The sequence below is a fragment of the Micrasema longulum genome, unplaced genomic scaffold (assembly GCF_059751315.1).
Source record: "Micrasema longulum isolate JH-2025_06_02 unplaced genomic scaffold, ASM5975131v1 h1tg002589l, whole genome shotgun sequence".
In the NCBI taxonomy this organism is placed as follows: domain Eukaryota; kingdom Metazoa; phylum Arthropoda; class Insecta; order Trichoptera; family Brachycentridae; genus Micrasema; species Micrasema longulum.
This window is the reverse complement of record NW_028279725.1, coordinates 1-121,118: the sequence shown is the minus strand read 5'-3', so window position 1 is coordinate 121,118 and position 121,118 is coordinate 1. Positions and strand designations below refer to the sequence as shown.

The 121,118-nt window shown below is 32.2% G+C and overlaps 2 protein-coding genes across 2 annotated transcripts; both read right to left on the bottom strand.

Moving 5' to 3' along the window:
- Positions 1 to 15,064: 15,064 nt before the first annotated feature.
- Positions 15,065 to 44,929, bottom strand: Mtp (microsomal triacylglycerol transfer protein). The gene is made up of 14 exons (XM_088240770.1): positions 44,617 to 44,929; positions 26,910 to 27,097; positions 26,530 to 26,733; positions 26,315 to 26,413; positions 25,840 to 26,199; positions 25,475 to 25,635; positions 24,080 to 24,224; positions 22,812 to 22,949; positions 21,292 to 21,790; positions 20,176 to 20,327; positions 19,428 to 19,631; positions 17,391 to 17,545; positions 16,134 to 16,301; positions 15,065 to 15,429 (listed from the first exon to the last, which is right to left on the bottom strand). The coding sequence occupies exons 1-14, from the start codon at positions 44,669 to 44,671 to the stop codon at positions 15,285 to 15,287; spliced, it is 2,673 nt and encodes an 890-aa protein (XP_088096896.1). The 5' UTR covers positions 44,672 to 44,929; the 3' UTR covers positions 15,065 to 15,284.
- Positions 44,930 to 61,709: 16,780 nt separating this feature from the next.
- AGO3 (Argonaute 3) lies at positions 61,710 to 89,032 on the bottom strand. The gene is made up of 17 exons (XM_088240769.1): positions 89,017 to 89,032; positions 88,449 to 88,527; positions 86,317 to 86,410; positions 84,512 to 84,674; positions 81,453 to 81,555; positions 80,313 to 80,484; positions 79,572 to 79,699; positions 78,639 to 78,802; positions 78,006 to 78,203; positions 77,159 to 77,296; positions 76,518 to 76,695; positions 73,007 to 73,264; positions 71,532 to 71,759; positions 70,650 to 70,827; positions 69,857 to 70,022; positions 65,176 to 65,394; positions 61,710 to 63,301 (listed from the first exon to the last, which is right to left on the bottom strand). The coding sequence occupies exons 2-17, from the start codon at positions 88,518 to 88,520 to the stop codon at positions 63,037 to 63,039; spliced, it is 2,724 nt and encodes a 907-aa protein (XP_088096895.1). The 5' UTR covers positions 88,521 to 88,527; positions 89,017 to 89,032; the 3' UTR covers positions 61,710 to 63,036.
- Positions 89,033 to 121,118: the final 32,086 nt, after the last annotated feature.

Below are 121,118 nucleotides of genomic sequence, written 5' to 3'. Positions count from 1 at the left end.
TCTCCGTTTCTGGCGCTTGCGGTGCGTCTGGCATTCAGGCGTAGATTAAACATATTTTAGTCGTTGGTGGGGAAAGTGGGTACACCGGGTTGAAGAGAGCGTTATTGCTTAGTTTCAAGAAAACACCATCATCTCATTTTAGGGACGCATGCCATATTCGGTACATCTCCTCTAATAATGTTTTATCATATTAAAATAGGCATACATATTTGGAATAAATATAATAATTATTTCTCAATTATTCGCATGGCAAAACTTGGCAGTAAGAAATACTTTATATCTGTTTGTAATAGTTGTAACATAAAACGAGAATAGATCAGTAGTTCGGTTGCCGGTCGGGAAACGTTATCTCGTGAAAATTTACGCCCAGGATTGTATAATGAAGTAGGTACTAACATTTTTTTCCCTCCTTCGATACCAATTTTATCCACTTTTTGTTCACCATCAAAGGGAAAACAAAACTCACACAATAATAAAATATTCATATAAGCAAGAACCCGGTATAATATTTCAGACTAGAATATGCATATTGAGCGATCTATCTATAGTAACGTATTTTTTACCATGTTTTACCTCGGTACAAATAGCAAAAAAAGTTCACAGAAAATCTCGACCTTTATATTGATTTTTTTTTCCGGTAAAAACGCAACCATAAACCAGTTTTTTTAATGTGATTCGGATAAACAGAACAATAGTTTGTAATAATGAGGAACTTCAGCCCTACGGGAAATTGGATACAAAAAATGTTTTCTTACGCGGGGTAAAAATTAAAGCATTAAATTGTACTTCAAAGTTTCTTGTACAGAAAAAAATATAAAAAATATTTTGATAAAACGCACTACTTTAAATGACGTCACTGGTTCATGTGAATCAACCTGTGATCTGAGAGCTATGGAAGATTTCCGGTCTGCTTGTCGCTTCTGGACCAATAGGAAGAACTGAATGAGAATAAGCGGAAAATGAACCTCTGACGTTACACGCGGAGTTATTTCGGAAATACAAAACTTTGAAAAATCGTAGCGCCGATAATACGATATATAAAAATTTAAACAAAAAAAAATTGACTTAGTTTAACAGACTATTAAGAAATATTTTTTTTTTAAAAACCACTGAACTCCCTCATTATAATATGATCTCAAAGGTTCCTATTAATTATTATTTCTGTAAATTATTTCCAGGGCACTGCAGCTCGAACAAGCGCCTTGCTAGAATAAACGTTTCCGAAACTTCTAGATGTAGGTTTTGCAGTGCAGATGAAGAAACACCGATACACATTACATGTGAATGTGATGCTTTATGTCATATGACATAAAAGGAGCCTCATCCTCGGGGGGCACCGGTTAAACCTGAGGATGTTAAAGAGCTCACCCCCTACCTAATAGTCCGACACTTTACGGATCTGAGCTTGGAGCAGCATTGATTCAGCGAAATGAAAACTCTCGCCTTCCACACAGCACACAGTAGCCAGGGTCTTTATGAACATGGGCTTGGAGGGCGAGAATTATTCACGGAGACCCATCACAGATCTTCACAGGTCGCAGTTACGTCAGGAGCTTGCATAGCACTGACCCCCACCTCTAAGAATAAGCATAATAATAAATTATTTCTATAACTAAAAAGTCTGTTTTAATTTTCAGATATTTTTCTTATTAACATATTTTTTTTATGTTTTGTAATTTATATTTGTTTTAATTATCTTATTATTTTTAGTATTTCCATTTATATTATTCAAAAAAAAATATTAATGGTACATTTTCTAATTTATATTTTTGATTCAATTTTTATTATTATCAGTATGTTTTCTGATTTATATTTATATTTCATATTTTAATATTATTATTATTACAATATTTTGTGTTATTCTAAATGTTTGTAGACAAAAGACAGAATTTCACCCGTAGGGGGTCATTGAGATTAACAAATTACAACAGAGATGAAGAACATTTCAGAGAAGGGAATATGGAAGTCTAGGCATTTACAGGCATATTACTTGTCATTGGCTGTGTAACATTCACCATTTTGCCATGGTTGAACTTCCATATTTCTTTAATTCTTCCATCTGTTGATTCTAGTGAAGTTAAAGGGCTGAAATCTTTATTGTTGTGAAGAGATTCTTCTGATCGAATTATTTCACATACTAGGCAACGTCTGAAAACAATTTTCAAGTTTTTAAAGTTCCTCTTAGACCAGTTGGTTTTATTAGAATATTTTTTATAAATCTTAAAAATTTTCAATGAAGCTCAATTTAAACAATAAATGTTTCAGCCTTTAACTTCACTAAAATAAAAAGATGGAAGAATTGAAGAAATATGGAAATTATGAATGTACACTCTGTGTAAAGTGGTCATTTAAACCAGCAACAATAAAGGTCATAAGCCCTGCAAATGCCTAGAATTCCATATTCCCGTCTCTGAAATGTTCTCCATCTCTGTTGTAATTTGTTAATTATTACTATTGATTTGAATTGTGAAAGCATCATTTCATTAAAAAAACACTATAAATAAATAAGGTCTTGCCTAAACACAAAAACTTTCTAGCTAGTCGTAAGCTGAAACAAAGAATCTCAGTACATTTTAAAACAGTTAAATAAATATTATAATTAATGATTACATTATATATTTTAAAATTAACTCAGTATTTTTTCAAACACCAATAATTAGTTTATAATGAACGCATGTTTTTTTTTTTAAATAAAACTTCCATTTTATTCGTATATTCTGCAATAAAAATAAATTAAAATGTATTCATTGTTTAGCTACACGATTCATTGCTTGAGATAAATTAATGTTTCCCAACGATTTTTAGCAATTTTATTCAATATATTACAATGATGAAGTTTACCGGTTTTTTTAAAAATGTTTGTTACTAGACTATCAAACGAAGCCAAAAATAAAATATAAAACAAATTATGTATCGTGTTACCGCTATGATTTTTTTAATTGTGTAATTTTGAAATCGCTCCGCCCATGACGTCACGACTTGTCGTCGGTGAGTTGTGCTCCAATTTAAAAGTAGAACCCCGTAGCTGTCAAAATACAATAAGCGTCGAAAAAAATGGCTACCTGGAAACCGGAAACCTAACATAACATACAACAATGCTATAATTAATCGGTTAATATTTACTTTGACTTGTGATGTTTCATAGTAGATTTTTTTTATACATTTTCGAGAAACTTCGCTGTACAATTAAATGCTCTATTTTAACCGCGTGTAAGAAAACATTTTTATATACAATTTCCCGTAGCACTGAACTTCGTCATTGAAAATATTCATAAAACTTTTATAAAATTTGAGCATTTCTTTAAACTACCGGCTTTGATAGGCGTGTTGATTTTTTAGGTTGAAATATGTTTTTCATGCTAATAAAAACGCAAATGATTTATTCATCATTCCCTTTCCGCACCTAATGGTGCATAGGGCACTGCATTGGTACACAGTTCGCAGCGTATCTAGACATTTTTTGTTACATGAAGGTAAATTTGATCTTCTTTTTCTTGGCTTTTTATTGGATTTTTCACCTTCCAACTCCCAACTGGGTGTTCAAGCCAGTGTCGAGTTTCAGATTGTACTTCGTTAAATATTTACGCATGTGTTAGTGCTTTATACAAGAAAGTGTGTTAGTATTAAATATGACATACACTTTACATATTTAACTTATTTACAACTTAATACCATTTACAACTACATATTTACATTAAATTTAAAATATATGTTTATTCGATGGGGTCAGGAGAGTAAGCATGTGAATAGGGAATGGCACGTTGATATCGGAGAGGTCGGATAGGAGGAACTCAGGATAACAATCATTTATGGGACATAAAAAAAACACGATTTAGATCTTCCTCCTCAAGCTGACATTTGCACATGGATTCTGAAAGGAGAACCATAAGTTAAGATGATCAGTCTTACGTTTTAGGTGCCAGTCCAGGGACTGAGAAAAGAAGACCTGTAATAAAATAGGGCTTAAATACCAAAAAATAAAAAATGACGTTGAGTATGAGGAAATGTTCTATATGCCTACGCCAATAACACAAATTAGGAATTACCGTGTACCAGAAAAAAATATTTTATATCAATCTGAAGTCATGTATATGGGATGGAGCCTTAGTACAATACCTATTAACCCATATAAGGGCCGACGTGATTAATCGCAGCGCTAAGCATTTCATACAAAATGGCTGGACGCGAGACTTGTGATCCGGATACACTCCTTACAACAAAGCGGAAAAGAAGTGGTTTTAACAAATTTAGTGAAAATAAAAATTCAAAAGCCCAAGGTAAACAATATTTTTCTACTAAAAATGTGATTGTACCAACAATAAGTCCTCCGAATACTTCGGTAAGTCGATTTGTTTTTAAAAATCTGTTTTGACAAATTTTTGACAAGTTTCAACTAGCGTTCAGAATCCAGGGATGTGCAAACGATGTCTGAGGTGCACAGGGGTCTAAGCACGTAGCCTGGGAGGAGAAATCGAGAGAACGCGATCACCTAATAGTGAGTGATATTTTCTGCCATTTTTTAAATGAAGGGCCGGCTGTCAAAAAAATTATGTTTGTTTGGGGAATTCGAAATAATTGTCGGCGAATTTCGTTTTCGAATTGCACGGCGTCTGATATTTGAATTATTTTAGTATGGAAAAATATTTTTGAAAAAGGATTTTTCTATATTTATAGCTGTAATAAGTGCTAAATTGACCCCGTTTTACCAAATTTTACAAATTTCATTCAAGCAATACTACAAATTATTTACCTGGGTGAATATGTATTTCACTTTTGACATTTCGAAAAGCCGTATTTTCATCGCTTTCTTGCCAAAAAATGATTATTCACCCACCTATCTGATAATTTTGCAGGAGTAATTAGGAAAATGCCCAATATTTCTTGTAAATTAAGCTATAAAGCTCTTAATCTTTTAAATTATATATGAAATACATACTAAATTATATATATGAATTTCAGTTAAAATTACCGTATGTTAAAATTACCGTATGGAGTGACAACTGCTATGGGTAAAACAAAAACAGGATGATGATTTTTATGTGAATATTTTTGGTTTCAAAGGGCTATTTTGAGGAAATAAACCATAACATTTTTAATTACTGGGCACTCATTTATGAGCTGCGATCGAGACTTTGACTTAATTGAAAAACGAAAGCGTATTACACGGACGATAGTTCCAAAAAACTTAGAAGAAATTATTAAAGGTGCTCGAGACAAAGTACCCTTTAAAGTGGTAAAGATGGAAAAGGAAATTTTTTTCAACATTCAAGAAGCAGCAGATATCCACATAAATACGCAAAAAAATGAAATTTCTAAGGCCCACTGGATAAAAGTCACAAAAAACAATCCTGCAAAAATAAAAATACGCCAGTCCTTCAACGATTTAGAACCATGGAAAGTTGTAAATGTGTTAAAAAGAAATAAATTAATTTGCCATATAAAAACCTATGAACTACGCCAATTGGATTGCCAAAGCCGGATCACGGACGAAAAAAAAAAGATTTACTCAACATGATCGAGTATATGCTTTCTGAAGAACACAAAAATTTCTATAAAAATCTTTTCCAGTAGTGAGTTATAATAGATATTTTTTTCCATTGATTAATAATTTTTATTTTTAATTTACATACCTACATTATAAATGATGTATATTTTTGTTCAAAATTATTTGTTTTACGCATCCTTGAATTAAAAATCAGACATTTTAATATATGAAGACCTGTAATAAAATTGGGCCTAAGCACCAGAAAAGTGAAAAAAAGTTACAAGGGTTTAAAGATATACTCAGTTTTTTTGGTATACAGCATATATTTTTTAATTCTTTAAAATGTGTACAAATGTGTAAGAAATAAGTTTAGTAAAAATTATATAGTAAAATATTATTTTAAAAGGGTATAAAATAACAAAATAATTGAGAAGGCCTTAAGACCAACTGCTATTTCATTAGTCAGGCCTAAGTGCCTAGCGTAAAAACATAAAATAGGGCCTATCACCAACATCCATTAAAATGTCTGATTTTTAATTCAAGGATGCGTAAAACTAATAATTTTGAACAAAAAAATACATCATTTATAATGTAGGTATGTAAATTAAAAATAATAATTATTAATCAATGGAAAAAGAAATCTATCATAACTCTCTACTGGAAAAGATTTTTGCCGAAATTTTTGTGTTCTTCAGAAGGCATATACTCGATCATGTTGAGTAAATCTTTTTTTTTTTCGTCCGTGATCCGGCTTTGGTAATCTAATTGGCGTAGTTTATAGGTTTTTATATCGCCAATTAATTTATTTCTTTTTAAATTTAATTAATTTATTACTTGTCTTAGCTCGTGAATAGTGGCTTTCTTGTCGTGGAAACAATTTAACATGCCCGATGACTTGGTTTTCGTCTTCAAGATCGAATTTTCGATATTTTTTCTTATTACCCCTTTTTCGGTGAGGATAGTCTCTCCGCGTTTTTTTCTCTATTAGTAGGACTCGAATACCTTAATTCTTACTCCAAATATATCAATTAAAGTGGCACGACACACATTGACTACTTGACCATTGTCATTAGGGACAGTGTAATAAACAGTACACTGCCTTTTGCTTTCTGATGGGTTTTTGTATTTCCCATTTCTCCGTCTTTTAATGTTTGAAATATGGAATAATCCCATTAAATATGCACTTTGCTTCAACCAGTCACCTGCTTCGTAAAATTATTTATGCAACTGCAGTTTTTGATCATAAAGAAGACTTTTACAGTCATTCTGGCACTTGCAAGTGAACTGAAAAAAAAAGTCAACTTTACGGAGAACTGTCAAAAATAACCCTAAATGCCACTTTTTAAGGTTAACATACAAGCAATACTACAAATTATTTACCTGGGCGAATATGTATTTCACTTTTGACATTTTGAAAAGCCGTATTTTTATCGCTTTCTTGCCAAAAAATAAATATTCACCCACCTATCTGATAATTTCGCAGGAGTAATTCGGAAAATGCCCAATGTTTCTTGTAAATTAAGCTATAAAGCTATTTAATCTTCTAAATTATATATAAAATACATACTAAATTATACATGAATTTTAGTTAAAACGTTTGAATAAAATTTGTAAAATTTGGTATAACGGGGTCAATTTAGCACTTATTACAGCTATAAATATAGAAAAATCCTTTTAAAATCTCAGATAAATAAGTCTAAGTATCATGCAAATGAACATAAAATACTCCGCTATTCTTAAAATTTTTCCATACTAAAATAATTGAAATATCAGACGCCGTGCAATTCGAAAACGAAATTCGCCGACAATTATTTGGAATTCCCCATACAAACATAAAATTTTTGACAGCCGGTTCTTCATTTAAAAAATGGCAGAAAATATCACTCACTATTTGGTGATCGCGTTCACTCGATTTCTCCTCCCAGGCTACGTGCTTTGACCCCTGTGCACCTCAGACATCGTTTGCACACCCCTAGATTCTGAACGCTAGTTAAAACTTATCAAAAATTTGTCAAAACAGATTTTTAAAAACAAATCGGCTCACCGAAGTATTCGGAGGACTTATTGCTGGTACAATCACATTTTTAGTAGAACAATATTGTCTTCCTTGGGCTTTTAACTTTTTATTTTCACTTAACTTATTAAAACCACTTCTTTTCCGCTTTGTTGTAAAAGGCGTATCCGGATCACAAGTCTCGCGTCCAGCCATTTTGTATGAAATGCTTAGCGCTGCGATTAATCACGTAGGCCCTTATATGCGTTAATGGGTATTGTACTTAGGCTCCATCCCATATACATGACTTCAGATTGATATAAAATATTTTTTTCTGGTACATAAATTCTAATTTGTGTTATTGGCGTAGGCATATAGAACATTTCCTCATACTCAACGTCATTTTTTATTTTTTGGTATTTAAGCCCTATTTTATTACAGGTCTTCATATGTACCAACATCACCAGATAGGCCCTATTTTATGTTTTTACGCTAGGCACTTAGGCCTGACTAATGAAATAGCAGTTGGTCTTAAGGCCTTCTCGTATACTTTGTTATTTTATACCCTTTTAAAATAATATTTTACTATATAATTTTCACTAAACTTATTTCTTACACATTTGTACACATTTTTAAGAATTAAAAAATACATGCTGTATACCAAAAAACTGAGTATATCTTTAAACCCCTGTAACTTTTTTTCACTTTTCTGGTGCTTAGGCCCAATTTTATTACAGATCTTATATTTAAGGATAAAAACCCTTTTCTAATAAATAATTCATGTCAACCATGTCGGGAATCGAACCCGAGACCTCTTGTATGGTAGGCAAAAGCGCAGACCATTACTCTCGCGCTCGTAGTCGGGACCGAGCCGGACAGTAATTAATTTGTCTCTTTTAATAATAAAAGGGATAAACAGGGGAAAATGTACAAGTAATATAGGTATTTGTATTTATTTAAAATTAATCAATGATTAAATTCACTACATTGAAAAAAGCGTAAAACAATATAATAATAAAACATGATTGGGACAAAGTGGTATTCTAGAAGGTATATTGGGTTTTGGGTTCAGGAAAAGGGTATCGGCGTTAAATTACCCTCAGCTTGTTCTGCGAAAATCTTTTCCCAAAAAAGAGAAACCGTCCTAAGAAATACTCGATGTCAATAATATGTTTTAGAAGGAATTAATATCCCGCACATAGAATTGCTCAGAACTCAGGACGCCATGCGCAACCACACAGCAGACCGCAGGTTTGTTTATTTTTCTGTATTTTGAACATAAATATGATTTTATTATTGTCAATAAAACAAATACCGCAAGTATGCATCGTGCACGTAAACAAATCGTATCAGATTTTATGCAATTGATGAAAACAAACCGCCACAAAACAATCCGTTAAAAAGTTAACGTTTACCTACATTATGGTAGATAAAATCTGTTTTTTTTTCTTTATTAGTCTTTTACCAAAACATGATGACATCTCTCGAAAACAAGTACATGCATGCATTTATATGCATTTATGTGCATTTACAAATAATAATTAGAGTATTAATAACAAAAAGGACAATGAATAACAAATAGAGATAACAATGAATAACAAAGAGAGCTCTATTATGGTCCAAACTGGTTTCTCAGCATGCGTCTCTATCTGAATACAGAAATAAATTGTAGCATGTATGTATATAATACTCGGTTTACTAGTGTAGATAGACTAGCTCTCCTTAAATTTAATAATAAATACGGGAAAAGAACACTAGAGTACAATATATTAAAAAATTATAATATACTCCCACTAAATATAAAAAATCAAAAAAACTTATCTGGCTGAAGAGAAAGACGTCTGCTGAGAATCTGGCTTTTAGAACGTGTTTTTTTATATTAAGATTTTGTTGTGTTTTTCTTTTTTATTTGGACAATTTTTTATTTTCGATGTACATATTTTTCTTTTTTTTCCATAATAATAAGAGTTTATATGTTTATAGAATTGAAGAGATAAGATTCTGATATATATTAGAACTTAACTATAAGCACCTGCTGAAGAACTGCATTTTATGCAGTTCAGTAGGACTTGATAATGTATGCATTAATTTTATGTATGCTTTTGATAAATAAATAAAATAATAAAATCAGTTTATAAAAAATAATGTCGAGTGTTGTCTTTACGTTTTCGTTTCCGTTTATTTTTTCAAAATCTAACACTAAACATATTACTAAACATTTTCTTTGTATATCGTAAGTTTACCTGTGAATGCATCAGCTACACGCCATTGAAAGTAGAAAATTAACAACCTTTAGTGAAAAAATCTAAAAAATATATATAAATTTCAAGTTATAAACTCCACGAGTAACAAGCAATAGAAATATTTTTTGAGCAAAATTCATCATGTAATGATCATTGCATTCAAAAATAACCAACCATGTTTTTTTTAAAATTAATTTTGTAACGTAACGAATGCGGTCGAATAGAAACAATAAGAAACGAACCTTTATAAACATCGATAATGTTATCGATCAATAACAAAATAAATTATGGTCACAAATAATAACATGAATAAAATATAGTATAGGTATGTTTAGTAGGTATATAACAGCATTTATCGATATTATTCCTGGCCGATTACCTTTCTTTCCCATCCTTCCCTCGATCCATTCTTATGGTACCTACCTTACATCAAGATAGAAGAAATTCAAAATTAGAAGATTTGGATTTGAAACAAAACAAACAACATTTTTGACATTACATTAGATTGCATAAAAATTCTTGGATTCGTCGCGCGTCGTGGTAAAATTTATCATAAATCGTAACATAATCCATGGTAACCATAGCATCATCCAGTGCCCAAAATTAAAGAACATCCTCATCGTATCAAAGGTAGGTCCATATGGAATATTCCGTGTTCCTTTCCTTTCATCGAATATTTCCAACCTTTTACAAAACTGAATGGAATTCGTTTTTGTTTATTTATTTAATGCGATTTATTTTGAATCTTGAAGTAACACAAATATATTATTAAGTGTGTAATAATAACAATGTAAATATATTTCAACTAATGTTGAATATATGATATCCACTTACCGGCTTTTAATGTCTACCGGTTCGAGACGAACCCGTCTTTTCGTCAGGACCCTCACTACACCAACATACAAATACTAAAATACACGTTCATCCTGACCATCACCGTAATATACGAGTACATAGTATTTTCGAAAAAATACATAAATTGTGTGCAGTTATAGGGGGGATACAAACACCACCAAAATTACCTAAATCTGTAGATTAGGTACTTGTATCATTTGAAAGCGGAATTGTCAGAATATAATTATTTGAAAAAATATTACCTTTTTGTATTATTTTTTCCTTCTTATTACGCCATTAGTCAACTAATTTTTAAATCTCCTTAATTTAGGATCATTCACCAGTGACCGGAATTGTCTTTTACGATATAGAACATTTAAATTAGCGTATTTTTTTAATAACCAGGATTAAAATTTACGTAGGGTCAGATGGGGAACAGTGTAACAATTTTTTTTTATTGAATTATAGGAAAAATCTATAATTCTTTCATGAACACCTTTCTAATAGTCAACCGATACTTCGGGATCATAGAACAACGACGGATGTGCGAACAATGAGACATTAAATTTCTTTTATATTTGATATTGAAAAAGTTATAAGTATACTTAAAGTTTTTTTTTCCAAGTTTGAAAAATATATATGTATGACTAACGTAAGTATCAAATGGTATACTTTTGCACTAAGCAAGTTGTGAAATAAAGAGTCAAAAAAATTCAAACCACTTTCACGTACAGTTGAAAAAAATCACATGCCTCAATATTCTACGATCCCGGCAATTAGTATATATATATACCTTGACTTTACTAAAAAGAAAAGATAGAATACACGTTTGTGAATTATAATAAAAGTTATTTTATAAAGTCACTTATTTGTTACGCTGTACGCTAGATCTGGGGTTTAGCGTAAATAGCGTAGGGACCAGTTTGTCCAAAACGGCATATAAAAAAAAAATGTTTTGGGAATGAATGTAAACCAGCTTGGCTCTTTGAATTACCCGTAGTATGATGTGGTAATGCCATTTATATCATCAACTGATACAAGTGCTAGCTCGGGTTACGATGGATACTTATTAAAAACATTTTATTTTTATTTTTGCGATTTTTCGAAAAGATGGAATTTCATAATCTTTATTCTCATCAGTATCACTTAGCACCTGGCCAACAAAATGTTTGCCTTGTTTTCTGGAAATTTTGACTACAAAAAATCACCTACCGCCTAACAGTGTTACACTGTGCCCCGTTACACTCTGCCCCAGAGGGTACCAAAACTATTATCTTTCAATTTCAGAAAGTTAGATTAAAATAATCGTCAAGCTTGTTAAACAAAGATTAAATAGGAAATACATTTACTCAACAATGCTAGTCTATTTTAGAATGGCAACAAAAAAACTTTTTTAAATCACTACTACACACTAACAAACACAATATTTTGCAATTATTACAAAAAAACATGATTACTGTTTTCAAATTAACTCTGTATTAAATTAAACTTTAATTGGCTGTAGAAAAAACAATATTGCAATGAAGAAAAATAAAGAAAATATTACTGTTATAGTTTATAGTGTACCCCGTGTTACACTGTTCCCAAAAAAAAATTACCGTTCGTTACAGTTATTTTTTTTATTTTTTTTGCAATGTGCGGATCAGAAAAGAGGCCACAAGAGCTTTAACAGATCCGGGTAAGTGGGTGGAGCAAGATGTTACACTGTTCCCCACGTAACCCTAGGTCATTATTATATTTTAAATATTGTGATAATAAAAGTATGTTATCACAGCGTAAGGCCAGCTAATCTCACTATTGTTTATGTTTTTAAAATTATGTTATGCAGAAAGAGCTAGAAATAACATAACTTTATCTCAAGGTTAATCTTTATAGATCTTATCTGTAAATTTAAAACAATGTGTTGTGCACAAAATACTTTTTGTACATTTATAAAGTAAATAAATCCTACTTACACACACATACATAATATGATTGTCAATTTCCCCCCCCCCCCCCCCGTCAAGGGTGCCATAAATAAAAAAAACTGTGTTTTGACTTAAGTACGACATTTAATAAAATTTGGAATGGAGTAAGTACACTACGCCTAACTACCATAACTAAAAAGTTTATTATAACTGCATACGAAGCACATAATGGCACTCTATATAATTATCTATGATCTTATATTTCATCAAGACTGCCATAACACGAAATGTGGCAGTCAAAACATAATTATTAAGTGTCAAAATAAACATTTAGAGATATTTTTTAAATAAATAATTGTCGTTATTGAATGTATAGCATAATTTTATAGAGTAAATTATTTTATTTGATCTGTAGTCCAAAATTGCAAATGTCAAAATCTACAAAGTCGTTTTACTCAGTTTGACGGATTTCGACATGTGGCACTCTGGATGGGGGAGTGCGAATGGTGCATTATTGTGAAATGGGACTTTTTAAATGAAGTAAATATAATATATTCGTTTTCTTCCAGTGTCTATATTTCTAATCAAACTAGTAGTTTTGTGCAGAAAAATATACAAACCTGTTGAAAATTCGGACTCAGAATATGGCTACGGATTCAAAATAAAACAAATAGTAAATAATTTAAAACACTTTATTAACAACCATTATAATAATATCAATAGTGAATTTTGATTAATCAGATCATAAGTTTTAAGATGGGAGTTATTAGGGATAAAAAAAAAGGAACAATATCAAAACAATAAATAATTTAGTCATAATTTGCACCACAGTGGTTTACGAATTCATGTAAATTCGGAATTTAACATATTTATAAAATCTTAATATTGAATGTACAATTTTCATATTTATTGCAAGGCTTCTAGGATGCCCTACAATAAACAGTGCAAGATAAAGGAAGTCAATAGGCATTATGAATATATCTAGATTAACTAATAACAATATTAAAACTGCCGTCCTTATGAATAGTGAAGTATCTAGCATTTTTTATGACATTTTGTTAAATACACATTGGGAATTATGAAGAAAAGATCTTTATTTAGTCTTACTCACGTATTCCTCACATTTTCCTTCAGGGACCATGAAATCCAGGAAGAAAAACAGCAGTTACCAGATTTTTGGTTTATAATTATCTTTATTTTAGTATTATTAAAGTTTAATTTATCTTTTAAATTGAAACATTTCTCTTGATACAAGAATTACGTTTATCTCTCAGTTTTTTTTTCTTTTGATACGAAAGTACAAAAAAAAAATTTTCTTTTACCCCGTTTTTCTCACACATGTCTAACTGAGATACTGCACTCTTCATACGGAGGGCAGTAAACTGCCATCATTAGCAAAAACACAGTTATTTACAAGTCATATTCTGAGGTATGACACTTTTTTGTATCTATCAACTTTACACAAAATTTTAAAAAAAATTGTAAATAATCAATCATAAGTAAAAAAAAAACACAGATTTTTAAAGCAAAAAACCTACACCGAATTTTTGCTTATAAATCTCTAGAGATATTGTGTTATTACTTAAAAAACTCCTTGAAATATTTTTCCTTACTTCTTAGTAATTTTTTTTTTTTTCTGCTCATTGCAATATATCAAATGGTTCGAAATTTCTTGTAGAACATTACCTCATATTTAACTTATTTTGTGATTTTTGTGAGAAAAAACTCCTCTTTGTTTATGACGGCAGAATAGTTGAAGTGTGATTCTATCACATTTAGTATGTCAAATAATATGCGTATTAATTTTAATATCTGTCTATTATAAACGTAATTAATTTACTGAACTAAGCACAGTTATTTTTTACACCTCTAAAATTTGTGATTTGATTTGTATGCTGAAAAATGTACACTCACAGAAACAAAACTAACTAAAATCTAACCAGAATCGAAAATTGGAAGGCTCTGGAAGGAAAAATTGGGACATTGTAGGTAATATTTTGCACATTTAAATATACTTACATATAAAAATATACAATATAATTTATATTATTTGGTCGTTTGGCTAAAATTATTTTAAAGTATACTTTTGGTTAAACCTACTGGTCAATAATTTGAAAAACTATACAGAAAATTATTTTATGCATTTTAGAAGCTTAGTTATTAAAAATAACATTAGCATTAATTTTCGAAATTAAATATAATGTAAAACCATTATTTTTTTGTAAAATAAGGAATGGAAGTGTATTTATCACATTGTTAGAAATGATTTTTCTACTTAAATTAGTTACACTATGAGAAGATGTCTTATTTACATAGATTTAATAAAGTATGTATCTCCTTTCCTTAGTCTTCAATTAATATACATACATACATTCCAGATTATTCAAAATGAGCATTTATTTCAAACATTTTCAAATAAATTAGTTGCCTTTGGATTGCGATTGAGTTTGTTAATGTTTACGAATACGTTAAATCTAGAGGTACTAATTCAATATTATTTTGCTACAAATGACACAAATCTAATTTGGGAATTTATTTGTTTATGATAAAAACTTCTTAAATGATGATCGAAAATTAATGGACTAGATAAATGATATTTTCATTTTTGTGACATAATCATGCTTCCACGTAAATTTTATGCAGTCAAAATTTGTACATACATATACAAAATACTTATAATATACATAAGTTACAAAAAAATATTAAGAATAAATTTTTAAAACTCCTCTTATGAATAACAATAAGAATGGCATCTTTAAAAAGATAAATACAAGGAAAATCATGGTAGATATTTGTTATATAATAATATGAGAAGATAACGATTACTTGTTATGGATGAGATTACACATTTCATTGTTTTTCTGGTTAAGGGCGTAGGTTTTTCCCGGAAGATGAACAGACTTGTACTGGGATTTCCTCAGCTTGTGTTTACTTCCCGGGATTCTCTCCACTTTGTATATATTGTGCCTGGAATCAAATGGGAGATTCGTTAGCAACGTTTATGCAGATTAAAACACCAGTTACAAGATCACCATACCTTCGTAAAATAGATGATCAAGATATGCCGCATAATTTGGTGTTCCAATCTAGTATCGTATACATCATCGGGTGCGGATGGGAGAATGATGATGAATTATTCAAAATATCAAAACCAAGTATTTATAACACAAATTAGTTTGAGAACAATTGGATATACTCAAACATTGTTGATAAAACTAACAACTATAGTAAGAAGTATAAAAATTGAAGTGTTTTTAAGCGTCGCCTAGAAGGTGGAATGATTCAGCCAGATGATTCCCACCCACATCAATGAAGGTTTCAGCTTTTTTACATCACAAAAGTCAACAGATGGTAGAGTTGGGGAAATGCGGAATGGTGAATGTTATGAAGGGTTTAAAGTGGCCACTTAAACCAGTCAATGACAGGTCATAAGGCTTGTTGATGCTTAGACTTCCTTACTCCCTTTTCATAAATGTTTTTCCTTCCTGTTACAACAAATTTAGATGTTGAGAACAATTATTTAAAAAAAACAAAACAGGGTAAATAAGACAGGATTAAAGAATTAATTATGATTGAAAATGTTACAAGTTAGCATAAGGCTTCTTGTAAAAGAAGGTTTCTTTGTACTAAAACTAATAGCCATCAATAATGCATGTACAATTATATCTTACTTGAAGGTAGTATCGGGTTGCTGGAGCTGCATACAGAGAGAGTTGGTGTTGTAGAAGTCCAGATCGGATACCAGGTCTAGCTTGGGTTCAGCAGCCAGCATAAACTCCACCTGGGACCGAACGAATGAGGAGTCTGCGCGAAGCAAGCCCTGCACTGCGATTCCTGCACTGTAATCAAAAACATTTATTATTATTATGATTAGAAGTGCATGAGCTGCCGTCTGCCTATCTTATGTATCTGGTGTGTGCGCTTATTAAGGTTCCATTTATTTTTAAATGCATTAATAGATGATGTTGTAATAATCTCTCGGGTAGAACCATTCCATATACCCACATTTATTTCTTCAATAATATTGATGGTATAAATAAGTTTAAAAAACAAAGTATTTTTATTTATAAAAAAAATATTATTTGTCAAAAATCATATACATACATAGTACATTTTAATTATTGAATTTAAAAATATATTACCTATGTTTTATTTAGTGAATTTTACTAATTAAGCAAGATTAATAAAAAACTCCACATAAAATGTAAGTTTATATTTTATTTTAGTACACGCCACGCCACCTATGTAACAAAACTTCTGATATGTCCAATTCAATATAATCTTCTATACACCTAAACAGTTCACTACAGTATAAATGAGTAAGAATTTAATTTAATAATTTTAAATTTTATAAAATTACATTTTAATTTTTTTAAATGTGAGTGCAAACTAAAATTTTTTTACTTCTTGATTCAGTAAAATGAGCTCGCTTTTGTTCTATGCAATAGAGCGGTGGTGTCCAACCGAATTTGCACTTTGAAACCATTGCCATCTTCGCGGGCACCGCCTAGTTTGACTTGAATCTTAATTGCTCAAGGTTCGTTTTACTCTTCCTACATTATGTATTCTACTAACTGATATTTATGAATATACTTAATATTATGAATAAAATAAATTTATACAGTTACGTAAAATAAAAGAAACTTCATAATTAAGCACATTCATTTTATATACAGAAAACATACTAAGAAAAAAAAAAAATGTTTTCGTCAACAGTATTTTTAGTGCAATATCACTACGGAGAGTAATTAATTAACTTTGCAATTCGATATTAAGTATTCTTCTGTCCATCTTTTTGTTTGCGGCGCTTAAAATATAGGTCCCGAGCTACCGGGCGCCCGCAAACTACCGGTTGGACACCACTGCAATAGAGCTGAAGGGCTTCTCTAGCGAATTATTACTCTGAGATAAAAACTCATTCCACTTACTGTTTTTCGACGAGAGAATGAGCCACCCTACTCCACATAGAGAGTTGAATCTGAGCTGCCAGGTCGAAGGAAACAGCTCCCAGTAAACTGAGCTCTGCCGTTACTCCGTTCCCTAGAGTAATCCATTCTGAATAGTCATTAAGTAGCGAGATAGTCTGGAAATTATAAAAACATGTTAACAGTCAAACCGTCAATGCTCCAATTTTTATCGCGAGTGAGAAAAACATTTTGTATATCCAATTTCCCATTGCACTGAACTTTCTTATTCACATAAGTTGAGGAAACCGTAGTAATTGAAAACAGCATCATCAACATCTCTCTCTTGATGAATAGGAATTAAATAGGCACACTATGAATTGCAGCATTTTTTTTGTTATTTAAAGGCAAGACGATCAATCTTACATCCCAGAAGCCAGTTTGACATGTACTGTGGCGCAGTTAGCTAGATGGCCAACTGTAAAACTGGTGTTTCTTTCTCTGGGTGTTGTGGTGTATTTTTCATAACTTCTTTCTATATCCTCTCTTTCCACCTGCTGACAAGCATCTAAAATATAGGCTTAGCAGGTTAGCTACTGTTAGGTACTTCTACAGTATTTGGAGGAAGAAACACTATATTAATAAAAAAAAGTCAGTAAAAGTAATCTTTTGATACTTAAACATGAACATATTAGGTCTATAACTTAAAAACTGGAATTTGACACTAGATGTCAACACTTGTGTATGCGCAGCAAATCGTGTAGCAAATCATCGACATACATGTCATTTTGAAGCTCTATTCATAAGCTGTCAAAATCAGTCAACAGTGTTTGATTTGCTTATCATATTTTTTTTAATAATGGAAAATTAAAAAATTTGCGAAAAAAACAGCATTTGCGGGAAGTTTTGCTGAGTCACTTTTTGCAAAGAAAACTGCGGCTGAAAGTCATTGTTTGCTCGTGAGTTGTATGGCGAACATGCTCATGTACTCACGAAATCACAGTGTTTCCAGTGGTTTCAACGCTTTAAATTGATATAAATTTTGCAATTTTGATATCAATGACAAAGAGCCGCCTGGACAGCCGAAAAAATTTGAAGATGAAGACCACAAGAGAGTTGTGTATTATGAGCTTCTAAAACCGAGTGAAACCATTACTGGAGAGCTGTACCGACAACAGCGGATTCGTTCAATTAAAGAGAGCATTGAAGGAAAAACGGCCAGAATGGGAAACCAGACACGAGACATTGATTTTCCAACATGACAATGCTCGGCCACATGTCGCTCAACCTGTTCAAATCTATTTGGAAAATAGCGGATGGGAAGTTCTGCCCCACCCGCCTTATAGTCCAGACTTTTATTTGTTTCGGTCGATGCAGAATGCGCGTCCCTTCAGTCCGAGGCATAAAAAATGGGATCGATTCGTTGTTTGATTCAAAAGATGACTGGTTTTTTTGGGATGGCATCCACAAATTGCCAGAAAGATGGGGAAATGTTGAAATTTCCGATTGACAACACTTTGATTAACAGAATTGTACAAGATTTTCTTTAATAAATGCTAAAATTTAGTTTTATTATATTGAGGGGTTGTAGTGTCAAGGATGAATCAGGAGGTCCGAGCTTTAAATCCCTACTCTACTACAACGTGTTTCCTATTTTCTAATACTGTTATTTAAATCTAAAAGAAAATGGCCAAAAATTTTTAATTATTGAGTAAATCATGAGAAAGTAAATATTAATACAGAAAATAAATAATAAAAAACAATAAAAGAAGCAATATAACCTAATTTCTCGCTACACTGAAAAAACCTTTTAAAGTTGATCATATACTTAGAGTTAAGAGTAGGTATGTATTGAACAATAGTGAGCCATAAAAACAATATTTTTAGCTGAAACTGAATTTAGGTTTCTGTCTGTGGAAAATGCACACTTTCATCTCCTTGACATTCCATTTTGAAGGCTTGTAATCAAATAAAATAATATATGTAACGTAACTTGTAGCTTTATGATGAGGAGATTCGCAGGATGGGAGTAATGATTTTTCTCATTTTTAGTTTGGGTACCTGGAAGGCAGTAGTGCGATCACTGGCCGTCCCAGCCCAGAGATGGCCCATGAGCTCCCCCTGGCCGGAGAAGAAGGCGAAGGGCCTGATCTGGACCCCCAGCACCGTGAGCTCCATCCCTGCAGTAGCCGCCTCCTCTTCTGTGGGGGAATCCTCGCTACCGCCGCTCATGAACGTCGACATGCCCCCGGCGAATAGTCCCAGCTGAAATTATCGTCATACGCTTGTTATTTATAGAATGTTCAGGCGGATGAAGAATGCAGTTCTGTGAGTGAAATAGAACCAGAACCTTGGATGAGCATTTTCAACTCGATAGCTACTCCGGTAAAAACTCAAGTGGAGACAAGTTCGCCTCGTGGTGTAATGGCTGGCGCATTTGCCGATCATGCTTGAGGTCCTAGTTTCATATCCTACTAGGGTCAACGTGAAACACTGCCTGCAACATTTCACTATTCTTGGACTGGCACACGATCGAGATACAATGCACGTACTTGGCTAATGCAGTACTATTCACCATCAAATGCGGATTAGGGTGATGATGAATAAATAAGAAAAATAAGCGTAGCAACCTTGAATACTAATTGATTTCTTTATTTTAGGTTTTAGATAAAGCTTAGATAATTTTAATTTGTCGGTAATTTAAAAAAAAGATCCCCTTAATAAACTTTTTATATTTTAGTGAAATTCCTTATTATGTCTATATTTGTATTTCTACTGAGACCATCAAAATGTGACTGTAAAAACTTACGCTAAACAGTTCTTTCCTCTCTCCTTCAGAATCCAAAACCACATCGACATGTCCTCTCTTCAGCAGACCTCCCGAAATCTCTTGAATGGTCACCAACGAGCCATTGGCCCACTGGTTCCTCATGAAGGAGCGAGAGAAAGCTGTAGTCAGTCCTAAAACAGGTGGAAGAATTAATCAAATAAACACTTATTTATTTTCATTTAATTTTATTTATTTATTTTCATTTAATTTATTTATTTTTATTAACATTGAGAACATTACAGAGTATACATTTCATTTGCAATACATTGCAAAATATACATAATAGATTGATTAAATAGAAAAAAAAATTCATGTGAAATTAACATACTTATTACAATTTTGCCTTCCTAAGAGAAATCCCACTATGGTTTTAACGATCATGGAAATTTTCGAGTTGACATTTTAGTTTTTGGTTTTCTCCATACATTTATTCCCTTTTATAACGAGCTTCTTTTCTGACATATCCTGACTTTCATATTTCCTGCTCTAACATGTTCCCCATCTTTCTCGAAATATTTTGTCCATAAATAAATGAGCAATTTAAAATTTTGAAGGCGGAATCGAAATATTGCATTTAAATAATAAAACTAATAAACTAAATAATTTAGAAATTCTAGAAACAAAGAAGTAAACTTAAGTCAAAGTCCCGTGTTTAATATTTTCCCTATAAAGTCTAACTTTACCTTAAACACAATTACCCCTCCATAAAGACAATTACCCCCTCCCCTATCCTCATTGACACCTACTAATCTGTTCACTGTTTCTTTAATATATTATATATGTTTAGTTATTAAATAACCCCGAAGAGGGCAAGTGGTTCATAAAACAAAGTTATTTTATTTTGAACCACAAATATAGTGCTATAAATATAAAAATAAAATAAAAAGATTCATGTAGATACTTTTATAATTATGTTTTTTATGAACGCACTATTGCATTATTTATGTACTAAGAAGACAGCAAATTGATTATAAATGCATAAATTCTGAGTAAGAAGTGTGATAAAGTTGATATAATTTATGTTTTTTTTATATATTACTCTTAATACGCAAAATTATCTCCACAATTAAAAATAATGTATATAAAAAAACTTACCTCTTTGTCCCAAAACATGCCAATTGTTCAGTTTTGTATCGCCTTTTATAATTCCAGTCACCATTGAATTGAATTTTGGGCAATTATCGGCTATCATCATTATTCTCTGTAGTAAAAACTGTTTCACTTCGTATTCTTTTTCATTCTTGGTAAGAAAATGTAATAACTCTTTTAAGACATCTCCAGAGGGTCGGGATTCAAGGATAATGTCAACCGCAAGTGCTCGGCAGCTCGAGTCAAACCTCTTTTGTAGCTGATAAAATATTTTACTGCACGTTTTTAACACTTCATCACTCCAATAAGCTTTTGGCATGGCCCGTAACGCTTTCATGGCTGTGACTGCCACCGCCCTCGGGCCAGTTTGCACTTCTTTCAGTAACAGTTTCACGGAGTCCGGGTGTTGCAAGTTTTTGAGAGCTCTTATATATTTGACGCGGCAGTCATTGTCAGTACATGATTTTAAATAATAAGTTATCGAGTTCATGACCTTTTCTACTACCTGGAAATGAATGTCGTTTTATGCATTGGATTTATATTTTTGTAATATAATTCATTTCTAATCCAGCATGCACTCTTTTTTGGGAGTTCGCACAACATAGAAGTTAGATTTTTTTTTAAATTAATTTTTTGTCACCAAAATGAAATATAAAGAAATTGAAACATTATCCTTTTGGTTTGTAGTTAAATTTTAAATCAACACCAAAAACATAATTAGTGCAGCACTTGTGTTTTTAATTTATTTACTTTATTACAGCACAACTGCAAATTACATTGTACATATTATATGACTAAGTATTTACAAAAACATGTTTAAAAAAGTGCAAAATAAATTATTAAGATATTCCATAAAAACAACAGGAAACAAAGATGAATAAGTCACTAATACATATTAATACATACATACATACATTAATACATAGTTAGAGAGGAAGAGTTTAAAACTGGTAATCCCAGCATGGAAAAGATCCACCTCTCTTAGTAGGCTATTCAACAGACCAATCATCTTCCCCACAGCCATAATCAACAGTAAATTTTTTGTGTTGAATCTGCGTATACTTAAATAGCCAAATGTATAATTTTTTGTGTAATAAGATGCTTTAAATTCACATAATACTTAAGTATCTACATAATCTAAGGTTAGTAAATATAGGTACGAGCAAAATCACAGAGATTTTATATAAATCGTTAATTTGAAGAAATTTTCAAAATGACAAATTTTGACAAATTAATTGCTTTAGCTATTTTTTTTTTATGTAAAGTCTTACAATAAACTATCAGTCATATACACAATATCTAACATCTATCTTTTCTAGATTTCCCGGCCATTATAATCAATTAAAAATAAACAAAATAATAGTCTTAAGATTGCCCATTAGAGAGTGAAAGCGCTAATTGGGCAAATAAATAAGTGCAAGTGTACCAAGTATTTTAATTTATGACTTATATGAAAATATAAGTTATTGCCTAGTTACAATGAAATTCAATCAAGAATTGTAATAAATAATATAAAATAAAATTACCTTGTTCCTGAAACCGTATTCAGATTGCTGTGAGAATTTGTGGGCCATTGCGCTAACGGTAAGAACCAGAGTCTCAGTCAGTTTGGCTGGAAGATTTGTGTTCTCAGAGAGCTTTAATATGTCGTAGATTACTTCTTCCTAAAATGTAAATTCCCATTCTATATAACGTTCAACCATAACCAAGCTAAAAGATAATTATCACAAATAAGAGTATGGAGAAAAGTAGCAAAAATATGACAATCCAATTGTTTAAGCATAATGGGGTACTTCCAGTCAAGGCAACTGTGCCATATTAAGTTGAAAATGAAGAACTTTGATGGGGAAAAACATTTCAAATCATAAACATGCAACAAGATCAATTTCAGCGATGAAACTGGTAGAGTCCAGAGCATAGAACTTCATTGGAAGCTGAACAGCAGAATTTCTTGAAACTAGGCTGTTTAACAAACTTCCCACCGGTGTGAAGGGATCCACCAGCCTGGAGCGAAGAAGCAGAGGGTCAAAGGACTTCTTCATCGAAAATCAAGACTTGTTTAAAACCTTAGCGTTCAATTTCTATATCTTCTTTTTTGTAATTTGTAGCATAGTTTGATATTTAAAAAATTATAGTTTGCTGTATTTGAAATACACCGACAAGCTTTTATTTATTATAAGTTTGGCACAATCAAGTTTTAGATAAGGGAAACGTATTTTACATTTAAAAAAAAAAATATTTATTTATTTGACGGACTAATGCAGTCCATTCTAAGAATGGTAAATACAATTTCTTATAAAAATACAGGCACTAATAAAATAAAATACAATTAAATTAAATTAAATCTAGAACAAAAAAAAATAAAAATTACTACCTCAAGACAAGATCCGGTCGATCTTAGTGAATTTTTAAATATATAAAGACTCACACCAAAAAAGTCCAGATCTTGTCTCGAGTTTACAATACGACACAATCGGGACATTGGTGCATGCGAGCCATAGTTGAAAGTTAAATGGCCATATTTAAATGGTTGAAAGGCAGAATAAATTTTTGGTCAAAGGTGCGAGGATTACTTCTCTCCCAAATTGTTCAATATGCTTCCCTATAAAATTAATTTCCAAAAAGAAATTGAAATCTGGCAGAAGCAAATTTGTACCAAACGACATGTGAACAAGGTAAATTAAAATTTCCACCCTGTACAATCCTCCTTAGAAAGGGTTATCCTACTGAGGACTCTTAAATTATTTTGAATGCAATTATTTAATTAGTATAACAAAAAACAATGTATGTTAACCTGTGGATTTGTCCCTATAGATAAGGCCCAGAGGTAACGCTCTGTATTGTCCACGTCATATTCACTGTCGAAGTGGAAGAACTTCTTGGCTGCTTGATGTGCAGCTACGGTTTGCGTGAAGCCAATCAGATCACAAAGTGGCTGCCTGGAACATTTAAATACAGATGTTTTGTTTTTACGCTAGAATATTTTATAGTCCCTGAACTGGAACCTGAAGAGTAAGACTGGTCATGTAACAAAAATAATCAAGATGCCCAAAGGTCGGTGTACAAATGCAGCGCCCTGTGTACCATCAGGTGCAGAAAATGAATGATGATATATTTATATGAAAGTTGATTTGGAAGAAAAAAATATACACAGACATCATATTTTACACACACCTATTTTTCTCGTAGGATGCGAATCCTAGCGACTCACCAAACCTCCAACAGAAAAATATTGACTTTTAAATAGGCGTCACAAAACACCTTTAAGTGTGTGGTGGTTTAACTTTGTAAGGAACGAAGAAATAAGATAGTTAACGCAGCACTTTCAGTGACAACTGTCATCATGCAAGAAACTTTTGGTGACAACTGTCATTATGCAAGAAACTTTTGGTGACAACTGTCATTATGCAAGAAACTTTTGGTGACAACTGTCATCAGACAAGAATCTTTTGGTGGCAGCTGTCATCAAGCGAGCAACCTTCTGATTCGGAGTCTGCAACATTACTACTTGTCACAAGGCATTATGTTCTAGACGTACACTGCTGGCTGTTCATTGACAGTTTATTTCAGAACTATAGAACATGAATCTGACTTGGGAGAATTTATAGGAGTTGGCAGCCCACAGAAGCCTAGTGGCTGTATGTGGACACCGTATGCTTCAACTAGGGAGTGAACGTGGAATTATGACATTTAACAAAAATATAAAATACTTCGGCTTTTATTTTGATAAACTACTTTATAAACAGTCGAGTTGAGCATTAAAGATAAAAAAGATGATATAAATTGACAAATATTTTAACCAAGATGTAGAACCTTTTTGAGAAGGTAGTAAAAATAATTAAATACTTTTGGGGCTTATGACCACAAATTGGCTGGATATTCGCTTCAAACATAGTCATCGCCAGATCTAAGGGGCGCTAAAACCCTTTCATTTACTGTGGGAATATACCCATTTGTAAATTAATATACGCATATTATTCTTCCTTTCCTAATAAGCAAGCGTCTGGTTTTTTGTGCCAACTATAGCGGTTCTGGTTCTAAATATGGTTTTATGTTAACCAATCCCCACATACACATTTCTTCAACTCTTCTATATGTTGACTTTTGAAGTGAAAGACCCGATGTCTTTATGATTCAGTAGATTTACAAACATAAATAAGTAGAATAGACTTTACAAAATGATACTTACAATATTTCCTTATTTTTTATACCCTTCAAAGTACTGTAGATCTCATCCGCCTTTGCCTGACGAGCCACATTCAGCATTTTTATGAAAACAGAAGCCGACTTTATTGTTCCTAGACTCTGAGACTTCAGAAGATCTCGATTATCCTTTATTAATTTACTTAGCTGAAATATTAACAATATTACATATTGAATTATTTTATAAGTACCAAATGGTTTATGGAACATTTTAGAAAATTTTCAAAACCATTAAAAAAAACCATAGACAAAATAAAAGTAATTAGGTGCATAGATTTTTACTGTCATTGTTCTCAATCTCAACACATGAGGCATATTTTTTATGAAAGTGAGTGTAACAAATATAATTACCGTAGGACAGTCGTCTAGGCACTGTGAAGCTTCTCTAACAGTCTGCAGTCCTTGTTCTTTCAAATTTTCTCCATTTTCTACCAATTCCGCTATTACAGTTTTCACAGTTTCTCCTTTCAAAGTCAACGCGTCTCCCTCCTTACCATCGTATAATACAAGTTTTTGTACAACATGAGCCATATTTCCGGCTTCCTGTTTGGCGACTAGTTTCATGGTGTGAACCTCGGTGGACAAAATGGTTTCTAAAACCGTATTGTCCTCATTCATCGAGTATTTTGTAACTCGGGAACTTTGGGTTGAAACAGATAAGATTCTTTCCGGATGGTTGTTTCGAGGGCTTGAAGGAATAACACATTTACTCTGGAAGAAAAAAAGTACTCGTTACTAATTTAAGACAGGAAATTAGAAAATAATGAAGCAAACGTATTCTCAAAAGACATAGCTTGTTAGAGAAATTATTATAAGTATGACTTACTTTTGATTTGGTGAACGTTGTAGGAGAAGTAGAAGTGTATTGAACATTACAATAGCCGGAAACATCAGTTTCATTTTTTTCTAAATCCAAAACCTGAAACTATAAAATCAAATTTGACAAAATGAACCACAAAATTGTTTTTTTTTGTGAAAACAAAAGAAATTGCAATGTTTCAAAATAAAAAAAATGAATGGTTTGAGAAATGCAGAACCTACCTGGAATAAGCTAATTAGTCCTTTTTTAAAATTTACTAAGCTCGGAGATTCTTTCTGGTTGAAGTAAACTTTGTCGATTTCTCCTCGCTTCCAGAGGGCATAGAAAGCTGTATTGTCAATTGTGTTTAAATTTGAAGCATGCTCTACGAATCCTTCTGGAGATGGAGCTTTCCTAGACATTATGTATAGTTTCGGAAGATCAAGCTGGAATATAAAGCGTTCATTACCAACTTATACTATTGTTTCCTATGTGAATACTGAATGTGAGATTTGGGGTAAGTTATTAATAATACTTTCGTAAGCTAACGCGATTCTAACAAGAATCTAGTTGATTATAGTGGGTCAAACAGGTGATACGAAAGGTAAACAAACCGACTAACCTTGAATTTGAGTAGTTTTTCCCCATTCTTGTCTTCCCAGATAGCTCCTACGTGAACATCAGCACTCACAAGATATCCCACAGTTTTATTCGACGAGCTGACATCGTTCAGCAAAACTTTACTTTCCAGAGCGTACACTTTAGCCTTCTTTCCCAAATTGAATCCAGTATGACCTTGACCCCCGGAAGCTGCGGATGAAAGTAGAACGAATCCATGACTGGAATTTGCCGTCAAAATATAAAGATGTAGAAACACTACAAGAGCACTAGCGAAAGATTGCTGAGAAATAGCCATTTCATCGCAAAATGCGAATCTCTCCGAGAGTGACAGTCGAATAAAGAAATCAAAACCGGCGTCGAAGCTGGATACTCATCGCCCAGTTTTTGCCTGTCTCGCTAAGCGCTCGGGTCAAGTAAAATACGAAACAAGGAACAGCACAAAGCAAAGATCAAAAATCAAAACATCACAATCACAAAGCACACAATCATCGAACAGTGATTTCGCGATAGAATAACAAATCCCTATTGGCTGTCGCATATTGAATGACGAGTTTCCCGCGCGCGTGAATATGTTTACATGATATTATACCACCAAGCATTTATAACACTAAACAAAAAACCTGTTTTCAGGTAACACAATTTCATACATTTTTACGGAGATTTTGATGCCGTGCACGTTATATTAGCTTCTCAAAAAGTAAATATTAGTTTCGAGCAGACAAAGCGTCCGCGTTCGGCGCGGTTCCAAAGTTTAAATAACTGTTTCGCTCTCGATTTATTTGAATTAGTAACTCGGACAACAAAATTCAATCTCGTATGATCAATAATTCACCGAATAGTCACCGTTATTTTTCTCATGGATCTGTGACTCACTAGTAATTGATATTGTTTCACTTTTCAAATTGATTTTGTACTTTCGTACAAGTCAATCCAGCTGCGGCAGATTTAGCATGGACATAAACTAATGAGGAAGTTCAGAGATTTTTAAAATATATTTTTAATGTCGGCGCATTATTACTCTGAGGTTAATACACTATCAAACAAAGCCAAATTTTTATTTATCGTATTATCATCGCTACGATTTTTTAAAGTTTTGTAAATTTTTATTAATCCGCGCGTGACATCACTAGTTTTCTTCGGTGAGTTGTCCTGATTGGTGGGTCGGCTTCTCGGAAACCGGAAATCTATCACAATACTATATCATTGGTTGATTTAGAAAAACTTGTGACAGCATTTAAAGTAGTTCATTTTTATTATTTTTTTCATACACTTTAGAGAAAAAGACTGGATACCGGATAGTTACCTAATATCCGTTTCATCTCTAGTAGGTACTCTATTTATCTACAGAGTATAGAGTAGTGTAATATTTTATCACAGTGTGTTCGAATTTTTAATAAGTCTATGTTAATGTGTAAGTGCCTGTTAGTAAACCAAGTTAACATCTTTTACTTGTGTAATCACGTAAATTATAATGATTTATATAAAAACTTAAGCAAGGTTATTAAATATGTCTATCGTATTTCAGCAAGACATGTTATTATTATACTACACTACACTGGCTCAGTATCAGGCATAGAAGAAACATTCACATTCTATCACTTCTGCACAATATTTTAAATAATCCCACGTCGCCTGTTTATTTGCGCGAGCTCTTCCAACCTCGATCACAGCACGGGCTATCTCTTCGTTCTAGTAACAAGAGAACCCTTTCAATACACATTCACCGCTTTATTTTTTGCCTCTTCTTTCACAGTAGTAGCTGCTCGATTATGGAATAATCTACCCACCAATGTCAGAGACGCCCCTTCATTATTTACATTCAAATCACGTATGAAATCTCACTTCCTGAATATTTGGGTTTTTCCTTTCTCCTCCCCTTTCCTTCCCTCTTTAACCCCTCCTCTCTTCATAGTTTAGTGTAGATATTTAGTCAATTTTCATTTTTTTTTAAAATATAAATATACATAGTTTCTTTAAACCCTGTCACATCCGAAACCACGATGATCAGTATGGGCAAGAAGACATATTAGTATATTTAAAAAAATATTTACAACAAATATTTTTCTTTTAAATTGTTGCTTACTTCGGCAGGGGAGAAGTGAGGGGAGTGCGGCGCAGCAGACTCCCCCCTCCTCGTTTCTCCCCTGCAGAAGTAAGTAACCATTTGCTTTTTTTGATTTTTAATTTTTTTAAATTTAATTCGTTCTAAAAAAATATTTTGATGTGCCATTATGTCTTCTTGCTCTTACTGATCATCGTGGTTTCGGATGTGACAAGGTTTAATGAACCCTGTATATCAGTGTTTTTTTCATATGAAAATATTATAATATACCACTGATTTTCTCAAATTGAACGGTTTGTGTGGGTAGGAATAAATTGCCTTAAGGAAATATGCCCGCACTTACGCATATGTATGTAAAGTGTTGAAATAAATAAATAATTTTGTAGTATTCATTTTAAATCATTGTTACATTGTATACTGTAGGTAAAATTTTCTCAACGCTTAAAATATATAGTTATATTATTATGTAAATGATAAAAATTTAAGTTCGTGCCAGATTTGGCTCCACGCTTAGAAAACTCAATTCTCTGTTATTGAAATCATCAAAACTTGTATCTATTCACTGCACGATGGAAGTGTACATTGTATTCGCAAATACACTACAGTCTGATGGGACCAAAATGACTTCGATCTTCGATACAGGAAAATATGTCCATAGCGAAAATGTGCGGCATAGAATGAATAAAAATATAAATTTAAAAAAAAACACAAAAACATTCCTGCATGATGGTATACAAAACTTAATAAGGTGACGTTTTATTTTTCTAAACGAAAATATGAAACTAATTATTTATAGATGGCGCTTTTATAATTTTTTACTGAAAAATGCAATTTGTACGTTTATTTTCAATGGAAATTTTACAAAACTTGGTTTGCGGAAACACTTTATCAATTGTAACAAATACAATAACAATATAATTTATTGTGGAAATGTGGGTGTTTAAACATAGGCAGAACGGTGAATGTAACACAGCAAGTAAAGTGGCCAGTTAAACCAGCCAATGACTAGTCATAAGCCCTGTAAATGCATAAACTTCCATATTCCCTTCTCAAAAATGTTTTTCCTCTCTGTTATAATAATTTTAGATCTAAATAAATCCAAATCCCTAGGGAGGAAATGCGCCCTGTCATTTGGAAATACTAACTCAAAATATTGCTGATAATCTCAATGGGTTAATAAATAAATATTAATAATAATACTATAGTAGAAATAACATCATCATCACCATCATTCCTTTTCCGCACCTAATGGTGCATACTGCATTGGTACACCAATCGCAGCGTATCTTGATCATTTTTGTTAAATAAAGGTAAGATGCTCAGTCTTACGCGTCAGGTACCAGCCCAGGGACTATGAAATATTCTGGTGTGAAAACACTTTTTTAAATATATATTTCATATCAACCATGTCGGGAATCGAACCCGAGTCCTCTTGCATGGTACTAAGCTGCTATGGAGAAGATACCACGTATTATCGACTAATTTGTTGTAAAATAATGAAGGAGAATACATTATTGGCCAAATTGTTGTTTTTTTTTATTGTGTCTATATTTAGTCAAGTGGATAAAAAATCATGTAATGGATCTTTTCCGTCTCAATATCTTAAGAGGTCACAACATAGAATAATCACTTGTATTTTCACCGGGAATCGAACCCGGAACCCTCGTGCATGTACTTGTATCTATAACTTTCAACGAATCCTTAAAATTAATAACGCCTGTTTTACGGTGTAATAAAAGGGTCAGAAAAACCAAACAGTGGATCTTACTGAAAGGAAATTCTATGTCAAATATGCACCGTTATATCTCGTGTGGGAGTAGGTACCACCTATTGTAATAGTATAAATTATAATATGATATCGTATTGTCATATAAACACATTGAGGATTGTAATATTCTATTATGACACACGCAGGTAACAGTCACAGACTACAGATGTAACAGTACAAGCTAAAAAATTCGGTCCTCCGGGCCTCTCAATGTATTGTTTGTTTTTTAGCACTGAACACATTATTTCACTTCATTTATAATAATACAAATAGACCGGAAAACGATATGCTATTTTTGTCAAAAACGCTTTTATTGGATTTGCGATTTTTTTTTTATTAAATTGTTATTTAACCATAAAAAAACGTTTGTACGAAAAGTACATGCACCGTACGAAATATTCAAATAAGCAAAAAAAGTTAGGTTTGCGAGCGATCGAAATGTAATATTTGTAATTCTGAAACTGTTCTATACTGAACTCTATACTGAAATATACTATTCCATACTGCAAAAAAACGTATGTACGAAAAGTAAATTTATTATCCACATAAAACAACTGCTTAATTATTTTATTAACAATAACGAATCTTTAGCTTTTACCTAAATGTGATAGAACAAGCGCCGCTCCGAAACTCGTAAATTGGGTAAATAAAATTATTTATTTATTTATATATTCTTACTGTCAGTTGCCTTCTGTACGCCGATGACGCAGTCCTCCTAGCTGACAGCGAAGAGGAACTGCAATCCTTGGTTACAAAGGTTTACGAAGTGTGCAAGGAGAGTGATTTGCTAATGAATGTGCAAAAGTCGAACGTCATGGTCTTTGAAAGAAATGTAACAGAGTTAATGGTGCCTTAAAGTCTGTCGTAGCAAATAAGTGTCTATCGCAAGAGGCTAAATTAGCAGTTCATAATGGAGTTCTGGTACCAACCCTAATGTATGGAAGCGAAGCATGGAGTTGGAAAAAAAGGGACGAAAGTAGACTGAATGCTGTTGAAATGCGATCCCTCAGGCGAATGTGCGGAAAAACAATGTATGATAGGTGCCCTAATGTCGAAATTAGAGCAGAATGCAAGGCTGAGTTAAGCATTATCGACAAAATTAAGAAAGGTCTTTTGCGATGGTTCGGTCATGTGGAGCGAATGAATGATGAAAGAACGGCTAAAAAGATTTATGATGCGAATGTGTCTGGTTGTAGAAGTCGAGGAAGGCCGAGAAAGACATGGCATGATCAAGTACAACAAATTCTTGAAAGTGGTCATGTGAAAAGTCGGAATAATCGACGTGCGTGCATGAGAAGATGTATGAATGTGAAGGAAGCAAAGGAAGTGTGCCAGGACAGAGTGGTGTGGCGTTCTATCCTCTCTGCCTACCCCTCTGGGGAAATGGCGTGATGGTTAGTTTAGTTTAGTTTATATATTTTACTAGGTAAACAAACAGTATGTACTCAAATATTGCCAATTTCTTTGTATATTAGTGTAAGAAACTTATGCACACACCAAAAAAATTGTTTACACTTAATACAATAATTTAAATTATGTTCAATATAATAAATGTAAAAGAAACGAAATGAAGAAATACGTATATAATAATAAAGTTAAACATCTGCTTCTTTCAAAATGTCTATAATTTTTAACCTTAATTTACATACATTGTCACAAAAAATATCAGCCTCGGTAAATATATTGTTATATTGGTCGCATATTCTACGTATTGTAGATTGTTTAAAATAGTTTGGTGACGCGTTTTCTGTGTAAAACAGAAGATTTTGTCCTGTCGGTCTAAATGGCATACGGAATGGAAATCTTTCAAGTAGGTTAGGAGAATCAATTTTATAATTTATTACTTTGAATAACAATAACTGTACTGGTCTAACATTATTCTTCGATTTTTAAGAGAGTTTATTCCATGGTACTGCATACATACTTTCAGCATGGTTAGAGAAGTTAATGTTTAACTGGTAGTCAACCTCATTAAAAAAATTGTTGGACCCTTTCTAGTCTATTAATACTTACACTATAGTAAGGTGACCAAATAGGAGTACAAAATTCTAGCTGGGGAAAAACAAATGTTTTGTAAAGTTTTTCATATGTCTCTGCATGTTTAAATGGTTTCGATATTCGCATAATGAGTCTGACCATTTTATATGTTTTTTTTAGGACTGATTCAATATGAATATTAAACATTAGTTTCGTATCAACAATAACACCTAAGTCACGAATTTGACTATGTGTTATAGAGATCGAGGTATCATTGAAAGAGTAAGGAAAGCTGATCATCGTTTGTTTGCGCGAAATACAAAATGAATGACATTTACTAATATTTAATTCCAGTAAGTTTTGATTACAATACTGAAAAAGTCTGTCGAGATAGTAAAATGATTAATAAGTAAAAAAGGTCAACATATTTGAATAGAAGACCTTCCCTGATTTACCGGCGCCGGCGTCAGTAATAAGCCCCTAGTATTAGCCAATGAAAGCTTTAACTGGAAAAATCATACAAAAGAGGGCCTTTTGTATGCGTGTCACCATTTATTGTGTACAACAAGGCCTCCTTAAATGGCATTACATACGGGTGCATATGTTTATCTAGTACAAACATAGTTGAAAAAACTCTACATATTGTAAAATAAAATAAAAACAAATAAATCAATCAAGAAATAAAAAAATATCATCCATAACCATTATTGATTCTAAGAATAAACATAGGTAATGGAGGTAGACATTTTTTATTATTTTCTTTATCGGTTTGTCGGTCTGTTAGAACTAGGTACCTAATTAAATTTGTAATCATAATTCCGCTTTTTACCATTCACCAAATGCATGTTTATTATCAATGCTATACAAAAATAATAAAACCATATAAAAAGACACTGTGAAGTTTTTAGAATACCTACATACTAAAATAATAATAACTATTGCACATAAAAATCTTTCTTCGAATTTTGGGTGTAGTTAAATATATTTTTTAACAAATAGTAAATCGGTTTGTTAAGCAATAGGAAAACTGTCCAAGTCGAGTTTGAGAGCTGGATGTTATATTTTACCAAAAAAAACCAAGCCCACTAAAATCCCAAAGTTTTTTTTACAAAATTTGTAATTCTATATTAATCCAGTTAGTCTATGGACATCTGCTACATGAAATATTGACAAAATCAAAACACTTCCATACTAACATAATACATGTAATGCTTTGTCTATGTAAAGCGAAAGAAACTTAAAATCAAAAGTGTACTAAATAGCAAAACTATTCGTTTGTGACTATGTAAAAATTTCAAACTTGATTTGCCAACAACAAAAATTGTGACTTAGTCAGTTTTCCTTGTATGCTCACGATATGCATAAGTACTTACTACTTACGTACTTATATATTTAATTTTAAGAACCCTCTAATACTCGTAGCTGACTCTAAACCTAAATAATCTAAAAATGCACAGAACTCAATATATTTCTAAAGTACTCGATATATACTCGAGATAAAAATCACGGACAGCAGAACAGATCTAAGGGCCTACTTATAAGCCTGGTATAAAATTACGCCTAGGCATAGGTGGTAGAATAAGAATAGGAATATCATCCTATGTTCCATATGAATGTTACCAAATTCAAATTCAGAATTTGAATATTTTATTTAGCGGGAAGAATGTTTGAGGAAACTCATAATACTTAATTAATTCTTGCTCTCGGAGCGTGCGTGCTGCTTGCCAAGTGGATCTTGTAACAGGACTTTACAGAAAACAGATACATATTTTATCGTTTTGCTAATTTACATTTCTTAACCAATCATTATAAGGAACTAAAAAGTTAGTGTTATTTATACATAGTATATGTAACTTCAGTAGCGGTCACAGAAATTGCATCACCCAATATTTTGATGATCAGAAATTGCACAAAGTGTAAATTTTATTTAAATGTTGTTTTTTTTAAAAAGATAAAGTTAAGATCAGTCCTGACATTTTCTAAGAAGACAACACAACATTGGCTTTCCTTTTCTCGTGTAAGGAATTTTTATTTGAAATGAGTAAATATTGAAAAAAAAAATAATTATCGATTTTTTAAAAATTACCCTATATTGTTTTACCCAAAAACGAATAGAAACAAAATGTATGTTATGTTTATCCAAAAATCTTGACACGATCCTCATTTTTTCACTACATTCCAAGATTTAAATCCAATAAAGTTAATGATCTATTAAAACTTTTTAAAAATATATCCGAGGCGTGTTTTTTAAGTAAGTACTATTTTAATATAAAAAATATAAAAAAACAAGCAAATTTTTCGTAACAATTTTACTTTTACGTGAAAGACCTCAGTTTTATTTACTTTTCCACATAACTACCACGAATATTTAGACACTTGTCACATTGAACTACAAGTTTTTGTATTCCGTCGTGACAGAAGTTTGCTGCCTGATTCGACAGCCACTGCAACATGGCCGTTTTCAGGCTATCGTCATCATCGTGGCGTAGACCTCCGAGATGCTTCTTCAGATGTAAAAACACGCGGTTGTCACTGAGCGCTAGATTTGGGCTGTATGGTGAATGATTAAATTGTTTCCAGCCAAATTATGCGATGAGATCTAGAGGTCGATTGCCCACATGTGGATGGGCGTTGTCACGCGATAAAACGACCCCTTTACTCAGCATGCCACGCCTTTTGTTTTGAATTTTACGCAGTTTTTTTAAGGTCTCATAAGATGTCTAGGAATTTATTGTGTCACCACGAGGAAAAAATCAACAAACAACACCCCCTTCTTGTCCAAAAACACGGTACACATGTTCTTCCGGGCTGAAATTGGGCGATGTTGAATGCCGCCATTCCATGGATCAATTTTGTTGCTGGTGTAACGAAGGCCACCCATGTTTCATCGCCTGGGACAATTTGGCTTAAATAATCACCACCTTCAGCATTGTAACGCTCAAGAAAAGTCAAGTTTCTGCCTAAACGTTGTTTGAAGGGAACGATCTAAGATGACATACGAACAGAATTTAAGGTGAATAGAAACAATATTAACAAATGTTCACGAAAATAAAGCATCAAAACAGTCATACTTGAAGATCCCATAAGTTCTAATTTCGCTTATGTTTCCAGTAAAGATATAAATGACCCAAGATGACGATCTACCATGCATTGATTTGTACAGCAAATGAAGAACATCGAGTTCTTTGTTAATTATGTGCAAGGTAGTGCCACGCATTGTTTGCTGACATGCCATCTAAAACGAAAGCATTTATCTGCAAATTATGCAAAGAAGAGTAGTATGTCATCTTAGGCGAATGTATGTTATCTTAAGAACATCTAATATGTTTTGTTTTTTCTATAATTACCCTGATTTCATTGAAATTGAATTGTAAATAATTATGTTTTTATAAAACCACAAAAACACACATTTTGTATTTTTTTTTTGAAAATAATTAACATAAATACGATATTTCTCCTTTCAAAAAACAAGTATGTCATCTTAAGCAGAATTCTCCTACCAAATCTAAGATTGTATAAGTCTTAGTGCATTGTGTAAGGACTAAGGACCGGTTGTAAGGAGAATCCTCAGTGATCAACTACGCGTACAATAATATAATACTACAATAAATACAATATTCTATAAAATATGAGTGGATTAAGTGCGAAAAAATGCTGTTTCAAACATAACATTTCGTATAAACGCAGAACCTTACTAAGTTTTATTGAATTTAATTCTTTTTATTTTTACTATTAAACTTAATTACTGAACTGAATTATAAAATTATTAAATAAATTGACATTTTAGAAACATGATCTTGACTTCTCTACACTATGTATTATTAAATAACTTATCTGTATTTTGTATATTCATGTGTCATATAATATTTATACATATAATATTTGTAAATTATTCATTTTAGTATGGAAGAGTCTTACTTAACACTGAATTTTCTAAAAAGTCGGGACATAAAAAACTTATAATTGTGCCATAATACAATTGTGTATTAAATAAATAAGTAATATTATTCACATTTGCTTTTCAGTGAAAATTAGTGGGATTTTTTCAACAATATTATTATGCTTTAAAAAATTGACACTTTGGTAAGCTTATTTGAATAATACAATGTCAAATTACTACAAAATTATAATAATACATTTATGTAATTTTTTAAAGTTTGCGCGGCCCATCAATTGCGACAATTTGGCCCTTAGGGTAAGTTGTTTGATCATTATTAATAGTTAAAAGACGAAATTAAAAATAGCAAAAAAAGACGCCTAGTTGAGCGAAGCGCACGTTGGGCAAATTAAACTTAACCAAGGAATTTTATGAATATTTTCATCAAAATCTTAGATCTGGAGATCAAGAAATACCTAAAAAAACATAAATATTATTAATTTTGATTTTATTGTGTGATCATAGCCGCGCCGCGGCCCTTTTGTGTGTGAAATTGTTTCTTTACTTTTATTTTTTAACTATTACTAATGATCGAACAGAAGTTAGACCAGCTTATACTAGATGCTTGAAAATATAGGTATTCAAATTAAAAGCACCCATAGTAAACACACCGAAATAATAAAAAGCACCACAACACAAAGTATTAGTTTATTCACAAAGCATACATATGTACATAGATTACACAATAAATTAGTAGGTATTATATAATATTTCTGACGTGTGATAAAGGTTCGAGATTAATATTGAGTGGCAGTGATAGTGTTGGTTAATTGGTTGTTGGTTTGGTGACAAGGGTTTAGTGGTAGATGGTGGGTATGAGTATCGCCTTACCGGGAGCCATAACACACAAGTGACCTACAAGAAAGCAAAAGTGTATCAAGTGCTGGAGAACAATAGACCATTAACTACAAATACCGAAATGTCTACATTCCTACCCAGAGTCTGTCCAAGTTCATGTTTTTCATGCAAAATGTTCATACAGTAGTTATAGATACATACCGTCATAATCGCAGAAGAAAAACGGATGTGCGAAAATGCGACATTGACTTCAATTTATATTTGATCTTGAAAAAGTTCGATAAAACCTTTATATTTCAGGTTATCTAACTCAAATATCAAAATATATACATTTGGACTTGTAAAGCTGAGACATAAAGTGTCAGAAAACAATTTAAACCGCTCTCTTATGTAAAATTGAAGAAAAACACGTAGTCGTTGTCGTTGTTCTACGATCATGACGATATTAGTAATACAGGTAAACGTCGTTTTGCGCCGGTTCGATTTACGCCGATTTACAATTACGATTCGTTCGGCCGACACTACACGACAGTAGGCGCCGCAATTCTTATAGCAGACACACTTTTACACGTTGTTTTATTATATTACCGTGTACGCGAGCAGCCTATTATGTGTGTGAAATTGTTTCCGAGTTAGTTTTCGCTTTGTTTTTAAGAAAATTAAAAAGGTATGATTATATTTTTTATTTTATTATTATTATTAAAATTAAACGAATATTTAAATATTTGTAGTTTATGCTATGGTTCTGCAAGAAAGGAAGCAACAATCAAAGCAAATGAAATTGGATGCTTTTTTTTAAAAATGATAAAATTTAATTTAGTACCGAGGAACTGGTGAGTTAGTATTTATTATTAAAAATCATTATTTATATCAAGAGATTATTATCTATTTTGTAAACGAATTTAAGCCGTATTTATGAAATACATTTGTAATATATTTTGAATGTATATAGGATATGTATTAAATAAACACGTTGGATTGTTCTTAGAATTTTGACACGGAACTTAACCTAAAATCTTCCATTATATTTATTTTACGCCGGTATTTCTCGGAACGGAACTCCGGCGTAAAAAGACGTTTACCTGTACTTAACACAAGCGTAGGTTATACCTAATATAATATTAGCAGAATTGCATAATCTTTTTTCTGGCTATCCCATGTAGGTAGGACACTTTTCAACGTTTCGGCTTCCATTGCAGGAGCCATCTTAAGGGTAAACTAGGTTCACCCCAGCAGGGAGATGAAAAAGCCTTTTTAAAAAGAAGAAGAGGGGCAAACTATGTGTGTTGATAAAGGTACTATAATAGTAGTTTGAACCGTGATGCAGTCGGCAGTAGGTATAATGAGTGTTAATTTTTTAAATTAACACCCTGTATTTAATTTTAATAGCATAATTCGGGGTATTCAAGTCTAATCCGCAGTAACCTGGTTGATCTACTGTGGCCCACTTCTGGGTCACAGTGGATCGATTACTTTACGCCTTAAACCAATAAAAAAATCGAATTAAATATGCAATAAAATGGCAAACCGAATCCATTATTTTGAAGACAGTTAATGTTCATTTCTATTTTATCAAAAATACCAGAATTGAACAAAAAACTTCAGAGAAACGAAGGTTTAAAAAAAAATATCCACTATACCTCATGATTAAAAGTTCGAAAAAGTAAGAAAAAAAACATTTAAAATAAGTAATATTTTTAAAGTAAGAAGTTTTAACTGAAATATTAAAAAAATATATATTATCCAGATTAATAAGTAAATTACATTAAACAATAATAATCATCCACTTAATTTTTTTTTACCGATGCACAGTACCTAGTGCATCGATAAAAACATTTTTATGCGGTAAAGTTTTAAGTATATTCCAATGTTTGTGGAAAAGAATGGATTCTACCCCCTAGGGAGTTATCGAGATTGACATTGTATATGGTGAGAAGGAAATACAGACGTCTAGGCACTTACACGTCTGAAGAGTTGAGGAAATATGGATGTTCAAACATAGTCAGAATGGTGAGTTTTTACACGATAGGTGAAATTTGAATTAGCCATTGGCAGAGCATAAACCCTGTAAATGAATAGACTCCTATATTTCCTTTTAAAAAATGTTTTCACTCTCTGCTGCAATAAAAATCAGTATTTTAACTATTTTAATAATCACTAAATACAAAAATAAATGCACTTGGGCGAACTTATTGCTAAAAACATATTCCAGCCAACCAAAATAGGCTGGAAAAAAATTAGCCCAATGCTGTACTTTTAATTGTTTGAAATATAAATTTACCCACGTTTTTTCGAATTACTCGTACATCTTTTTTTAGTCGGTAGATAGAGCTTGCACTTATAAATTTATTAAGAAAATAACGTTTTTAGTCATTTAAAAAAAAAACTATTTGGATATTTTTTTGCACCATAAAAGGCCTCGAGGCCCAATTACAGTGGTAAATTACAGCACAGAACACGCGCCTTAAGAAAACTCACAATTTAATTTTTGTGTTCTGTTTGTTACACATGTAGGATTATGGTAGTTGAGGGTTGAAGTTCCTACCCCAGTTAGAGATTGACATAGAGAACAGGAGGTTGCTGTTTATTGCTGATTTATTACATGGCGAACAAATAATGAATTATGTCTGACGAGTGTTACGTCGATGATGGGTTGAAGAGACTGCGCTTGAACTACAAGCTGGAACTGTGTGACTTCGTCGAGCTGGACTGAAGTGAACTGAACTTGTTGGGCTGACTGACTGGCGTTGCCACGCCCTGAGGTCTCTTTATAGGCGACGTTCCTTTGTATTTCATTTCTTCATGGTAGGGACGATGTGAATGTACTGCAGAACGATGATCCCGATTTCATTTCCAATACTGATAGAGTTGCATTAAATGTGATATTGGATTCTACAGAAAATTATGACACTGTTTTCTTCGGTCATCACACTATTTCCGGTGAAGCGTTTTAGCACGTGTGTGTCATCGATTATAGACTATGAACCCTATTACATACATACTATGTTATTTTACACGAGGAAAGGAATGCATAGAGTTATGGGATCGGGTAGGGAGTTGGAAAGGAGACAGAGAGCGGATCCAGGAAAGAAAAATAATAAAAAATGAAAGAAAGTTCGGGTGCTAAGGATATTAACATATTACAACAGAGATAAAGAACATTTTAGAGTAGGGAATATAGAAGTTTAGGCCTCTACAGGGCTTATTACCTGTCATTAACTGGTTTAAGTGGCGACTTTACATATTTAGTAATATTCGCCATTCTGCCTATGTTTGAAGACTTCTATATTACTTTCTCTAAAATGTTCTTCATCTCTGTTGTAATATGTTGATATTAGCAGATCCCTAGGAGATTGAATGCAGTCCATGCCTACAAAAATTTGGACAAACTCAAAACGTTGTTCTATGGATATATTATAATAATAAATAATGCTTCAGGCGTTTCTTAAGGCTGTAGTCTGGTAAAACGAACGCAAAATTAGAAAATCATACGATTTTGACATTTTACAATGAATGTTTTTTTTTAATCGCGCAATAATAAAAAAACATAAATTAGATAAAAACAATGTTTTTAAAGGTATTTCTGTTAAAAAATATACTTAAAAGTTTTATGTAACTAAAATATAATTACTTGTAGACCGGCAGATTACGCCATTTCAAATTTAGACTAAACTTAGGTATCTGGGATCTCAATAAAGACTAATTACCGTCAAACGTGACAATTTTGCCCAGTTTTAACAAACTTTTACAATATAATAATTTTTTTGTAGAGGACTACTCCTATCCATTTTGTTGAATAGTGATACTAATTATTCTGAGCATTTTTACAAGTACAAAACGTTTGCTTTTCTTTTATTTGTGCAATTTTAGAAGACAAAACATGCTGGGCAAAATTATCTCCACTTGTTGACAATTTTGCCCACTTGGTAATTAACTGTTATTTTTGGTTTTATCATCCTTATCATACGGTTTATTACTATTTTTTGGGCGAAAAAAACTGTTTATGTTTAAATAATAGCATCATTGAGGCACCACCATTATAAAATCAATGAAAAAAACCGGTGGGCAAAATTGACAACTATTTTCTCAACTTTTCTATACAATGTGGATTTGTGGGCCAGGGTTGGCACATAATTGGATTTTTAACAAAACCAAAGGAGTTTATCTCTAATCCTTTTAATTTGTTCGTGTTTGACTATGCATAAGCCAATTTTTTTTTTACAAGCCATTTCAGTTCTGATGCAATTTTTGTAATTAAGGGAGCTTGCCCCCAAAACGATTTTTCTTTAAATGTGTATGTAGAAAAAAAAAATCTTTATTTTTTTTGTACAGCAGTGCAATTATTTGCTAGATTACCTATACTTTGAAATTGTATTTTTTGTACAGAATTCATAATATTTTGTATGTTTTATTTTCTTTATTAGACGGTTAAAAATAATTATACAAAAAAAACATTTAAAATAAAAAAATAAGTCTTCATAATTTCACAAAAAGCTGGCAAATTTAATAAATAAAACTTTCTAAAATGCGGTTGGATATTGTTACATTTTTTTAAATGGTTTAAATTATTTTTGAATGGTAAAAATTAAATTTGGTTTTTGTATATTTTTTTAAAATTTACTCACAGAAAATGACTCAATCTTGCAGTTTTTAAGATTAACATTGAATTTATGAAAACCTTGACGCAAGATTACAGGTTCAGGTAAAGATTTCACTTTGTTCCAATTAAATACATCAGCAATATCCTCAATTTGCGTCTTACAAATGACATAACAATATTAAAATTGTGGTAGTTGATGCGCTGATAACTTAACCGACATAATATTTGTCATTTTGCGTATCAACAGTGTTAAACTTTACTAAAACAAAATCGACTTCTTCACCGTTATTAATTTCAAGCGGATCAGACACTGTTTTTTCGTTGACCTCGGCTGAAGATTCGGAGGCACGTTGTTCATATTCTTCGTAATGAATTTTGATAAATGTCTCAAAATCTGTTGATTCATCAACTGAGTAGGCATCAAAGTCTGTTGTTTCCGTGTCGCTATGACATTTTTTTCAATGTTCTCCTCTATAAGGTGTAGGTCATTTTCAGCGTGTATTTGAGTTGAAACCCCCATCAGATTTTAATGGGCTAGTTTGAACAAAACATCCTGTTACCTCGTTTAAAATCATGTTTTTACCATTTACTTCATTTTCTTTTATATTTTCTACTTTGTTTTTGTCTATTTTCTTGGATAATATTTTTTCAATGTAGTGTGTATCGACAACCCTAGACGTGGGCAAAATTGTCAAAACATTAGCTAAGAAATCTAAGACAATTTTGCCCACTTAAATATCTATTGTGTTTGTTCAAATAGATATACAGAAATTCGTTCTATAGCGTCTTTATTATGTATGCAATGAAATATATAAAACTTACTTGCCTGCTTTCAACACAAACTCCGCAACAACAAATGTTTTGACAATATTTGAAAATATACACAAAGTTTAACTCAAGTTTAACTTCAAATTTCATGTGATCAATTGAAGCTGGCGGTAAACTAAATATTTAGTTTTGCCTTGGAACTATCAAAATATACTTACCAAATGTAATTTTTATGATACCAGTAACTTTTCTTACTTTAAAACTTGATTTTTTTAAGGATTTCGGCAGTGGGAAAAATTGGCATGGCTGGGCAAAATTATCATGTTTGACGGTATTGAACTAAAATTTGCTAAAACAGTTTGAAGATAATAAATTGAACATGAAAGTGACAGAAGCCAAATTTAGTTTTTTTGATTTTGAAAAGAAATACAAGAATTTTAAATCACATACATTTTTGTGACATTTTCCTTTATTTCTACTTAAAATTATGCCTTCGGTAATACTTAATTTATTTTTTTTGAAATACTGTAAAAAAAGAAGATGCATTTTTGTAAGAAGATTTTTATGTACTTATTTTTAAAAATAAATACCTTGGTACCTTTTAATTTCACTTTATTGACCGACCGTTATAATATTTTTATATACATACATATAAAAGTTATATTAAATACATGAAAAAAAGATACATCAGTTAATTTACTCTTTTAGGTATAATATATTGCTACATATAATAAAAATAATGTTGTAGTAAAATATTTATATATTCGATCGTCTTATGACTATTTTATTTATTTACATAAATTAACAAAGTACGATATCAGGATGAAAATAGCCCATTTCGCATGCAACGTGTCAATTCGCCCGGCCGGCAAAATTAGGGTGGGTGGATACATATTTATTATTTTTTGTTTTATTTTTTAGTTTCTACTCGCGGGTGAAAATTTTGCTAAAGGAAATCAAGTGCAGATTAGTCGGCGGTGTACCGGTTCGTGCGTTTGCCTGCCAATTAATAAATAACGCAATTTAGAAAGTTAATTATCATCCGATAGTCAATCCACCCTATGTTGTTTTATCAGGCCGGGTGGATTTTTGCTGTGGTATGAAATCGGCAGACATGCTAAAACGGTGAATTAGGGTGGTATATCAAAATACTTATTTGTGCAATGCCTGTTTTAAGTTTTAAGGAACCGATATGTTGCGGCAAATGAATTAAATCGCATTTGCATTAATATGTTTATTGAATGCTATTTTTATCACGTCGCGATGTGTCGATGCGTTATTATTTTTTTCTACTTCCATCGGCGTTTTTCGTACCAGTATCTGAATGATGAGCGGGCATTGTTGGATATTAATTTATTATCTCTGCTAATGGGTATAAATTATTATATTTGTTATTCTGTATACTTTGCAAGGGCAGACTCTGGGTTAGCAAAACAAAAACAAACTATTTACGTAAATATAATAAATATACAATCAACATAGACGTGGACAAATGAATACAAAGTTGAGGCAAATGAAAGTTATCAAGGGGTCAGAGGCTATTGCAGATTATACCAAGCTTAGTAGCAACATATTTACATCTAACAGACTTGACAACTCAGCAAAAGGATTACAAAGTCATATTACTCTATACTAAAGAAACTTGATATGATAATCCACAGACTTTTATGTTCTGTATTATTTTTACACGATAATTCGCTGTAGGTTGTGTTGTGTTGTATTGTTGTCAAGTTCCGCTAAATGGCAATATAGCAACACGAAATTAAGATGAAACTACTGAAAAATGCGTAAAACTTACCAAAAAAACACGAAACACACAGCAACACCACGCAAAAATTCATAAATCCCGCCATTTCAATTACACCTACGAACGTCAAATAAATGTTCGAAGAAAACGATCACGCGATGTTCACTGCATTCCAAAATACACGTGATGACCCACTCTTTAGGACTGTTAGAAATGTACTAGAGATTCTAGAGAATAGAGCCGGCTGCCGGTTCTGACGGTCGGTGGCGGTGCTTGGAGTCGAGTGGAATGATCGAGCGGAATAATGGAGGGCCGGTCCGTACTATGTACTATCAATCTGTACCGGGACCGAGTGAGGAACACTGAAAAATTGTAATTAACCGGTGACTGTGGAAGGCGTCCTTTACCATTTTATCGAATTAGTATGGGTGACTACCTACAACCTACACTGCTGAGAGCCAGAGGCGCGCAACCCGACGAACGGTTGAAAATAATTCTTGGTTTTATGATTAATCTCGATTCCAATAATTCCAATATTAAATAAAATCACCAGTTTACTTTACTTTCACTAGAATTTCGACCATTCGTGAGCTCTGTAGCAAGGCGTGTTGGGATATTTATTGTACGGCACCCTTGATGTGATTTTATATTGCTATTCGTATATTGAGCATTAGGTCAATGTTCAGGAAGTTCAGTGCTACGGAAAATTGGATAGAAAAATGTTTTCCTACGCGCGGTAAAAATTCATGATCAAAATGGGGATTAAATTGTGCGGCGAAGTTTCTAGAAAATGTATGAAAAAAAACGAATTACTTTGAACCACGTCACTAGTTCTTCCATTTCTTCTTAGAAGCTAATTCATCAATTAGTAGAACTCACGTAAGAGAACCTGTGACGGCACACGCGGAGTAATAAAAAAATACGAAACTTTATAGCGCTGATATTACATTAGGTAAAAATATATTTTTTAAATTTGGCTTATTTTGATACCCTAGAACAGCTATACTCAACCTGCGGCCCGCGGGCCGCATGCGGCCCGCCAAGCTTTTTTGTGCGGCCCTCAACACATTTATTATCAGGAACACGATTTACAAAATCTAGCATTCTATATTTCGTATATCTTGAGATTAATTTTAACTTTGACGAACAGACATGGAAACCCGAAGAGAATGGTCGTTGTCGTGTAAACATCAGATCTGGTATAAGACTGTTGCTACTGCACACGCTGGATTTATTCCCAAAAAACAAACGCGCGCAAATAATTTTGCTTGTGGCAACACATAAATTTTTGACAGCTCCAAAGTTGAATGCGTCACAGTCACAGTGTTGCGGCTTTATTTCAAGTAAACATTACGCGGAACACGGATACGATAGCTTTTTTTGCTGTCTTATAAAATATTGTTTTGTTATAATTTAATAACCCATAATGGCGGGAGTGTCTTCGAAATGCAATCGAAAAATGTCCGACGAAAAAAGAGTGTTTCAAGACAAATGGGAAGAAGAATATTTCGTTGTCAAATAAACATGGTTCGACCACATGTTTGATATGTCGTGAGAGTGTTATATTGAAAAAATATAACATTCTTCGTCATTATACCACGAAGCACAAAACATTTAGTGATACCTATCCTCGTGGCTCTTTAATAAGACGTGAAAAGTTAACATTCTTCAAGAAGTCCTAACAACATCAACAAAATATTATATCAATGGCGGTATCACATGAAGCAGCAGTGACAAGAGCGTCGTATGAAATTTGTTACATACTTGGTAAATATATGAAACCATTTACCGACGCAGAGGTTGTGAAAGAATGTTTCCTCAGTGCTTTCAACGTATTATTTGATAAATTTAGCAATAAAAATCAAATAATATCTCAGATCAAAAGTATGCAGCTTTCTGATTCTACCATTGCTAGACGCATTGAAGATATTGCAAAACACATATTTAATCGCATCATAGAAGATCAGAAAAAATGCAAATATTTTAGTTTGGCTTTTGATTCTAGCACCGATATTTCAGCAACATCCTAATGTTCCGTTTTTGTTAGATATTGTACAGGACACAATTCAGTTCATGAAGATTTTTTGAAATTTCTTCCTATAAAAAATCAAACCAGAGGCACGGACTATCTCAATACTATCAGTACATTTCTGGAAAACAATGATATTGATATTAAAAAATTAGTTTGTGTATGCACGGATGGATGCCCTTCAATGTTCGGACCCGAAAAAGGATTTGTTGCTTTATTGAAAGAGAAATATAATTTAACAAATCTCTTATCTTTGTCATTGTATCATACACCAAGAAAACTTATCAGCACGTATCTCCATTGCCGAAATAGACGCCGCGATGAAGACTGCAATAAGTATAGTTAATTATATTGGAGACCAAGTTCTGAACCACAGGAAGTTTAAAAGTCTTTTGGAAGAATTGAACAGTAACTATAGTGACATTTTTATACATACCTCGGTGAGATGGCTAAGCCGAGGTAAAGTTCTGGAACGGTTTTATTCTTTGAGGCATAAAATTATTTTGTTTTAAAATAACAAAATTTACAGCGAACTTAATAATGACGGATGGTGGTGTCTTTTAGCTTTTCTGTGTGATATCACAGAAAAACTTAATGAACTCAATCGTGGCCTACAGGGCGAAAATAAAATCATTTCGCAGATGGCGACTAAAGTGTTTGCTTTTGAAGAGAAATTGAACATCTACCACAAAGAAATAGAGAACCGAGTATTGCGTAACTTTCCAACTGTTATAAAAGCTTAACAAGATGGTATACATGTTTCTGAAGAAAACTATAAGATATTTTTTAATTATTTAGCTGCCTTAGCTAAGGAATTTAAGAGCAGATTTCAGGACTTACGGAGTATCAAGAATTGTTTGTTACTTATAGAAAATCCCTGGCACCTAGAAACAGCAACTTTAACACATTTAGCTGCATTGGGATATGATTATGCAGTGTTTTTTGATGAATTTATCGAATTTAAGAACGATACTAATCTGAAAGCTATTTTCGAAGAAAAAAGAGAGGAGAAGGAGTACATCCATTTTTGGGAATTAGTTCCTGAAAAATACAAGACTGTAAAAAATTGTGCCTGCCTGCTCCTCACATTATTTGCATCAACATATCTTTGTGAGTCATCATATTCCAAAATGAAATATGCAAAAAACGTATACAGGAATCGACTTACTGATTCTCACCTTGATGACGTATTGAGGGTAGCATGCAGCAACAATAAACCCGATTTGTCTAAAATTGTTGAAAATTTATCCCAATGTCAAAATAAACGCTTGGATACACGTTACTTTTGAGTTTTATGTTTTCACTATTGTAATTTTTAACGAACCGTATGCTGATAAGTGATATGTACTAATATTATTCTTTTTTGGTTATATTTTTATAAATCTCAAATGGTTTTCCAAAAAAACCGGGGTGGTGGGTTTCATGATATTTTTTGTCATACCAGTATAGTGTTGCGGCCCGCGTAGCTTTACACATATATGTATGTGGCCCGAAGAAAAAAAAGGTTGAGTACCATTGCCCTAGAAGATTAAGGATATTAGGTAAGCATTATAATCCGGTAGGCCTCAACATTTTCTCGAGATGGTCCTGAAGCGTTCCTCTGTGTGTCTTAGGCTCATTTTACATGTGTCGTACCGTCAAATTTCACAAGGTAAAATTAGGGTGAATTAATTTGTTAATTAATTATTTTCCCTTTATAAATTTATTTAAGAAGGCATTCGCCTAAGAGATCGCATTTCGTCTGCGTTCACTCTGCTTTCTCCCTTCCTCTACCGGTTCCATGTTTCCGTTCCATACATAAGTGTTGGGATTAAAGCTCCATTGTGCACTGCCAGTCTAGCTTATAAGAAAATAAACAGTTTACATTATGACCGATAGCAGTAAGCATGTAATATACTAAAAACTTCGGATGGTTTTCAGATAATATTTATCAGATAAGATCTCTTCGCCACTAAAACAGTGTGAGATGAAGATGGCTTGGCATGGTTTAGCTCGAAGTCTTATAGGTTGATTGTGTTTATGAATATATTGTATACCATTATTTTATTGCCCTTGTTTGTCTTTGCCACATTGTTTTATGTTCTGTTTCTCGTACATATGTTTCTTCATATAACTGTTGGTTATTGGCTTAGGCCGTATATATAATAAAAATTCATTAATATGGGCAACATTATATTTATATCAACTGTGGCGCCCTCTCCGCCCTTCAGATAAGTCTGTGGGAAAGTTACAAATTAACATCTACTTATGTACAAAAAAGGTTAAATATCACTGATATGAAATGAAGTACTTTCTTGCATTGTATGGGTTGACGTGGAATGGTTATACATGGGTCATGATGTGGGTAATATTGTATTCATAAAATGCAGTTGGGTATACATTGGTCAGCAAATCAGTTGGAAAGAGTACAGAGATAAGGAAATTTAATTGCAAATATCATATTTGTAATAAAGCCATTTAGGTATATTTTAGATACGAGTATATCATAGATAATAAATATTACCTGAATGTAATTAGGGTAAAATAATCAGTAGATAATAGGAGTATTTTTATGAATAAACATTATGATCTTGTATTTCCTGGTGGTGATTGATAGGTACTTTTGTTAGTAGATTTCCTATAAAGTTGGATTGTGAAATAATGACAGAGATTAATTAAGGATTATTTTAAGTACCCTTTGGGAAATTCTGGTAAGCATCTTCCTCTATCTATATTATTGATAGAGATTTTAAAAATATAGTAACTCATCTCCGTGTCCAGGAGGATAAAAAACATAGATCTGTGAGTAAAATAGAACTAGAACTCTGGATGAGAGTTTTTGACTCGATGGCTGCTCTCAGGTCAAAGTCCTGAATAAGGAAATCGAGTGGAGATAAGTCCGTCTCGCTGTGTAGTGGTAGACGTTATTCTACCATTCTTGAACTTCTGGGTTCAACTCCTGGGAGGGTGGATGTGAAATATTGATTTGTATGGTTTTTTGAAAGGCAATAATTTACAGTTCTTGGAAGTGTTTAATGTAACAGATGATCGAACTACGTTGGATTTGGTTTACCAAACGATGATTGCAACAAGCAAAAGGCAAAAAAAGGGGAAAAAAGATATTAGACACACTGACTCAAATCTAGGGCGCCCATTTCATCTCTCGCATATATGACAAAATACGAACACTTGAAGAGTTACTTCGGATTAACTTTGTAGACCACATTGCTCTTTTAATGGGTTGGATCCAATCATCTATCAGCATTAATATGAACTCCGTTTTTTACTTCAGAGTAGTTAGCATTTAAATTTTAAATTAAAATGCTTTATTCAGAATAAGGTTTTGACACTTACTATAATTTTTAAAAAATACAATCAAAACATAAAATTACTTACGAAAAATATGAAGTGAATAACTAGTGAAGGTTTCAAAAGTAGGTACAAACTAATATTTTTTGAAATTATTTTCTTTATAGTCAAACCTCTTACCTAGTTCTCTCCTATACGTCTTATTTTCCTTTTTTTATTTACGCACTGACACAAACACATCCTCACACATTCATTCACACACATTCATATACACATACATGAATACAAATGTCGCACACATACAATTTTATAAACTCTTTTCTTATATATTATCTATTATAAGATTAACAGTGGATTTTTTAAATTTGCTCTAGTATTGTTAATATATTTGTACTTATTTTTTTATGTGAATAGCTGTAAAAATCCCAAACAAATAAATATTTAAATAAATTTCATGCCTTCGTTTCGGGAGTTCTTTCGTGTCCTATACAATTATATAACTACAATGCCAAATTCTATTTCGCCTTCGTTTTGGTTTCAGCAAACTAACATCTATTATGCATTTTTTATTATTTTACATCAAGCTAAATGGTCTAGTTGATCTTGGTGGTCATTACTAGAACACCTGTTACAGGCTAAAATGTATGAGTATGTCTCTTCATGTTAATCTCACAAGTTCTGCGGACATTTAGAATAATTATGATGCAAAAGTAAAAAGGTTCTATTTTTTCGTATTACCAAGAATATAAATTCACAATATGGTTTCTTAAATAAAATTATTTAAAAAAAAAATTAGTTGTCTGCGCATGTGTCATATTGTGATTACCATTATACTTTTTTAATGTGGTGTATTATAATAAATAATGAACTTTTATTTAGTTTTTTAAGGTACACTCATATTGATATGGCTTGTTTTAATTTTTCAAAACAATATTTTTCAGACAAATGCTGGATTTGATCATTGAAAGACATCTCAAAAAAGACGGTTAAACGTAGACAAAATCTTTTCAGACAGAACCTTTTACATAATTATAATTAAACCAGTGGAAAAAAAAATACAACAAAAAATAACATGGTATTAAAAAAGAACAAAAATATTGGAAAAAGTATACAAAAGTTAACACAAAATAAATAAAAAAAGTGTTTCAAAACAAAAGTTAAAAAGTTTATATCATGGTATACATAAATACTAATACTATACAATAATATTTTTTTTTAAATAATTAAGAACACAAGAGTAAAGAGTCCAATCAAATGTAAAGAACTAATCATTCCTTGAATTTTAAAATATTATTTTTATTATTGAATATATTACTTTTAAAACATAAAAAAAGTTACACACCCAGGATGGCAGCCCGAAGCTCAACATTTTAATACAGCAAGCAAAAAATTATAAATAAAAAAGTGTTCTGGCACTGCATATTTTATGAGTGCACACCTGCTTTTATGTAAAAATTTTGCTATAAATAATAAAGTCAATTTAATACAATATAATCATTTATTCGTAACGAAAACATATATGTATTTAAGATTCTTTACAAAAATAAGAATTTGAAATGTTGGGATAACACTTGATTAAAAAAAAATATGTGGTAAATAAAACAAAAAATGTTACATTATTTGACAAATCCATAAGATGCTAAAAGAGGTAATTATGTTCTTAAATATAAAACAAGGTTCGATTGACAGGTTCCACCTCTGACCTATTTCAAGTATGAGAAAAAGTTTTTACAACTTATTAGTCCCTTCGGACTCGTATGCACTTCTTGCAGTGATGCTCCAACATTTCTATAGCTTCCCGGAAGAACATTTGTCCGACCCTTGATAACCACTCACCTACACAGTGCACAACCTCATTGCCGTCCAAAAATATTCCACGAGTTTTGGAAATAGCCAGTAGTCACTGGGGGGCTAGATCGGGAGAACATGGAAGGCGTTCAACCGATTCAAACCAAAGATGGTAAAAAAAAAATGTAACTGCTGTTTTAAAACAGTTGCCATTCAAAAACACCTATAACAGTTTCACAATAATAAATAAAATTGTTTAAAAAAAAAAAAAAACAAAAACTAAATGACCAGGTGCAGAAGTAAATAAAAGTAAAAAACATTCCTCCTCGCGCAATAAATTCAACGCTTGCCGTACTCCACCCTGCAAATCTTTATCCATAATATCTACCTACTCGTATTATAATCTCCCAAAGAACACACATACACACACATACGCATGAAATCTCCCCGGTCCGTCTCCACTCCACCCCACACCTGCGCAGTCCCATGCCCTTGTCCATCCGTATATTATAAATGAAATTTTAAACAGCCTGAAGTCGTTTCTGTTATAAAAGAACACCAAAAACTGAAGGTGTTTTCACAATGGAGTAGCAAATTAAACTGAAACAGTGTCATAACCAGTTGAAACCTAACAGGAAAACTACACTGTTCTAAAAAAAACGCGAGCCTACACCGTTTTAAAAAACCGCTTTTTAAAGAAACCCGTTTAAATTTTACTGGATGTTATTTTTTACGGTTTTGACCGATCCATCTATACACCATACAATATCATCGGAATTTTCATATAGTAATGAGGCACTTAATCAGCTAATTCAGTATTTCATATTCAGTATTCGTATTCAGGGTTTAATCATGTCAATAAGGTAAAAAATGATTTTAGTATGATTTGACATGATTTTTTATTAGTTTTTTTCTCTCTTATAATATGATGCATTTATGTGTTCATTACTCAGGTATCTATTTTGTTTCAGTCGCAGCCCACCAAATCACAACCATCTATATCGAAAGCTGAGGAAGACTCCCGACGCAAAACCATCGTTTTGGAAAAAAAAGATCTTCGGATCTACTATTCAAAGTTATGGAATCCACTCTGAAAAAGTACGGTTTATATTTTACATGATAACACATTGACGAAGTAATTTAAAAGGAATGCGAAGTTTACTAAGTGGCTCAATTTTACGAGTAGTTTAAGCTTCCATAAATAATGTAAGTAAAGAAGCCTGCCCAAATTAAACAAGACTTATTTTTTATTTTGTTGAAACGTCAGGTATTCAATAATATTCCCATGTTTGTGATCACAATTTTGTAAATGCATGATAATTTGCAGCTCATAAACGCAATAGATGAAAATAGTTCCAGTTTTTTTATTTATTAAAAACAATATTGATAATTTAGTGACGGTAATTTATTATAAATGTCAAATTAATATTAATGTACACGTAATACGCTTATAATCCGAGTGAAAACATAATTATAGGAATAAATGAAAAGATATTTTGCAAATTTAAAGGTTTCTATTTGCATTTAATAAAAGTTTTAAACAAAAATTGAGCATCAGAAAAAACTATCTTTAATTTTTTTATTCATAACATAATATTTAAAGTGATAAGATAAATGGGAAGCCAAAAAAAATAATTTATATACTTAAATTGAGAACTTAAAAAAACTGCATTTCTCTAAACCAGGGGTCTCCAAACTTTGAAGCCTTCGGGCCATAATGATTTTTTCAGTTTGTTCCAAGGGCCAAACCAGTTTTAATTTTTCTGCCCTTAACTGTATTTCTAGACTAGAATAGTCGCAAAGTGCGCAACCTAAGCAAACTTACGCTTTTTTGCATTTCAATTATTATTGTGTATTGTGACACTTAACGACATCTAGTGGCGAGTAGTGGTACTATGTATTGTACTATGTACTATCTATTTCAGCTACCCGCTAACAGGTGGCATTAGTCGTAATTAAATATTTGGAATTACCACGTTGGTTCGAGAAAGTTCTGGTTCTGGCTAGTGTATTCAGATCACTTCGAGATGGCAGTAATTGCATATAAAAAGGCTAGCGGCCCAACCGCGAGTCAGTCTGCGTAGGAAAGGCGAAGGAAGCGAAACTGTCTATTGTGAAATAAAGTAACAATCGTGCATAAAAGTATTTTGATTTGACTTATTGTTTTTATGTGTGATTTGTTAGTATGGAAAAGAAGCGAAAAATCGACAGTGAATGCAGAACGTTCCAAGATAAATGGAACTTTCAGTATTTTGTGATTGAGTCAGTAATAAGGCGCTATGTTTAATTTGTAATGAAACGGAAAAATTTGAAGCTTTGAAACGCAGACTCAAATCGCAGCAATCTTTGTTTACCAAAGCGAATACTGAACAAGAGTCTGCAACTCGCGTCAGCTATCGTGTGGCTCCTGAAATCGGAAAACGTGGCAAACCATTCACCGATGGAGAAATGATAAAAGAATGCTTGATTGCAGTAGCCGAAGAAATATGCCCCGAAAAGGTAAATTTATTTAAAAGTGTCAGTTTGTCAGCAAACACCGTGGCTCGGAGGGTGCAAGACATCGCAGAAAATATATCATCTCAACTGTCTGACAAAAATGAACATCATGAGTGGTTTTCTCTAGCATTGGATGGGTCAACGGATGTCTCAGATACTGCTCAGGTGTTGATTTTTATTCGCGGAGTAGATAAAAGCTATGAAGTGTATGGAAGAAATTCTTGATATTTTTTTATTTATTGGGGATATCAACAGTAACCATATGTAACAAAAATACAACAAATAAAATATACAGAGAATAAAACCAATGACAGAAATACATTAAATACACGTACAAAACATACTAGTGTGTTTGTGTGAGTGTAAGTGAGTGAGAGGGTGGGTGAGTAGGAGTTATATTGGAATGAGAGTGGACATGTGTGTAAATATTGCACAAGTGTCAAGTGTCGAAAATACAAGTATATTTCAAATATTAAGAATTAGAGATAAAATATAATAAAATAAAATAAAATAAAATAAGATAAGATAAAATAAGACAAAATTAAGATAAAATTGATAGTATTCACGGCACGACAACTGGGGCAGATATTTTTAAGGGAGTTGAAAATGCCATTAATAAAAAGAACCTTCGATGGAAAAATTTGAAATCTATTACAACTGATGAAGGCAAAAATATGTGTGGTAAAAATAAAGGAGTGGTTGCCCTTGTGTCAAAGGCTGTAGAAAATGATGGTGGTTCAAAACCATTAGTCTTACATTGTATCATTCATCAACAGTCCTTGTGCGGAAAATGTTTGGATATGTCTGAAGTTCTAAAACCAGTCATATCAGTTGTTAACTTCATCAGATCCACTGGGTTGAATTACTGACAATTCCGCGAGTTTATTCAAGAGATTGGAGAAAATGACTTACCATATCATACTGCCGTACGCTGGCTTAGTTGCGGATAAGTCCTTAAGCGCTTTTTTGAACTTCGAGCAGAGATCGAAATTTTTTTAAATGAGAAGCAGCGCCCTTTTGCCGATTTAGAAAATAGTGAATGGATGTGGAGGTTAGCATTCTATGTTGATTTGACAAATCATATGAACGAACTGAATTTGAGATTGCAAGGAGAAAATCAGCTTCTTCCTGATTTATACACCAATATCAAATCCTTCAGGCAGAAAATAATACTATTTCAATCGCAATTACGTAAAAAATGTTTCACACATTTTAAAACATGTGAAATATTCAGCCACACTACAGAGACTGAATTTCCCGTCGATTTTGCAATCGAAACTTCGAGTGCTTTGAAAATAAATTTTGATACTCGTTTCTCAGATTTTGATGTCATTGCGAATGAAATTAATCTTTTTAAAAATCCTTTTGATTCTGACATTGAAACCCTGGCTCCAGAAGTCCAAATGGAAATTATTGATTTACAGTGCAGTGATATGATTAAGAACAAATATCAAATTTCGTCTTTGCTGGAATTTTATAAGTCTTCCACTGGAACAATTTGATAATTTGCATAAATTTGCTCGTGGGTTGTTTTCTGTTTTTGGTACTACTTGTGTGAGAAAACGTTTTCCAAGATGAAGTACACAAAGAATGTTTACAGATTTCAATTAACAGATGAGAATATTAAATCTCTTTTGATAATTGATACAAGTAAAATTGATCCACAACTACAAACTATTGTCGGAGGAAAATCACAATTACATAAATCTCATTAGTGTTTTTGTTTTACTGTGATTAGTGGGATTCATTTCAATTATTTGTGAGTTATTAATATGCTTAAACTTAGATACTTGAGTTAAGTTTTCTGTGTCATCATTTCTGTCGTTAAGTTTTACCTTGCAAGTAAATAAAACCGAGTAATTATCATTCTGTGTTTTCTTCTTCAACTTATCACAGCAATAGTAACAACAATAAATCATTGGCTGTCGGAGACTAGAGGCTTTTGAGATGTGGTCCTATAGAAGACTACTAGGGATTTCCTGGAGAGACCACATTACAAATGAGGAGGTTCTCCAAAGAATCGAAGGTGGAAGGCACCTGCTCAGGACCTTGTCCGAAAGGCGAGCGAGATGGATCGGCCATGTAATACGTCAAGAAGGCCTCCTGCATGTCAAAATGGAGGGGATGACTGAGGGGACAAATTCTAGGGGACGCCCACGCCGAGAGTACCTGGAGGACCTATTAGAGGACGTGCGCTGCTCATCATATGCTGACTTTAAAAGAGCCGCACAAGACAGGGAGGAATGGAGGAGAAGAATGAATGTAATTGCTGCCAGTCAATCCCAGGATTGAGACCAGAGAAGAAGAATTCAAACCCAGCTTTGAGAATAGCGGTCCAGATGAAATAGCATCGACCGCAGGGTCATATTCGGGGTTAGACAAATGTTCGACTAGGAAGCTATGGAAATGTTGGAGCATCGCTGGAAGAAGTATATACTGCCCTCATAAGCAAAAAGGCAGCTATTAGCGAGTCATATTTTGAGAAATGTCACTTTTTAAGTATTCATAAATTTAAGGCAAATTGAAAAAAAAAAACTGTAAATGATCTTAAATAAAAACGACAGTGCGTCGATTGTTTCTAAGTATAAAATCTGTATGTGATTACATTGTGTTTTTGCTTATGAATCTCTAGATACTGTGTAATTGCTTAAAAAACTTAAAAAATGTGCAATGGTCTCTCGGTAATCCGGCAGATATCGGACCAGAATGTTACAGAGCTATCCGCTCGGTAGCTTCCTGTATAAAAACACCGGAGAAGTGACGTGCCGGATTGTGAAGGGAGTACTGAACTGTTTTTCGTAGTGTAATTATGTTTTTACTGGTTTTTGGTTTATATAAAATGGTTCAAAATTGCTTACAGAACATTACCTCATAATTAATTGATTTTGTTGACAAACTGCCTTTTTGCTTATGAGGGCAGTACCTAAGTCCTAGGGGACTATGTCAAAAAAAGGTACATAAACTTTCTCTCATTCACTTTGAAATAGGTCAGGGGAGGAGCATATCAATCAACCGACGTGTAATAAAGAATGATTGAAAGGATTGAAGGAAATCATTGAGCACATTGCTATTCACAATTTATTATATTATGTACATAAAACTAAACTTAATTTAAAGTAAATATAAAATGCAAAATGATGGGTAGTAATTTTATAATATTTCTATACTTTCAGCATGTTTATATAAATGCTATTTCAGTCAGACTTCTAAAGGAATATTCCCAATTAAGAAATCAAAAATGGCCTTTTGAAATAAAAATAATAATTTTAAAAAACTATTAGAAATATTAAGTAATGTGATGCAATATTTCTACAGTTAAATACCAGTTTAGGCCACATTTTATCGCCTCCGCACTGTGGTGCGAGAGGTTGTAATTCCAGTGCAAGAAGAATTATAATAAGTGTTTTTTCAGTTAACTAAATAAAATGAAATATTGAGGGACATCATAAGGTCCTATTTTTTAGAAAATCAAAGAAATTAACATTAGACAGGAAAAAAAATTGGTAGAACACTATTAATGATGCCTAGGTATACAAAACATGTATGTAAATATTACATAGAGTGATAAATTAATTTTAAAATGATAATTATTATTGATGAGATACATACAAATACTTGTATAATTAGATCTTTCATATTTCAAACAATATTAAATGAAAATACAAGATTTATATCTTATTACTAAAGTAATTAAATAATTAACATTACAATACAGTGGTGGATCAGAAGTTGAAACAAAAACTATTTTAAGGAAAAATTTTAATTTAAAGGAAATTTTTCCTCTTAACGAATAAATATGACATTTTCGTTTGAGCCAAAATTAATTTGAAAATTTTGTTACGGTTAGTTCCAAGGCACCACCGTATTGCAGCGGCTTGCCAAATTATAAAACTCAATGTGGAAAAAAATTAATCTGATACAGTTTAATATCACTAGCGGGAGGAGCCTATATTTAAAAATTTTGATGTGTTGTAACAAAAAGTTCTTTGTAATCGACTCACTGACATTACTTTCCGGACGCACCATGTATGAGATTTTTTGGTCAGTTAAAAAAAACAAAACAACTTCAATTGGCTCTTCTGCAAAGTTGGTATACGTCCTTTGGTAACATTTTCCTTTCCAGCGTCAATATATTAATCACTGACCGCCAAAAAATGACATAAATAGTCATAAAACATAGGAAAGTAAACACAAGTAGTATTGCTATTAATAGATATGTGTTCATCGATGTTGCTCGAGTACGAAAACATCATTCTACAGCATTTGGGAGAAAGACAGATATTTTTCTAAATGATTGGAACTATTATTCCACAAGTCTAATAATATGGCAAGCCTTTGTATGTAGGAACATGGACTTTTTTCTTATTAAGTAATTTATTAACACATTTTTTTAGTTGAGATTTATTTACAAAAATTAAAAATAATCATCTAGTCAACAAATTAAAAATAAGGAAAATCTTAATTATACTCCATCAATACATACCGAATAACAAAATAATTTATTTTACAAATGAATAATACTAAAAAGTTGAGTAAAGGCATTCGTTATTTGACTAATTATTTACAGTATTGAGAAACAAATAACAATTCCGGCATTCTTCGCAGGAGAAAAAAAGGGCCAAGTTGAGTAATTTTTAAGTAAGATCAACAAACATCTTAAAGAAAATATATCATCTTACAAGTTGTGATTATTTTTTAGTCTCATGGCGAAGTGGTTAGCATAATGCTTCCGTAGATTTGAATTAGATCAACATAAATGTGTACATTTGTGTGGATTATGTATATGGGCAATTAAATAAATCACTATGAAAATGTAATTAAAATGTGATATATTTTAACTTTTCCGAGCCTGAATGCGAAAAAAATTAACAAGTTTCTGAGGGGGGTATCAGGAATATCTCAAATGCTGTAAACATGACACTGTGTATGTTTATAAAACTGTTTCGTAATATGTATTTGAAGTTTTTGGGAAATTCAGTATTTGAAGTTTTTTGGGCAATTCATTTATTTTTACATGGGGGATACATTCCATGCAGTACTGTGTAAAAAAAAGTATAAAAAAATTACAATGGTTGATAGGCTTCCTAGTGTAAAAATCATTCCAGAATTTTTTTCAAAAAGTGTTTACAATTTGTTGAATCGTAATTTTATAAAAAAATGTAATATGAATACAAATTAGTAAAAGAAATCTCTTCCCTTGCACATATCTCTCTGCACCTAGTAGGTAAAAAGAGTGATGCAGGGAATTCCAAAAACAAATAGTTTAATTATGTATAGTACTATGCATTGTTAAATAAATGTTTTTTTCTTATTTTTATAATATGGATTTTGTAGTGCCTTATTTCAAAACCATGCAAAAAGAGGTTTCAGTGTACTGCATTAAATAACATAAATGAAATGATTTGTCAGAACTGTAAAGTTATGATATTTAATATCATGTTGTCAAAAGAGGTTTGTTATACAGTACTCTTCTCAGTAATCTTTTACTAGTTGATAGCACAAAATTAGGCACAATTTTCCGGTATTCGGATGGCGAATTCAGTAGTCCGCTGCAAACAAACGACACTGAACAAATACAAATTATTTAAAGACATTTTTTTTATTCGATAAAAAAACACATAATATTGATTGAAAAAATACAAAATATTTTAAAGGAAATCCATGAAAATAGGTAAAAATATTCACAATCCTCAAAAATGACAGTTCTTACAATTTTTCTGGCAGTATATTTACACTAAAGTCTAGTACATTAATTTTATATTTATGAAATTCCATTTTTTACAAACATTTTTCATTTCCTCACTTTAAGCGTTTTGCACATTTTTTGTTGTTCGCTTGAAAAATGTAAAAAGAAGTTTTTACAGTATTTACTCTTTTAATATGGCAGAAAATGTAAATAAAAAAAAACTAATGTAGGTTCAACTTTCAATTTCCACTGTCGATATACATTTAACTAGCTTTAGAGAAATTATAATTGCCTCAAAAACCACTTTTATTCACATGATTCATAGATATGATTATTGAAGGCCATAAAATATTTTACTAGTCAGACACTAAAATATTTTTTTAGGTAGAAAAACTAACCACTAAGCAAAATAAAAGCATATACAATCAACACTAGATAATAATTCGCCCTAGACATATTTCTCGCTTTTATTGTTTTGGCAATGATGCTATTTTTAAATATCTACATTAATTGATTGATCTAATTTAAATATTGGGAATGTGGAATAAATATGAACGTATTGCACCTTTAGGATGAAAACGACTTAACTAAAAAAAAAACCTAAAATGAGTTAAGATTATAAAACGACTTCAATGAACACTATCCATCTTTCTACATAAAAAAAAACGCAACATTCGAGTGGGAATAGGACAAAACTGTTACATCGGTATCTTTATTACAGTTAGTGTTGTGTCAACATTGCTGTGTGAAGGACGCAAGCAGACAAACATACAGCGACCGAAAGCCGGTTGAGTCGATTTTATTCCGATACAAATGGCACATTTAAAAAAATATTAAAACGACCAATTTAGCTTTGTGATTGTTTCGTTCCGACTTACCGATAATATTAGTGACTTATTTACGTTTGTGTAATTTTACGAATAAATAAAAACATGTGTTTGGTGATCTGACCTAATAAAAATTATGTCATTATTTATTTATTTATTTATTAACGGACATAGTCCATGTATACAATTTATAAGGTTTAAATATTACAATAAAAGAGTAGTTTAAAACATTTAAAGAAAAAAGAAAGAAGCATTGACAAACATAAGGGACATCGAGACAAGATCTGGACTATTTATTTAGTGCTTGTTTAAATCGTTGTAAACTTAAACCAAAAAAGTCCAGATCCTGTCTTGAGTTAACAATACGACAAAGGCGGGTCATTGGAGAATTTAGGCCATAGTTTGTTCTATGCTGATCGATGAACAGTACTTCACTGTTTCTCAATCTACGAGTCGGAATATTGAATTTCATTATCTTATTTAATTGTGCTTTTGTTTGTTATTTTTAAAATCTGATAATGACTCATTAAATAAATGTCTTGTTTAAACTTATAATAATTTATTTTTATTAAAATTTATTTTTATAGATTCATAGCTGAAAGCTTTCGATATAATTTTTAACTAAAAATTTGGCGCTTACTTCGAAAAGGACGAAACAATCAACGAAAGAATACGAAGGTGCGACAATTTACATTATTTTTTTTCAATTTCACAAAAAGTTGATTTTTTAGTTGAGTCGTTTTCATCCTAAAGGTGCGATATGTATATATTTGTACTAACATACATATGTGGTTTAGTTTTTCAACTTAAGAACAACCTTAACAAATAAGTCATTAATCTCTCAACACGTAAAAAAGAAAGTCACCTTGTTTCCGTTCAAAGAAACTTATTATTTATATGGTTTTTGTACATTTCTCATCAGTCTAAAGTGAAAATGCTAGTTTCACAATTAGTTTTATTGCCGTAAATGCCTTTTATTCAAGAAAGGTTTTCATAACACATTTCATTAATAAAAATTATCAAATGCGTATTTTTTTTTAATGGTTTGGGTAAATTTAACATGACTGTTTTAAAAAGCTTTTAATTTTAAATGGCTTCATGTTTTAGTTGATGGCAATCATTTTAAAATGTGTCAACCCATACTCGAATAGTTGATTAGTGCGATACTGTACACTTAAAAAAATACAATCTTCTTTATCATGAAATGCCGGCCTTGTGGTCTATCGGTTAGTGCATTCGTTAGGGTTCAATTACCCGTAAGGTTGACATGAATCACTGAGCTTTTATTCTGCAATATACTGGCACCTGAGGCGTAAGGTTGATTGATCACCTTGCCTTCATGAGACAAATGATCGAGATCCGCTGCGATCGGTGCACCAATGCAGTGCTCTGTGCAGATTAGGAAATAATTGATTGTTTTTTTTAAATTTGTTCAGTAAAATGCAGCTTGTTGGAATGATCTCTAAAATTGAATGGTACACGGAAACAGGCCCATTAAAAGATACCAAATTTTACAGTAGAGCAAAATGAAGAGTAAAAAAGACACAGAATTTTTTTGACACAGTAGGTTTTCAATTAATGTAACATATAGAGCCTGTTTTTGTCGTGTGCCCTTCAATTGATTTAACATAACGTCGCCTTAATTTGAATACAACGTAAGTCACTAAAAATAACATTACAGGAGACAATAAAAACTTCATAAATCAGGAATTTTGTATGAAATTTTAGTGTTTTTTTTTATTCAAATATTTTTTTAAAAAATTGTACGTAATTATTAATTGTCTAATGCTTCTTGTATTCTTGTACGCCGCAGAAACGTGGACCCCGGATCCGAGAACTAGGATTTGAACAGTGTCTTTCTTCAACTGGGCAAATCCGCATTCTCAGGTACTTCGGCCACGTTACGAGACGAAAATACAATATGGAAAAATTAGTGGTACGAGGATGAGTAGAGGGAACTCAATCTTGTGGAAGTCCCACCAGATGGACCGACTCAGTGACAGAAACAACCGGCGTCCCAGGAGGCCTCCAAAAGAGCTGAATATAGTAGCGGATGGGGGCAGACTGTAACAACGTGCTTCCCTCCAGCCAACGTGATTGCGACTGCTCTGCCAAGAGTAAACGACTAAGAAGATTTTGTTTTGTATCCAAACAAATGTAAATTCCTGTACTTACTGACCACCTATTGACTTATGCTGTATTCCAAGAAAAAAATCTCTTTTCTGTCAATAATTTCATCATTTAAATGACAGAGATAGATGTGGCAGATATTTGTTACGGTGGAAAATATTGAATAGAGAAAAAATTACATGCATTGTATTTTTTAATTAAGACGACAATAAGTTCCCACAGAATGTTTATAAGAAAAAAAGTTTGTCGCTTAGTGACTGGTCATGTTCTTTTCGGACAATTTGGCCCATGAGGAAGGCGAGTTTGTGGGCGTACTGGCAAGGAGCGGGCACGCGTACCGTGCCAGGCCAGTTGTAGTACAAGTGGCACATCTTGTACGTGAAGCGCTGCACGTGATCAGGGCTGATGCTGGCGGTGTCATGGAGGACGATGTAGTGGGTGGGGGTGACAGTGCCCTGGCGCACCTTCTGGGACACTAGGAAGAAGTCATACCTAGAAAAAGTCAAACATGATAGTTGAACAATTTTCTTATACACATCACCAATGTTAAAGGGAGGATGCTCAGTTCTACGGGAAATCGGATATAATATATTTTTTCTTACACACGTTAAAAATTAGAGTATTTAATTATATTGCAAAGTGTCTTGAAAATGTATGGGAAAATTAATAAAAATTGAACTGCTTTGCAACACCACAGGTTTATGTGACCTGCGAGTGAGTCAATAAATGATAATGTTGTGGCAATCATGGCCAACCGCGATTGTAACCGGCAACAGATTTCCAAGGTAGCCATGTTTTTTGACATAAAAATTCTAATTGTACGGAGTTCAACTTTTAAATGTTAGAAATCAAAACTAACTGTTTGTTTTTCCTACAAACTAATCTGATCATGTCAAACGATGCCGTAGAATGCCTGCAATAAACGCTAGTTAAACCCATGTTTTCTTTCCTTCTTGTCAGTTATGTTTCAAAGTTAAGATGTGCGTTTTGATAAATCACCGACCATAATTCGTGACATTGTGGATGGTGTTATTTCAGAGTTTCGGTGCGGATTAAAAAATTACAAAACTTTAAAAAATCACAGTGACGACAATATGATACCTACATAAAAATAAATACCAATTTTTTTGGATGAATTTTAAAAATCATGGAAATTCTTCATCGTACTGATCAACAAATAGGTAGCTCAAGAACAAATACAGAAAATTGAAATTTTACCCATAGTGGTCTATGAAAAAAAATAGCCAACTCCTGTTTTACACAGGGAATACGTTCAATGCAATACTATGCAAAATTAGTAAACTTGTGAAATAATGGTGGATAGTTTCCCTTGTATAAAAATAAAGAGGTTATGTTGACAGATGCCCAAGTTTCTTGCAAGACATGTTTGATCCATTTATGTCTAACACTACTTACCGCTAAATCCATCTACAGGAAAACGGCAGAAACAAAGTTGTACACTTAATATTTTGACAGTGCAAAGGTAAATTTTACTAAGCAATGTGTAGCCAACTTGACGGAAGATCCAGTTTAATTTTTTTTAAATTAATGATAAACCTCATGGTATAAACTTTTATTTCAACTGTGTAGGAATCACGCCAATATAATAGGTAGGAATGTAAGAGATTTTTATTTAATAAAAATACTGTATAATATTCACCAGTCTGAAGATGCCCATTAGAGGGTGAAAGCGCTAATTGGTCAAAATATATAAGTGGAAGTGTACCGAGTATTTTTTAAATTAATAACTTATATTTACATATATGTAAATATAAGTTATTACATCATTACAATGGAATTCCATCAAGAATTGTCAATAAATAATATACTATTAAACTAAAACAAAAAAATATTTTCAATTTTTATATGTTGAATTATCAGCACTACGATTTTTTTAAGTCATGTATTTCAGAAATAACTCCGCGTGTGACGTCAGAGGTTCCCTTACTTTCTCGATCAGTTCTGCCCATTGGTCCACTGACGGCAAGCAAACTGGAAATTTTTGATAACTTCCTTGTCATTGGTTCATTCAAATGAACCAGTTTAAAGTCAGTTTTTATTAAAATGTTTTTTTTTTAATGCTCTAATTTTTACCGTGCGCAAGAAAACATTTATTGTATCCAATTTCCCGTAGGACAGAAGTTCCTCATTGGCTCTTTTATAAAGTTGCTGCATGTCGCCTAGTAAATTTTGCCTTTCAGCCGTCGATGAATTTTTTTGGCGGGGGATATTAAAAAGCGTTCCGATAATACATTGAGTGCAATATGAATGAACTTGCATAATGAAGGCATGACACGTTAAAGCATCCCTATAATGCTGTATTTACTTTGACACATTGTTATATTCAAGCCGAAAGATAAACTTACAAGGATCGCCTAGTTACAGTGTTATCCAAAACAGTTCCAGGGTTGGGATTTTCCAGGCTGTTTCCTGCAGCAGCGAAGATCCTAGTATTGATCCTCTTCTGTACCACGATGAAGGTCATGGAGGGGGAGTAGTTGGAGTCCACCAGAGGGAAGCAGGACTCCAGTTGAGGAATCTCATAGTCCTTACACACCGACAGCTGCCCATCACCAACTCCGTCTCTGTAGTCAAAACACGAGAGAGATTAAATCATGCATTTTTTTTACCACAACAGGCCAAAAATCCCAATTATCATCATCATTTTCTTATCCGCACCTAGTAGTACATAAGGCACTGCATCGGTACTCCGATCGTAATGTATCTTGATAATTTTTAGTTACAGTTTGTTAATGAATCTAGAAAAATCTGGCCTTATTACAAAAATTAATACTCACCATTTTGATACTGCACGCACTGTTTTACCTTTTGCACTCGAGGCATTTTTAAAGAAATAAATAACATTTATATTAAAATGTACTTCAATTTATAATGATAGAAACATATTTTTTTGTTTTGTTTAAATATGTATGTACGGATTAGAAAGGACATAAAGTATTTTACATTTCATTCCCCAATGTGAAGTCCAGGTATACTTTCTCAAGTTTCGCAATATGTTTGGGTTTCTTTTTTTCCACCTGCAATTTTTCCATTCCCCTTTCATTACTATTTCTCTATTTTCTCTATTCAACATTCCAGTGCAGTATTTTGTTATTATTTTATTTTATTTTATTAACATAAACAGCAAATCTGCCTTTTACAAGAAATTAAAATACTAACATATTTGGCTGAATGTTTTTTTATATTTTTTTTAAACATAAATTTCCTTATACCCAAGATTACTGTTTAATATGGCATCACAAGTATACACTGTCCGTGAATTGTTGCTACAAAACGGTGGCACCTGTCTAGTCATTCTTCCAGGCACCCTGAAGTTGATGAGAGATAATAGTTCATGGCAATCCCATATTGAATTTACAATTTTGAATAAATTCAAAAGGTCTATAATTTTTCTTCTATTGTTAAGTTTGAACAAATTTAATGTTTTTAGTAAAAAATCGTAATTTAAAAATTCATGACTGATTCTAAGTTTAAAATTTATGTACCGTAAGAATGTTAATGCATTGAATTATGATATTTCTCAGCACAGTTAATTAGTTTACATGGTAATAATATACCAATCAAGTACATGTGACTTGTTTATCTCTGAAATAAAACCTTACTTCCTCAAGTGTGATCGTTAAAAATATACTCATTTGCAGCACTAACCATCTTTCAGCGGAGCATACAACTTTACACAGGATAATTCAATCACAAGTGCATACATTACATATTTATGAATAAAACAATCTTGATGCTAAAACTTTTGTAAATATTAAGTTTAAATTTTCGTATTTTGTCGCAAGACGGGGTTGAACTTAATTTGCTCTGGCATCACTGTACCGATTTTGACAAATAGGCTTGCATTGAAAAAGTGACATTTCAAAAAACGTTTTTAATGAAAATAAAGCTTCGTTTTGATCAATCGAGTAAAAGTTATTCCATTTTGAAAATGAATGTGGAGAGTGAGGAAATTTGTGGAATTTTGAAGTTTTCCTTCCTGAAAGGCAAAAATGCGTCCCAGGCTCGTTGTGCAGTCTATGGTGACGATGCTCTAACAACACGTGTAGCACAACGACGGTTTAAGTGGTTCGGTTTGGGAAATTTCAATGTCAAAGATGCACCTCGCTCTGGGCGGCACATCACGGAAAAAGTCGACGAATATGTAACTTGATCATGTAATTTGCATTCCGCTAGATTGGTCAAGAAGCTCGATAAGTGGGCGCCACATGAACTGAGTGCAAAAAATTTGATGGATCAAATTACCACAAGCAATGAGCTGCTGAAAAAACAAGCAACCGTTGAAACGAGTGGTCACTGGAAATGAGAAATGGATCACGTACGACAATGTGGAGCGGAAACGGTCATGGAAGAAGCGATCAGAAGCTCCAAAAACAGTCGCAAAGCCAGGATTGACGAATAAGAAGGTGATGCTATGCGTGTGGTGGGACTACAAGGGTATCATAAACTATGAGCAGCTCCAGCCTGGCAAAACTATTGATTTGGGTCACTACTGTCAACAACTAAAGAGACTAAGCGAAGCAATCAAGAAAAAGTGACCAGAATTGACAAAATTCCGTGGCGTTTTCTTCCAGCAGAACACGAGACCACACACATCTTTGGCCACCGACAAAAACTGGAGGAGCTTGGCTGGGAAGTTTTGACCCACTCATCGTACAGCCCTGACCTTGCGCCTTCAGATTATTATTTGTTCAGGTCTCTATAAAACTCTACAGGGAAAGAAATTGAATTCAAGAATTGACTGTGAAAATCACTTGTCCCAGTTTATTGCCCACAAACCACAGAAGTTCTATAAGGATGGGATCATGGCTCTACCAGAGAGATGGCAAAAGACCATCGGTAATAATAGAAAGTATTCGGATTGATTCTGTTTATTTGAACAAATAAAAAAGTACATTTGAAATGACGAGAAAAATACGAAATTAATTTTTGAAAAACCTATTATTTATCGTAATTTAAGCTTCACATTGTAGTATTAATTTGCACCAGGATACCTTTCCATTGATATGTCGAATTTTAATGATATATTTGTTGTCCTTTGATAAAATTCCGTAAATTATTATTTTTCAACTGTCCTACAATGATCCTTGCATAAATAACATTGAAACTGAAAAAAGCTAAAACCTTATTTTTACGTTCTCCCGCTTTTTACGCAAAATGTTTAGGTCCCACTTTATTCCGTACATTATCATTCAAATATCCCCCCCAATTAACGTTTCTTAAGTTTTTCACTACACCGGTTTTATATTGAAAAATTTTCGAAACTCTTCGATCTGTCAAAAGACACCGAGCTGCGCTTTGCCGCGTGAATGGAGAATAAAATCGAGGTAAATAAAAAAACGGGTAAATTATTGTCTCAATAAATTCAAAGTAGGAGCAGTGTAATTGGCCATTTTGTTTAAGTGTCTAATTTTGACATTTTACCAAATTGTGAGATGCAGTTGACGCATGTTTAAGAAGAATAAAGTCTTTACATAAAAAAATTACGAAGCAGAAAGTAAGAAAATATAAATATTATTTGGAGTTATAAACATAATATGGAAAGAAGATAGTTTAAACACATTGTAATATTGATTGAAACAATACAAAATATTTTTAATGAAATCATAGGAAAATATGAATATTCCCCAATTATGATCGTTTTTACAATTTTTCTGCGGTTTTTCATTTCTTCACTTTAGCGTTTTCCTCAGTTTAATGCTTTTTTTGCTGCTCCCTCGGAAAACGTAAAACAGAGGTTTTACTGTATATTTATTTATTTATTTTGTTCATTAACGCCCAAAAGGCATTTACAAAAAATAAAAATGAAATACTTGCTAACATACTAAATAATAAACACAGAATATACAGAAAAAAATTGTGAAATTAGTTAAAAAGGATATGATAAAAAGTTTTACAAAGTAAAAAAAAAAAACAATAATAACAAAGGTATGCAAGAAAAAACAGTAAGCATATAAACAAAAAATGCAAAGATATAAGCTTATGAAATAAATTCTGTACAGCAAACAATAAATAAAGTGTTACGGTAAGCGAGAAAGACATTTTTAAGTTAAATTAATAAACAAGCGAGCATATATGATCACGAAAAAATAAGAAATAAAAATATGTATCTATAAAATGCGTATTTGCCAATACTACAATGCAATTTGATATAATAGTAAAAAATAAAAAACAAGTATAAGGTAATAAAAATAAACAAGTACGTATTTTTTTTAAATTTATGGAATTGAATTGTCAATAATAGTTTGACGAGCAGCTACAAATAAACTTGATATTGTGGACTTATAAGATGGTAAAGAATTGGACAGAATGTCTGCAGCCGTTCCATAAGTGTTACCTAACCTATGCAGTCTCGGTATCAATGAATTGTTTTGTTGGTTGGAAGAAGTACTGGAGCAATGAAACAATAAAGTACTCCTAGGGTTGACAGCAGGTACTCTAAAATTAATCAATTCAAGTATTTTTGGTGCGTCAAAAAGAGAGTTTACAATTTTATACAGTACAATGAGATCATTAATAGTTCTTCTTTCAGAAAGTGTTAGGTTAAGCAGTGTTAATAAATAGTCATAATTCACATTTTGTATTGGAATGTTTAGTTTGTAATTTATATATCGTAGAAATTTATGTTTATATTGAAAATATTGGGAAATAAGACTTTATTTTAATGCCGCCATAGCGGCAGCATTTAAGTGCAAAGGGTTAAACTTAGCATACATATTTAATGAGGAGAAAAAAAAACTGAATTAGCGAATTATACGCTCTTTACGATGTTTATTAAATTTTGCAAATAAGAGAACGCATACAACAAATTTAAAAAAAAAATCCTCTTGCTAATACAGATACAAAATTTTATTCTACTATTTTTCTAATTGACATTTTCCATTAATACATAATTTGAATTATTATTTTTGCAAAAAAGATTTTTGATAAATGGATTGTTTGTGTTAGCAAGTTTAAAACTTTTGTGGTAGGTGTACTACAATTATTATTACAATGCAGCATAAATATGAAATCTTTACCACCTACCTGTAAATAAAGATCCTGCTGGGAAAGACACCATTGACATTATAGTAATGTTTTATTGCCTTTATGAAGCTGATCTTAAGGCCGTCGATGAGCTCCTGGCCTTTGTCTTGTATGATGATGTGGCTAACCCAACGTGTCATTGTGGAATTGAAGGAAGCCACAAAACCTATAAAAATACCATACATATTACAGGAATAAGAAATATTTAAGAAAGAAGACAAAAATACACTCATAATTGTTTTTTGTGTAGCACTGATTGAAAACACCCTACATTTTTTAAGTATATTATATTTTATAAATAAAATATTTACTAATTAAAAATAAAATAAACATTACTGTAAGATATTGAATTTATATAGAAAATTGTAATTAGCTGTTATTTATTATTATTTTGAATAAACCAAAAAAAATCCGCCAGTTAGCCGAAACAAACTAAAATGTCATGCGGCCGAGTCAGGAGCCATAAGATGCACCCGAGTACAGCCGAATGTAATCCGACACATCCCGACTGCAGATTTCGGCTGAGACGAAGTTTCAGTCTAAACCGAAACTCGCTTTATCGGCCAAAACTGGTTGAAACCGAAATTTCGGTCTGTCACTAGTAGCATATAATAAAGAGATACATTTTATTTTTATGTAATTGTTACATTTTTTCCATGCATTTTTCATTTCCTCACTTTAGTGTTTTTCTCCATTTTAAACTTTTTTAGTGACTCCATTGAAAAATGAAAAAAAAAAAGGGGATTTAACTTAATTTATTAATTTAATTATTACTCGTATTGTAGTTCATTACCTGCGCAAGATGCCTTTCCAGCTCCGTGGAAAACATCGATGCCAATCACCATTGTGTTCTTGTATGGGATATTGACCGCCCACAGAGTACCTCCTAGTTTGCAGTTCACTTGCAATGCAATTTTTTGCACCACGGAGCGAAGCTTTTCTCTATTGCAGAGTGTGCGTGAATTTATCACCTATGAGTAATTAAATGATAATTAGAACACCACTTTGTGTCCGGGTGAATGAACAATACAATACATTTTAGTTCTGTGTATGAAATAGAACCAGAAACCAATAGGAGTGTTTTTTGCTTGACGCTGCTTCTGAAATAGGAAATCGGGTAAATAATCCCGCCTCATAGTGTTGCGGTTGGCGCGTTTGGCTACCATAAATGTGGTCTTGGGTTCGATAAAAAGAAATGAAAAGAAAAAGAAAAGAAAAATAAAAGAAAAACCAAATTAACATATGCTGATATTACAAAAATATGATTTATTTGCAGTATGCATTTATTTTTAATTTTTAAGAAAAATTATTTTTTTTAAGAATGTGTATCTGTCTATAACCCCAAAGATTTAAATTTCTGGGGGCCACTTTCAACAAGCTGTAAATAACTTACAATTAGAAAATGGTAATACGGTTACGATAGAGCAGGGAGCAAACCTCTGTCCTTTGATCTGTGAGTCCACGACACTAGCCAAAGGACCACAACCCTATTCAAATTTGATATCAATCCTGTCAGGGAAAAATCCAGGATTTGTTAAGAGATTTGGACATACCCAAAATATTGTTAATCAAATGTTTGCATTATTGTTGTATTCAAGAAGAAGTTTTTAAAATCCGGGTTTACAATTTCAGGTAACACGAGACTTTCTCATTATTGGGAAGTAATTTGTCCTACCTGCGATGGTATGGGGTTCTCCACACAGCAGGTCTTCTTTATGGCGCTATAGCGGTCGTCCCTAGCGGTGGGACATATGCAGACAACCATCTTGAGTCGGGGGTTGATGACATTCTTGAGGGCGAGGCTGTAGGCCTCGGGTTTGTCCGACTGCAGGCAGATTACCTTGGGGTTGGAGATACGCATTCCCATGGGTGGGCCACATCGCATCAGTGTTTCGATGAATCCCTGGGAAACGTTCGATACATATTTAAAAAATAAAGTTATGTATTACAACAGAGGAAGAAAATGGAAACCTAGCCATTTAAAAGGCTTGTTATTGGATGTTTTTGACAGGTTGGTAAAGAGGAGGAAACAATTTTTTCCTGCGAAATCAGAAAACAAAATATAAGGATTGAAATTTTAATTCCCAGTGCTAATTATGCACTTACGTGTGATAATTTTTTTCATACTAAAAATGCTTATTATAGTACAATGATACAATTTAAAAATATACTCCAAGTTTTTAAATTTAAGTAGGTATAAGGCGGAGATGGAGTTCATCAGTACGGCGGAACAGACGGAGGGGGCACAAATCTTCTCTCGGGCCATCCGGACCCGCTTGGGCGTTGGGCAGGACATTGTGTCGAGGATGGCAGCGGAGGAACAATAGTCAACGGTGGCATCCTGAGCCCCAATTGGCGAGAGGGGTTACTGTCTCAATGTCAGGTGGCAACCGGCCGTAAAAAACAAAGCTAATAACAAATCTCATAGTCCTACGTGTAGACTGAAAACTAGGAGGGGAGACCCCAAGTATATGGGACATAAAGCCAGGAGGAAGAAGGTTATCATTAATATTAAATTATCGGTTTATTTCCAGTATTCGACTGACATCCACCCTTTATCTCCTCTATGCATTTTTTTTCTTGTGCAATTATCTTGGAAAGTAGAACCTTTAGTCAAATTTTATATTATGTTGTATATTATGTTGCTTAAAAACTTTCCTTACATCAACATATTTTTTCTTTATTTACCCGATAAATTTATGAATTGAAGTATGTTTACTGTTGGTAATGACAGTTGATTACGGGCAATATGTCAGGGCCGCACTAGGCATCCATATAATGTCCTAAAATCTGAAACGCCTATTTATATACATTTTTAAAATTTTCTGTAATGATTAGAATGATCGAAAATGAAAAGTAAAATAATGTTAATTTTAATTCAAGTGAAAAATATGTGTTAATATGTAGGTACTATTTTTTTAGCATTCCTAAAGATGACAATACAAGACAAAAATGGATTAAATTAATATCGATTTGGCAATTCTCAACCCGAGTACGGCCCATTGCTTTGCTGCAAACTGTAGCTAACTTAATACTTAATAGTCGTATAATGGTTTTCCTAGGTGTGGGCTCCTCTATAGCTCGGCGCATTATTGCTCTGAGATTATAACAATAGGACAAGGGATGGTAAACTAATGGTTTCTTAATTACCTTGGTGCAGGGAGTGTCCCTCTGCGTGTGCAGGATGGCCCAGTCCTCAATGTCCATAGGTTGGATACACTTTTTCGAGGTGGCGTCCCGTCCCCAGTCAGCGTTATAATTTCCCGCCACCTTGTGATCTTCCCCGAAGATGATCTGTTCCGGTTGCAGGGTGCGGGCATTAATGCTGACAGTGTCGGGGCGCAGGGTCAGGCCCCAGTTGGAGAGCATCTGCTTAGCGGTGGGGCAGTTGTTCACGTTGTTAACAAACTAGAAAATAAACAATATTAAAAATAATAGTTTTAACAGTTCAAATTTTTTCTTTAAATCTCATTTTAGCTAGCAATATTTTAAGTATGTCCAAATGTTTGGAGACTGGCTGGATTTAACTCCCTAAGGAGATATTACGATCTAAATGTATCACAACAGAGAGAGAAAACATTTTTATTATGTACCTTTTTTTTTTTGGCAATAAACGCACGCCATATTTCAAAACAGAAACTGAATAAACAGTAAATTTTATACTTGAAGCACTAACTTTGTTTTTAACCACATTTTTTTTTTTCTGCCGACCGGTTATTTATTATTTTACTATGGATAAATTGTTTTCTCGATCTCAGTCCCTTATATATTGTACAAAATTCCTTCCGGCATTTGCTGTCTTGGAGATAAAAATATACTATTAGAGATAATAACATACTGAACCAATTGAGTTGTAGCGAGACCGCGAGTTACGAACTCTGCTGCATTATGTAAAAATATCAAAATGAATATTGAGGCGAGTTGGAAAATCCGCTCAGACTCACATGTTTGTTGTATACCCGAAACCTCAAAATTGGTGTTTTCCTTCAATTTATGTACAATTATTCAAGTCTTTTTGAATTTATTAGTGCATTTAAAAACTAAGTTTTATGTTTATTTTCTTATGCAATAAGCGTCATTGAAAATGGCAAACTAACAGCCCAGGAATCTGAAGTTAGTCTCTATCATTATGCAAACATTTTTATCGGAGAAATTTGTAATTTTAGTTGCAATTTTAAAGACTGTTTATTGCGTTTTGCAGACATTTGCTGCCATTTTTGTGTTTTTAACAGCTGAAGAGTCTGAAGTTAGTCTTTAATTGTTATACCAACTTGTTGGCGGGAAAAAAATTACAATCCTCATTGAAAGCTGACAGCTCAAGAGTCTGAAGATAGTCCTATCACTATACTCACTTGTTAGTAAGTTAAATCAATAGAAAAAACCTATAAATCATCAAATTATTTTTATTATTTATATATTTACAAAAATGGCAGCAATATATATCATTGCTGCCATTTTTGCATTTTAGTTGTAATTTTAAAGATGTCTTACAGACATTAATTATTTGTATTAAAAAAAAATGCAATAAGAAAATGTTTTAAACATCGCTTCATATCTTTTTAAATAAATAAAAATCCTACCCTCCATTTGAGTTTTCGACGGTCCCCTAAAAAACGTAATTTGGTTATGCTGTATATGTTTAATTGTATAGTCAAACAAATAGTTTTTTGTGATTTGCTCATAAGTGGAAAAAGCCTCCAGATCAGGTTTTGTAACTCTACAACCTTAGAGTATATACATTTTAGAGTCCGTACTATTCCAAAGTTTGTAAGAATTTTTGAAAAGGGGGCGTGGTCATTTGTTTAGTGAAGACGTTTTTCGTTTCCAGATGTTTATAAAACCGGGTTGTCACAAATGCACGACTTAAGGCAATTTTTTACAGAGATTGGTAGTAGGAAGTACAATAAAAACGTTTGTTTTCATTTATTAACAAGTTTACTAAAAACATTTTTAATACATAAAAGTAAGCAAAAATAAACATTATAAATGACATTGTTTGATACATAAATTAATTTTATAAACATATATGCACTTACATATAATAAAAAAGTAAAACTGCAATAAAGTAAGTTTATTGAGTTTGAAAATTAACCAATTTGTTAAAATATTGGCTTACTCTATCAGGATCGACGGCAGGTTGTAACTTACATCTTTTAAAACTGGTTAAACGGGGTCTCCAATTCTAAAATATTTTCCGAATTCGTTGTTTGATTTGAAAACTGAAAACAGTAATCTCTATTAATTTTTTTATTTAAACTTGTATCTTTGGATAGAGTGAAGATACCACTTCCAATTTGGTGATTTGGAGAAATCACGCCGTTTCACTGAAGAGGTAGGCAGAGAGGATATAACACCATATCACTCTGTCTTTGCATGTAGATCTCGGTTCCTCTACATTTATACATCTTCTCATGCACGTACACTGATTTTTTCGACTTTATGGTATATAAATATGAAATAAATGTATATTTACCCATAAGGAGTTAGCTTTTTGAAAACATGTTATTACACATACCAAATAATTTGTTTTTGTCCAAATTAATGGATAGAAAGTGGTTGGAACACACCCAATTGTTATTTTTCAGGGGACAATTGTTCCCTGCCCTGTCTTATGGATCCATTTATTTCGCCTTATTTCATCTATCGGGAATCCAAAAAAATAAACCTTAATTTACTATGTTATGCTTATAAATTTAATGATAAAAATATTACACTAATAAATAACATTTAAGTGAATACGTAATATTTTAAGGTGTTGCACAGCCCTGGCATTCTTAATTATAAGAGCCGCCCAAAAAGTGGTCATAAAAATACCATTTAAAATTGGCGCAGATGTATTATCATCTCTTTTAGTTACATTCAATAAACGACAATTTCATATTCTTTCAGCGAAATAAAAAGAGAAAGAATTATTTCTAGATGTCGGTTGACTCGGTAAAAGGTCATCGAGTTTGCGTGTTTTGAACATTTTAAGATATATTTGGATTGAAACGTTTGAAAAAAATTATTTAAATCACATAAATCCAATGTATAAGGTATTTGAATTACACAGAAACAAATGCTATAATAATTGCTCAAATGATGGTACAAAAATAGTGGTGCATTTATGTTGAAAACTACCAAAAAACTTATTAATTTGAAAATGTATAATATTTGATAAATACCTGTGATAACTGAAGCGTTTTCTCCCCTTTCCAGTTCTATTTGAACATCCTTTCATGGCACAAGTCGGCATAATAAATTTTGATGTAATTAGCACTAAATACGTTAAACAATCATCAAAATACCGACAGAGCGTTTGACAGTTCGAAACAATACTGGCCGCGTACTTAAAAAAAGAGCATCGGAAAATTCTAAAATTGACTACAAAACAAAAAATTAGGACCGTACCCACAGATTTTTTTTGTCTCCCTTTCTCTCATTTAGAACATATTGTAAAAAATGAGTCCGCTATAACCGGCAACATGCATTGGACTGGTAAAATGTTTTGTTATCCCTCTTTATATGTATATACTCTAAGTCTACAACTCAATTATGGTATTCAGGCGTCTTAAAAAGCCCTTTGCAATGAAATACCAGGTTGGTAAAAACTTTTTTTAATAAATAATTATTAAATGTTGTTAAATTAACACGTAATGCAGATAGATTTATTTTTAAATACCTTTTTGATTGCGCAGAATCTCTGGTTGGGAGTAATCCTTGTGTATGCAGCCATTTCTTTCATAAGATTGAAATTAGATCTCATCTCGTCGGATATTCCTGTAAGGTTACAAAACTCCGGGATGAGGGCGATCATTATAGTCTGGGGTTGGTCCGTCAGGTTATCCCGTCTAGTTGCTCTTAAATCAAGAAACAAAAATAGCTTCATCTAAATTAATGCTTAGAATAACAATATGAAAACCATTTTTACAATGGATCCTGTGATCAGAATTCTTAGATTTTCACAGCAGTTATTTTTGCGTTATTGTGTCATACGTCATTTGCACCTGATGGACGTTGCAATGCGGTCCAAAACTATTGGCAAAGAGGACACACAACGCAAACACCCAGAAAATTCAATGTGGATCCCACGAAAGTGACATTTATAATAGTTATCTTAAAAAAAACCTAGGTAGAATAAACATGAATTATTTATTGATTTTACAATTCCCAATACAGTCATAACAATAATTATGGAACCAAATTATGTAATATCTTTAACGTTCATCTTTTTGTGTTAATTACAAAAATCATACAAAATAGTTTTGTTCTTTACTGAATACGTTAATTCTAACTATTCTACTAACTTTAGACAAAAATTACCTGTTTATCAATAGTGGTTGATTGTGATCTGTAATCTCGATCCCGTAGTTATTTTTATAATAGGTCATAAAGGAAGTTTCCCCAGATTTCCCTTCAAATGTGCTCTTTGGTGACTGATTAAAATCCACATCATCAATCCTAAAAGGAAGAAAATTTTAATACAAAAAAACAACTGCTAAAAAACTATAATATAAATCTCTTTTTGTTTATAAATTTGTATAAACCACTTACAATCTAGTCACACAGTAAAACCTCGTTATTACGTTCTTCGATTTTACGTTTTCCCGCTTTTTACACTGAAATGTTTAGGACCCATTTTTCTTCATACAAATATTCCTCCTAATTAATGTTTTTTACATTTTTCATCACCCCAGTTTTACGTTAAAATTTTTTCAGAATTCATTTGATGAGTCAAAAAAGCTAAAATTATTTCGTAATAATGATGCTGCGGCCCGCGCGCCAATGCGTGTGCCACGCGAATGAAGAATAAAAACAGGTAAACAACTACCTAACTTATAAACGATAAATTATTTTCTTAACCTAAATTCAAAGCAGGTGCAGCAACTTTTTGTTTAAGTGTCTTCTTTTAAGGTTAGTCATAGTTTTCATTTGAACAAAAATACAAATCATGATACACAGTTGAAAAACGTTAAGAAACAAAGTTTTGATATCGATAAATTGCGATGTTTAAAACATAACGGAAAACCAAGTTGGATCATCTTGCGTTTTATGTAACAAAAACGATCCAAATACCCGATGCATGACTGGGTTCGGATAGGGAAATTGTGTTAGTATAGTTAAAAGATAAAACTTTATTTTCCGATTATTGATTAGACGGCGTTCTTACATATAGCATTTGTTGTTATAGGTGGTCATGACAGTTTGTCCGATGACCGCTTTCTTGAGTTCATTCTCCCATCCGACTCGGTAGTGGGTGATGATGTCTCTAATTAGATCCAGCACACTCTGCTTGCGGAGTACGCGGTGTGACGGGTCTATGCACAGCATCACACCTCCCTCGTACTCATCCACTGCTGTTACATATCTGTAATTTTCATTCCATTGTTAAAGATCCACTGATACTATTTTGGACTGTCTCGACAATTAATATTATTGCTTAAATAATTGTGAAAATTGAAAAACTCTATATACTAAACATTTTGAGAAATAAAACTACATTTTCATGCTGCCATAGCGGCGACACCCGAGTTCTAAGAGTATGGGTGTGTAATTTAAAATTTACCACTTAGTAAAAGCAAACTAAGCAAAATCATACAAATATGTAAAATTCTAAGTAATATAATAATAGTAATTAATATTCATGATGTATAATAATATCAATAAAACAACAGACAATGTAGTTATATAAACCATAGTTTATTATTATTTGCTTAGCATTTGCGGCAGCTAGATAAACTGGTGCAAAGCTAAGCTTAAAAATAGCCGATAAGTAATATTATGGTGTAAATGAGTTTGCTACCCGGGCCAGATTTCCAATTTATACTGCGGGATGGTGATGGCACTAGTTGGGTCAAAATACTGACGCCGGAAATCTACCATCTTGAGTTCCATCATGATTCTTTTGAAAAGGACATTATATAACTGTTTCATCTCCCTAAATTGTCTCGCTTTCTTGAAAATAACCTGAAAATAAATTAAACAAATGGTATTTTAATGATATTATGGTTGGCCGGAAAAACTAATTGATCGAGAGATTTGCCATCATTGTGGCAAGAAGGATAAGTGTAGAAATCAATATGGACATTAGATGCCTTCCATAACAAAAATGTTAATCTCTATTTATCCAAAAATTTAAGAAATTTAGATACTCGTATCTAATTCGCTATTTTATTATTATTAGATTTTAGGCAACCTTTGTTAGTGGTACAATTTAGTAACATGTCAATATGGCGTTTTTGTTCAAATGAAAACTAACCCAAATGGAAGACACTTAAACAAAAAGGTCAATTACATTGTAATTGCTTTGAATTTAGTTTAAGACAATGATTTACCATTTATTAGTTGTTTACATGCTTTTATTCTTCAGTGGGGCACACGTGGTGGCGCCCAGTATTGCTTTTATGTCGACAAGATTTTGGCTTTTTTGATAAAATGAATTTTATATATATTTTTTTAGGTAAAACCGGGGTCATAATAAACTTAATAAAAAAGGTAAAAAAACATTCAGTGGGGGGAATATTTGTACAGAATGTAAGAAGAAAAATGGGATCTGAACGATTCGGTGTAAAAAGTGGGAAAATGTAAAATTGAGGAATGTAAAAACGAGGTTTTACAGTAGATATTTTTAAATAATATTAAAACACAAGAATCTCCATACCTTGATTCACAATAAATGGGGCGATATACAATATCATAAGATTATTAGAACAAACCATAATGTTTGACACCTTACCCTGACACTGACAGATTCTCCTGAGACGGGATGAGGTGAGATAAGACATGTCTCATCATTATCAAGTTTTCGGGGCAAAAACAAATTGTACCCATCAAATGTGTGTGGTCCCAGAACCTTACTGTGCACTAGATAAAAGAAAACTTACATAAATATTAAGAAATCAAACATTCGGTTTAACTAATACTGAAGCGCCCGCGAGCCAACTGTTTTACAATAATTACCAACTAGGCTGAGAACAATAGAGGGTGAACACTGACAATACATACTCTTCGGTTTTAAGACAAAAGCGAAAGACGAAAAAAGACGAAAGACCTAACAGTCATCGCTTTCATCATCTTGTTGAGCACAATATGTTAAGAGATGCTATATTTGTTTTGTTCTTTACTGTTTCCTTTTGTGCCAATTGCATCATGTACACTTGCCAAACGTACTACTACTTTGCTCAATGTACTTATAAGGATTTTTTTGTAAACCTATTAAAATCATTTTAAAGTTCCTAGAATTCCATTTGTTCGTGCGCTTCGTAGCTGCAATTGGTGATTTCGACTTACATACATTATTGTTTTACAATTCCCACGCCGCACTATGTAGCTACGTAAGAAATAATAAGTATTGTGTATTACATAATTGATTTTGTAGTTACAAAACTAGCTCCTGATGAATTTTGAAAAATAAAAAGTTGATTTGCCCCCAGCAGGATTTGCAAATTCTATGATTCGAATTGTAAATAAATAGTACCTTTTAAGAGTTTAATTCTAAAACTCTTGGCATCTTGGCTGGGGTCATACTTCACGTCGTATTCATATGCTCCAGAGCCGGGAGAAGTCTGCAGGTTGATATAATTGGCCGTGGCGCGAATTCCTTCTCCGCTTGTTCCGTGCTGCTTTACGACATCAGACTCCATCTCAGACTGCAAGAACAAGACATCGCCTACAATATTGTTATGTCCGAAAACATGGATCATTAACCGAAATTAAAATTAATGCTAACTTTAAATAATGACCCGCCATCTCTGAGGCCAATTATTAAAATTGTAAGCTACTTCCTTCAAACAAAACAAACAAAATATTGTGTTTTCTCAAAAAACTGTTGTGTTGATTTAAATGGGATTGGAAATTTTACCTCTATGCAACCAGTGAACTAAAATTGGTGAATGCACATTTGCAGTTGCAGGCCCTATGGCATGGAATATTCTAGCAGCAGATGTTTAGGGAAAAACATAAAACCCACCTGTTCTCTAAATCATTGAGTAAATGTTGAGCATGTAATGAAAAAATAAATTGTTTTAAGGTAAACTTGAATTCGACATTGCATATAATCGCTTTGATAAAGCGTCCTTGAGGTAGTATATTACGAAAATCACGCTACATAAGTTATCAATGATAATAATAACTAAAAAATAACAAGTTATTGTAGTATAACAATATTTGATTATGTCCAAATGCTTGCAGACCGGCTGGATTTCCTACTTAGGGAGTTGTTCGTATTTAAAGCCGGATGAATCTCACGTGATAAAGGTTTCAGCTCTTTTACTTCACAAAAGTCAACAGATGGAAGAGTTGAGGAAATGTGGATGTTCAAACATGGGCAGAATAGTGAATGTTACACAGTGTGTAAAGTGGCCACTTAAACCAGCCAATGACAGGTCATAAGCCCTGTAAATGCCTAGACTTCCATATTCCCTTCTCGAAAACTTTTTCCCTCTCTGTTGAAATAAATTTAAATATTGTAGTATATTTTATACAGTTAATGCAAAATGTTATGTACTCGCTGTAGGAATATTAATTTTTGGGTGTTAAGTTTGCAACACTTTTACCGAGCCACACCCGAGTTCAAGTTTGTGGGAAAACTCAAGCTCCAAGTTATGAGAATACTCACTTGTACTGCGGTGGAGCTTGCCGATCCAATGGATGTGCACTTTAAAGATGACGTAATGGTAGCAACTGACGCACCAGGGGAGGGCGCGACAGGGTGTGTTTGGCTGAGGAAAATCATAATAGTTATTAAAATAACTTGTAGCGTTAGTTATCAGCAAGTTTATTTCCATAAGTAGATTAGATTCTTAATGTCAAAATATATAGATCATTAGGACAGAACGCCGCATCACTCTTTGCAAATAGACTTCGCTTTCTTTACATTCACACATCTTCCTAAGCACGCATGTCGATTATTCTGACTTTTGACAAGTCCATCTTTAAGTATTTGTTGGTTTTGGTCAGGCTTTGTCTTTCCCAGTCTTCCTCATTTTTAAGATCCATCAACATTCGCATCGTAAATCTAAAGAAAGGCAGGGGTACTGCGTCGGTCTGGATGTGTTGAGCGAATGGACATAAAAATAATGTCATTTAAGTTCAATACGCAGTTATATGTACAATTTTCCTCTTTATCTGATTCACCGCTTGGATGATTGCAAAATGTCACCAAAAGTGCCGAAAAACTTATACAGAATTAAAGTGTGATATTCTTTGGGTCATTTCTAAAACATCCTTCTAAATGTCATACTAATAAAGCGGACATTTTGCCAATTAGCCCAATCACAAAAAATCTGTCAATAAAATATCATCACATTTCTTTCTCAACCTATTTTGGCATGGATTTTGAAAATGAAAAATGTGCAAAACACTTACTTCATAAATACTTACAAAACAGACTCTTTTCAGATTTGACGCATAATAATTAAATTACGCTTTTCAGGTAAATGAAGAATTTTCAGTTACTAGGTTACAGTATTAAGGATTCGAGTACTGTAAACATGAGATATGAGGTAATTGAATAAAAACAATGATATGAAAAACTGAAAAATATTTTTTCCAAATAAAAGCGCAAGTATGAAACAAATAATACAAAACAGATCATCAAGAACACAAAAAATGGATTTTGTGGAGGTCCCTCACAATTAAGAGTTCCTTCAAAGGCATAGCAATCTTTTGGCTATAGCTCCTTCATATTTTGAGGATCTTCTGTTTAACTTTATTTTTGTTATTTATTGAGATTGATTAATGAATTGTATGATCTTCCTACTTTAAGAGGAGAACAAGCGCGGTTAAAACGTTGCATTGAGATAAAAACGCAAATCATCATCAAATTTTATCTTATGATGCATTCCTCATTCTGGGTATCCAACTCCCAAGGTAGATAGTATAATAATTTATTAATGCACCAGATTGCAGGAAGAACTCGTGACTCAAGTCTAGTATGGGTTTTCAGATCTCGCAGCTTAAATCGGCTGAGCAAAACCTGCCGGCATGTAGCGCTTTGTATATTTTGAAAATAAAGTGAACTGAATCAAACAACATCTGTTTGTTACAGTGAAAAATTTATGGTAAATATCTGCTAATTATTGAAATATTATGGCTAAACTGTTGCTGTTTGGCATATTTTTCGACCCTTGGAAAAAAATCAATGAATGTAAAAATATTGAAATCAATGCTTAATTTTGTGTTGCAATCAACATTTATCAAGGGAGTGAGATGCGAGGAACTTGCATCATCGATTGCAGCTTAATTTGAATCGCTATTCAAATATAAGCTCGGTCCATTTATAAGGCGTCCATTAAAGAAGCCAAAAGTATATAAAAAATATTTAAAAATTCAGATACGAGGTTGAGAAAGAAAGGAGACAATATATAAAATTTGGACATACATCAACAATGTTGGAATTCAGATGAAGATTTAAATATTTGTTTTCTCATTATCTCTAACGTAATTTGGAGATGTCTGACTGAATGACTGTATGTATAGTAACTATTGCAAATCATTTATGAAATCTTTTTTTTTACACAAAAACAGCAAAGCAAATTAGCCATAGAGGAAGATTATTTAAATAAAAAAGGGAATTAAATTTTTTCTCAAGATACAGTTCTATATTTTAACACGTGGTTCATCATCCCTTTCTACCTGTTCAACGAAATCCATGAATTTTAGCGAGCTAATTTCTAAATAATAAGTTGTGTGTATTTTTGGTGTGATAAATTTTCATGATTATTATATTTTATTTGGAAGTTCAACAAGGATACTAAAAATACGTGAGTAAGCATTGGTATCTCTTCACTTCTTTACATTTATCCTCAATTATAGAACTTCAACATTTGGATATTTATATCGAAATTATATAAGAGTGAAGCTTAATTAAATAAATTTGAGTAATAATAAAGACCGAGTTAAAGGTAAGACTGTCGACCTCGTGGTGTAATGGTCAGCGCGTTTACCTACCATTCAAGAGGTCTCGGGTTTGATTTCCGACATGGTTGATATGAAATATTTATGAAAAAGGGTGTTTTCACACTATAATATTTCATAGTCCCTGGACTGGTACCTGAAGCGTAAGACTGATCATCTTACCTTCATGTTACAAAAATGATTAAGATACGCTGAGATTGGTGGAACAATGCAGTGCCCTATGCACCATTAGGTGCAGAAAGGGAATAATGAAATGAATAAAAGATACGACTAATTATTTTTTAAAGAAAATAAGAAGACATAAGAAGTAACAAAAGAAACTAAAATTATTTTACTTACACAAAACTAAAGATTAGAAAAACAAAATATTTTTTTTATTATCATTCTCTATCATGATAATTGTCAACATTAACTTTATTTTCTATTTTGTTTTAGTCATAACATTCTTGCAAGAGGGATTTTACTTACACAAAACTAAAGATTAGAAAAACAAAATATTTTTTTTATTATCATTCTCTATCATGATAATTGTCAACATTAACTTTATTTTCTATTTTGTTTTAGTCATAACATTCTTGCAAGAGGGTTGAAATGTGCCATATTGTTTATAAAAATTTGAAAGTTGTAGGTATGTAGATATATTAAATTTTATATATTAAAATAATGACAGGTCATTAGGCCAGTTAACCTAGCCTTCAAAACTCCTTTCTCAAAAAAGCTCTTTATCAATGTTAAAAAATAAACATCGGTGACTCTTGCCTGGTGAGCATCTGCATGGCCCCGCGGCCTCTGGAGACAGTACTATTTACAATGGTAGAGGAGGGGGAGGTCTTATCGGAGGCGGGGTCCGGTGACAAGAGTACAGGAGATGCGCTCGAGTGTGAGGATTGGGTGTATACGCCAGATGTGGAAGATGAAGATCCTGAAAAAAATTCAAAATCACATTAGAACCAGCGTTGGAATTAATCACAATTATCTATTATAAAAATTATCATTTGCATATTTATGATTTCATATTTTTCTATATGCACCTAATGGTGCATAGGACACTGCATGGATACATCAACACAAATTATCTCGATCATTTTTGTAACATGAAGGTAAGATGATCAGTCCAGGGACTGAGAAAATATTCTAAATTAAAAAAGTATATTTTTGGATAAATATTTCATGTCATCTGTGTCAGGAATTGAACCTGAGACCTCTTGCACGATAGACAAACGCGTTGACCATTAGACCACGAGGCAGGCATAATATGATTTACCTACCAAAATATTTGAATTTTCACACTATTTTCAAATAGTCATAAAATATTATATTTTCAAATACATACTCATAAAATACTGTATTTTCAAATAGTTCTGTATTTTAAAATGGGAATCAATTAGTGGTAGAGTGGGATTCGAACATTAGAATTAATTGAAATGAGTTTGTCCAGGCAGATAAAGAACAAAGTTTTGTGTGTGAAATAATATCAGACTCGATGGCTTCTCTCAGGTAAAAACCCTGAAAAAGAAAATCGAGAGATGATAAATCCAATTAATGACCATGTTTGAGGTCCCAGGTTTGATTCCCAGCAAGGTCAAATATTTGTTTTTAAGTTGCAATATTTCACTGTCCCTGGACTGACATCTAAAGCATAAGGGTGATCACCCTACCTTCATGTAATAGATGATCGAGATACGCAGCATTTGCTGTTCCAATGTAGTGCCCTATGCACAGATAGTATGATGATGATGAATTCCCATCATTCATTTAAATGAAGATATCAGATTGATACATAATGCAATGTCTACAAAAACGTAGAACTATATATTGATTGCATATATATGTTTGGCATACTAAATGGTATAATCGATGTTCCATCATTACTGGGACAAGTAAAATTCCATATTCCGATTTGTAGGTTGAAAAACAGTTGATTACTGTTCATCGATCAGCATATATAACAAACTATAACCTTAATTCTCCAATGACCCATCTTTGTCGTATTGTTAACTCAAGACAAGATCTGGACTTTTTTGGTTTGAGTTTTCAGCGATTTAAACAAGCACTAAATAAATAGTCCAGATCTTGTCTTGATCTCCTTTATGTGTGTCAATGCTTCTTTACTTTTTAAAAAATGTTTTTAACTATTCTCTTACTGCAATATTTAAACCCTATAAATTGTATAAATGGACAATGTCCATTAATAAATAAATTAATGTTAAAACTGTTATCAACTTTGAGATTCCAAAAATCTAAATGTATGTATTTCGTCTAGTGGAATCTCTCAGTCTGCATTTTTAAAAAATGATGTTTATTGTGTTGCGGTCCTAAGAAAGACCGCTAAAATGTTTGTTTGTATTGTATGTGTTGCGCACGTCACGGTTATCGGTGAAATAGCCTGTACGGACAAAACGTGCTGGTATTTATGAGACCTGCGGCCGAAATGATACCTTAAGTGGTAGGGGTAGTAGGACCCCCTCCACTCCGAGCCAGGCCGAGAAGTGTTACTTTTTAACAACCACTCTTGGCAGAGTTGTTGTAATCAAACATATAAGTTACAATTTGAAATTTTTTACCTGGTCTAGACTGCTCCAAGCCCATGTGCTGTGTAAGGATTTGTGCCCTGCCCCTTCCGCTCATTGGAAATACTGGTTGGGTCGAAACCGGAGCCTGGAAATATGCTAAGTTAGTATAAATATTATAAACGAGATAACCTAAGTGAATTTCAATCAGTTTGTAAGAATGGATGAAATGAATCATTGGGTAGGAATAAGTTCATAAAATAATCCTATTTCTAAAGTCTGCAACATTATCATGAAACCATAACCCAACTTATATAAAATGTTGGGCCTTACTTATAAGCCAGGTGTAATGTTACACCTAGGCATAGTGGTAGAATAAGGATGGGAATATCATTCTTATTCTACCACTATAATATAAGGATGGTATTTCCATCCGTATTCTGCCACTATGCCAAGTTTATGGGTAAGGCCTGTAATGATATTATTTGATTACTACGTAATTGAGCCCAATAAGTCTGCGGAATTACACACAAAATGTCAGCAATTAGAATAGTGCAAAAAATTTAAAATAAAAATGCACAATGTGTTATTTGAAATCATATTTATAAATGTTTGGTTGGAAGAATAATTCAACATGATATTTGTTCATTACGTAACATTAAGTTAAAAATCGGTTCAAATTCACTCAATTAGGTTCAAATTCGAATTGGGTTGTGGTTCAAATCCAACTCCCTACCTCAACTTGACTATAAATATTTGGAAAAATCATAAGAAAGCAAATATTTATTTTTATTAAAAAAAAAAATACAGTTATAATATTAAAAATTAAACATATATATGAGGGGGTACCCAAAAGAAACCAAACTAATATTATGGTAGGCGGAGTTTTTGTATTGTAGTACAGGGTTTTGCTAATAAGATCATGTAGAGCTAACGAGTTGAGAAGTTTTGCTTCCTACTTGGGACAACTGGCACAAAAACTCTTGAAATGTTAACAACGGTCTACCAACATGATGCTATAAGTGATTGAGAGGTTTTCTCGTTTTAAATGAGGTCAAATGTCAATTAATGACCAGCCCTGATCTGGACGTCTTTCGACGACCCGAAACAACAAAAACACCGTTAAAATTTGCCAAATCATCCTGGTAAATCGACGACAGACTACCAAAGAAGTTGTAGAGTTCAGTAAAGGGGGTTATAAGTGAAGATTTGGGGATGACTGCCAAAATATGCTCTCACAGAGTTCTCTTTGTGCACCCATTTTTATCAAAAAAAATTATGACTGCTGTGTCCCACCCGATGAATTCACCTGATCTAGCCTTCTTCTATGTCTTTTTATTCCTTTAACGAAAAAACATATAAAAGGATAGCGTTTTACTGACATTGCTGAGGCTTAAGAAAAAATGACGAAGGCGCTGTCAAACATCACGGAAAACTTTTTTATTTCTTCCGATAAAGGAATAAAATATTGGACAAGAACGTTAGCTTGATTGGTACACTAAAGGTTTTTGAAAAATAATCTTTTTTTTTATTACTTCGGGGTCTTTTGGGTACCCCACCCCTAGTATATTCATTTTGTAAATATCTTGAAGCAGAAAAATAAACTATTGTTTTCAGTGAATTAATAATTTCAATGTACAATAGATAAAACGAATCTCAAAAAACAATTTTGTTGGAATTTCGTGCCTGGGTGGATGAAAAATACAGTTTCTTGAGTGAAATAGAACCAGTGTTTTGGACTTAGAAGGAAAAAAAACATATCAAGTTGAGATAACTACGTCTCGTAGTGTAATGGTTGGCGTGTCTGTCTACTGTGTTTAAGGTCTCTGCTTCCATTCCTGGTAAGGTCAACATGTTTTACACAGCAACATTTTATTGTCTCTAGACTTGTATTTGAAGTGCAAGACTGATCACCTTACCCTCATGTGACAGATGATCGAGGTAAGCTGCATTTACTGTACCGGTGCAGTCCCCTACGTACGGTCGGGAGGGGATAAGGATCGGAATTAAATGTTTGATTAATCACTACCCATCTAACCACGTACATGTTATGTTTTGATTATGTTCAATTTTGTATAATTTCAAATTATTCACTTGTAAAATATATTATAGTAAGTGGAATCAATAAATATTTGTGGATGGTATCAATAAATACAGATTTCTCAAAGGATGGAATTAGATCTTACCAAACTTGGTGATGGCTGTGACATGAGAAGCATGGCTCGACCTCTCCCGCCTGCTGTTGGCCTATCTGCCATCTTTAATCTGCAAAAAAACATGCGTGAGTATTTCAGTGTTATAAACAAGACACTTCATTAAACCGACATTTCGTCAGTCATTTCTCAAGACATAGTACTTAGTGTGAATACACTAATAGCAATTATTTTATTAATAGTTCAATCAAAACAGTGCTCTTGAGATGACTTTTCTCAAAAATTAACCCAAATCTTATTAACAAGTATTCTGTGCCTAGGCGAAATGAGGAATATGTAAATAATTATGTTAACAATGATATGGTTGGGATAACTTAGCTTCCCTAAAACTCTAAATAAATTATGATGAAATTTTACGAAATATCCACTTGACAGTCAATTCCACATACATTATTACCAATTATTATGAAATGAACAATTTTATTGTTATTACTATGGCTAGAAACTATCAAAAACTTTCGTTTTAGAATAAATATTGAGGCACTTATCAAAAAACAATTTTCTTTCTGATGTAATTGTAGTGAAATACAGTAATAAGTACTTGTAACTTAAGGTAGTCAATGTTGTTGACAACACGCGTTATGTTGTTTGAATACGAATTTGATATAACCCTTAATGACAAATTTTAGAATTTCACAACATTGTCATTAAAAGAAACGAATACCATACTATGGCGATTTTCGTATTTAGCAATATTTTAACAACCGACAGTGTTTAAAGTAATTAAGTAAATAATAAGATTAAAGACAACATAATGATATGGACGCACAATTTACTTGAGAGCACAGATTACGAGATTACACAGTTGAAACTGGCTGAAAGAAATTCGAAGTTTGAAGGAGTTTGAAGCCTATTCAACCACAGAAAAATGCAAATTAACAGACGCCATAGATAAAAAAGGGCAAGTGCGCGAAAATCATCTTAGTTATTTTGTCCGTGACCTCATAGACAATAGTCTAAAACTTAGTATTATACTAGGTGCTTACCTATGAAATTTTCAGTTTTGTCAAAAAAAAATTGTATGAAAATTAGGTACATATTGAATTGATTAAACTATTGTTAAATATTTTACTTATAGTTTTACTGTGAAAGTCCCGTGGGTGGAGGTCGACAGATGCCATGAAAGCAATTTAATTATATCCTCAGATGCGGTGTGCGGTGTGTGTGGGCGAGCTGGGACAAGGTCTGGCAAGTGGCAAATATAGTGGATGACAGAGATTTTTAGAAACCATGCTACACAGGACCATTATATCGTTACCATAAGCTTATTTTGAGTTATCTTCTGTTTTGGTCATTATTTGGCTCGAACCCCTTTATCCAAGTTTTTCAATAAACGCATACGGTTGTCGTTCAAGATTAATTTTTCGTTGCAAGTAACGACCCTACTCAGAATACCCTCGTTATTGTGTCAGTTCAGCAAAACAATGCAGGTATCGACGCAAGTGTCACTGGGGTTTATTCTGCTCATAGGTACCAGTTTTCAAGGTTATTTACTTTGCCGACTTTATGTAAATTATTTAATATTGTTTTATCACTTATATTCAAAGCTGGTAGTAGCTCCGTCGTAGTTTGAGACGGGTAAACTTATTTTCAATTTTAGTCTTCAGTCTTCTATAAGCATCATTGTTGAGGTTGAAATTAGCCCGTACACATCATTACTGTTGCGTACTGTCTGCGTTAAGTTAGAACAACGATAAAACTTGAATAAAAAACAATGCGAATATGTTGATCATCAAAAAATTAGAAAAATACCAAAATAGAATATGACATAAAACATGACAATGAAATGTTTTAGTAAGTTTGCCAATGAGAAAGTTCAGTAGTTTTAAAAATTTGTATTTGTTAGCTGACTATCGAACTAAGCCAAAAAACATGTGTTGTTTATCTCCTTTTTTTCATGCGAGGTTTTATCGGATTCACATGGCGGTGGCCCTTTTTTAATTTTAATATCTTCATCAAATAATGTTTTTGCAGCATACGCCAATAGCTTAAGACCAAAAAACAAATTAAATTCACCAAAAGCTAACCCCATTGCATTTAAAACGCTACTTGAAGAGAAAGCCGCTAAATTTATTCAGTTTATACCTGAGAATTGTCAAACCTCTTGGATAAATATGCTTTAAATATTCCAAAAAACTGACAAAAAATTACTAATTTTTCTTAGAATACTAATATCCACCTTTTGTCTCTCCATGGTGGGACTTAAAATGTGCTGAAGCTATTTCTGAAAGGAAATTAGCCTGCAAATCTTATTGTAAACACATGACTGTGGAAAACTTTTAAAAATTAAAACATGTTCAGACTTGGACCAGACGGTTGTTTAGGAGTAAAAAAAAACACGGACGGTCCCAAGTTTGCGAACGACTCTCCTCTTTGGCTCACTAAAGTCGGTATGAACCATGATACGAAAATTTAGAAGATCTTATAATCCTATTGAACGTGTGCGCTGGTAAAACTTTGGTTGGACGACTTTCTTAATAAACTGGCTCCTTTTTATTGTCCCAATATCGATGAAATTAATATTTCACCCGTTCCTCATTCCTATGCTCCGCTGAATGCTTCTTTTTCTTGCAACGAACTGGAAAAGGATCTTCTAAATGTAAGTGACTCTGCTCTCGGTTCTTGCGACATTCCTCATTTCCTTATAAAATGTTCAAATACCGTGTTTCGTCATTTCCTTTGAAATGTTTACTATACACGACACCTTGGCGTGTGTATAGTTGGTGGCTCTGAAGCTGCTGTTGTCTGGCTATTACGGATGAGATTGACTTATTTGGCTGGGTCAGCGGGGATATTCTCCAAAAGGGCTGGCGGCGAAGCAATGGTGGAGAGGGTGTAATTCCAATAAAACACGCCTAGTCTTGAATAAAACACACTTTATTTACAAAAAACATACAGGTTTTATTAATTCAGTTGTACCGTGTCGCGTTCGGACAGGGTATGGGACAGCATACATAAACCGCACGCAAGAGTGAGAAAGGGTCTCAGCTGCCCCAGATTAACTCGTAGAGCGCCCTCTCATTAGCTGGACATTTTTATATTTTATTTTTACCGTATTACTTTAAAGTCAAATAACACCCTCGGTACACATTTTACATAAAAGTTAAGTATGTGGCATCATTCCCGTGTCATAATTAATGCACAAATAACACAGGAAAAGATCCTACATACTGATTAAACATGTGACATACGTTTTAGTGGGATTTAATGAGGCCTAGTACCTCACAATCCTGTACATATTTGTGGCTAGAGTCTTGATATTCTAACGTCTGTCCCTGCAAGTGAGAAAATTAATTGTTTTTATTAAAGGGGCAGCTTATTAGATTACAAAGTTGAGACTACTAGCCGAAATAAACATAAAAACCAATAAATAAAAAAGTTCGTAAAAACACTAGTGCCGGTTATTCTTATTGAAGCGCCACGTGTAACCCTAGCGACGACTTGAAAAGCTCCCGGCTGCCACCGGGGTCTGACAATTTCTCGGTGCTCCGTCGAACAATTTTCCCCGTGCAGTAACCACCTCGGTCTATGAGCCCGAACATGGGCCGATAGGCTTGATGTTGTTTTCAATGATCGGCACTTGCCGCCGCATTCCGCTTTTTTCGCTATACGAGCGGCGATGTCCGATACAGGTTACAATCAAATTTTCGATTGAGGTTATATTCCAGACTTCCGGAAAGTGGAGTATCTCATTCCCACTCTTTAAAAGTTGGCAAAAATTCATATATTGGCTCCTCATACAGACCTATTGCATTGTCATCCTGCTGTCAACAAACTCAAGAACATCTACTTAAAAATCGGCTTGATAGGTTCGTTGAAAATAATATGATCCTTCCAATTTTTTATTTGGATTCAGGAGATGAAGGGAAACTCGCGACAACATTTTTGTTTTGGTTACGGATATTCAAATCGCTTTAATTAAAAAATAATTTCGAATAGCTTCCTTTTTGGATATTAAAGAAACCTACGATACTGTTGAAATTCCACTACTCATTAAAAAACTCTTTTCTCTGAATGTACTATAAAATATTGTTAATTTTGTAAAAAATCTTTGTCTTGGAAGAAGCTTTGTTATTTTGGTCAACCGCCACATAGTGGAATTTAGATCCATTTGGAAAAAGCTTCCTTAAAGTAATCCCTAGAGTCCACTTCTTTTTAATATATTATTTATACCCATGATCTTTTTTTTTGTCTTAGACTTTCTTGTAATTTTTTACAATTAGCAGATGATTTCAACATTCATATTTTAGGCAAAGAATTTCCTTTTCTGTTGAACCAAATGAAATTATCGCTTGATCTCTTTGATTCCTGGAAAACCAAAAATGAACTTATTTTGGCCCCAGAGAAATATAAAGTTACGGTCTTTACGAGAAAAAGGAATAAATAGTTCCTTTCCAATCTTTATCTTTAAAACTTTTGCAATGGATTTACCAACGAAATTAAATTTTCGGGCATTCATTTTGATTTTAAAAATTTGCTTGCTACTATATTATTATTTCTAAATGTAATGAAAGTTTTTCTCACTCCAAGACCTTTAAACTCCTTTAAAATGCATTTTTAAGATCTAATTTAGATTATGCTTCATTCTTACTCGAACCACTACCTAAACATTTGTATTCTAAACTCGATAAAGTTCAATTCAAATATTTTTTTCTTATTTCTGGCCGCATGAAATTTGCTCCCACCAATATCTTTCAGGTCAAAAATGGTGACCTTCCTTTAATTTAAAAAGACAACAGGCGGATTCGATCTTCATCAAATGCACCCGTTTTTAAAATCATCCTGTTTTAATAAAATATTTATAATAAAATCAATAAAACAGCTTTGTTTTTAACCACTAATTTTTATTTTTCACCGACCGGTTTCAAAGCAAACAAGCTTCTTTGTCAAGGTTTACGTAACTATAATGAATTGTGTCTAAAGTTTAATATCTTCATTCCATTTGCAATAATTCTCTTTGGCGTAACATAAATCACCCTGCTCTTTCGATTAGTTTTTCCTATTTTACCAGGTACTAAGATTTTTTGATATCATTTTTTACCAATTTGTTCATTCCATATTTAAGTGTTTTCTCAAACGTAAAAATTTATATCGATCTTGGCTTTTTGAAAATTCAAACTACCTACCCACAGATCGATTTGTTCAATTAATATTGAGTTTTCAGAAGGTATTTACTGTAAGTGGCCCAATAACAAGTTTTTTTACCCGGTGGTTTTAAATCAAATTGAGGCGTTGGAACTTCCTTCCTTAGTGAACTTAACAATTTATTTGGTATTTTTAAACTCCCTTCTTTTAATGCTGAATGCATAGCAATTCTTGAATGGAATAAAACGATTTTTTGTTATTTTGACTGATTTGCTTAAAATTACTCTAGTCACCATTATTCAGTTCAAACTATTTATTTATCATTTGTAGTATTTTTACTCCTGTTTTTAAATTATATCACTGTCCTAAAAATACTGTTTTCACCTGGATTCACCTCCGCAAAGGCGGATTTTCTTGCAAAATGGGGTTCCAAAATTTGGTAACTTAAAATACGACAGCGTAGAATTTTCAGATATTTAAAATTTGATAAGAGTAAATAATTTCTTCTAAATATTAAACGAAAATTTTTATAGTAATATTTAACCGGATATTCCCTCCAAACCTTAGTATAATAGAGCGTCTGAACTTAATGGGTCTAGGATTGTAACTTTTTGCGTTTTACATTTGTTTAAAATTTAAATTTTAGACTCCAATGCCTGCAAATGTAGTGGCATTTGATCTAAATCATTTTTTTTATTCTCCTTTAATGACTAGGAGGCAAAAAACATTTGATGTTTTACTTATGTTTTTTAAAACCTTTTCATTTCATGAATCTCAAATTCTTTCTTGTATCAATTGCTTAATGATCATTTCTGTTTATATTTTTTTGTGTCCAAACTGTTCCTTATTATAGATACGTAATATTTGTTTAATTGAAATAATGTGTTTGAATTATTTCATTATTTTGTACAATAAAGTGTGTTGTAATTTTTCTAGTCATCAAGTTTTATCTTTATCTTGTATTTTACTGTAGTGCCTATTTCAATTTATGTTTGTATTCTGTTAGTTTGGTTATATGTTTATTATGACAATTATCAGTTTATGTTATTCTTGTACATATATTTTTGTTGTATATTGTTTATCTTTATATTGTTATTCATTTCTGTTTGTGTTGTTATTATGTTTATTATGTTTTGTAAATCCATGAATTTGGTGTCATGAAACTTGTTTTTGGCCGATGTTATCATGTTTTGGTAAAAGGCTCTAAAAAAGGAAAAAAACAATAGACACTTTACTTATTAACTAAATTCCTTATTATTTGAATATCTACATAATATTTAATAAAAAGTTCAATGTATGTTTTCTGTATAACAATGAATTATTGTTTTTTTTTTAAATCATAAATTGTGGTTTATTCAAAATAATATTTTTGCACGCTGCGCCGCCAATGCACAAAGGCGATGTTGTTATTTTCAAGTCTCATCTTGACTTCGTCGAGGACTTGACAACTGGAACAGATTGGACAAAAATACTTTTTATGTCTATGCTCCGTCGCGTCTTTAATGAGCCATCACTGCGACTCTTTGTCTATTGTTGGTTAGGAAAGGCGGGAAAATCCAAGCAGAGCGCGCAGTCTACCTGCAAATTTATTGTTAAGTAAACTAAAAAATATACCCTCTTAATTAACCTGTTTTGTTTAGTCCAAAAACTAATGTTGATATATTTTATGAAGTTGACGTCGATGACGTGCTGAAAGAAGTTAAGCTATTTTAATATTAGTCTGTTTATAACTTTCTAAAATTTTATTTCCATAATTAATTAATGCATGTGTATTTTGATTAGAAAAAAATACATCCTAGCTACATATGCATTAAATGTTTTTTATCAAATCCTTACCGTACCGCAAACGTTCAATTTAAACACCGACTGCAGAATTTATTTTAAATAAATAATTGCAAATGCGCTAACCATTAGATCACAATGCGGACGTAAAAAAACAAATAAATACCTTTTATTTATTAGAGTAAAGGAACACTTAAGATGCTTAAACAATAATATTTTTTCTGAATTCGCAAATCATCTGATAGAAAACAATCATAACTTCAATAAAGACTCTGGATTAAAAGTAATTCATGTTGAAAATAAAATACTAAAATTACACAACTTAGAAATTAAAAAAGCGATTAAAATAGCGATAAGAAAAAAAAAAAAAACAAATAAACAATATTTCTTTTAGTCCTCTCCTGTCTAGCTTCGAAAATATTGATATCAAATTATCACCCTTGTAAGGAAAAAAAGACTTGATTTATTGGGTCCATGTGTAGTATTGAGTGAACATGATAAAAAAAAGATAGGAATTTATTCATTAGTTACGTAAACCTTGACGAAGAAGCTTGTTTGCTTTGAAACCGGTAAGTGGAAAAAAAATAGTGGTTAAAAACAGAGTTGTTTTATTTATTTTATTTAAAATGTTTGTTTAGAATTTTGCTGATTTAGTACAACGTAATACAAGATACAATAACCCTCAGAGTAATAATGCGTCAACCTATAGAGAAGCCCTATCACAATGTTTAATAGAACGCAAGCGATGTTGGTTAGCAACAAATTGGCGCCATTTTGTTTTGTTTGATATCATACGCGTAACGGTTCTATCGGATGCTTTTGTTGCTGTGCTTGGCTTTGTTTGTAAATTACTGGAATTTATAATAAATAAAAATCGACAATGGTGAATTGTTGTATGTTTGGTTACAACAGTAGGAGCGCCAAAGGTGTTAAAGGAGTCAGTTTTCACAGGTAATTGATTTAGAATATTTTTCTATGATTTACATGAATTTTTGTTATTTATTGTCCCGACACGTGTATTATTTTGCTCAAAAACTTTCCTTATAACAACATTTTTACTTCATATACTGTGTTTTCTCAATTTAGGGGATACATTTGTGAATTAAAATATGTTTACTGTTGATAATGACAGTTGATTACAGGCAATATGTCGGGGCCACATAAAGTTTGAGTCTTTATCGAGTAGAGGTCGATTCAAAATTTTACTCGAAAATAGCAACGTTCACCGTTAACCTTGAAATCGCATCTACAATGACGTGTCCAAATTTCAGGCCGCTACGACTCGCCGTTTCGGAAATGTGACGGACAAATAAACACACTGAACACATGACTTCGGTTCCATATAGTTGGGATTTATGTCTCAATGTGTAAAATAAGTATATTGTCAATAAAATGAATAAATTGATAAAAAAATAAACACACACATGTATTTTCAGTTTTATAAAATAAATAAGGGAAAATTATAGAAAAAATAATTGGAATAACCCTGCAATAATAAATAAACAGGTACACATTCAAAAGTTTTTGTTTTTAATGCAAATTAATATCCATTTGGTAATTCTCGACCTGAGTATGGCCAATTGCTTTGCTGTAAACTGTAGCTAACTTAATACCCAATAGTCAAATGATGGTTTTCCTACGTTTGGGCTCCTCTATAGCTCGGCGCATTATTACTCTGAGCTACAACCTAATAATAAAAAGAATAACAATATTCGTATAATAACGGATACGTTTTGGAAGGATATGGAAAGAAGTTACGAAAAATACATCACAACACCCAGACCAATTGAGAAAAAAATCTGTCCAAAATTTTTTACAACTATGGTGTATTTTAGTATTATGCAAAACAAACATAACCATTTAATTTAATTGAAACTAATGGGTCAAAACGTAAAACTACTCTTTAAGAGTAAGGCGACTAAACTACTCTTTAAGAGTAGTATAGTCGCCTTCTGTTTGATGCGCGTATGCGGTTTCTGGACTATTCTTAATTATATGGTTCTAGCTTTATTTTTTTAGTTATATTTTGTTTAAATCGTACCTTTGTGTTAAAAAAAATTATTTTACGAAACCAGATGCACTGAATTAGTCCATCCGTAAATAAATAAATAATTGTAATATAAAATAAAAATCTGTTGGCGAAAATTTTTGTCAGAACACGTTTAGGTTATTATACCTAACCTCAATTATTTAAGGATAATTCATCGCGAATCGTAACCTATGATTTCCAAAATTCAAGGAGGTTAGCGTGTATGGATAATACTAATAAGTACCCAAAACAGCTTAAAAATTTGCATAGCAGACGAAACTAAATTCGCTAGTTTTAACGTATTAGAACCAAGTCCCGCCTACATCCAAATTTAATGTAATTTAGGACCATGACAGTGATTCGGGGTACTGCGTGAGATGCCATTCTTTGATTTGTCTTATTTTGAATTATAAATATATTTTAAATGCTCTTTTCCGAATTCGGATACAAACTGAGAGGGATCCCTCAAATTGCTTTCCACTAATCCTGAAAGTTGAAAAAGCACGATGCGTGTTACCAATCAGGGTGTGCTTGGTAACTTGGACGAGATGGAACGTGTGTTAAGTTTAATACCTTTGTAGAAACTGCACATCTACTAGGTTATGATATATAGATAAAGCATATTTGCGGTTTTTTAACTAACCCAAATATTTCAATTAAATAAGTGATGATAATTTTTAGTTATTTGTAAATAACCGTATCAGAAAATGGAACAGAAGCTTAGTGGTTTTAGCTATTTACATTAACTAATATCTCCGGCAATGTATTCCAAACCTAACTTTATTCTTTATTTATTTAGGAAAAAAACAACAGTTTTTACATATGTTGCATAAAGAAAATATGAATATATAGAAACAAAAATTATAAAAACAGTCAATATAAATTTTCGACAGGGATGTAAGCTGTTAATTAAGTACATTATAGGTATACAAAATAAAAGCAATTTGAAAATTGAGAAATGTTAAATAAAAAGGCGTGTATTATGTATGTATATTTATAGTAATAACAATAAAGTTAATAAAAGTTAAAAAATTAAATTAAATAAATTTAAAGAATAAGAAAAAAATACAGTTAAATAAAAATATTATAGAATGTACAAACACAATAATGAACATTCATAATTACTGACATCATACAACTAAACAGGCGTACTGCCTATAAGGAATCTTTTGTATTTCGTATGGGAGAGCACGGTATTATAATAATGACATACTCATAAGAAAAAATATTTTTTCCTTGAGTTAGGACTAAGTATCGGCAAATTGAATGTAGTATGGAGTCCTGTTGGTTACAAGATATTCTAAAGAACTTGTAAGTAAAGGGCAGTCTATGACGTTGTTGACTAATTTAACAGGAATAACTGATCTGCCATCACTCTTCTTTACTCCAGAGTTTGAATTGCATTTGGTGTACATTAAAGTTTGTATATTTTTTTAAATTTATAATTTTTCCTGAATCCTTTTTAGGTTGTTTATATATATTTTATATTGGGGATTCAATATAATTGACGCATATTTTTATGTCAAATCAAAATCCTCGTATTTAAAATGTACTCCAATCAATAATAAATGAATTTAGTATGGATTCCAGATCGTAAAGGGATTAAAAGCAATGAAAAAGTTAATACTGTGCAAAAGAGGTATGTGAAAATGATTCGTTTCCAAAACGATAATATCCAAAACCAGATGTAGCTTGTAATTTAAAAAACAAACCTTAGCTGATCTGGGAAAGAAATAAGGGAAAATCTAAAAAACACACTGGAGTTATGCTAACATTCAAATCGTTGTCAAATCTTGGTACTGACTATTTTTCGTTTGAGATCTGGCCATTGTTCGCTTTCGGCCCATTCCTTAATAAAATGTGTCACCTCTCTATTTGCCAACGTGGTAAGACATCCAAATGTGAGCCAAATCATGTTTTTTTCCAATGTGGATAAAGAAAAATTCCCAGAATGTTTGATCAAAATAAATGTTCCCCTTCTAACTCAAATGTCTACCCTTGTTCCTGATCCCCATCACAAAATGGTTTCAGTTATATAAAAAATGTTGTCAATTAATTCTTCCAAAACATGATAGCTAATTTTATTGCTTGTAATGTAACGTAGGTACTTTGTAATAGTGACAATGTTTTTGAAACTGGCAAAACATCCATCTATATGTGTATATAAATGCTCTTTAAACAGTCAAAAGAAGACATTGTGGTTTAAACTTTAGTTATCTATACCAATTCGCCAGCATAACTTATATTTTCCTTTATATATGTGAACATAGCACCGCACTAGGGCTTACACAAATCAAATAACAGCAAAATATTAAGTTTCAAATATTATTTTGTAATGAAACGTTGAAATAAGACCACATTTTTGTTCGCTTTTCTCTAGAAAACAATATTCCTGTAAAGCAGTCTCCATCTGCGCATTTCTACAGTACCACTGCCCTCCTGCGTTAAATTTCTGACTTTTTAAAATAAATCTCTATAGAGAAGCAAAGCTTTCATCTATTTTATTTTTATTTATTTTTAAATTTATTTTTCTCATAAAACCAAAACACATTATAGACTTTATACAATGGTTTCAATATGTCGGTAGAAATAAATTTATAAAATGTTTCAGAATTACATCACGAGAATAAATTTTATTAAAGCATAATAATATTTGTGCTAAGTACTTGTTCTAGTGTATCAGTGCTATTATTGTACATGTCCTTTTAAACACAATACATCGGATCCACCGCGCTAGGAATCGAACCCAGGACCTCAAGAATGGTAAAAAAAAACACTTATCACTACGCAACGAGGCGGACTTGTCTCCACTCGATTTCCTTATTCGGGATTTTTACCTGAGAGCAGCCGTCGAGTCGAAAGCACGCGATCAGGGGTTTAGTTATATTTCATACAAAATTATACTATTTATCCCCCTGGATATGGTAAACTATTTTTCATACATTTACAATAAATTTATTAACATCAAAATTGAAGACAATATACTTATGCATTTTAATTCATATTTATCATTAACGAGCCCAACTGTTTTTAGAAAAAGAGTGGATTTCTCCTCCTAAGGAGTTTTCATAATTAACGTATTACAATAGAAGCGAAGAACGTTTTTGAGAGCGGAATATTGAAGTAAGGGGAAAATTAGTTATTGATGTCAAAATAAACTAAAAACCTACCCACCTAAATAATAGCGTAATTCAAAACCATCTCTAAATCTTGCAAAAACAGATTTCAATTATATTACTTGACACCGCAAACTTAACATTCTCCATTAAGTTAGTGAAGCATAATAAGAAATCTCACAATTCTTTTTTCAAAGTTTTTCGCAAATGTCTCAGTAACTTTTTTTATTTTTTATTATATAAATAAAACACGAGTGATACTTTAATCCACAAATTTGGAATATCCAGTGACCGGTTTCATCGCTTTCGCGACATCTTCGAGACTGGATTTTATTAATATAATAAATTACAATGAACTTCCATCAAGCATTTTCACTTACAAACTTAAATGTTTTAGATAACGCAATCTCAGTAACTCTTTCAATGGAGACTTCTAATACCCTCAAGTCTACACGAATTATGACTTATGCTTTGTTATCGTATGGTTTCAGTGGTCACTTGGCCGCACGGCTGATGGGGCCAGTAGGAAGGTAAAGGGGGCACTTAACTTAGCCAATGGCAGATCACAAGCTTTGTAAATACCTAGTCTTTCATATTGCCATCTAAAAATGTTCTCCATCGCTTCTGCAATATGTTAACTAACAAGTCCATTCGCAAAACGCGTGGTAAAGTCAACGGTCTTGTGTTTGGAAGCATGTTAATTTCGCGTGATTACTTTAATGTTTGCCCACATAGGCGAAGTAAGCTAATTTATTAAAACAGCTCCTACTCATCTTAGAATTTACCGTGATTAATATCTTCGAGCACCACTTAGCTAAAATAAATCAGAAACATTATCAGAACTTTACAATTTATGAGCAAAATACTAATAAGCCAAAAAGGTAAGGTGTCAGAACAACAAAAGAAAACTTGATTAATGTAAATCATCATTATTGCTCCACGTCCGCTCCCCAGTTGGAGCATATGGTGTCTACAAAGATCCTTCAGGCATCTCTGTCGACTGCCAGCACCTGTGCACCTCCCTAGCCAGGTTTGCGAACTGTCGACGAACAGTCAGCAGCGGACGTGATGCCTTGCAAAGTAGGCTCAGTATTTTGCTGTTTTCGGCGCTAGTCAGGTGCCACGATTCGCACCTGTAGAGGAAAATAGGTGTTATGCAGACATTTGGTTTTCACTGAGTAAATATCCGATCTCCAGACAGCCTTCATTATGTTGAATGTGGCGCCTGCTATTCCCACCCGCACTCCCAGTTCTATTTGCAAGCTGCCATTTTCCGTCACATACACTTCCAGGTATTTGAAACTCTTGATCCTTTTGATGACTTGGTTTGACAGTCAGTGGACTTAGGACATCAAGGCACCAAGTGTTATGTGTAATAATGAGCATGCAAATAATAAGACAAAAATGTGTACAGTGCGTTTGAATCTTTAATGACCTTTGTTTACATTACGCAGACACGTGCGCGACGGAAAGTTTTCAAATAAAACATTCTAATGTGCGTCCTAATACAAACAAAATTTGTATGCTTACTTGATTCACCGACAACACACTTTTTCAAATAAAAATGGGTGTTGAAACTAAGGATATAATTTTATAATGTAGCAATACTTTCATATAAGTATAAAACATACAGTCCATTAAAATCGTTAATGACCTTTGATTCATCATTATCAGTCGTCTCTTGTCCAATGGCGAACATAGGCCACCTCAAGTTTCCACATCTCCCTATCCTGAGCCAACCGCATCCAACCACTTATTATTATTATTTATTATTTAATTGTTTTTGTTGGTTTGTTTTAATTTCATTTTTTTTTTTTACATTTGGTACATTTTCTATTACATAATATATCATCACTTCCTGCAACCCGTCTTATGTCATCAGACCACCTTGACTGAGGCCTGTTGCACTTCTTCTCCTTGTTCTGGGTCGGATGACCTTTGACTATGTGTGCCTAACATGAAATTTTCTTTAAAGATATTTGAGTGTGCACATTTTCATCATCAGTGGCACTACAGCCCGTTGTGGGCCCTGACGTCCTCCAGAACCTGTCTCCATTCCGCCTTGTACCCTGCGGCTGTTTTCCAGGTCATCAGGCCGATTGGTATAATGTTACTTATCACATTATCCAGCCATCTTAGTTTTGGCCATCCTCTGCTTCGTGCACATTTTCATAAGCACAAATTTTAATGAGTACTTTATTTTTTAAATAATTTTATTACGTAATTTTAAAAAAGTTGAAAAAAAAGGTGAATAGTATATTTGAAACCTAGACAACTAAATTATCGCAATTGTAAGGCTTATTTGGTAACGCCGAAAAACATTTATCATTTTTATATTTCTTCTTGGACCAGTTGGTTTTATGAACAATATTTTGAGTTTGTCGAAATTTAAATACACAAGATTTAAAAGTTTTTGAGCTAGAAATAAGTTTGTAATATTGTTATCTGTTAATAATTTTGATAATTAATTTGTTTTAACGAAAATTAAAACCGTTAAATCAGATCATAATATAGCAAGATTGTTAATTCATATCAAGTGAAAATAAATAGGTAGGTATGTATTTAAAATCCAAAGACAACTAAAAAAATACTTATGTTTAATAAAAACGTAATATCATTAAATTATTGACTCCAATTATTAATATTAATGTAATTTCTTTGGAAGAACGGTATTCATACCCCGGCAAGCTGGGCAAAGTTTCAAATAAAATGCATGTAAATATTTTTTTAAATATGGACAGAATTATTTTGGCTGATATATGATTTAAATGGGTTGATAATAGTCAATATATATTTCAAGACAGGTGCTTTGGCGCAGTTGGTAAGACAGCTTACTATGAAGTTGGCGTCGCAGGCTCGATTTCCGCCAGTTGTAAGAAAAATATCCGAGATAGTTTTTTTCTCAATTGGCCTGGGTGTTGTGGTGTATTTTTCACAACTTCCTTCCATATCCTTTCTTCCCCACCTGCTGACAAGCCTCTAAAATAGAAGCTAAGCGGGTGATTCCATAAAAATAAAAATGATAACGTGATTATGCTATTGATAATACAATTTATTGTTTAGCCCTGTCTTGGAAACCTGATTTATAAGGTATTATTTGTGATTTAGAAAACAAAAAATAAACTTGCAAATGCTTACGGTTCTCTTGAAAAAAATGAGTTTTTACTCTATTTATTTTGGTAGTAAAAATAATAGGGTCGTTTCACGTTTTTTGTATTTTTTTTTGTATTTTATTTTTGTGTTTTGTATTTTGTATTTTATTTTTAAATAAGCAAAAAAATACGATAATAATAATAATAATAATAATAATAAATCTGTTTTCCGTGTGACGTCGGATGCATTTTCTACAAAGGTTTAAAATATCTACATTTTGAATAACCCGAAAACGAAATGTTTCGCGTCCTGTGAGACAAACAGCACGTATGACGTTTTGGCGCCAAGCTTGTACGCAATGTTTTAAAAAACGCGGTAGGCGGTCATAACGCGTGACGTCAAAATGACGTGTGCCAACTGCGAGCCGTTTTGAATGTGCTCATTATTAAACTCGAAAATTAAAAAGAAAAACTACATCAGATTTTTATGTTCTCACCGGGAATCGAATCCGGAACCTTTCGAGTGTGAGTCAAGCGTCTTAACCACTACATAAGGAGGCCTCCAAGACGCTATTTGTTCAGTTTCTTGTACATATATTTCTTGAAATAACTGTTGTAATTGGCTGCTATATAATAAATAAATAAATACATTTAACGGCAAACTTTCACATTAACAGTCATCTTTGACGAGTAAACCCTGCCCAATGAAACATTCTCCCGATATTAGTTGGTGAAATGATTGGTACAAGAGCTAAAAGGGTATAAGTATGCTTTATTAGTAGAAATAAAAATTTAACTTTAGTGTGCGTGAGGTCTAAAGATTGGTTTAAGAGAACCGATTAACACACCCAATGCCTTACATTTTAGATTATGGTTTTCAAACTGAATTGGTATTTTTTTAAATTTATATTAGGCAATTCTTCGAATGTTTTATTTATTTATTTTATTTTATTAGGTAATTCAACAAAGATACATACAAGAAAACAAACAATTTGAAAGCATTCATCGATACAATTTTACATGCATATATATCGTCAATTATAAAATTACACAAAACAGATTTACATATTAAGATTTAATACATATTTTTTTTATGCAGGATACAATGCAATAAAAAATAAGTTGTACGCGTGAACTCACTAAATAAGATTTATTCCTAAGAGATTATTCGCAAAAGCCGAGAGGGTATCATGAAAAATGTCAATTTTATTGTTTCGGCAGTATATATTATATTCCCGACACATGCGGGCCATAGGTGTGTGGTATGTAGCATTATTTGAAAACAAAGGCAGTTTAAATATTTATCGATGTCTAATACCCGTATGCAGAGACAAAACTTAAGGTGAGGAAAGTACATTCTAATTTCAAATGCAGAGAATAACCCGAAGGTGAAGACAATAGAATGTACTCTCCTCACCTTAAGGTTTGTCTCTGCATACGGGTATAAGTGTACTCAATCCCGCATTTAGTTTTATTTTATTTAGGAGGTTAGTATTTACTTTAAAGTTTAATATTTTATACAGAAATTTTATATCGAAAACAACGCGGCGTTTTATCAGAGAATTCAAATGAAAAAGTGTTAGAAGTTGCTCGTAATTTGAATTTAAACGTTGGTTAGAAATTTGGATCTTATACAAAAGGTAATTTAAGAATTTTTTTTGAACAGATTCTATTGAATTTATATGATTTTGATATTGCGGACTCCATACGCATGAGGCATACTCAAGATTACTGCGAATCAAACTCATATATAGACATATGACAGTTTCCGGTTTTTTTAAAGAGTTTGGTTACTCTCTTTAGGAACCCCAGTAGCTTAAGTGACTTACGAGTTATGTAATCTATATGATGTTTAAAATTTAATTTTGTGTCAAAATAAACCCCGAGATCCTTAATAATGTTAACCATACTTAATGGTTTGTCACCAAGAGAGTATTAAAAAAATATTGGGTTTATTTCTATATGTATAAAGGTTTTGTGTTGTTAATTGTTTTGTTTGTATTACTGCGTTCTATTATCTTTTTGCAACGGAATTTGGAGCGTATTAAATTAGAGAATAAAGTTAGAATTAAGGTGATTGAACCGACTATGTGAATTTAATTGATCACAAATTGATAAAATTGCAGTAAGGTGTACAATGAGAGCTTTTCAAATATCTTTCGCGGTTTCACTGTTAAGAAATATTAAATTTCGCTCAGTTAGTTTTGAAAAATTGACAGTGAATACGCGAAACTGAAGAGACACAAGTCTATATAAACAGTTTCGGGAAAGGGGTAAGTGCTTTCATGATAATTTATTTATCCTACATTAAATTAGTTTATCAGATCTTTAGAACCAATACACACAATTTATTTCGTCATCAGCATCATCATCCCTCTTTCTGCACATAGTGGTGCAATGGGCACTGCACTGGTATCAAATGCAGAGTAATTCGATTATCTTTTATATGAAGGGAAGGTGAACAGGATAACGTTTCAGTTGCCATTCGAGGAACATTGAAATATTGCACTTTTTGCAACCCTTAAATAATCGAACTTAGGACCTCAAGGCATTTTACATCACATCGACGCTATTAGTGTTGTGTTTTTTTTTCTGTGTGAAGTCCGCAACGCAGATAAACATATAGTGATCGAAAACCCATTGAGTGTATTTTATTCCGATACAAATGGCAACTTTACATTATATAAAAAATCTTAAAACGATCAATTTAGTTTTGTGATTATTTCGTTTCGACTTACCGATAATCTTAGAGACTTATTTGAGTTTATGTCATTTTGTAAATAAATAAAAACATGTGTTTGGTGACCTGATTTGACCTAATAAAAATTATGTCATTATCTTATTTATGAAAAAGCATTTGTTTGTATGTTTCCGTCAAATCAAATAATGACTCATTAAATAAATGTCTTGTTTAAATTTATAATAATTTATTTTTATTACACCTTTTTTCATAGATTCTTAGCTAAATGCCTTCGGTATATTTTTTTGTTAAAAATTTGGTGCTTACTTTGAAAAATACGAAACAATCAACAAAAAAATACGAATATCACAATTGACATTCTTCTTTTGCAGTTTCCCAAAAAGTTGATTTTTTTAGTTGAGTCGTACACAAGACGCGTTTTTATATTGAATAATTAATTTTTACGATAATTTAATTTTTTAAATTTACATTGTTCATTTTATTTAAATGTATATTTTATTAGTATTTACATGTAATTGGTGAAAAAAAAAGAAGTGCTTTCACTTGACACTGGCAAAAACATTAAACTTAAGTTGATGATTGTAATTTAAAAAAAAAATGAAGCTTACTTTTTCTAGTTGGTGCCTACGTACTAATTGTAATTCTTCCCCGAAATTCAAATTTTAAATTTGAATTTCGCGGCAGTAAAGTGTCGCGGTCGTCTCAATTATTCGCTTGGGAGTCTGGGTATGCGGTCGGGCGGCGGGTGGGGGGGAGGGAGGCTGCCGGTGAGAGGGACGAGGAAAGGAGACGGGGAGAAGGAAGGGGAGGGCAGTCTCGCGCTGCTCGTGGGAACTGCACAGAAGTCGGCCCGTGCCGGCATGCCTAGACCTTTATTACCGTGCAGACTAAAAAAAAATAAGGAAAAAAAATAAAATCAGCTCTTCAGTTTCAGTTTTAAAGACAAAAAAAGGCGTTTAAACAAAATAAAATAAAACAGTATTAAAGTTACTTTTTCTTTGGTTTTTGAATAAAAAAAAAATTATAGCACATAGCCATATACAAAATAATTCGTAAATGTGACAGTTATTTGTTATTTATTTATTTATTCACACTTCTATATTTAGTTTATAATTATAACCTTTTATTATTGTCCACAGCACGTGAATGTTAAAATATATTCAAAATAACAGGTTTGATCGTTTTTTAAATAATACAGGTAATTGGAATCACAATTAAAACTTATTTAAACATGTCCAGCAAAGTGAATTGCACAAATAAGTGAAAATTAAAAACTTATCATTTATTTTTTATTTCCTGACAACGCCAACGGTCTGAATATTTGGGAATCCAGATGACTGGAGTTAATATAAACGGAGTTCTTCTGTATCTATGTTCAATTCATTCAGTTTTCAGTGAATTTGTTTTGTCAACAAAAAAAAAACAGCAAATTAGTATTAGAAACCCATTAATGCGATGACTTAAACATAATAGTATCATAATCATTTAGGGATTATTAGTTACTTTTCCCCTTTTTACTTGAATTTAAATAAAAAATTAAGTACGTTATTTTTGCTGTTAAGGTCAAATAAATATTTTAAAATCATGCAGTTAATTATTCGGAAAAGAAATGTATTTGGGAACATTTTTGCATATTTAACTGAAAAGGGACAATTTTGGAAATAAGACTTCATTACAAATTGTAGTTGTTTTATCAATTAAAGTATTTGCTTAAAAACTACTTTGAAAGTACTAAAATTGTAAAACAACCTCTTTAAATACGAACATCTTACTCAAATGTTGCAACATTAAATATATGGTGTAAATATTTTTCACTTGTTTTCTGTCTAATTAAAAAATTAGACAGCGGCAAAAATGAATACAATACGTATTTTAAAAAAGTAAATTCACAATAAAAAACATAAAAATCTCAATCCATCTTTTTCATTAAATCAGAACATAATATGTTCAACAATATTTTGAGTTTGTCCAAATTTTTTTATACAAAGACTGGATTCAACTCTCTGGGAAGCTGTTAACATAAACATATTACAACAGAGATTAAGAACATTTAAGAGAGGGTAATATAGAAGTCTAGGCATCTACCGGGCTTATGCATTAAAATAATTGAAGGAATATAGATGTCCAAATATGGGCAGAATGGTGAATGTTACACAGTGTGTAAAGTGGCCACTTAAACCAGCCTAAACTTAATAAGCCATGTAGATGCCTAGACTTCTATATTACCTTATCTTAAATATTCTTCATCTTTGTTGTAATATTTTTTTTTTTTTTTTTTTTAAATAAAAAGAAATATTTGCGTTCTTATGATTTACCCAAATATTTAATTTTGAGGGCCATTTTCAAAGAGTTGTAAATAACTCACTATTAGAAAATGGGAATCAAGTTGGGGTAAAGTGGGATTCGAACCACAGACCTTTGGTCCGTGAGTCCGAGACACTAGCCACAGGACCACAACCCGATTCTATATATTGTGTTAACATATCATGTTCATTTATTTATTAAATACAGTGACACAGTTTATATTGATACAACTAGGGACAACCCAAGCTTTGCGTTTACGTGCACTCGTTAATTTGCCCCGACTTGCATGTATGTATGTGTTAAAGAATTTAAAACTTTTATGGTTAAATAATAAATGTTTAAAAATCTAAGTTATCTGTTTTGTGTTTACAATCTCTATGTTACAATACTATAAACAATCTCTATATCACATTAACAAACAGCCACAAAAAATCTGAAAGTAAGAAACTTGACCAAACTAAACAAGTCTGCTTTGGTTGGTTGAAAAATGTATCTTATGGTAAATAGTCTATCAATGTGCATATTATATATTTTACAAAAAAAAGCAAATCTATATTTTACTGACATATCACAAAATTATAAATGTTTTTATAGGTACTAAAAAATACTAAATTATTGAGTAACCCAGTTTTCAAGTTACAAAATTATCATGCAAATAGCTCATTTGAATATTATTTCAAACGTCACATAAAGAAAATGAAGACATGTTAACATTTTCCAACGTATTATTATAATAAAATGAAGCTTGGCATGATATGTATTTAATTAATCATTTGTAAAACTTAGTTTTTGATCATTTATAAGTTATACAAAAATGTAATACATTATATATGCATATCATAAAAACGTACGTGTTTGTATCGAGGTTGCGGTCCGCAAAATATTTGATGGTTAAGAAATAATAAAAAAACGATACTTTTTAACCATTTTAATCGTCAATATTATTATTTATATAAAATTTCCCGTATTGATATCTAAATCTGATACTTAACAGTGTGCATAAACCGATTTGTCAAGCTTTGTATTTTTTTTTATACATTAAAAGCTTATTAATTTACCGAAGCATCAACTTAAATTTTGCAAGCGTAGGTTGAATACAAGTCCATTTATACAATTTGTTAAACGTACTTACACCTACACGAAACATGAATGTTTTAAAATCATGCTGTTGTTAACTAATAAAAAACAAGAATAGCGTATTGAATCTACGGGATCATTATTAATAGGCAATCAACTACTTTACTACTATTTTATCCGTACTAAAATTAATCAGTAGATACGCAAATATACATAAACAGATATTAAACGTCTGTATACGTATAATCTACTGAGCAAATGGGTGTTTTTGCTACTGCTATATCTGCCGACTTAATGCGTTAGGTAATTTAAAGGCTGCATTTAATGTTACTAATTACTAATGTAGATGCGGCAAAGTTATTTCACGACCACAGCTCTAGTGCGGAATGTACAAGACACACGCGAAAAGCTGTTTATGCCTGAACACGTCAGTAATAAAGTGAACGATTATTATAGTGAGTGTGTGCGCGCGCATACGTTCTTACATTACCATCCGTGTTATGAGAGAGCTTCATTACCGACTGTAACCCTCTACAATGGGTTTTCTCTTTTCAACCCACGAAAATATTCATCGTTCGCCATTTTCCTTCCTCCTCACTCCAGTTGAAATTCGAACGCCCACTGTTAAAGAAAGAAGCCGAACGCTGTTACGTCTGCTCTTGAAATTCATCTTTGACAAAATACTTCCCGCGCATTCTGTGAAACTTTCTTTTTTTCCCTCCTTTTTCTCGTGTCGACTCCATTATCTATGATTTATGGAAAGATCGGCGCTTCGTATACAACATTCAACTCTCTGAAGGCTCTCTATTATGCGTTAAAAGTCGTCTGGATAACTATATTTGGCAGTGATCGTTATCTGAACACGATAGGTATCATTTTATTGAGATGCGCACATTATTAATGCAGTAAAACATATGAACAATTAATTGATTAACTGCAATTGAAAGTAGGAAGGATTACTGAGTAAGGCCAATAAATTAAGCAACAGAGCTTTACTTTACCAAAGTAACCTTCCATTAAATAATATCCTGTCTCGTAGTACGAGAAGAACTAAAACAATTCTCAAAATATTTAAATAATTTTATTTTAAACATCAAAAGGCCAAAAGCCAAACAACGTTTTTTAGTATTAGAGAATAATATGCAGGTCTAGAAAAAGATTTACAGCAAATGTGTTTTTCCTCGATAACTGCTAGATAAAAATACAAATGAACCTAAATCGAAAACTCAAGAATGATAATTTAATAACGTATTTATTATGTCTATAATATATCGAATAAATATCAATATTCTAACGGGTTTCGGTACACGAATGTTTCTTACTGAAGGCGTAAAAATAGATGCCTTGACATATCAAATACATTTTTCATTCTCGTTGTATTAGGTATTTTTTATATTATTTTTTATTAGCGTTTTTACATACAATAAACAGGTAGCTAGCAGCTAGTGCTTCAAATATTATATTAAATAACTAAAAATATTTTAAAAATATTTTATACGCGAAAATAAAATACAAAAAAAACACAAATAAAATAATGGACGTCATCATTTAACCTTTATCCGCACCTGATGGCGCACAAGACACAGCTTCAATGAAGGAAAGTTACAAAAAGGTAAGATGACCAGTCTCACGATTCGGGTGCGAGGAAAATATTGCATTAAGGTGATCTTTAAGCCAGGGGCGAACCGTGTATAGAAGCGATTATGCTCAGCTTACCAATATATTTGACTAACCATAATAATGTTTTATTGTAACTATATTTACAGAAAAACAAATAAATAATTACCATTTATTTTAAATCATTTCTGCCGTTTGTATTTTTACCCTAATATAAATATAAATATTAATAAAGCGCCCCCAGCGCCTGCGGTGAGCCAAGAAACTAACCGATTATTCTAGCTAATTTTTCTTACAAATAAGTATACTGTATTTTGAATGTCTTAACCCCAGAGCGGGTTTTTTCTCCTAGATTAAACTTGCAGATTACACAAATTATTTAAAGATTCTTGAATTGGAAAAAAGTATTTCAAACATTGTTTCTTAAGGACTATTTTTCTTTGAGATGGCACTTTAAACATAAGACCATAATTACTTTCATGTGTCATATTACAGGACATATAGCGCTTAACGCGGCCGTTTTTAGCACTATCAATTATTAGAACAATGCGGCCAGTTGACATTTCAATTAAATACCTTATATCGACTGAATTCATAGTGGTATTTTTTTATTATTTGATAAAGAATTACATATTGACGTAATGGATAATGTATCTATTTAATATAATATATCACCAAGTTACATCGTTTGAGTTGATTTCATGGATGAGAGTTGTTGTATCACACAGAACCACAGAAAAATATTAATTTATAGTATATATATAGTACTTACATTATATTATGTACCTCCTATGTAGATACAAATATATGATATTTTTTTATAGCTTACCTGTAAATAAAATCACCATTCGCCACTGCCTTAAGCTCACCATCCACCCGCATCTGTTGAGTCCTGGGGGACTCTCTGTCTGAAAGTCATCAAAAATATTCCCAAGGAATACAAACTCTATTCAGATTAATGAGGAGGAAGGAGGATGTATGGACAGAGGCCAACACGTCGTCCCCATCCCTCGAGATCTCCTCAATGTTCTCCTCTGATTTTGTGGAATATTACTATGTAAAACCACTTTATTAACAAACATTTCGTATCAACCCTCCAAGGAATCGTACCCAGCATAGTAAGTAATCACGTTAACTGTTTCACCGCGAAGCGGGCTTATCTGCATCTGATTTTCTTTTGCAGGATTTTTACCCGAGAGTAGCCATTCAATTAAAAACATTCGTAAAGCATTCTGGTTCAATTTCACACACAGACAAATTTAAAGTAAACAAAACATTCATTTTAAAGTTGATTTCCAAAATATTAGAAAAATAGAAACAGAATAAGAACAAAACGAAATCACAAAGTAGTTTAAGGCATAACACTAAACATTTTTACTATATGTCCGTATGTATGAAGAATGAAGAAAACTGATTAATTAAAAAAAATGTGTTACGTTTATTGTAATCATGTAGATTTATAAATTAGTATACATGTCGCCGCAAAATCGTTCAATCAGTCACTCAATTGGACGACTAGGCTGTTCATTAAATGCCGGCATTCAAATGAATGGCTAACGTACGCTTATCTAAAATGTTGAAAACGACGTTTGACGAAAGAGCTTAAAAACTTAGCCTCTTTAATTTTGAAACAACAATAATAATTGTTTTATTTTTATCATATTTAGTAAAGATAGGTTAGGTTAGAAAATGTTGGGTTAAGTTTGAATATTAAAAAATTTTTTTTTTACTCAACCTAATCCAATCTATCCTAATCTAACCCGATTTTGATTCAGCCGTTTCCAAAGCGCTAGCTTTATACCACACAACACGTTGAGCATTGAGCTATCTTAATTCATTCACGGAACGGCCTAGCCCTTCAATTAAATTCCGGCATTTAATGAACAGCCTAACCATTTAATTGAGTGGCTGATTTTACGATTTGGCGGCGACATATATACCAAAGGAAAACAGTTGTAATTTTATTTATTTATTTATTGTACTTTTTGTACATAACGTAAATATAACATAAGCGTGCTTCTTGCCAAATGATAATTTCTCCTAACAAACCAATAAAATAAATGTTTCGTTTATACAATTTAATTTACAAAACATTCAATAGAAAATAAAATAAAAAGTTTACGAAAGACAAAAATAGAAATTACTGTATTTGTAAGTAAATTATCTTAAATTAATACTTTATTACTTAATGGGAAAAAGGAATAAAACGGAAAGAGGAAAGAGGAAAGGAGGGGAGATTAAGGAAGAAAAAAGAGAGGCTGTAGTAATTTTTTTATTAATTTCTTTATTCATATAAATACATATATATTCTAAAAAAATGATAACTAAAATTGCGAACAGGAGGGGAAAATACTCACTTTCGTCTATTTGACATTCCATTTTAAAGCCTTGTAATCAAATAAAATAATATACGTAACCTAAAAGCAAAAATAATATCTTATATAGCAAAAAAAATTCTTTACTTTTGGTAGTCCCTTTTAAATTTGGAAAAATACTGACACAACTTACATACCTTAGCACATATACATTATTAATGTGTCCGTTTTAAACGAATAAATCAAATAAATCTTAAATTAGTAATTTAAAAATAGTTTTAGTTTATGCTAAAAAGTATGAAATATGAGCAGCAGATTGAACACGCGTGCAGAATGGACACGCGAAATGTCGTTGAAGACTCTTATTGCTCTTTTCCAGCGGTCGTGGTTATGTGTCTCCGAATCTAATTACGATTATTATTGTCGACAAGATGGCTGCCACCAAAGTGAGATTTCACAAAGAGACCTCAGACGGACAAGAAACAATGGGTGGAAATAATAAAACCCCTCAAAAGGACCGCCGCGACCGCTGAAGGTCCCACGAGAAGTTTCCTCCGAGGGCCGGACCCAATCGGGAGAATTGTGGATGCATAATGAAATTCACGCCATATCGATTGAGACTGTGTTTTTTGTGTAACCATTATAAAATTAGAATGTATATGGTCGGCCTCGTAGTCTAGTGGTCAGCGCGTTTCAAGAGGTCTCGGGTTCGATTCCCGACATGGTTGGTATGAAATATTAATTTTAAATGGTGTTTTTACACTAGAATATTTCATAGTCCCTTGACTGGTGCCTGAAGCGTAAGACTGATCCTCTTACCTTCCTGTAATTAAAATGATTGGTGTTATTTGTTTGACGGACTTATGCAGTCGATTCCAACGATGGTAAATACAATTTCTTATAAATAGGATAAGGCTACCACTTAAGAAAAAAATAAAATCACAAAATCGCTTAATGTATAAAGGGTTAAAACTGTATGATGAGATGCCTGAAAGTATGAAGAATGAAAGAAAACTTACGGATTTAAAAAAAAAATGTTATGTTTATTGTAATAATGTAGTTATGTAAGAAATATTTAATAAGTATTTGTTATAATTGTAAATATATTAGTTAATATACAATGTAATATTAACTAACTTAAGTAAATAAATAAATAAATAAAATAATAAATACAGGCACCAATAAAATAAAATACAACTAAATAAAATTAAAGCTAGGACAACAAAAAAAAAAATACTACCTCAAGACAAGATCCGGTCTATCTAAGTGATTTTTTTAATCTATTAAGACTTACACAAAAAAGTCCAGATCTTGTCTCGAGTTTACAATACGATACAATCGGGACATTGGTGCATGCAAGACATAGTTTGTGCTGTGTTGATCGAGGAACAGCACATTATTATTTTGCAACCGGCGGATTGGAACATTGAATGCCACTGTTCCAGTAACGATGGTACATCAACTAAGCCATTCAGTAAATTAAACATAAATATGGAGTCAATGTTATTTCTACGTTTTGTAGACTTGAGATTTGTAACATTGACTCCATTTCTCCGTAAGTGTAGTCTCCCCTTTCGAGGCCAATCATCCATGCTACTTTTCTTAGGAAGCGATGTTGCACCGATTTGATATGATTTATCCGGCCTACATAGAAGGGAGACCAGATCACGGATGCATATTCTAAAAGAGAACGAACACGTGAGCAATATAGTGTTTTAACCGTGAACATATTAGTAAAGTCACCAGATGTCCTGCTAACAAAACCCAAGAGTTTTAATGACTTGTTAATCATAGTATCAATATGTTCATTAAAGGTAAGTTTACAGTCCATGATAACTCCAAGGTCCTTAATAGACTTGACCACATCTTAATTAATATTTTCTATTTTGTAATTAAAGGAGATAGGTTTTTTCATTCCATAAAAATTAGGTGCGGAAAGGGAGTGATGATGGTAGTAGTTTTATTTAGGTGACAATTTGTTGTTTCACCTGATTATAAAAATTGCTATTTTCAAGACTTTTTTTGTTGCAGTACTTTTTGGCAAAGAGTGCAAACGACATAATAACCCAGAAAAAAAACCATTCGCAATTATTTCAACTCATTTATGTGAGTAGAACAAAGGTATTTTTTATCATTTAAAGTCAGCCATCGTTGGGTTTTTGAAACAAGTTACTAACTACAGATTTTCAAAAAATGAGATGTCTTAATAGATGGGATCAAATAATCTTTATTTAAAAAGTAAATAAGACTATAACATATATTATAAATACAAAAAATAATATTTCATAATATTCAGCTTGCAGTTTTATTTGAATTGTTGATTTGGGATGAGCTTTTGACTTTAAAAGTGCAATATCTCTAAAATGTGACTATCAATTTGTGCCAGAAACCCGACGATAATAATAGAAAAATCGCCTTATAATGTAAACAACTACATAATTCTACGAACATAAAACATAATCGTATGATGAAAATTCGGTTTTAAATCAAACAAAAACTTAATCCAAAAACCACATATATACCGCGTTTAAAATAGTATCTCTAAAAAATAAAATAATTAACATAATGTTAACAAAACTAAAAAACAATATATATTTTTTATGATAAAGTCAAAACCAACTTTTGCTAAAATATACATTAAAAAGATAATAATTTTATTTTATTTTACTTTTCGAAAGTACATATGCACCTACTGATTTTTTTAGGAACAAAGTATATTTTTCAAAATTGACTCTCAATGGAAGAAAACAAGTAATGGCTCTTACTTTATCTGACTTTTGAAAAAATAAAATACTAGGTGCCACTAATAAATAAATATTAATTTAATAATTCTGTCATTTTAAAAGCAGACATATATTCCCAAATAAATTGATTTCTCCATTATTCTTAATAGTTTTTAATGCAGTTATCAATCTAAGACCTGTTTGTGTCCAAAGATAGAGCAGTGTGGTCCCTCATCACATGTCCTTATTTTCTGAGATCGAAAAGATACAAATCTACAAGATTAGACGTTTCATTTGGTTGGCAACCTTAATATCTGAAGATGAAACAAAATAAAAAAAGTTATAATATATCGATCGATGGCTTCGTGTCTTTGCAATTATTACAATTGTAAAATACAAACTTTATTATCCAAATATAAGATTGTGCTTTTTACACTTGCAGCAGTGAAATATTATTATTATTTTATTTTTTTTGAAAACCTCTTTATCAACCTTCACGGATTATTCCATTCATTTTACAAAAAATATATTTACAATTTTTATTCATACTCTGTTGTTCAAAATAATAATTTTACATCTTTTGAAAAGTTTATCCGAGTCTTTTGTTTAGTTTTGTCTGGTAGTTTATTGTATAATTTCAGTCCCTGGTTTATTAGTCTCGACTGTCCTTGTCTTGTTTTAGAAAGTTGTAAACTAAAATATTTTACAAGTTTTATTTCTTCGTCTACAATTACACCAGTGGCTTATTTATGGATAAATTTGAATGATTCTAGTTTAAAGAAAACAGTTATATTTAATAACTTAGTTTGTTTAAAGAGTTCTCTAGTTGCTGTTAGATAGGGAAGGCCATTTACTAACTTTAATATTTTATTTTGTTTTCTTTGTAGTCTGTTTATGTCATTTTAATATCCTGTTCCATTGTGTATAAAATATTTAAGTTTTTACATAGGCTTAATACATTATAATTTTTTCCGTTTTTATAACAAAATTTTTGATTTTTAAAAAAAGACGCGATAATGTCACTACTTTGCTAATTAAATTGCTGATATGAATTTTCCATGTCAATTGTCTGTATTTTGTTAGTTTTAAGTATTTAACATGTTCAATTTCAGTTAATCGTTCATCCTTTATGTGAGCATCTATTTTATGACTTTTTTTCTAGATTAAAAATGGATAATATTGCATTTTTTTCATTAAGTGTAAGTAAGTTTGTGTTTGTCCATTTTGTCAACAAAGTCAGGTCTTAATTTATCGTATAAATCCGTAAAATAAAATGAAATATTATTCCACATTAAAAAAAATATACAAAGTGATGGCGTAAAAAAAATAATTTTTTAAAATTAATATTTTACGAGTATTCAAAATTGTGAAATAGCACATTGAAAATGGAGCCACAGTTATTTTCTTCCCTTTTATGGTACTGCTACTACTACCACTACCATCACGCCATTTCCCCGTAGGGGTAGGCGGAGACGATGGACCGCAACACACGTCTATCCTGACATACATTCCTAGCTTCTTCCACATGCATAATACATCTTGTCATACATGGCCTTCGGTTGTGTCTGCTTTTGATAAGACCAGACTTAAGATTTTGGTTCATCATACCACGTCTTTCTCGATTGTCCTAGTCCCACATCACCATTTATTATTTTATGGTATTTTACAAGATTGATGAATAGGAATTATTGTTGTTAAAATAATAATTATTATAAAAATTTAAAAAATATATTTAGTCTTGAACTGAAACAAAATTGAGAACCGTTTTTTTTTAATTAGGTATTTTCTAGAAACAAGATTTTTCAGGAGAGGGATTTTTGTGATTCGCTTCAAATCGAATGAGCAATTTAGGTTTTAAAAAATTACACCTCACAATTAAGCCTGAATGTAAACGCATAAACAATATATAAAAGATTATATATTGTTTATGCTTTTCTTTTATATTTCATTAGCACCTAACATACATGTTTGAAATTAGGAATTAACATACACGATAAAATATCGTGTTTTGAAAAACCGATAAGACTTTGATATTTTTTCAAGCCGGTTTTCAGCGTGTTTTGGTGAGTTTTTTTTCAGGCGATCGATGCGTCTCGACACTGGCTTTAAATAATAAAAAAAACCCGAATTGCCATATGGGGCGAATATCATGTTTTGAAAACCGCTCGTCCATTAGACAAACAATGCAGTAAAATTAATAAAGAAACCGGTAACTTAGAGAAAATACTATTTCGAAAAAATATTAAATCACAAATATGTGTTACGATTATTTACAAGTGGCCTCAAAATCAAAATATTAGAGTATATCATAAGAACGTAAATGTTTATTTAATCAACAAACAAATGTAATAAATTTACGATAGATACCTTGAAATAAGTCAAATTCATGTTTGAGCATTCGATGACAAATAATGTCAGAATAATGTCGGGACGAAAAGTGTCTGTGTTATGTGAATTTATTTTTCTAATTCTGTTTTTTCCTCTGAATAAAGTCCCCAATCAAAGCAAATAAATACATGAACATGTACTAAAATAAATATTGCATCTAGCATTTAGAAACACATTAAACAGAAATCATATTTTTGATAGAAAAAAACTGACAAAAATTGTTCTAAAACAATGTTTTATATTTTAATATTACAATGTTGCTTTTGCATCGCAATTTTCAACCTCAACAATATTTCGAGTTTTGATTATCATAATATTTATAATGCAGGCAGGTTTTGTAAGAAATGGAATGTGGCCACACGCATTTTTGCGTATTCTCAAAGTACAGCCATTCTTTTGTTCTGCACATGCGCACAACGTGTTCCTCTGTTTACGGATGACGGGTAAGTAACTTATCGAAATAAATGGTTCGCAAAATAAAGTTTGCGTCGAATGATTTATATATGGCGGCATTAAAATATTCAGTTACCTATATTGTTGACTGGTACTTTCTTAATATCAAACGGAGAACGATTTATTCCAAGATAACTATCCTTTGAATCTGAAAATAATTATCAATACCGGTATTGCATGTTCCCAGTGATGTAGTGGTATATCTTCAATGCCTTTAAATGTTTTGTTATGTCGTATACAAGGGCATCCAAATTTATTTATTTAGTTACATCATGGGTGGAGTAAAGCTTGATAGAGCTTCAAAATCCAGGGAGTTTGAAGTGCTGTTTTACGCTAAATTATCATTTTATCATGCAATAATTTCCTTTTAATTCCTGGATTTGTTCTAAGAAATTCCGAGATTTTAAAAATATTCAGGTTCTCAAAACATTGTACAATTTCTCGGTAAGCAGTCGTTTGAAATTTATTTCCTTTATTTGGTCGCCAAATAAGACCAGTGCCACGATTACAAACGCTATCTTCATCGGAACATATCGAGACGGTATGCTTAACTTTTCTACCATCTCTATCTACTTCGGTGTGGCGAATTTTGATACCAACACGTTAATATGTGTTTTCATTACAGTTTTTTTTTGTATGAAAGCGGCCTGGCTGTTTTTATCAGACATATAATTGACCTTATTGAACCCGATAACACTAATATCTCTCTTTTTTAAAATTGTGAACTGGCTGCTTTTTGCATAACTGCATTTGATTATTCCTCTTTTTTCTCTTACCTTTAAAACATCCACGCGACTTGATAGAGGAATACTTTCTCATCTTCAATCAAAGATGTTTTTACAGTATTTCTCTACAAATCACGCCTGAACAAAATCTCCTTTCTTTTCCCAAATCTCTCGTCCTTTCCTATTTCTTTATTCTCTTTTCCCATTAAGGACTAGGATTGATATGAATTAGTTTGTAAACAAGTAGTGCTATTTCTATTTTTGCAGCTATTTAGTTTAATTATATTATTTTAGTTTTATTTTTATTTTATTTAGATAAACGGCACGTTGTGCTTTTTACACGTATAGAGAAAAATACCAACATCACAAAATATAAATAGATGTAATGAAATATTAATAATAATTTATTACTCATGGGGAAATTTCTCTTTTGTGGCTCCAAGAGTGTTTAATGTTCTGGATTAACATTTTAAGTTATCTAAAACAAAAGCCATTTTCAAGAGAAGTGTACAAGTTTGTATTTTCTCTAGGGTGAGACACTAATACACTATGAAACGTGTTGTCTAAATGTTGATTAAAACTGGTGTTCATGTAATAATTTTTACTTTAGAATTTTTAAATAATATGTATGCCCTTACTTTTCACAATGTTGTATCCCAACTAAACACAGGGCTCTTGGCCTCATGGAGTTAGATATTCGTTAATTTTTTTTTGTAATATTGTAAGCATAAATAAATAAAAAAAGGGCATTTCATGTCAAAAATTTACAAATATTAAAAAAAAACAGTGAATATTGATAAAAAAAGGAAATGAACAATTTGGAAATACTCAAAGTAAAATTATAAAAATAACACCTTTCATTTCATTGGATGGTTGGAATAAATTGCCGTTTGGCAATAATCCCGGAAACGTTAAAAAGAAAATATGTACCAAAAGTCAAAATATATCAATCATCGGATAGATATTACGGGAAAAAACTAGTATAAAAATAATTACAACTGCATTTTTAGTTTGTCCAATTTTATAGACAAAGATTGGATTCAACCCACGGAGTTATTTATATTAATATATGACAACAGAAATGGAAACATACAAGAGAAAGGAAAATGGAAGTCCTGACGTTTACAGGGCTTAAGACCTGTCATTGGCTGGTTTAAGTATTTAAGAAGACAACGGATGAAAGCATTGAAGGAATATATATGTTCAAACATAGGCAGAATGGTGAATGATACAGAG

What these genes read in the sequence shown, in the direction of transcription:
- Mtp (XM_088240770.1), bottom strand. Translation starts at nt 44,671, where the DNA reads ATGGCGGGATTTATGAATTTTTGCGTGGTGTTGCTGTGTGTTTCGTGT. An exon ending in ATAAAAAATAAGGAAATATT is followed by an intron (nt 24,225 to 25,474) that starts GTAAGTATCATT and finishes TAAATGTTCCAG; the next exon opens with GCAGCCACTTTGTGATCTGA. An exon ending in CATTCTCTCGTCGAAAAACA is followed by an intron (nt 16,302 to 17,390) that starts GTAAGTGGAATG and finishes TTTTGATTACAG; the next exon opens with TGCAGGAATCGCAGTGCAGG.
- AGO3 (XM_088240769.1), bottom strand. Translation starts at nt 88,520, where the DNA reads ATGGCAGATAGGCCAACAGCAGGCGGGAGAGGTCGAGCCATGCTTCTC. An exon ending in CTTGGAGCAGTCTAGACCAG is followed by an intron (nt 84,675 to 86,316) that starts GTAAAAAATTTC and finishes AATTTTTTTCAG; the next exon opens with GATCTTCATCTTCCACATCT. An exon ending in CAAGCTCCACCGCAGTACAA is followed by an intron (nt 80,485 to 81,452) that starts GTGAGTATTCTC and finishes TTGTTCTTGCAG; the next exon opens with TCTGAGATGGAGTCTGATGT.